Below are 144179 nucleotides of genomic sequence, written 5' to 3'. Positions count from 1 at the left end.
TAGATCATTTAAAGTAAAGTAAAGTAAAGTAAAGTTTGTACTCGTTGACGGCATTCTTGTAACGAATTTTGGAGGAGACGGAAGCATAAGGAATAACAACAGCAGCATTGAACAGCTGCACCATTAGTTCGTGTAGCTGTGGCCGAGGCTGGAAACCCGGTATCAAAATCTGACCCTCTGGTAACAATTTGATGTTTAGCAAATGTTGTTTCAACGATTTCAATTCAGCCTTAGTTTGAATAATTGTTGTACATAGACCACATTAACCTTTGTTCAGCTTTCAAACATCTAAATCTGGTGATTTTAATCAATTAATAATGGAAGCCCGCTTCTTAACTTATATTTTTTATGGGACTGCTTTACTTTGTTGTTGCTGACTAATTGGATTCACATATTAATATTGTTATTATAAGGCTAAAAATTACCTTTGCATTTCGTGATTCGAACCGGCAGTCACTGATTCACAAGCGTCAACCATACCTACTGGACACTTAAGCATACGTGTGGTAAAAGGTATGATCATTAACTTGATGCACGTCACATTTAAGTTGAATTATAGCAACCTGAATAGTGTTATACAGCAATGCAGAATTGTTAACAACAAATGATGATAGCAAAACATTCCTCTCATTTTCAAGTGCAGTTAACACAATGTGGACACAAGTGTGCGATTTATTTCAATGATCATAAGAATGCTATTTTAGTGCCATATTTGAGTTATATTTTTGGAATGCGGTCTGAAAATTCATTGCAATATAAAGTGATCAAAATCATCTCACTGCGTCCTAGCAAGAAGTACGGTCGACTTGTTTCGCGCTCCGTTGTTTTGGAAGTTTTCTCGGTATTCGCTTGATATAAATTATCAGTTTTTTCTCACTAAGTGACTCCTGGCATAGTTCCCGGTAAATTGATCGAAAAGTGAGTTTTTTTTTGTAGTAGAAAGTGTCATTTTCGGAACGATTAATCCGTGCTATTGGTAATTCGCAAAACAATTTGGGCATCATCGTTGCGTGGTCACGCATACGCGCTCACGCATACCCGCTTACGTATCATCATCATCGAGTGTGAGCACCCGTTTCTACATCTACATCGTTCATCAATCATCGTGCGCCTGTGTGCGCTGAGAACCGCGCCTCGATCAAGTGCACCACAGCGAAGGTCATCCACGCAGCGCGTCTCTTCCAGCCATCTGTGTAAACGCCTACACATATAACGCTCGGTGGTAGTAGTATAGAATTATCAGATAAGTTTTTGTTTTTTTGTTTCTTTTCCTCCCCCATTAGTTAAATTTTCATTTTGTATTTCTGTGTTTGTAGTGTTTTCTGTGTATTGTGTCTGTGCGTTCAGTGGGAGAGCGTTTTGCGCTCCCACTAGTTGAACAAAATGGATGTTTTGTCAGAAGACGACATGGATGACCAATCATCTCAGAAAAATGATGATGTCATCCATGGTTCGTCGTCTCAGTCTGACAATGGGCAGGCTGAGAAAAGCTCCAGATTGCGGGCCTACCCGAATGACTCGACTGGCCCATGGGTTGTCTATTTTCAGCCCAAAAACAAACCCTTGAATGTTGTTCAGATATCTGATGATCTGACAAAGCGATTCTCTGCCGTGACCGAAATAACGAAGGTTAGGCACAACAAACTTCGTGTGACCGTCGCTAACCTGAAACAGGCCAATGAAATTGCTGTTTCCCAGTTTTTCACACTGGAATATAGGGTGTACATTCCAGCCTCTGATGTGGAGATCGAAGGCGTGGTCACTGAGGCGAGCCTGAACCCCGAGATACTGGAGAAGCAAGCGGTTGGCCGATTCAAGAACCCCTTGCTTCCTCCGGTAAAGATACTGGCCGTTCATAGAATGAAGTCAGTATCGCTCAGCGAGGGTAAAAAGAGTTTTACCCCCACAGACTCGTTTCGGGTGACCTTTTCTGGATCTGCCCTTCCTCAATACATCGAGCTGGGAAAACTTCGTCTTCCTGTGCGGTTGTTTGTACCTCGGGTCATGAACTGCCAGAATTGTAAGCGGTTGGGACATACGGCCTCCCACTGCGGCAACAAGGCACGCTGCTCCACATGCGGGGAGAAGCATGAGGATGGCGCCTGCGCAGCTACTGCACCAAAATGCGTGTACTGCAATGGAACTCCTCCTCATGCTCTCTCGTCGTGCCCGGCGTACAAACAGCTCGGGGACAAAATGAAACGCTCCCTTAAGGAACGTTCCAGGCGGTCTTTTGCAGAAATGCTTAAGACAGCCAAGCCATCGACCAACGAAACAAATCCCTTCGCTCTTTTGTCAGATGACGAGTCTGGCTCTGACTTGGCTGAGGAGGGAGTTTCTTTCAGTTTTCCGGAAGGTTCTGCCCGGAAACGAAAACGCATCCGTTCGCGGAAAGTTGCGGATCAAGAACCCCAAATCAGCTTGCCCAAATCAAGGAGTGGTGGAAAAAAGGAGACTTCTACTCCTCCTGGATTCCGCAGAACTGATTATACCCAGGATTTTCCACCTCTTCCGGGGACATCAAAAACCCCTGATGCCCCAATTTTAAGAACAGAAACCCCTTCTTCATCTGGGCTGTTCTCATTTGATGACATTGTGGACGGTATTCTCAAATACCTCAACATTTCTGATCCTCTGAAAAGCATTGTCCTCACATTGCTTCCGACTGTGAAATCCTTCTTGAAGCAATTGACTTCAAAATGGCCCCTTCTTGCAGCTATCATCTCCTTCGATGGATAATTTTCCAAACGAGGTCGGGGATTTGATCACTGTTCTACAGTGGAATTGTCGAAGTCTTATTCCGAAATTAGATTCGTTCAAGTATTTAGTCCATAACAATAATTGCGATGCATTTGCCCTCTGTGAAACATGGCTCTCTTCAGAAATTGATCTCCCTTTTTATGATTTTAACATTATTCGATTGGATCGTGAGGATTCACGTGGAGGAGGGGTACTTTTGGGGATCAAAAAGTGCCATTCCTTCTATAGAGTGAATCTTCCCGAATTCCCCGGTATTGAAGTTGTCGCATGTCAGGCTACCATTAAAGGTAAGAGCCTTTGTATTGCTTCTGTATATATTGCTCCTAGAGTCTCTGTTAATCGCAAACAACTTTTCGACATATGTGCGGTACTTCCTGCTCCATGGTTGATCATGGGAGATTTTAACTCCCACGGTACAGGCTGGGGGGAGCTGTACGATGATAACCGTTCTACTTTGATTTATGATCTCTGCGACAACTTCAACATGACAATACTTAACAATGGAGAAGTAACACGTTTGGCTGGTCCATCCTCGAATGGTAGCAGATTAGACCTCACCTTTTGCTCCAATTCACTATCGTTGGATTGCACTTGGCATGTAATCCAGGATCCGCACGGTAGTGATCATCTGCCGATCAAAATTTCGATTGCCAGTGGGTTCAACTCGTCAGAATCCGTTAACGTCGCGTATGATCTAACTCGTAACATTGATTGGACTAAGTTCCAATCCGCGATAGACGATACTGTATCGTCAGTGGAAGAGCTTCCGCCGTTGGAGGAATATAATTTCCTCTCTAATCTCATCGTCGACAGCGCCCTTCAAGCTCAAACACGACCGGTGCCGCGATCGTCAATCCGTAAGAAAACACCATCGCTCTGGTGGGATCAACAATGCACGGAGGTTTACCGTAAAAAGTCCGACGCGTTTAAACTTTTTCGGAAACGCGGAACACGCGAGCATTTTGACGCATACACATCTCTTGAACGCGAACTCAAGAGCCTCATCAAGGCCAAAAAACGGGGTTACTGGCGGCAGTTTGTAGACGGATTGTCGCGCGAAACGTCTATGAATACGCTTTGGAGTACGGCGCGAAGAATGCGTAACCGGTCTACTAACAACGAAAGCGAGGAATGCTCGGATCAATGGATTCTTAAATTCGCGCGAAAAGTGTGTCCGGATTCCGTGCCGTCGCAGTTGATTCCTCGCGAAACCGCGAATTCGGTAGACGAAATCAGTCAGCCTTTTTCAATGGTGGAACTTTCACTCGCTCTCCTTTCGTGTGGCAATTCTGCCCCGGGATCTGATAGAATCAAGTTCAACTTGCTGAAAAACCTCCCAGACGTCGCTAAGAGGCGCATGTTGAACTTGTACAATCAGTTCTTGGAGCTCAATATTGTTCCCGACGATTGGAGACGAGTGAGGGTGATAGCCATTAAAAAGCCTGATAAACCCGCGTCGGATCACAATTCGTATCGGCCCATCGCGATGCTGTCGTGTATTCGGAAATTGATGGAGAAAATGATCCTTTTTCGCCTCGACAAATGGGTTGAGATGAACCACCTTCTTTCAGATACTCAATTTGGTTTCCGTAGGGGTAAGGGAACGAACGACTGTCTCGCGTTGCTTTCCTCGGAAATTCAGTTAGCTTTTGCTAAGAAAGAGCAAATGGCTTCCGTGTTCTTGGATATCAAGGGGGCTTTTGATTCAGTATCCGTTGAAGTTCTTTCAGAGAAACTCCACATTTGTGGATTGTCTCCATTAATTAATAATTTTTTGTACAATTTGCTGTCAGAAAAACATATGAGCTTTTCTCATGGAAACTCTACAGCTTTTCGATTTAGCTACATGGGTCTCCCCCAAGGCTCATGTTTAAGCCCCCTTTTGTACAATTTCTACGTTAGAGAAATTGACAATTGTCTTAGTGACAATTGCACGTTGAGACAACTTGCAGATGATGGCGTAGTGTCTATCACAGGGCCAAAAGAGGTTGACCTGCAAGGACCCTTACAGGATACCTTGGACAATTTGTCTACTTGGGCTATTCAGCTAGGTATCGAATTCTCCACGGAGAAAACTGAGTTGGTCGTTTTTTCTAGGAAGCATAGCCCAGCACAACCAAAGCTTCAACTTTTGGGTAAACCGATCACTCATTCCATGTCCTTTAAATATCTCGGGGTCTGGTTCGATTCCAAATGCACCTGGAGATCCCACATTGAGTATCTGAGACGAAAATGCCAACTAAGGATCAATTTCCTTCGATCAATTACTGGAACGTGGTGGGGAGCCCATCCACAAGATCTTCTGACGTTGTACCGGACAACGATTTTATCGGTTTTAGAGTACGGTAGTTTTTGCTTCCAGTCGGCAGCTAAAACGCACATCATCAAGCTGGAACGGATCCAGTATCGTTGTCTTCGTATCGCGTTAGGATGCATGCACTCGACTCATACTATGAGTCTCGAAGTGCTGGCGGGCATGTTGCCACTATCCGTCCGTTTTTCAGAGTTATCTCTGAGGCTCCTCACCCGTTGCGAAGTAATGAACCCACTGGTGATCGAAAATTTTGAGAAGCTTCTGGAGCTAAATCCTCAAACATGTTTTATGACTTTGTACTACCTATATTTAACACAGGATGTCAGCCCTTCAAGAAATATTCCCAATCGTGTAGTCTTCTCCGATTTCGGCAATTCAGTGAATTTTGATTTATCTATGACGCAGGAAATCCGCGGAATTCCAGAGCATCATCGTCCTATGATTGCTCCGTCATTATACGCTGCAAAGTTTGGCCATGTTGATTCTGCAAGAACGTTTTTCACAGATGGATCTCTAATAGAGGACTCCGCTGGTTTTGGTGTATTTAATGAATTTCATAGCGCCTCTCGAAAACTTGAAGCTCCTTGTTCTGTGTATGTGGCTGAACTGGCAGCAATTCACTACACTTTGGAAACTATTGCTTCACTTCTTCCACACCACTACTTTATTTTTACGGATAGTCTCAGTTCTGTCGAGGCTATCCGTTCCATTAGGCCGGTAAAGCACTTCTCGTATTTTCTCTTGAAAATACGAGAACTGCTTAGTACTTTATCCGTGCGCTCTTTCATCATCACCTTCGCGTGGGTCCCTTCGCATTGCTCAATTTTGGGCAATGAGAAGGCGGATTCACTTGCGAAGGTGGGCGCTATGGAAGGCGACATTTATGATCGACAGATCGCCTATAGTGAATTTTTCTCTATTTATCGTCAGCAGTCGCTCGTTAGCTGGCAACATCAATGGAGTGAAGGGAGCTTGGGACGATGGCTACATTCAATTATCCCTAAGGTGTCGAAGTTTGCATGGTTCAAAGGGTTGGACTTGAGTCGAGACTTCATACGCGTGATGTCTCGTCTCATGTCCAATCACTATTGTCTAAACGCTCACTTGTTCCGTGTGGGGTTGGGAGACAGCAATCTCTGTGAATGTGGACAAGGTTACCAGGACGCTGATCACATCCTTTGGTCTTGTGCAGAGTATCGTGGAGTCAGATCACATTTTTATGATTCCCTTCGGGCTCGAGGTAGACAACCTAATGTTCCAGTTCGGGATATTTTGGCTAGACGCGATCTGGAGTTTATGAAACTCATATATGTTTACTTTAAGGATATCAACCTTAGATTGTAAGTTTGATTAACCTGTGTTTAGTTTGTATTTTGTACGTGTGGGTTTTTTTTTTCAATGTTTGTTTTCAAGATGAATAGAAATAATTTCATGCTTTAGGATTAATTAAATAGTTGTATCGTAAACCACATTTCAAACCTCCTTCTTCCCTTTTCCCATCCAAAAAATTGTAAATCTCCACTAACCTCGAGACAACCGCGAGTACTCGGTCCAGTTCCTTTAACTTTAAATTTAAGACAGTAATAATGTATAACGCAAAGGATAACTCGGCTCTGTAAAGTTTATTCGATTGAGCCTGTACAAATAAAGTAATTATAAAAAAAAATAAAGTGATCAAAACACAGGAATACAAATGTTAATACTTCCGACGTCGTCGCAGTCCACTTCTACCTGGAGCTATTCCTAAAAAGCTCCTCTTATTTGTCTCTACCGCTGGCGCTGCTAGATTAGAAAGGTAGGCATATAGAAGAACTAAAATGCCGGAAATGCAACGAGATAGACGACATTTAACAAAATTATGCAATATATTCCTATTCTTCTATCAGGCTATCAAAACTATTTGTAACGCATTACTGATTTGTGGAGTAGTATTAAGCATAAATAAGTCTTGTTCAGTCTTTAGCTCAGCTAACTTATTGAGGTTGAATTATGCGGATATAATTCGCTGTATGCACTACTAATCAACTATATATTCAGTCTGGTGTTAATCAGCTTTGTACACCTTAAATTAACAAATAATCAGCTTCTGTTCTCACTGTTCAGCTCTAATTGTTACTTGGGCCCCTTTTCTACACGTTGTAATTTCATTTTTATACCTGTGATCTTGAAATTTTTACCTACACACAAAGAACAAAAATTGTATCTATAAAAATAGTCCATTTTCAATTTAAAAGTTCCCTTCAATTCTATGAACTAACTACTTAAACATTCAACATAAAAGTTAAATTATTGGCATAAAAGTATTTTTTTCACGATCAACTTGTAATTTTAAAAGTTCATATTTTCACAATTAAACGTGTTTAACTGTCAAAAATACCTCTTCGACTATGTGTTTACTGCGTTTTACTGGCAACCCGGGTAACCTACAATTACAATTACCGCCTTTTCCGCTTGTGGAATTTTGACGTCAGCTGCGAAAACGAAATAAATTTTACCCTATATTGCTAATGTGATCAGGAGAAATGAAAAACAGCGGCCGTAGTGTAATTCTGTAATTTGCTTTGATTGTCTATCAAATATGTGCGTGTTTAATATCATCATTGAACTATCTTCAAAGTGGTAAGTGGCTGATGAGGATAGTATCGTGGTTGGTGTGAGTAGTAAACTGAATATTATTTTAGATTTCAGAATATGGTTGCATGTTGGAATCATCGAGATTTCATTCAATCTGATCTTTGCCTTCGACAAAACCGTTGCCTTCGGATTCGTAGAGATGGATATCACGACTTCACGGGGACAGGCTCGACCAGGTTGTGCGACAAACGAAGGAAGGGATCGACCATACGGTGGGGTAGATCCGATGGAAGTAGCTTGATCGGAGGCATGGTTTATAATGAAGTCGTAGTTTGCCAACAACGACGGCTGTACCCGCTGCGTGAGTTAAAATTAGTTGATAACGAAACTGAACACACTTAACGTTAAACTTAAAAAAACGATTTTGTATTTGCAGAGAACCGGTTACTTGTAGTGATCCCTGGTGTTCCTTTGTTGTGTAAAGAATGGCACAAGCAAGGTACAATTGCAAAATGCAGACCAACGAGGCATACACACATTCCAATGTATGGCAATGTCCGGAACCTGATAATGTGTTCCAGGTATTCTTCGTGATGACCATCACCTGTCGCGATTCCTACCAAGTGTTCTATCACGAATACTTTCTAGACGACGTTTTATAACATAATTGTAAATAAATATTTTTTCCTGTATAATAATGCTTTTTTTTAACGTTTTTTAAAATTCAAATTAAGAAACGCTTGCTCTAAAAATGAAAATATTTTATTTCAGATTAAAAATAGCCCATGTTATTTTAACTACACCCCACTTTCCTTGTGAAAGTTTGTTTTGAAATTAGAATAATCCGCTTTTAATTTTAACACTGCAACGTTTTTCATTTGACAGTACTACAATTCGTTTTGAAAGTTTAAACTTTTAAAACTAGAGATCGAGCAACTTTTGAATTGAGAGTTGACAGACTTTTGTTTTGAATGCTAATGACTTTCTACCAAAAAGAACCAATGCAAACTTTCAATTCTACTAATGGTTTTTTTAATTTCATAAACGAATATTTTTTGTGTGTACGGGATGAGTTTTATTCGTTTGAGATCAGAATTAGCCTCATGCCCCATATTTCCGGAACCGGTTGACCGATTCAAAAAAAATAGTCAAAAGTGCTCTATGGGACCATAATTCCTTTCATTTGGCGGCTATTGCGTCCAATTCGGTTTAGTGGTTGTCGAGCAACATGTCTCAATAAATATTTCGTTACACACACATACACACACAACTGGATGAAAGGAGCAAAGCTGCAGATAGCCCACCACAAAGCGGAAGTGTTATTGGTCAGTAATTGTAAAGTAGTACGGCGGGCAGAAATCACTGTCGGGGAGCACGCCATAACCTCGAAGCGTGCGTTGAAATACCTGGGAGTGATATGCCTGTGAGAAGGCTTTGAAGGCTATCAACGCGATAGCTAGAATCATACCGAACAGCTGGTCCCAGCAGTAGAAAAGGGCGTCTTCTGACCAGTGTGTCGCCGTCGATACTGAGGTATGGATGTCCAACCTGGGTTACTGCGCTGGAAACGAATCAGAACCAAAGGAAACTGAGCAGTACGTTCCGGCTCATGGCCATGCGAGTCGTGAGTGCGTACAGACATGCTTGGCATACACAGTTTTGATCACGAACTGCTCATTTGCTAATAACTTTTCACACAGTTGACAAAACATAGTTCTGTTTGAAGCAGTAGATAGAACAAAGTTTAAACTTGTAATAGGTACGTAAGAAAAAGTAGATTTTAATTCTAGTAATAAACTGTATTTGTTTTTGCGTTGTAAAAATCAAGTGAGAAATGCTCGCTGCACATTTCGGACTTTAAGTGTAAAAATTCATTGGTGTTGATTTACCTACTCTTTGGATATCTATATCTATAGTAAGCTATGATCCTAATCTATCTATTACTTTAAAGAAAATCAATTTTCAATAACTGAGAGAAAAGCTATTAAAAAATGAGCAGTTGGTGTGTACAACTGTGCATGCCAAGCATGCGTACAGAACCATCTCGACGGAAGCTGTATGCGTTATCACCAGTATGATCCCTTTCGGCGTCACCCTGGACGACTGTCACCACAAAACTGTAAAAGCTGTTCCAATCGAGCAAAGCGGTGCATTTTGACGGTTCGATTGGAACAACTTTTGACAGACGTCCATACTTTTACTGTAGGGCTTTAATTAGTGCGTTTACGGAAGAGGAAGCCATCAAACCTGTACGGTGTTCAACCCGTTCAGCAGATTCCGGCTCGATGTCCCTGCTGCTGATTCCTTGCAGATGTACAGAAAAGAAGGCGTAAGGCCGTTCGCAATGCTGAGTTTTAAAATTGTTTTAAACTACTCGTCAATTCTATAATTTGAAACTGTCAAAAATAAAACTGCAACACGATCAGCGCAACGCACAGTTCTAAAACATGTTTGTAATCATCAAGTTCCATAAACTTTACTGTTCTCTATGAAGTTCTCCCTTTTTTTTTTGTGGAGCTCTTCGAAACATCTTCAACACATCCAAAGAAATTTGAAACAGAGTTCCATTCGTGTTTCAAACTCGCTCAGAAATAAAACAGAATAGTCGAGCAGTTGCAAATCTGGTGCAAAATAGTGCTCGAATAATGAAACTGCAACTCAGCATTGCGAGAGGTACGTTTCTGTTCTAGTTTCAAATTGAAACAGTCCTTATAAAATACAACAGCATTGCGAACGGCCTAACCCAATCGATGATGAATGAACTTGCCACCTGCTCCCTGTAAAATTATTTCCGACTAAAATAACGCAGAATTTGAACGGGTCAGTTTTTAATAAAGCCTCAAATCTAATTTTCAGTACCTGGCTTAAGGCCTTAATGCCCCAGCGCAATGAAAGCGGAAGGGGAACGGCAGCGGCAACGAAAATGCCCGATCTGAGTAAGCCTACTTGTCGGATTGAAAACTAGTTAGAATCAAATCGACTTCGGTTAGGCATCTTGATGGCATTTGTGACAACTGTCAAACTTTCCGTTTCTGTTCCGCTTCCGCCCACATTGCGTTTGGGCCTTTACAGTTGACCGATCGGTAGACCACCCATCGTTCTGGGGTCCCTTGATACGAGCTAGTTCTACAGAAAAATGATGACAGAGATGCATCAGCAAAATTACCGGATCTGGTGAAGGGGATATGCTTGATGTTGGACTCGTGGAATAGAATGTAATTGCATTTTTAACTGCAATAATCCGTTCCTAAAAATCCTATACTATTGCATTAAGGCGAGGGGGAAGACAGCTTTCATTTGAGTACATCTTTTACTCAGAGTTTCAGAGTTACTCTGGTTTGCTCTGGGATCTGATCTAATTTGTGACGAAAACAAAATTAGTAGGGCATCCACCCTATTTTTCACGTAATAGTCAGGTAAATAAGACCTGATTTTCACGTACTGCTTACGTGAAATCGGAGTGAAAACTACTGGACATATGGTAACTTTTACATGACATTCCGTTTTGTTTAAAATGCTTTTAATGTAATTTGTACGTGATTTTTTTAATGAGAATAATGGGAAGTATATTTAGAAGCAGTCAATATTATGCAATTTTATCGGGAAGATATAAATTTCACGTGTTTAAATTAATACTTATATCACAGACAAACAGACATAACACTCGCAAGTTGTTCATCGAATAAGCATTTAACGGTCAATTTAAAAGTATCGTAGTTGGTAGTACCGCCACCTGTGGCGCGCATAGTCATTTCCCTTGCGTTTGACGTTTACACACTACCGCCATCTGTGCAGTGTACTACCCACCACAGTGACTCAACAGATGGCAGTAATGTTTTAGCGACGATGTTTTACAGTGAGAAATATTCAATGTGTTATGTCTGTTTGTCTGTGCTTATATCTACTCTTAAAATTGTAAAATATTAACTAGTTGATTATTATAAGGTAGAAACGTGTATCGAGTTTTTTTTTTATTTCTGGCAAAATATTAACACCAGTTTGCAGACTCAAAATGCATTTGCATTTGCAGCAAGCGCTGAGGAATTTTGAATCTTTAAGAAGTTCTTCCAACACGCTTGGTGACGCCATATTGATTTTTTGCGTACCTGAAAATCACGTAAATCTCGTTTCCCGGAAATATCGAAATCCCAAACATACAAACACAAATACACTAAATCTGTTTACGTGAATATACGGTCAATTTCACCAACATTTTTAGTAGACATCCCTAATAAAAATAACCATAAAAGCGAGCTTAACCGAGGGGTGCGACACATCTAAATCCCGATTTTAAATAGTCGAAAAATCTCACACTCGCGAATCAATCTACGAAAAATCTTTTTTCATCTCTTGCATTCAAACCCATCTACTCGCATCGCTCTCTACATTTTTGCAGGAAACCCTGGAGGATAGCGAGTGCTACAGGTAGAGAGAAGTCGGAAGAGTACGGAAAGTTGTGAGAGCGGAATCGTTGGCTAACTGGCAACAGGAGTGGAACACGTCGGAAAACGGTAGATGAACACATCGACTAATACCGATTCTTTCGATCTGGGTGAACAGAAAGCACATACACCATGCACACGGACACCTAGACATTTTCCAATGTCGTCAAACTGAGTTTATGGCGCACGGCCCTGCGGGCTTCCCAAACGTACAAATGGTACTTTATATCGAATGTAATAAGTCCATGATTCAAATTCAATGCTGAATAAAAACGTTAAATTACATCCTATTTTGAAAAAAAAAATCAGTATTATTGCAAAAGAGATAAACTAGCCTTAGGCTAAAAATCTCTAAAATAAAGATTTAATAATAATTATAATAGTAGTTTTTACAAACTAGAAAGGTAGACTTTTTCATCAAATACACATTTTTCATGTCCATATGTTATATTCATAGAAAAAACACGACATACATTTAGACGCAGTGTGAAAATGACAAAAATAGGTCCAACCAAAATCCATTATCCTACTGACAGTCTAATATGTTGCTGTCGTCGACAAACGTGTTGATGTGAAGGCCCAAACGCAATGTGGGCGGAAGCGGAACGGAAACGGAAAGTTTGGCAGTTGTCACTAATGACATCAAGATGCCTAACCGAAGTCGATTTGGATCTAACTAGTTTTCAATCCGACAAGTAGGCTTACTCAGATCGGACTTTTCCGCTGCCGTTGCCGTTCCGCTTCCGTCGTCATTGCGTTTGGGCCTTGAAGCCTCATGTTCAGTCTATGATCAATTTTCAAAATCCCGATCATTTGGGAAGTAGAAGGCCATCCAGCTGGGTGACAGATTAATACAAAGTTCATGTACTGTACTTTGTTCAAGATGATGCTTATGAAATTACATTAAAATTGGACAGTTTAAACACCTAACTCCAGCCTACCCATCCGATATAACCTATGGTACCAATGTAGCCACTCATGAGAGACTAAACAACGTTTCTGTCTCTTTCGACAATCGCTTCAAACAAGCAGCAAAACAAACCGCACTCACGCTCATCATCAGATGTCAGAAATCGGTTTGCAGAGCATTCGTCGTCATCACGTCATTACATTTTGTCAATATTTTGCTCCCATTGACACCAACAGCAAGATTGCAGTCGCACAATCTGCTCCAAAAAAAACCTTTCTTCGGTTCCAGTGAAAAAGACAAAAATCAAGTGCTTTAGAGATTGAAATACTGAACAACCCGTGCTAGTGGACAGTGAACAGAGTATCCACATCCCAATCAACTTTCGTTCCCCATGTTCTGCTATGTTCCACGGTGCCGCAGCGAAACTAAACCATCATCTGGCAGGCTATTTGCGTACTAGTTGTAGCTCTTCGGTGGCCAGTGGCAGTGGCAGTGGCATCCTTCCGAAATCCTGGCAACGGAGAAGGTGGTCCACTGCAACAGCAGCATCCAACGATCCAGAGCGTAATAGTTGGATCCATCATCATCATTACTTCTGCCGTCAGCGACGTCGAACCATAGCAGCAACGACAGCATCAGCCTTCGTCATCTCGAACTCCGATCAATATCTTCCACCGCAAGTGGGACAAATTTGGTGAGTTTTTTTTTTTGTTTTTGCTCTCCTGTTGCTAAATTATGTAGTAGGGGGAGAATAATCTATGGAATGCGCATTTCAACAATGCAGTGCAGTAAACAGGAGTCACGGATTATATAAGATTAATGAAATGTTCATCGAAGACATGGGCCTAAATTTTGGTTGCCATCTGTAGTATGAAGATAGTGTACGCCTTAAGAGTGTATGGCGTATCTTTGTAACCTTCGAACAGGTATTCAACAAGGACGCGATACGTGCCGTTTGGCTCGTAAAATGTGTGCTGTAGTCAAATATTGAACGATTTTGCAGAGGTAGATTGATGAATGAATGAATGAAAAATTATAAGGAAAAACATATTGTATTCAGTTGGATCCTGATGTCATTTGAAACAAACAAGAAGATAATAATAAACAAATTGAAATAAATTAATTATTCAAGCCGAACAATGGATTACACTCATAGAATAAATCAGTGGAAACTATCCCTGTGAATTTCACATAATTTTCATGTGATATCAATTTTGCACCACACAACCATCCTTATGTGTCCAGTGAGATCTTAATCATATAGAATTTATTATGTTATGTGATATTCAGATAAGAATCATTAATTTCGCTATGGGAAAAATATGTGCGTTCCCAATAGAAACTATGTGAAAACTTTTTTCAGTGAGCTGCTAAGTAACATTGACGTTGATTTTCTATTTACATACCCATGGCTATGTAAATATATTTCCAGCTTTTTTCAACACACAACTAGTAGATACTATCTACCAATTAATACGACCAATACGATAAAAAACGATTGTGTAGCCAAGCTATTAACAAAAGAGAAAGTTGATGAAGAGAATCGATAAATGTTACTTACACACTTAGATTTTTTCGCCGAGATGGGCACCACCGAGCAGCTCGGCATTTTATTTTGCTGGTTCTCAGTGAAAAACTTGCCGAGATTCAGCTAACAAACGGGAATTTTGCCGAGATCTCAGCTAACAAACATATTTTTTGCTGAATTTCCAGCAAAATAAAATGCCGAGCTGCTCGGTGGTGCCCATCTCGGCAAAAAAATCTAAGTGTGTAGGATCTTATGCATTGTACGAGTTGGATTTTGTCCTAGACACGACCGCAGTACAGTACCCGTTCGATTTTGGCACGGATTTTGAAAATAATGTATGTTTGCTCCTTGTGATTATAATTTTCAATAAAAGATTAATTATTAATAACGTCTATGCGATAAAGATGACTTACGGTGGTCCAAAATCAAAGAATTCATAAATTAAATTTCAAAATAAAACCGTTCGATTTTGGCACTAAATTTTCGGGCTTGTTGCCAAAATCGAACGGGTGTTTTTGTTTTAACATTATCATTTGAATTGAAAATATTTCAGGTAATTTTAATACTTCGGTTATTTAATTTAAGTAGTGGTTCATATTGTTTCCATGGAACGTAACAAAATATGGAAATTCACTATGAAAGTACGGTCCGATTTCGCAGTCACTGTAATAAATTAATAAAATCAGCTCTTGAGACGTAATTTGTGGCCACACACAGAGAGTCACACGTCTCGCAGAATAGGCGAAGAGCTCAAACAAACATCTCGGAGCGGAAATACACGTTTGACTATGGTTTTCCAATAGACTTATGCACGTGACAAAATGTCCAGAAGTAGGCACATAATTTTTCATTTCAATCCCCCTCCGGCCCTCTTCCAGCTCAATTCACACCGACGCACCGGTCAACATGGCTTCCGGCGAAGCGGGACCATCGGGCAAACCGAAGCACACCAATCGGTTGATCAACGAGAAATCTCCCTACCTGTTGCAGCATGCCCACAACCCGGTGGACTGGTATCCCTGGGGCGAAGAGGCCATTGCCCGCGCCAAAGCGGAGAACAAGCTCATCTTCCTCTCGGTCGGATACAGCACCTGCCACTGGTGCCACGTAATGGAGAAGGAATCATTCGAAAACGAAGACGTGGCTGAGATTATGAACGAGAACTACATCAACATCAAGGTCGATCGCGAAGAACGGCCCGATATCGATAAGCTCTACATGACGTTCATCCTGCTGATCAACGGATCCGGTGGGTGGCCAATGTCTGTTTGGTTGACGCCCGATTTGGCACCCGTGACCGGTGGAACGTACTTTCCCCCGAAAGATCGCTGGGGAATGCCCGGCTTCACGACGATCTTGCTCAAGCTGAAGATCAAGTGGGCCACTGATGGGGAAGATTTGGCTTCGACGGGTAGAAGCATAATCGAAGCCATTCAGAAGAATGTCGAGGAGAAGCATCACGAAGATCCAGAGCGAGTGTTTACTCCGGAGGAAAAATACCGCCAAGCGGTTACGATTTACAAGCGAAATTTCGATCCCATCTGGGGAGGATCCCTTGGGGCCCCCAAATTCCCGGAGGTGTCCAAGTTGAATCTTATTTTCCATGCCCATCTACAGGATCCTTCGACTAAAATTTTGGGCGTGGTACTGAACACATTGGACAAGATGGCAGCGGGGGGTATCTACGACCATGTGTTCGGGGGCTTTGCAAGGTATTCAGTGGACAAGAAGTGGCATGTGCCGCACTTCGAAAAGATGCTCTACGATCAGGGTCAACTGTTGATGACTTATTCCAATGGGTATAAGACGACGAAGAAGCCGCTGTACCTTGAGGTGGCGGATTCCATTTACAAATACATTTGCAAAGACTTGCAACATCCAGCGGGTGGATTCTACAGCGGAGAGGACGCGGATTCCCTTCCCACGTGGGAAAGTAAGGATAAGATCGAAGGTGCTTTCTACGCTTGGACGTACGCCGAAGTGCGGGATCTTCTGAAGGCGAATCTCGAAAAATTCGGTGATATCGGTAAGGTAGATCCGGTAGAATTGTACACCGAACATTATGATATCCAACAAACGGGAAATGTGGAACCCAGCAGCGATCCCCACGGGCATCTGCTGGGTAAGAACATTCTAATCGTTTACGGATCGGTACGTGAAACGGCGGAAAAGTTCGAAACTACTCCAGAAGTAGTCGGTTCAATTTTGAAGATCGGCAACGAGTTGCTGCACGAAGTGCGTGACAAACGACCCCGACCTCATCTGGACACTAAAATTATTTGCGCCTGGAATGGTCTGGTACTGTCCGGGCTGTCGCAACTATCGTGCATCAAAGATGCACCGAACCGAGCCGAGTATCTCAAGACATGCTCAAATCTAGTCTCGTTCATCCGGGAGAATCTCTACGATGCACAAGCTCGAAAGTTACTTCGCTCCTGCTACGGAGATGAGAGCGATAAAGCCAAGGCATTGTAAGTTCTAATTTTTTTTTTTCTGACCTAAATCAACACTGAGACTACTTTTTCTCCGCAGAGAAACTCCAATTCACGGGTTTATTGATGACTACGCCTTCCTGATCAAGGGTCTGATCGATTACTATCGAGCCTCACTAGACGAAAGTGCACTTAGATGGGCGAAGGAACTGCAGGAGATCCAGGACCAGCTCTTCTGGGACCACAAGAACAGTGGCTACTACTACTCAGAGGCAAACTCGGCCAACGTTGTCGTACGGTTGAAGGAAGGTTAGTTTATGGTAAACTTGGAATCTTAAGATTATTCTAAAAGTATGCCCACTCTTGTAGATCACGACGGTGCGGAACCTTGCGGTAACAGCGTCTCCGCTTACAATTTGATTATACTAGGAGACTACTTTGAGTGTGCTGCATTCCGAGAGAAGGTCACCAAGTTGTTTAGTTACTTCTCGAACGTTACTCCATTCGGTTACGTCCTACCGGAAATGATGTCGGCCATGTTGTTGCAGGAGCACGGACGGGATATGCTCGTGGTTGTTGGTAAGTTCACGCATTTTTTTAATTGCTCATAAATGATTCATTATTGTTGGTCCTACCCACCAACAGGCCCCGATGGACCGGAGGACACGGCTCTGGTGGATGCCGTACGGGATTTCTATATGCCCGGTTTACTCATCGTTCGGCTGGATCCGAGCTTGCCGGAACACAGCCTCGGAGGCAAGACGCTCAAAAGCTTCAAGATGATCCAGGATGCACCGACGGCTTACATGTGTCACAACAAGGTTTGCCAACTGCCGGTCACCGAGCCGGAGAAGTTAACCGAAGATCTGGTCACCATGTACGTGTTTGATTACGCCGAGTACGAAAACTGATTTTTCGAGGCTTAAGGTTCTCTGCGCGCATTGGGTGTCATAGGTGTTTAACTCTAGAACTCGGGAACTGCAGGAACTGGCGGCCGTCAGAAACGAAATCGCAACAATAGAAATGACAGTTTGATTAAGTCGATTGAAGGATATTTCACATAATACATTAGCATAAATTGAGTACGTTTCTACGTTTATCTTTGCATGTCATTAGAGTCATCAGTGTTTATCGTAATTGTTTCCTATCACGGCAAGTTACAGAAAATAAGATACATATTCTAAAAAGTAAATCGAAAACTAGCACACCGAAGCGAATGAATATCATAGAAATTAATGTTGGTAGTAGAATCATATTGAACAAGTAATGAAGTAATTTTAATCAAAACATTTCTATCAGACCTCAAGTTTTTGAAACATTTTAATCATCAAAATAAATCTCTTATTGCATCACAAAGCTATTAGTACGTACTAACTAAATAGAAGAACAATTGTCGATAGGCGCACGGAACATTACCCGGTTTTTTTTTATTCTTCATAGAATAAATAGCAGTCCACTTACACGGATCTAATCAAACGCAAGGAAAATCTAACGAGAATTGAGCTACGAGCAAAATACAACACTATGTGATCTAGCGATTAAACTACAAGCAAATATCTAAAACAAGGTGCCAATATTTGGTTGCGAACACAAGGGGAACTCCATATGATACCAGAAGTAAGGCAATTTGTTTGTTAAGCGTTTTGAAAACGTTGCAATGGAACTAACAGTAGCAGTGTTTTTTTAGAAAGGGAATATGCGCTGATATGCAATAGTAAACCTATTATTATGGACGTAAAGCGTCATCGTTACCAATTTTATTGTGTCGTTTTTAAAACAAGCAAACACTCTAAGGTTAATCTAATAAAGCAAAAATTGAGAATAAAGACCGAACGGTTTGATGTGTTTTCATTTATTCGAAACGATATGTACTACCAGTAAAGCAGAATTCTTGAACACAAAATTATCGACCTGCATAAGATTTAAAACTTAACTTCTCGACATAACATACCTAAATGAACGGTAGTGGAGATCATAAAAATCAACAACAAAATGAACATTTTTAAACAAGGTTGTCAGAAAACGAATATGCGTTGAACAAGTCAAATAATGGTATCAATACCAAACAAAAATTGCGATCCTAATGACCTCATTCATTTCAGATATTAGGTATTGAAACTCTTTCAAAAGTGTTTTCATGTGTCAGAAACACCGGCTTCAGGAACTAGGAGAATTGTGGGGAAATTGCTTGCCGGGTTGCAACGATCGCATGCTCCACCCCTTTAGCCATGATGTTCGGGAGCCAATGAAGGACATGAAACCCGCCAAATTTGTCTGTGTGTTTTCACTACCTTGAAAATTGTTCGTAAGAATTTCCTGAACAATCAATTCCTTTCACAGAGATCTTTATCAAAATTCCTCTGACATAAATTTGAGATTCCCTCGGGAATTTCCTACAGTCCGCAAATTCTACGCAGAACGTTTAAAAAAAACTCATTCAATTCATCCTAAGATTATCTTCGAACTTTTTATGACTCTCCCACTTAAGCTTCCTTTCATAGTTCTATTTAAAATTAATCATTTTGTCAAGCTTCTGCATTCATGTTCCATCAGATGTCACTGCTGTTGTTTGCGGTGACATCTATCAAAAATTACTCATAACAAGGGGTATTCAAGTCTGCACACCTTAATTCGTACCGAGTGATTGAGTTGTGCCGAACGCTGTGCCAAGCGTTATGACGAACGTGCCTATCAAGGACAATCAAAGTATGCCTATCAAGGTGTCAATATTCTATGAGTTTGGCAACCCCAATAGTTTTGACTTTTTGATTGTGTTTACAATCTCAATTTCTCTGATGGATCATGGCAAGCATTCACCTTCATTCTCATTAGAGCGTTAACGGGTCGGGAGGCGGAAGAGGAACTGGAACTTCATGCAAATTCAACCCGACACAATATTTTACGAGGTACCTATTCTGGCTCAATATTTTTTTTTAATTCTTGATGCCTTGCAGGTATACAGAAACAAAGGAAAAATCCGATCGATGATGAATGACATCCCTCCCCGACTAAAGTAAACCCATAACTCGAACGGGCGATAGTTCAATCCCACGCTAGGAGCAATACCATCGAACCAGTTTTATTGTTGTTGTTGTTGTTGTTGTTTATTGTTTATTGAAAAATTCAACTGACAAATACTGTCTAAATGAATAAAACTTAAACTAAATAGTTACGGTCAACGGTACGGAAAAGGCCAAGTAGCCGATGACGAAACACGTCAGCTGATACATTGAAGTCGAACATATAAAAAAAGTTGTTGAATTGCCGGCTGATTGCTCGAATTGGCTCGTGTTGTGTATAATTCCGGCTCCGTGGTTCAAAAACAGAAAGTCGCGTTGACGAAGAGACCTCTCAGGGGCATACATATTTAGTTGTGACAGCAGTGTTGGGCAGTCAATGTCACCTGTAAGCAGCTTTCCAGCGAACATAGCTTGAGCGACCGTCCGTCTCACCTCTAATGGCTCGATTCCCAGGAGACGGCAACGCTCCTCGTACGGTGGCAAGTTCGTTGGGTCACGCCAGTTGAGGAAATGAAGAGCATATCTCACAAACTTGCGTTGAACGGATTCAATTCTAGTGATCCAGCTAGCATGGAAAGGGCACCAAACAACTGAACTTGACTCCAATAAGGATCGCACAAGCGAGCAGTAAAGTGACCTGAGACATAGCGGGTCACGAAACTCGTCGGCAATTTTGAAAATAAAGCCCAATTGTCGATTAGCTCTGGAGATGATGTCATTGTAGTGGATTCTGAAAGTGAGTCTGCAGTCCAAGGTAACGCCGAGATCCTTTATGTGCTCTACACGAGCAAGAAATCGTCCGTAGAGAACATAGTCAAACATGATTGGTTCAATTTTTCGGTGATATGAAATAATGTTACATTTTTCTATGCTTAGACTCATCAAATTTCTTGAGCACCAGTCAGCAAAAATACCTAACATATTCTGGAGATCCCAGCAGTCCGAGAGGCTTTTAATAATTTTGTAGATTTTCGTATCGTCTGCATAGAAAACGCGGCATCCAAATGGTATCAGCAAGGCGACATCGTTTAAAAAGATCGAAAATAGTAGCGGTCCTAGGTTACTGCCTTGCGGGACTCCCGAGTTGTTTGAGAAAACATCCGATTCCGACGCGCCAATCTTGACATGTACACTGATAGGCAAAATAAAGTGCCCACCCCATCATTTTTGAAATTTCTCTCATTTATTTGGTTCAAATTCAAATAAACACACCGTAGTCTGTTTCGATGTCTTACCTTTATTATTCTTTTAAAGTTACACCTATGGAATACTGAAAATATAAAGTTTTACTTGAAGTAAAAGAAAATCAATTTGGATTGAAAAAGAAAACAGTGACAAAAAAAAGTGCCCACTTCAAAAATCGGTATGTTTTCGATAAGTTTCCATCGGAAAACCCCTCGATTGTTTTTGTTTTGAAAGTTTGACATGTATTGAAGCAAACGGGTGGAACTGGTGCATTTGTACACGTGATCGCATTTGAATCAGTTGAAAAAAATGGAGGACGTAGTGATTTCGAAAGCAATTCCCGTGTGTATCCGAAAATTGGTTGTTCGTGATGTGCAAAACGGTGAATCGCACCGGTCTGTCGCTAGGAAGTACAATATCAGCAAAACAGCGGTCGGGAAAATTCTGCAGAAAATGAAATCGTTCGGATCAGTGGTGGATCGCCCTGGCAGAGGCAGGATGCGCAAAACGGATGCGAGAACGGACACCAAGATCATGCGTGAAGTGAAGAAGAACCCGAAGGTAACTGTCCGCGAGATCCAGGAGGCTCTTCAGCTAACAGTTTCCAGTCGAACTGTTCGTCGCCGTCTCGTAGCACAGGGGTTGAACAGCAAAGTTGCTCGGAAGCGCCCATTTATCAGCAAGGCAAACAAAGTCAAACGGCTTAAGTTTGCTAAGGAGCATGCTGATAAGCCCCTAGAGTTCTGGAAAACGGTTCTCTGGACGGACGAATCAAAATTCGAACTGTTCAACCGGAAGCGACGGGTTCGTGTGTGGTGTAGATCGGGTGAGGAGCTTCAGGAGCGCCACATACAAGGCACGGTGAAGCATGGAGGAGGAAATGTGATGGTCTGGGGGTGCTTTTCGTGGGGTGGAGTGGGAAGCCTGGTGAAAATCGACGGGATAATGACGGCAGATTCCTACATCGACATCCTGCGGGAAAATCTGGAAGTTTCGCTGATCCAGACGGGCCTTGAGGAGAAATTCGTATTCCAGCAGGACAACGATCCGAAGCATACTGCCAAGAAGACTAAGTCTTTCTTCCGGTCATGTCGAATTAAACCACTGGAATGGCCTCCACAAAGCCCGGACCTCAACCCCATCGAGAATTTGTGGGCGATTCTCGATGCCAGGGTTGACAAAACTGGTGTTACCAATAAAAATAACTATTTTGAAGCCCTGGAGCGCGCCTGGGAAGAACTAGATCCACAGCACCTGAAGAATCTAGTGGAGAGCATGCCGAAGCGCCTGCAGCTGGTCCTGAAGGCCAAAGGAGGACACATTAACTATTAGGCTGGTATTCTTTTACTTTATTTTATGTTTTCTGGAGTTAAAATGCAGTGGGCACTTTTTTTTGTCACTGTTCTTTTTTACACCCATTTTGATTTTTTTTTCTTCGAGTCAGTCTCTTCTTTTTATCTGGTATTCTATAAGTGAAACTTAAAAAGAATATAAAGAATAAGATATAAAAAATACTACAGTGTATTTACTTTAATTTGAACCAAATAAATGAGAGAAATTCAAAAAATGATGGGGTGGGCACTTTATTTTGCCTATCAGTGCAAAGTCGGTTAACAAAATGAAAGCAAATCGATATTAAAATTTGCAGTTCCTATCATAATGAAAACTCATTTTGATTTCAATTGTCGCGACATAAGTCTGATATCATATTGTGCTTTCATTATGCAGTCAAGACTTTTTAAATCAAAGCAACTTAACTTGAAGTTCTGCTTTTAATTTCTTGTTTAAAATTTGATTGAAGCTCATCTGTCGTTGAACTAACGATTATTGTTTATTAGTTTTGTTTAACACATTTTAGGTCATTCGTGACTAGCCCGAGGTGACATTTGAGCTCAAATCTTTCAGCATAAGAAGCATGGATGCTAACCATTTACGACAGGCCCGTATTCAGTAAAACATTATGAATGCAAAATCAGTAATCAAATTGATTTCATTGAAAGCAGAATTAGTTTTCCGTTTGATTCAACAGTGTAAAATTTTGCTCGCATTTTTGCTGTGTTAACCGTTAAGTCAACCAAAATGAGATCAAATGGAGTATTCAAAATAAGTTACATCATAACAGCAAATTCTGATTTCAATTTGATCTCTAACTTTGCTCGGGTAGCGATTCACCAAGTAAGATCTGAACCAATCCACAGCAGTTGACGAGATGCCAAGTATCTCCAGCTTGGCCAGCAGGATATTATGGTCCACCGTGTCAAATGCAGCTTTTAGATCCATATACGCAGTATCGACTTGCCATCCTGAATCCATGCATCGCAGACAGTTAGAAGTGAACTGCACCAGGTTCGTGGACACGGAGTGCTTCGGGTAGAAACCGTGTTGTTCTGTATCGATATAATTTTTGCAGCGTGCGAACAGAGCACCATTTATGATAATCTCGAACAGTTTTGAGCAGGCACACAGGGAGGTGATTCCACGATAATTTATGACATTCCGTTTATCTCCTTTTTTGTGCACTGGGAACAGATAAGAAAGTTTCCAGCGGCAGGGGAACTCACATTGCTGTGCCGAGAGATTGAATAGCCTCGCAAGTGGAAGGCAGAGATTGGCTACACAACGTTTTAGAACTGATGACGGAATACCGTCAGGTCCGGAGGCGAACGATAGCTTCAGTCTGCGTATTGCGGCTATCACCATGTCTTCTGAAATGCGCGGAATAACGAAACTAAACACATCACGTGGCATCCCAACAGCAGCATCCAGCATTTATGTTGGCGAAGCGGAGAAATCGTTGAACACTTGCTTGAAATGACGAGCAAACAAGTCGCATTTTTCTCTTTCACTATTAGCCGAGTCATTCCCGAGAAACATGGAACAAGGCAACCCGGATTCCTTCCGTTTTGAGTTGACAAACGACCAAAAACTTTTCGGATTCGTGCGAAGGTTCGCTTCCGTGCGTCTCACGTGTCGATTATAGAGAAAACGATTGTAATTTCGATAACTACGACTCGCAAAATTGAACAGTCGTTTGTAGTACGGCGAGCGAGAGTTACAATACTTTCGGAGGGCGGCAGAGCGTTGACGTTTTAGCACGCGTAGGCGTGGGTTAGACCATGCAGGCTTTAACGGAGGTCGTCGAGCTGGGACAATGCGGAAAATAGCATCTTCCAGTGCAGCACTGAAAAAATCCACTGCATCATTCACGCTAGCGGCAGTTTCGATAAATTGCCAATCAATTTCCGCAAGCGCATTGTTCAATGCAACATAATCGGCCCGGCGAAAGTCCAAAGAGTAGCACTCAGATGACGGCGTAAAAAGAATCGGCGCAGGTAAACTAAATGACACGACGAGAGCGGGATGATCGGCATCTAGATCAATCAGTGGCTCGACGGGCAAGGAAACAGAAGTGCCCGATAGTGCGGAATCATTTGCCAGGACAAGATCTAGCAAACGTCCATTTTGGTTCGGAAAAGTATTCACTTGTGTGAACCCGTAAAAGTTAAAACCGTCCAAAAGAGCACAGCAAGCAACCGGCATATGCGAAAGCAGTGGATCAATTAATGGTGTGCCACTGTCTGTAAAGCGCCACTGTAGACCAGTTTGATTGTAGTCACCAAATACGAAAGCGGGAGAGCAGGGACCTAATTGTGACGAAATTGACCCTAACGATTCCACATGCTCACGGATGATCGTGCAGTCGTTTTTGCGGTCGGGAGGCAGGTAGATTGCGCCTACACTAAGCTTGCTTTGTGGAAGTTCTACGACAATCCACAGCTGTTCCAGTTGACTGGAAATGGGTGACGTACTTACGTAGCTGGCTAGTCTAGTAGATACTGCAATCAGGACTCCGCCACCGCGCGATTTTTGACTGTTTAGGGCAGACCGGTCAGTTTTAAAGACGGAATAGAGTGACCCGAAAAGTTGCGATGAGTAAATTCGGTCGTCCAGCCACGTTTCCGTCAGCACAATCAAATCATATTCGGCCTCCGCAACAGCCAGGAAAAACGAGTCGATTTTATAATGAGAGAGAGAAGGATTAGTATTTTCCATTTAATTCCACTACTTTATTTGCTTATCCTTGACAGATACGCGTATTTCGTCTACAATGTGCAGACTTCTTCAGTGTCTTGTACTAATACTCGACTCGACGATTTTAGTCCTCAGCCCACGCACGTTTTGGTAGTAAATCCGGAGACCATTCGAGGAGCAATCACGGGCACTAGAAATCGAAAGGACATCAGGTACCGAAAGTTCGGAATCACTAACATACTCGCCTGAGGTTGCAGGCCGGAAGCCCCCGATACCATCACCGACCACAGGACCGGGACGATGACGATTAAATTATCTGATCGACTCAGAAGTGCATGTCCTCAAAGATATAATCCAAGCCGATCGTATCTACCTTTCAAGCCTACCAAACTACGATCTGATTAAGTTGTGGTACCTTCCCACCACCTATGAAAACTATCAAACATCTCCCCCTGAAGATCTGCCATGCTTCGGAAATAGGATTCTCGTCCACCACAGACTTCAGCGGAAGCGCTTTATCCGGCGCCTGTATCCCAAGTAACCACCAAGCCCGCTAACTACCCGATAATCGCCCTTTTTGCGATATAAGGTAAATATAGGGTTTCCGAATTTTATATCAGTCATACATCAGCCTTATATTGCAAAAAGGGCGATTAGCGAGCTTGTTGAGTAGGTCTGTATAGAACTAGAGAAGTTTCCACCCGACGAGGGTGATTCACGATTCAAGAGCTTATAGCAGTACTTCAAAATTTTGTGGACATCCCCATAAAGTCCTGTGGTTATCCCATTAAAGTCCATACCAAATTGCTAGGAAGAACTTCCGAGGAAAAGGGCAGGAAAAAATGTGTAAATTTCCGTCCCGAAGATACTCGGCAAGACCGGGATTCAAATCTCATACGGGGCTGATAAGCTTTTTTACTTCTTTATTGATCATTCTGCATAACAAAATTGTTAAAGTTCCTCAACTCTCGCAGAAGATCCTGCCACGATCCTCGTTGTACGCTTCGAGATAGAATACCCACGACAGTATAAAATATTAAGTTCAAAAATAAGTAGTGAATTCTGAAATAAGGCATCCAGTGGGTGACCTTTGGGTAAAGTATGTGAGCGAGCATTTTAGCAGCGTTGGAAAAGTTCGCAGTTATCATTGAAAAAAAATCGTGATTCGTAGTGAATTTTTGTGATCTTTCTAATACTGAATGTGTGTATTCATCAAGCTATAGATGCTCGATGCTCATCGTTCCAAAATTAAATCCGATCTTCGCAGGATGCATGGTACTCTTCTTTTCGTGCGAATAACATAACGAGTCATATTTTAGGTGTTCCGCCATAACTGTCGTATAGTTGGGATCCATTTGCTTGATGTTGTTGAAAGTGTGACCTTCCGAATTTATCATCAAAAGCAATCATCTCTAGATGTAAACCGTTTTAGCCGTCTTGACTGCCGAATCGACAAGACGCTCTGGGCCGGTCATGGTGTTGATGTAATCGACTGAAGTGAGGTCCAAATAGAAGTTGTTCTAGATGAAAACACGATCCGGCAAGGCGGACTTAGTTTTGCTAGGTTTGAAGAGATTCATGATTCAGACAATACTTACATAATTTTTCGAACGATCTTCAACACCCGGTGGGCATCCGTTTGTTGTTATTAAATTCTTGATTGAATCCTTGTATCATAAGTTATGTGTATGACACTCTCTCACTAGCTTCATTTGGGAGTAAACAAAGTATTGAACCTTAGCAACGATTAGCAAAACATCAACACTCAACAGTGATGCCGTTTTATATTATATTGTCTGTGTCCTACTTGTCAAAGTGTCCCTTAATGTGCCGAACAGTGTAACATGGTGTGTTCCATCACAGTGTGCAGAGTTGATTGCTCCTTGACTCATATTCTATTTTACGGTAATTGTTCACAGAGGACAGTGCAGTGCAAAACATGTCTTGTACCTCTATATATAAGCATTTAGATTAACATTCGAAGTCCCTCCTTTTTTACACATTCTGCACACAAAATAGCTCACCCCTCACAGAATTTTCCGTCAATTTTTATGTATGGGCGAGGCAGCAAGTATCTTTTGTGCAGAATATGTAAAAAAGGAGGGACTTCGAATGTTAATCTTAATGCATATATAGAGGTACCAGACATGTTTCGTAGTGTTACGTACTCTATTGTGTAATCTGTGAAAGGGAAATCACAAATCGAGTGTCATCAAAATACATGGCATGTTGAGAGATTGAGCTCGTGAGAGCAAATTTTCTCTCTCAAATTTGAATTGTTTGGCTCTCTGGGGACTGATAGTAAACCAGGTAGAACTGTATGGGGAAAAATCATTTTTATTTAATTGTAGCTTGTTTAACAATAATTTCCGGGAAAAAAAACTGTACGACCCTGACTAATTTATTTAGGTTGTCGTTCACTTTTTTTTACCAGAATATGCACCGAAAGAGAATTATTTCCACTTCTCTCAATTTCTATATGGGGATTTTTATCACTTCCTACCAGCGGAACAGCGCCATCTCTGTGGAAAATGGCCGGACGATATGAATAATTAGTTTGAATTCTCCTTGAACCGTCTATTCTTTGTAGAATCTTCTTGAAAGAGCACTCTCACTTCAGAGTTAACTTTAAATTATCTTTCGGATTTGCTTGCCCAACAAAATATTCAGGAACTATCCTCAGAGTTCAATCAATACCCAAGAGTGTCTTGGAATTTTCATCAGAACTGTCTTGAAATTCATCCAGAACTTATTTGGAATATTCGTTTTCGTTTTCAAGCACAGAAGGGGGTCGTAGGCCCAGGTCTCCAATGAAAAATCACTGTCCATACTGCACCAGGGTAGAGACATAGGTTTTACATTATAGAATAACAACCACAGGGGTCAAATTAATCCTGGTTTAAAATGCTGATAGTAAGGACAGTTGTTGAATATAGGGGATAGTCAAAGTAACAGTGATAATAATTTATAGGTTAGCGGCACCGGTGGTGTAGTGAGAAGCGTGATTGCCTCTCACCCCAAAAGGCCTGGGTTCAATCACAGCCGGCGCCGCCGGGATTTTCTGAGGCATAAAATAAATGATCACGCCTTCCTTCGCAAGAGAAGTAAAGCCATTTGTCCCCGGTTCATGAGTTGATGGGTCGATAGGTAGGGTACAGGTGTTGGGAGCTGCCTTTCTGGCATTGATGGTCAACATTGCATGATAGTTGTCTGCATTCAATATAGAAGACAACTGCTTTGCGTTTTTTTTTTTTCCTTTATTAACGAGACTTTCAGCCTTAGGCTGTTTTATCTCTAAGGAACTGCTTAGTGTCGTGACCACCAGCAGAAGGGATAGCGGCACTAGCGGACCAACAGAGGAAGCAGAAGATTCGTGGAACCGTGATTGAGGCTGGAAACCTCGGTCCGGTTACTACATCGGACCACCAGCTGAACGGCAGATTCGTGGAACCGTGTCCGAGGCTGGAAACCTCGGTCCAGTCACGACAATGGCGCAACTCGGTAAGTGAGAACCATCCTCTTTCTTGTGAGAATGCTACTGGCGCTCCCTGAGAGGACAGTTGAAATTCCCCCGAGAGGGTAGAAGAAATTCCTCCGAGAAGGTAGAAGAAATTCCTCCAAGAAGGTAGAAGAAATTCCTCCGAGAGGGAAGAGGAAATTCCTCCATGGAGGTAAAAGAAATTCCTCCAAGAAGGTAGAGGAAATTCCTCCGATAGGGTAGAAGAAATTCCTCCGAAAAGGTAGAAGAAATTCCTCCGAGAAGGTAGAAGAAATTCCTCCGAAAAGGTAGAGTAAATTCCTCCAAGAAGGTAAAATAAATTACTCCAAGAACGTATGAGAAATTCCTCCAATAAGGTAAAATAAATTCCTCCAAGAAGGTACAAGAAATTCCTCCGAGAAGGTAGAAGAAATTCCTCCAAAAAGGTAGAAGAAATTCCTCCGAAAAGGTAGAGGAAATTCCTCCGAAAAGGTAGAGAAAATTCCTCCAAGAAGGTAGAAGAAATTCCTCCGAGAAGGTAGAGAAAATTCCTCCGAGAAGGTAGAGGAAATTCCTCCAAGAAAGTAGAAGAAATTCCTCCGAGAAGGTGTAAGAAATTCCTCCGAGAGGGTAAAAGAAATTCCTCCGACAAGGTAGAAGAAATTCCTCCGAAAAGGTAGAGGAAATTCCTCCAAGAAGGTAGAAGAAATTCCTCCGAGAAGGTAGAGGAAATTCCTTCGAGAGGGTGAAAGAAATTCCTCCGAGAAGGTAGAAGAAATTCCTCCGAAAAGGTAGAGGAAATTCTTCCAAGAAGGTAGAAGAAATTCCTCCGAGAAGGTAGAGGAAATTCCTCCGAGAAGGTAGAGAAAATTCCACCAAGAAAGTAGAAGAAATTCCTCCGAGAAGGTGTAAGAAATTCCTCCGAGAGGGTAGAAGAAATTCCTCCGAGAGGGTAGAAGAAATTCCTCCGAGAGGGTAAAAGAAATTCCTCCGAGAAGGTAGAAGAAATTACTCCGAAAAGGTAGAGGAAATTCCTCCAAGAAGGTAGAAGAAATTCCTCCAAGAAGGTAGAAGAAATTCCTCCGAGAAGGTAGAAGAAATTCCTCTGAGAAGGAAGAAGAAATTCCTCCGGAAGGTAGAAGAAATTCCTCCGAGAAGGTAGAGGAAATTCCTCCAAGAAGGTAGAAGAAATTCCTCCGAGAAGGTAGAGAAAACTCCTCCGAGAAGGTAGAGGACATTCCTCCAAGAAAGTAGAAGAAATTCCTCCGAGAAGGTGTAAGAAATTCCTCCGAGAGGGTAAAAGAAATTCCTCCGACAAGGTAGAAGAAATTCCTCCGAAAAGGTAGAGGAAATTCCTCCAAGAAGGTAGAAGAAATTCCTCCGAGAAGGTAGAGGAAATTCCTTCGAGAGGGTGAAAGAAATTCCTCCGAGAAGGTAGAAGAAATTCCTCCGAAAAGGTAGAGGAAATTTCTCCAAGAAGGTAGAAGAAATTCCTCCAAGAAGGTAGAAGAAATTCCTCCAAGAGGGTAAAAGAAATTCCTCCGAGAAGGTAGAAGAAAATCCTCCGAAAAGGTAGAAGAAATTTCTCCGTGAGGGTAAAAGAAATTCCTCCGAGAGGGTAGAAGAAATTGCTCTGAGAAGGTAGAAGATATTCCTCCGAGATGGTAAAAGAAATTCCTCCGAGAAGGTAGAAGAAATCCCTCCGAAAAGGTAGAGGAAATTCCTCCAAGAAGGTAGAAGAAATTCCTCCGAGAGGGTAAAAGAAATTCCTCCGAGAAGGTAGAAGAAATCCCTCCGAAAAGGTAGAGGAAATTCCTCCAAGAAGGTAGAAGAAATTCCTCCGAGAAGGTGTAAGAAATTCCTCCAAGAAGGTAGAAGAAATTCCTCCGAGAGGGTAGAAGAAATTCCTCCGAGAGGATAGAAGAAATTCCTCCGAGAAGGTAGAAGAAATTTCTCCGAGAGGGTAAAAGAAATTCCTCCGAGAAGGTGTAAGAAATTCCTCCAAGAAGGTAGAAGAAATTCCTCCGAGAGGGTAGAAGAAATTCCTCCGAGAGGGTAAAAGAAATTCCTCCGAGAAGGTAGAAGAAATTCCTCCGAAAAGGTAGAAGAAATTCCTCCGAAAAGGTAGAAGAAATTCTTCCGAGAAGGTGTAAGAAATTCCTCCGAAAAGGTAGAAGAAATTCCTCCGAGAAGGTGTAAGAAATTCCTCCAAGAAGGTAGAAGAAATTCCTCCGACAGAGTAAAAGAAATTCCTCCGAGAAGGTGTAAGAAATTCCTCCAAGAAGGTAGAAGAAATTCCTCCGAGAGGGAAATTCTTCCGAAAAGGTAGAAGAAATTCCTCCAAGAAGGTAGAAGAAATTCCTCCAAAAAGGTAGAAGAAATTCTTCCGAGAAGGTAGAAGAAATTCCTCTGAGAAGGAAGAAGAAATTCCTCCGGAAGATAGAAGAAATTCCTCCGAAAAAGTAGAAGAAATTCCTCCGAGAAGGTAGAGGAAATTCCTCCAAGAAGGTAGAAGAAATACCTCCGAGAAGGTAGAGAAAATTCCTCCAAAAAGGTAGAAGAAATTCTTCCGAGAAGGTAGAAGAAATTCCTCCAAAAAGTTATAAGAAATTCCTCCGAGAAGCTAGAAGAAATTCCTCCAAGAAGGGTTGATAAAGTGCCCCGAGAGGGTTGATAAATTGCCCCCGATCCTCAATTAAGGAGAGTAGGAGAGGGGAAGAATGTAGTAGATAGAGTTAGTGTGGTAAAAATGAGTAGAATCTAATGACCGTGAAGCTTGATAGACCATTTGTAAACAGAATCTGATTGGTTCGGGAATTTTGATACAGCTAGTATAAATATGAAGTACCTAAGCTCGTTGACAGTAGCCTTATGACGGACTTTGGAGAGAGCGGACGACCAGCAAACGACCACCAGCAGAAGGGATAGCGGCACTAGCGAACCAACAGGAGCAGCAGATTCGTGGAACCGTGTCCGAGGCTGGAAACCTCGGTCCAGTCACGAAACTTAGTAGGGTGCAGAAAAGGTACAAATATTATGTGATTTAAGGATAGTGATTCAGTATGAAAAAACACACCAAAACAGGGGGCTGTTCTACCGTGCATTCAATAATGAGCAACTCGAGTTACTCAGAGCTACTCAAAACTCCAATATTATTCATGATCAAAAGCTGTCTTACCCATAGTAATTTCCTCTATATTCTGCTCAGAATTTTCTTGGGGTGATTCCGTGAATTCTTTGAAATGGAACTCAGAATTTCCTAGGAACTCATCTTTGAGATCTCCAAAGATGATTGCATTGAATTATTTTCAGAACTATATTTGCGTTCCCCTTCTTTACTTGGCACTATACTTACAAGCACCTTGGAGTTCTCCTTACAATTCACTTTCAGTTCTTCTTAAAAATCCTTTAGAAAAGTCTCCACAAAATAACTTTGCAGTGAATGCCTGAGTTCAATTCCAGTCGGCGCGGCCGGGATGTTCTGAGGCATAAAATCTCTGATCACGCCTTTCTTCGGAAGAGAAGTAATACCGTTGGTACCCGGTCCATGCGTTGATGATGAGTCGATAGGTAGGGTCCAGGTGTAAGAGCTGCCTCCCTGGTGTCGGTAGCATTAGTACTCAGTACAGAAAACAAGATCGATGAAAAACAAATCTAGAAAAAATGGAATGGAATGGTCCACAGAATTATTTTGTAAATTTACTTTGAATCCTACTCAGAATTCCAGAAGTAATCTGTAGTAGAAGCAATCTATTTTGTCTAAAAATCCTCTCGAAAAAAAAGTTCGGATTTTGCTTTGTAGGCTGAACATTGATTGATTGTGAGTGCGTGAAAATGCATGAGACTCTCAAGCATGAGTTTTAGTTTGTGGATTCGCATGCGAGTTTATTCTCTTAGGAGAGCTCAAAGGATGAGATTTGTGAATGATTTTCTGAACGCTGCTAAATAGTTTGAGTACAATTAAAAAAACAAAACTCTTTCATTAGTAATGATACTCCACATAAAAGAATGGAACATTCATTTACTATAATTTTGATAATCATATTTCAAATGATTTTCCCGGATCATCGATCAAATTCCCGAGGTTTTCTCGGGTTTCCCGGGTACTTTTTCAATTTTCGGTTATCTGCCGGTTTTCCCGGTTCGGTGACCACCCTCCCCCTTATTCTGCGAGTCACGTGACTCTCTGTCACCGGTGAGGTGACAATTGTCGCCTCGTGTGAGGTGACTCTCCATGTAAATCAAATGGAGAGTCACCTCACACGAGGTGACTATTGTCACCTCGCCGGTGAGAGAGAGTCACGTGACTCGCAGAATAGGGGGGCCGGTTTTTAACGTAGGACTACGTCTGTGATTTCTATTTGAGGTCACACTTTGTGAAAACCGAAAATGGAACTATAACACAATTATGAAAGATTTTGAACATTAATAACTCAGCTGCCCCTGGACCAATTTCAATAATTTTATCACCAATCGATCAGAAATATTTCTACGCATCTGTTAAATTTAATACTTTTTTTCATTTTCATTTTCATTTTTCAAAATTTCACTATTGAAAATTGCACAAATGTAATTAAAATTATCACCGATTGTCTGCGAAAAGCGATTTTCCTATCACAGATTTAAAAGTGAATTCCATCCGATCTCAGCAAACGGTGTTTATTCAATCACCGTGTGGTGAGTGGTGGTGTTCTCCAGTACACAATGAAAGGCTCCCAACAAGCAGCTGACCTCAACCGCTGATCGGATTCAGTTCCAATCACCGTGTGTAGTGGTTTCCGGCAAGGTTGCAAAGACTCATTTCAGCTAAAATAATGTTTTTCGGAATAATAAAACCAAAAGATGGTATGATGGCATGTTTTACTTGTATCTTACAAGAAGAGGGTACAAAGTATGCGTTGGAAACATAAAACCTGTAAATTTTGCTTTCTATGAGTCACAATCAGCGATTTGCTGATCGCTGAGTGAGTGAGTGAGTGAGTGAGTGAGTTTGTGAAAAATCGCTGATTGTGACTCTCATGAAGTGAAATAAACAGGTTTAATATGTCAAACACATTCTTTGCAACCTCTTCTTGTATCCTACCAATTCAAAATTTGATCATGGCATCTAATTATTTCATAATTTAGAAAAACATTGTTTTAGCTGAAATGAGTCTTTGCAACCTTGGTTTCCGGTCGTGGGCACCAGCAGCAGCAGCATCAACAGTGCTTTCGACGCGTGGCGTTGAACATTGTTCTCCAGTACACAACGAAAGGCTGCCTGCAAGCAGCGAGCTGCGTCTCACATGAGCACCCATAGAAGGAGGAAGAAGCCGCACCGCTGCTGATCGGAATCAGTAGCTCTTCGTGAGTCGCTGTGGGCCATCTATGTCAAGCGCGCCATACTAAAGAGTATAAACAGAGAGAACCCCACTCAAATTCCTATTCCTACACAAAATACGAGCTTCTGCTGCAGTTAACAAATAAGATTTATTATATAAGACCACGTAGTCCTACGTCATCATTGCGTACAACCCCCATAGGGCTGTCCCTTGTTGTTTTTTTTTTAGTTAGTAGACACCCTGATAACATGAAATCAGATAATTTGTTCAGTAGGATCCAAAAATAACTACTTGTATGACTCGCTTACCCAGAAAAATTTGTGAAAATAGGAAAAAAAAAAGTCTCGATCGCTTCAATCTTTAGATCCTCAGCAAAATTAGATCCTGGCCGCTGCAGAACACATATGATTAACCAATCCACGCCATAAGAAGTTGGATAACAAACAACCCTGATCCTTTTTCCCCTATTCGTCTTATTTTTATGATATAAAAAAAAACATAAAACAAGAATACTTACGTCACTTGCCTCGGACCGAAAGAATCTGCAACCCAAAAAATGGACGTTTCGGCTGTTTTAGTTTTCTCTTCTTCAGACATCCCTGAAAGAGAAGAAAATGACGCGTTCAAAAAGATGATCCTTCATATTACAATCGAGTTTCTGTGTGTATTATACATATATTTATAGCTGTTTCCACTGCTCTATTATTATTTTTTTGCTTCCTTCCCGAGTTTGTTCAACGGTTCATCACCTCTTACAACTGTTCAGGGGGAGTTTAACCGAACACAATTTTCACTTAGCGTTCTTCACCCGGTATCTCGTCGTACACTATTTTCAAATGTTCGGCCCTCGATAGGTTACTTACACTCTAAGCCCTATTACTTCATATCAATTAGTTTAGTTTTCAGTTTCTATTACTTTGCTTATATCATTCTTCCGCTTATCAACGTGTTGTCTCGCAGCAGAATCCGAGCCTAATTTTCATTTCTGCTCTTTAATTTCTCTCATGGTACAAAAATACTGTTTTGTTGTTCTTCTTGAAGAGTAACGGGTAGAGCCGAAACGAGCTAGAAATTCCCTTTCGCAATCCCAAAAGAAAAAAAGAGGTTTGACAGAACCTAACCTGATTTATAAATAAGTAGATATTGTCCTTTGCTGTTTGTGAGAGAGAGGTGGGGTATATAGAAACTTAAGTCATAAAAAGTTTGATTTTAGAAAGCGAAACTTTTGCACTTTAGAGCATTGCTATATATTTTTTTTCAAGCAAGTTGGAGATAACATGGGAAAGCTGAAAATGTTGCTAATCTCATGCCTTCTCATTCATCATTTTAATTTTCATTATTCACACACTTCATGCATCGAATTGGGTTCATTTGGACGGAAAACAGTACACTTGCTTCTAGTATGTTGTCACATGTTTGTCACGAAAAGTCACACACTATAAAAGCAAAACGTAAAACCAAGATAAAACAAGAGTCGCGTTCGAAATACTTTCAACATGCTTTTAAGAGGCTCCAGGAGATAAAGAGAGAGTCTTTCTGTCTAACAACACCATTTCATAAGGTCTTTTGAGCCAACTTTTCCTCGAATCACCTGTTTACCTAAAACTTGGGGTTTCTTACGTGCACGAACCGATTCTAGGGTAATAATAATATCGCTTCTCTTTCAGTTTAGTAGTAATATTTACAGCTTCTCTCAACTCGACCCGATCACACACTAGACGCACACACTCACGCGATCGTGCTACCAATTGCTCCTTAATTATATATTATCTATCTCACTAGTAGTGTTTTTTTCTGTTACTTGCATTTTTTTTTTTCATATAGATTTATAATTTTTGAATATAATTCATAGCAGTTTAAGGGGTTAGTTAACTAGTTTTCTTTTCTGAGAGTTGCTTCTTCCCGCAAATAAACAATCTTTTTTTCTTATTTTTTTTTCATCCAGTTAGAGTAGATCGGAAGGACTGACGATTTTTGTTTGTTTGTCACAATTGTTTAGAAATTATTTAAAAATTGTCCCTAAATTACTTAAAAATATATAAACTCACATGACAGAGAAAAATAACCGAAACTTAAATTCTCAGTGTCCGCACTTGCCCGACGGTGGTTCCGAACGCGCGGAACGGGCCGCAGAAGCAAACTAAAATTTGACCGTAATGTTTACGTTCCAATTCGGACCTCATTCGAGCGGTGTTTGCTCCTCGGGGAAACCGGACACCTCGGTCTGTTCCAGAATCGGGTTACCATCGCACTGGTAGGATATCCGCAGTCGCATCCGGAGGGTGGCCTGTTTGGGATGTTTCGGGGAAGGGAAAATGTAACAAATCATTCGAGCAAAAAGGACATCGTTTGGTATAACATTATGATAATTAGGATTTTTCTATGATTGGTAGGACTTGGTTGTAGGACAAAAGGTCGAATGAAATTCGAAAGGGCAAAATGTCGAATGGACAAAAGGTCGAAATGGACAAAAGATCGAAATGCACTAAATCGAAGGGACAAAGGTCGAATGAAATTGAATGATATAAAGGTCGAATGCTTAAAATGATGATAAGGTCAAAAGGTCAAATCACTTTTATTAAATCAAAAAATTAAAAGAATAACAGGTCAAAAAGGCATATGCTGAGTAAAGCAAGTACCCAAATCAAGCTTAGGATTTGAGTTACTCAACTGAAATACTCGAAAGTTATTTCTCTCACTTGGATTTAACTCCTTCTTTAAAACAAGGGCAGTTCTTTGGCAGATAAAAGCTATTGAGCAAATAGGCTGAAATTGCTCGAAAATTATCTCAATCTTGAAGTTGACTCCTTCTTTATAACATGAGAAGTATTTAGACTTATAAAAACTAGTGAACACTACAACTGAAAATGTTCGAATGTTGTTTCTCTCACTTGGAGTTAACTTCTTCTTTGTAACATGAATAGTTATTTGCTCGAAAAATATTTCGACCTTTTGTCTCTTCAACATTTTTCCATTTCTATCTGTTATCCATTTCGACCTTTTGTTCATTCGACCTTCAATCCATTTTGACCTTTTTCCATTCGACGTTTTGTCCATTTTGCCCATTAATTTTCATTCGACCTTTTGTTCCTTCAACATTTGGTTCATTCCACCTTTTGTCTTTCGACCTATTGTCTTCCGACCTTCTATCATAGATTCGTTAGGCTCCTTCTTGCAAATGGTTTTAAAGAATGATACCTGCCCGACCTCCCTTAGTTCAGTCGGTAAAGGCCCAGCTACAAAGCAAAACCATGCTGGAGGTGGCTGGGTTTGATTCCTGGCCTGGTTTAGGAATTTTTCGGGCAGGAAAATGACACGACTTCGCTGGGCATATAAGATTGTACTTGCCAAACAATTCTCGCGTTACTTTTCAAATAGACCAATGTAACATATCCGTCATTTTGAGAAAATCGAAGCTGAAGTTCGACAGATTATTATTTTAACTGTTTAGAAACAATACATTTAACAATACTATTTTGAATGTAGTCAGTGGATAATAACGTTGAAAATTCAGTAGAAACGGTAAAATCACAATTTTAATATTAATTTCATGCTACAATATAGAAAAAAAAAACATAGAACGTTTTGACTACAAGTTGTACACCGGACTTTTACAACGGACGTTTTGTTCTACATGATACTAGATTCCCTTTCACAGATTTCAGGGTAGAATACCTAACTTTAGATTGGCCCCGCCTTCAGAAAACAATAAGCAGTCCAAATGACCGAGGTAACAATTATGTATCCATCATTTCAAACTGTACATTGGAAATTTTTTTACCTATGATTATCTTAAATAAATGAAAGTAAATTTGGATGGGTGTTTTTGTATCACATACCTACATTGATAGAAGAGCAATAGTTTGTATCGCTTAACTCGATTTGTTTACATTTGTTACTTAGGACCTTTCGAAAAGTGACGCGAGAATTATACTAATGCAAAAATGGCAGACATCGAAAGCCAATTAATCATCAAAATCAATTAATAACTGTGGAAGTGCATCTAGAACACTAAGTTGAGAGCACGCAATAAGCTTTATGCGATAAGCAATTAACTTGAAATGCGAAGAAGAAGAAGAATAAGAAGAAGATTATAAACCTGAACATCCACAGCACATTAATCAAATCTTAGATTAACTAAAGATCTTTTGAATGCATTCTGAACAACCTGCCGTCTTGGGAGAAAATGTGAGAAACAGCATTTGAACAGTTGAAGATATTCAGATCATCATCTTGATCAACCTGAACTCGTGAAAAATTAACCAGAAAGCTTTATTGAAATTTTTGATCAGCTGGAGATCTTTCAAATAATTCACATGATAATATTTGTTCAACCAACAGTCTTGGGAGGATATGTGGGGACGGCATTTAAATCTTATATCAACGATGTTCTCTAAAATGGTTCGAAATTCCCCATTCTTTTACGAAGGTTCTTGTACTTCCCCAAAATATCCTAATCTTTAAATCAGTTCATTGAACACAAACAAAGCTCCCTGATCTTATTTACAATCCATTGAACTCATCCGAAGTTCTGATCTTCTTAACAATCCATTGAACTCTATGAAGTTTCCTGAATTTGTGAGCATTTCCGGGAACTCCTGGGAAGTTTCATCAACACCTACAACGTTTATTTTTGCATAATCATTTTTGAGATTTTACCAACGTTGCAGAATTTGTACGAATTTCCTTTAACAATGTTCCCTGAACATCTACAAAGTTCCCTTACCTTTAGAAAAAATTCAACTGAACTTCATCTAAGTTCCATTTTTTTCTGCAGCTCTCTTAACCCAACCAAGATCTCAGAGCATCCGTGAACTTCTCCAAACTTCCTGAAACACCCTGAACCTATTCTACAAATTTCTATGAACATCTAAATGAAACGAAGTTCCCAAAACATCCAACTGCTACGATGGTCCCTAAACTAATACAAAGATCCCTAAGGTTCTAAGATATTCCCTGAGCTTCTATGAAGATCGCTGAGCTTCTACAAAGTTTGAACTTCTATGCTTTTACAAAATTGCTTGTATTTCTATGAAGTTTTACGAAGTTTGCACTTCTACAAAGTTCGATGAACTACTATGAAATTCGCTGCACTTCTTCGAAGTTCCATGAACATTTAAGAATTTCATTGATTTTCTGCTAAATATCCTGAATTCCTACAAAGTTTCCTTTTTTTCTCCTTGATTTGTTTTCCGTCGATCTTGTTTTCCGTACTGAGTACGACACCTGGACCCTACATATCGACCCATAAACTCATGGACCCGGGGCAACAGCTTTACTTCCCTTCGTGAAAGCGTGATCAGCAATTTTATGCCTCAGAAAATCCCAGGCCTTTTAGGGTGAGAGGCAATCACGCTTACCACTACACCACCGGCGCCGCTTACAAAGTTTCCTGAACTTCTATAGAATTCCCTGTACAATTCCAAATCCATTGAACTTTAACGAAGTGCCCTGAAATTATACAAAGATCCCGGAACATTGTTTGGTGCTTCCTTAATTTCAACAAAGTTGCCCAAATGTGTTCTCACTTCTACGAAGTTTTCAAGAATTTTTATAAAACGCCCTGAATTTCTACGCAGTTTTCTGAAGCAACGAATTTCTATTGAATTCCCAGAATTTTTACGAGGTCCCCTGAACATTTACTGTATCCCTGAAGTTTTACGTAGTTCAATGAAGTTAATAAAACTATCCTGAACTTCAACGAAGTTACCCCAATTTCTCACAATGTGCTGAATTTCTTAAAATCTTGCTAAATTTCTATGAAATTTGATGAAATTCTACAACTGAGGTTCTACTAGGTGGGCTGAAAAATAACCTCCTTGACCGCCAGAATGCGCTGCTACTGCAAAAAAGGTTAAGGTGCCTTGTAGCAACAATCAATACGAAACTAACGATTTTAAATTGGCTCACTGTTTGACTAGCCTATTGATCCCAAGCAAATTGATCAACGTATCCCATCGAAATTCTAGTACAACACTATGTTTGTTTTGATTCGCTATGAAAGTTTGACAGATAAAATGAGGGGCTCGTGGATTTTCCTATGTTTCGAGGGGTGCATTGATTAGCTTGGGACCGAAGAGAGTACCAGAGCTGAACCAAAAAGTTGAGCACGTTTCTTCGGGACCTTCTAATCTTAGATTTACCTCTATGCTATTATTCTCTTCCCAAACCTCAAAAGATGGCTCATCAATAAAAAATTCAGCTCACGTGATGAAATCATCGAAGTATAAAATTCTCTGCACTTCTCCCAAGTTTACTGAAGTTCAACGATGTTCGTTGAGCTTTTACAAACATCTAAAAGTTTTGCAAAGCTCTTATAAAATTTGCTACACTTTAATAAAGCTTCCACGAACAGAACTTGCACGATGTTTTCTGAGGATCAGAAGTTCTACAATAATCCTTGAACTTTTACGAAATGCTCTGAAAACAAATGATGTTCTCTGATCGTTTACGAATTGCTCTTGACTTCTACAAAATACTTTTGATTTCTCTGAACTTCTTTAAATACTCAGTTTTATAAATTATCGGCGATGACATGAGAAAACATTTTGCCGATCTCGTTTCTTCTAAATATCAAAACGTAAACTTCTTTATATAATTCTTTACTGAAAACATGTTGAACCCATTGGTAATTTATCCCGTATTGTATATGTAATCGTTTGGTATTAAATTGTTTGACATAATGGTTATTTGTCATCAGTGCTGATAAAAATCATTTCTTCTACGCTCAACTTAGCTGAAACTGAAGACAACCTTACCAGATAGACCAACTACCTACATGAATTTGAATTTTGACATAAATATATTCTCTTGATCAAGGCAACCTCTGAGTATCGAAGTCAACATTTGTTTTTGTTCATTCGTGGCTGGATGTTCATTATCGCCTGTGTTGTTGTAAAGATTAATTTTCGTCTTCACTTGGTGGGGTGATTTTGAGGATCAAATGCAAAATGATTATTTTCAATTTTACACATAGCGCTGTAGAACGTGTTGCGTTGGTTTTTACACACAGATCGATGGAAAGTTATTGTCTCATGCTAAATTGATGATAATATCGAGGTTTTAGGCTCGTGGATCGGCAATGTTAAAATTAATCCTAAAACCTAAAATTAATTTGATTTTTTTTTTGCTTTTAAGGATCGCTGCCGATTTTGACAATTTTGGGTTGGATAATCAAGCACTGGTGAATATCATCAAACGCGCATTCGTTGATATATAATGAACACATTTGTTCGTTTCGCTCGTACGTCACAGTGAAGATATTCAAAACGAACGCAATTCATCTACACTGGGTTGTAGCGCTACTATTGACCAATGCACGGAATGAACTCACGTCCAAATTTGACGTTTGAGCGGTGCCGTGTTTACTAAAAATGAACATATGATGTAATGTACGCGTAACTTTAGAAAAGGGCCTATAAACTTTTTAAACATTTTGTTATGCCCTTTTCACGCGAACCAAAAAAACGCCAACACAAACCAAGGGCACTAACGTGAAGGGAACAATTAACCCTACCCAATGATGTTGTTTGTTTGCGTGGGCGTACTTCGGTTCGCGAAAAAAAGGCTGAACAAGTTTTGTGTAAACAAGTTGATAGACCCTTTTTAAATGTTCCGCGAGCATTATTCATGTGTTCATTTTTAGTAAACACGGCACCGCTTAAACGTCAAATTTGTTCGTGCAGTTCATTCCGTGCATTGGTCAATTTGCGTGTGATGGTAAATGATAAAAACAGACACTGTTTGTAATAGATCAATGCCAGTTGTCGCTTTATAGATCAGGCGACCTTAACCGATTTCCATGATACCTTGCCTAAATGTTAGTTATGGGCAATATTCCATATTTGTATTCGACCATTTTTAACTCCATGTATGTATGCTAGCACTGTCCGTTTGACAATCGAGCAAGGCTTACCTTAGCAGTGCTGGATACTCGCATCTCCTGCGTAATGGTTCCACCGGGCGGCAGTGTAGACCCAGATGGCGAAAGCATCTGTAACGTAAAGCTTCGAGGAACAGCAGCCTGCGAAAGATGGCCATTTAGAATCAAAATAATATTATAGTTCGTCCCAAACGTTACCTGGAATAAGTATTGTTCTAGCGTGGTTAACGAATTATTTACAGCTGTCATCATGATCTGCAGACATCCACCGCTATTCTTTGCCAGCAACTGTACCAGTAGACCGTTCTTATCTAAGGCTGTCAGAGTTTTCGAGTGCTCCTGCAATTGTTTATAGATCAAAATTGAGTTCCCGAAAGCAACAAAGCTCTATCTCCCCTCAGTCATACCTCATTATTATTAATCGACGAAAAATCGCTAAAAAGGCTATTGACGGTACTACTGCTATTGATGATGGCTGTCGGTGAAGCCAGCTCCGTTGGAATTGTTACCGCCGTGTTTGGCGACGTCAAGTTCGAATTCAGTAGATTCTCCAATCCACCAAATGAGGAAGAACCCGTGACTCCCGTCGTCGTGGTTCCAGGAGTAGTAGCCACAGCATTGATGATGGTGCTCGTTGTGACTGCCTTGATGCTGTTATCATTCAGACTATTAAGATCCAAGCCAATACCTCCACCGCCACCGCCAAGAGGAGCAATCGCAGCCGGTGGAGTGCTGATCGGCATGTCCAGTCCTCCGAGCAGATCCAACAGGTCCTGATTGTTGGAACTGCCGGGCGTCGGAGCCTTTCCGTTGGTTGCTGTTGTCGTTGGAATGATGGAGTTAGTCGATGGAACTAGGCCGATTCCTTCCGCCGGTTCATCCCCTTCTCCACCCAATAGATCCAGAAGGGCGTTCTGTTTAAAATATTGACAATTTCTTAATTTCCAAACATTAATTAAAGCAAAACAATCCTACCGTATCCGAACCCACTTTTAGGCTTCCCCCTCCGCCTCCTCCTCCTATGGAAAGAGACATCAACCCGCTGCTCTCCATGTCGTCACCTTCGATCAGATCAATACTATTTGAGTGCTCGTCAAAGACGCTACCACCACCGTCGGTGCCATTTGACAGTGATTTCTGAATTTTTGGCATCTTTTCCAATAGCGCCGGTCGCAGATGACTGTAGTCACGGAAGAGCTGCGAAAACTCCACACCTCGCTGCTGCAGGTCGATGTGCAGATGAGTACCGAATGCCTCGATGATCTGTTTCGCCCGAGTTTCCCTGAATAAAACATAAGCTATAGATTTCGATAAATCAATACCCACGGGAAAAACCTACTCTTCCTTCGAGTGGATCCTCGTGCTAAGCTTGGCCAGCGACACCAGCGCATACTGCTTGCTGGCCGTCGATACCGATGTAGTCCACAGCAACTTCTGATACAGTTCCACTAGTTCACTCTCTGCAGGAATTTCAACATCTTTGGTTTAGAGTTGGTTACACGGAAATGAGAGAAACAGAAAACGAAACTACGTTCTACTACAGTTGCACTACTATTTCACCCGATGGCTTGTGAGTTATAAATTGCAGGGTGTGAGTGTGGGACCTAACGCTAGTCTAGGTGCGACTTCTAACAACATCCAATCAATCGTAACCCAACATTACCTTCAATACGCTCGCTACTCAGCAATAGATCTCCGTACTCTCCAATGGTCCAGACGGCTACCTGTAACAGGGGTTGTTTATCTTCGAACGAATTGGTGATATTGTGGAGCGAATCCCACAGTCTGAGTCCGATGTAAGCCTGCTCTTCCGGTGGACTATTCAGAATAAGCTGAATTGTGGACGATACGACATCATCCCGCACGTAATTACCAGCCTAGAATAAAGAACGATCTGTTCGCATTACCTGGCACCTCAGAACCAATGGAAAGCACCTACCGCTATCAGCACACTCAGCAGCGTATCCAGCCGCCAGCGGATCGAGGTGGCGTACCGTTCGGCAACGTGCACCATCCGACTGCTGCACTGTGCCTTGAAGTCGGCGTCCGCCTTCTCCAGAAAAATCAACAACTCCTTGGACATGGCCCGGATGTTCTGGGAATTGATCAACGCAAACGATAGTTCCATCGCACGGCGCCGTATCGAAACGTCCGGATCTTTCAGGCATTCCAGAATGGTGCTACGATGCCGCTGGACGGCACTGATGTCGGCGTGGACCGTTCGCAGCAGGGTGTTGAGCGCGACGTAGCGAATGTTTTTATCGCTGTTCAGCAGGAAACGGCCCAGGATGTTGACTGCCAAGACCCGGAGACCACCTTCCGATCTGAGGAGCAGGAGGAACAAGAAATTGTGGGTTGGGAAAAATGCAATAATTGTAGCCTTAGCCAGAGATAGAAGATCGATACCTATCAATATGTTTGATAATAATGAATCATTAAATTGAGTACAATTCGTTGCTCCTAAAAGTTTAAAGAAAATTTGACACATGGCTTGAACATTTGTCAGCCACATATTTTGTTAATATTGATTGTTTTTTTTTTCATTTCCATACATTTTCCTAAAGTTTCGAACCTGATATTTTGACAATTCACGACTATACACAATGCTTCTGCGCTCGCCGCTGGTCTTCCATAGTTGATTCGGCATTTTTCTTCGACCGCATAAAGTTTCGCGTTGCAATGGGGCTACGTCTCGCTTGTTTTAATCCTCTGCTTTCAGAATCGGTATTTATTGGTACATCCGGAAATCCGGGAAACTCGTACTACTTGGCCGGGTGCCGACAATCCTTAGCTCATTCCGATGAGCGTTACAATTGTGTCTGAATTGGTGAAATCACACTTTGCTTCTCTAAAGAATCCAGATGTTAAATAACTTTGTCCCGTAATTTGAATGGCACATCATATGCTTTACGAAATATTGGCATTTCTTCTCTAAGCCTCTAAGGTCAGCTTCAAATCCCAATGCATGCTTTGGCTCCAAATTCCATTCAGTTTTTTTTTTTTTGGTCAATGTGTTGATACCAACCACATTTCCAACTAGGATAAAAAGCATCCAGCCAATTCCTGCCGAACAACGGAATAAAACTCCTCGAGCAGCTGAACATTGTTCGCTAAAACATTGACGACAATCTCGCTAAAGATTTTCAGCTGTTGCCAACTAAGCGGCTGCTGCAAATTGTAGCTTCGATGTGATGAAAATACTTTCTGTAGGTCTCCAAACTGATAACCGTAACTGCTGCACCACAGTCTATTTCCATATTCAGGTTAATTCCTTCTACTTGTACCTCTACAAAACACGGTTTGCTGAAACGGCTGATCGCTATCATCATACATGAATTATAATTTTCTTCCTCCGAGTCTCTTATCTGTAACCTTTTAAAATCATAGCTATCTATTGCTATCCAATTCGTTCGGAGCATTTACCTTTGAGCGTCAGATGACGCGATTGTGCCTATCTTATGCCGGTCGTATGAGAAAATGGAAGAGTTGCCAGTCTTCTTGATATGTTGTCTTCGCAATTACGCTTTACGTGGCCTTTCTTTTTGCAAAAAATTCAAATTACGTTTATGTGAGGGTTCTCATTTCTTTAACTACGATGATTCGAATAACTGGTTCCCGGTTGGTTCTCATAATAATGTCGGCGATCATATCGATGGCTCTCTTTATGTCTTCATCTTTATGTACTCTGAACCCACAATGACTTGCTAATAATTTTAGGACTAAAACATAAATTTCAGTCGGTTCGTCAACTTCCTTCAAACGCCCATCAAACTTATATCAGTGCATCATATTTCCTTCAGTTTACTGATCATATCGTTGTATTGGCCGGTCCGGTGTGGTCCACTCAAAACAACAAAAAGATGTTTTTGTTGTTGTCCGCAATATTGTTCAATTGGTACAAGATATCCACCTTCGAGTCTTGACTGTCATCAATTGCGTATGGTGATGAATTCTCGTCAAATTTGATGTCACGGGCTACGAGGATTGTTCTTGGTAATCCATCCCAAAAGCAGTGTCCATTGGGAGCATAGCCTACCATCACCGCCTCGCGACTCTTACAGTCCAGTTTCTTCCGGAGTTGACCTGGCACCCATGCAAATGCTTTGCATTCGAAAATTTTCAGCTTCGAAAGATCAGGTTACACACCGGTCCAATACTAGTCGGGCAACGATTCAATATATACGCACCAGTAAGCACTGCTTCTGACCACATGTGCTTGGGCATATTCGAGTCAATCAGCATTGTTCTTACCTTCTCGATTAGCGTTAGATTGAACCTTTCGGGCACCCCGTTCCGTTGAGGAGAATAGGCTACGGTTGGCTGGATTTGAATCCCCTTTGGCTTGTATTTAGCACGCTTCTTGTTCCTTAGAGCTGTCCTTGATCAACGGTAAGCTTGCTGATTCATTTTTCAAACTGGACAGTCACCATCGCTTCAGACTTCTTCTTGACCACGTAGACATACGCAAAGCGACTATAATCGTCGTTAAATGACACAAAATACTTTGATTCGTCCCTGGCCGGAGATCGATTGGTCCACCCACATCCGAGTGGATGCGCTCAAGTAGACGACTAGCTCTTTCACGAGTTCCTTCGAAGGCTTCTCTACACTGCTTTCCAAGTACGCAAGTGTCACAGAATCCGACAGCGTTGACTTTCGAAAGGAATCCCTGTGCCATATTGCACCGGACCAACGTGTTCATCATGTTCTGACTGGCGTGACCCAATCGACGATGCCACAGGTATTCAGCGTCCGATGCGCATAGATTTGCGGTAGCTCCTTTTATGTCCAAATATAAATCCAGTTCATATAAATTGCCTCGTAGATGCGCTACTCCAATAACCGCGCCATCCTTCTTTACTTCATGATTTGTGAACAGTACGGCGATTCCCACTTGGGACATCTTCTTCACAGACAGCAGGATTCCTCTCAGCTCTGAAACGAATATTACATCCTTCATTTCAAACCTTCGTAGTTTCCAATAATCGAAACACCATCTTTGGCCACATCGATCACGAACGGTTGCTTAAGCTTCCTCACCGACTGCATGGCATTCCAAGCTGACATATTGTTCACCATGAACGAAACAGGCTTGCTGTTAACGGCTGCATTCACCTTACCTTCTGGCGAGGGAGAAGGATTAGTATTTTCCATTTAATTTCACTTGCTTATCCTTAACAGATACGCGTATTTTGTCTACAATATGCAGACTTCTTCAGTGTCTTGTACTAATAGTCGAGTATTAGTACAAGACACTGAAGAAGTCTGCACATTATAGACGAAATACGCGTATCTGCCAAGGATAAGCAAATAATGTAGTGGAATTAAATGGAAATTACTAATCCTTCTCCATCTCTCTCTCTCTCCCTTTATACAGGTATTCCACTAAGACGCCCATATTCATCAGGATTCGGGTAAAAAATGAGTTAGTCTTCATCTATGTGATTCCTTAGCTTCTATTCTAGTAGTTTGACGTAGTGGTTAAGACTAGGGTTCTGATGCATGGTCAATATCGATGTCATTCCTTAATTTTGTTGCTAAGGAATTCAATTTTGACACTCCGAAGGGTATAAATAGCGGGACCTTTCAATTAGAATCGGATCCTAGAAAATGCAAGAATGAGAACTGTGAAAAAATCGAATACTTCATCATTTTTCAATAGTGTCAGGTCCTTTTCGTTGATGTTCTCTAAAGCTGTTACCATGGAGTCGTAGCTGTCAGGAAAGGTTTGGGATACCGTATCGTTCTGCTTCAATTTAGCACCAGCGGTCTTGAGTTGCCGTAAGATGTCGTCGAACTGTTGGAAGTGATACCACATTGAAGTACCTTCCTTCATTCGAAGTCTTGCCAACTGCTTCCGTAACAGGGTCTGACTTGCCACCGACTTCTTCGAGTAATTCTTTCCAGAAATTTAAACTAGTTTGACGATAGTTTCAGGAAAATTCTTAAGAGGATCCATAAGCAGTTTGAGGGAAACTTAAGAAGCAGGAAATTTTGAGCATATTTCGAAAGAATCCCTGAGTAGTATTCCAGTGGATTCAGAAAGGGGAATTGTGAGAAGAGTTTCGAAAGATTTCCAGGGAAATTAAATAAGATAATCTTCAAGGCATTTTGAGAAAAAATTCAAGAAATTCCATCCCACGAGTGGTTCTGATCAACCTTGAACCGGGAACTATGGATTCAGTCCGACCATTTGGACAGCTGTTCCGACCGAACAACTTCCTTTTCGGACAATCCGGTTCTGGTAACAACTAGGTCAAACGACACTACACCAAGGGTACCGAACTGGTGGATTCTGTGCTGGATATTGTCCGTAAGCAATCCGAGGGTTGCGATTGCCTGCAGGGCTTTTAGCTTACGTACTCGCTCGGCGGTGAAACTGGCTCAGATAAATTAGGAATCTTTTGAATCGTTGATGGAATTCAGTAGCAAAAGTACCTTTCTCGATACTGATCTCGAAGATTCGAGAAGAATATCCAGATCGCATCATGAACCCGTTCTCTGTCGATCCATCGCACAAAGTCTCTTCTACCGTCGTAGAGCCATACATACGTTTGAAAATGTCGTCCACCTTCATCGCCGATTCAGGAAATTTTCAAACGCATCGTCGAACAAAGGTCTTCTTACACTGATACACCGGCGAGGGAACGGACGACATAGAGTTCACCGAAGCAGAGAACAACATGAACGACCTGGTTTCGGAGTACCAGCAGTACCAGGAGACGATGATTGACGAGGAAGTAGAGTTCGACGAAGAAGAGGAAGGTGCCGGTGAGTGATAATAGATGGTTAAAATGGTCGTTTTCATTATGCTACCATATACTACTGTTAATAATTGCTGAAAAATCTGGTTATATTAAAAAATAACACTGTTGATAATGTTACAAATAAAGTGAAACAGCGTGCAAGATGTTCCCAAACGACTGGATCCGTTGCTGAACGAATTTGAAGCTTTCCTTGGATAGAACATGCGACCCGTCGGGAAATGCCAGAGGAAAATCAACCCCTTCATAATCCACATCCTTCAGAGATCGTTCATTGTGCGCATCTTTTATCGTCCTCAAAATCTTCCGGAAATCGCCCAACCAATGCTCAATATAATTTAACACCTTGAATTTCACCTTCACCTCGCTTAGCATCTCTTCTACCTGCAGCCGGAACTGATTTGAGTGGTAGAAATATTCCGTTTCGTTCAACCGATTGATTTCCTCTACCGTCGGCGGTTTGTACAGCTGCTTCATGACTTTGATCTTCCGTTGGTGTTCGTCTGTTCGTCGCTTGGAATGGCTTTGCGCTTAGCGCCTTCGAATTCCGAAGATCTGACAGTTGTGAATAGCACAAAGCGTCCATCACTTTCTTGAGCGCTGTCGCTTTCCGGCTCCGGCCGCCCAAAATCGTCGTCGTCAAATGAGTTCTCAGGTTTCGATAAACAAAACAAAATCAAGAGTTGTCAAACTACCGGGTTGCCAAACAATTCATTATTCACAAGCAAACAAAAGTCAGTTCAATTACTTCTCGGCACTGCTGTGCCAGCTGCGGCACACTAAGGTACACTGAGAAAAAAGTTGGCGCAAAACAAGTGTGATTTTTCATAAAAATTTCTGGCTTTTGTTCACCAACAACTCTAGTTCAGAGTTGATGCTTGAAAATTAAATACTTATTTTAATTAAATATTAAATATTAATAGCATTTAATACTGCATGATAAATCCTCAAATTGGAAACACAAATGCCTAGAATAACTCAGAATAAAGTGAATGTAACTAATTTGACAGTAGCATCCTTTGAAATAGTTCCGATTGACGAAGGTGAAACATACGTCGCACGAAATTGATTGAATGGCTAGCTTGGTTCACAATATTCATATTCTATTGAATGCTATGAATAATAATAGTTACAGGCAGGGATGGATCGCTCTTTTGGGACTTTCCATTCCTTTTTAATATAGAATGCCTACGTTGAACCCAATTGAATTTTCAGTTAACAAATCGTAAAATAGATAGTAAAATACTATTAATCTCCCTATCAAAACTCAAAATTTCCACACGCCAGAGCCACTTGAGAGTGCTATCGCATAGAGTGTGACTCTACGGTGTGGAAATTATGCATTTTGATATGGAGATTTATAGTATTAAACTATCTATTTTACGATGGGTTAACTGAACATTCAACTGGATTTTACGATAGCACTCTATAATAAAAAGTAATGAAAAAGCCCCAAAAGAGCGATCCATCACTGGTTACAGGTCTCAAAAGCCTGTAAACAAACAATTTTTGCAGAGCAAAATCCGGAGTGATTTGAGATTTGGGCGTATTTGTATTTGTAAACAAACAAGGCAATCACCGATTTCTCGCCAATAAAAGCTCAATCTCGAAAAGTTATAATACTATGAGGTAGAGGAATGATTCCTCTATCATTTGGTATAATTTGTTTGTGAGATTAAGCTTTTATTCAAGAGAAATCAGTAATTGACGTGATTGTTTACAAAAGCAATCTTCCGTTGGTGTTCGTCTGTTCGTCGCTTGGAATGGCGACGTTTACCTGGACGTGATTGTTTACAAAATCAATTACGCTCAAATCTCAAATTACTCCAGAAATGACCTGTACAGACTTTAATTCGTATAGAGTTGCCCCAAAAAAAAAACACGTAAATTAAGCTTTAAAAATCGACAACAGTGGAAGTCTTCAAAGCACTATAACTTGATTCAAATTATGTATACAGTTCAAGTTGGAAACAACTTATACAGCAAAATAGCATTCCAAACCTATTGAAATGCAAACCAATTGCGTCAGTCGACTACAGTGGCACTAGAGACAATTAGTGTCCCTCCGTCATGCGACGTCCAATTACCTATGTACCTACATCTACTGGAAACAGAAGGAAAACAAATCCAGAATGAACACGCTGCAATTTGCCACTTACTTGATATCCATAATCGACAGCACCGTCTCGTACAGAATCGTGTTGCCGACGTTTTTGCTCGTCTCGGTGTTGGTGGCAACCTGGGCGAGGATATCGTTCATCGCCTCGGAAGCATCCGGATCGTTGTGGCCAAGTATTCTCAGTAACCGGAGGATTTTCACCTTCAAACAAAAGAGAATGTCAAATTTTAGCAAGGTTTCTATAATTTGGAATATTATCAAACTCACCTGCAGGAATGGATCGCTCACTCCGCTGACGTCATGTTCCGGCGAGTATCCAGCTAGGATTAGATTTTTCAAGATTCGCACCAGATTGGGGACAATCTACTCGGTTCGTATAGAGTAGAATGAAGGGAAAAAAGAAAATTAAAGGAAAATTAGATTACCGCTTGAAAGCAACAACGCTTCGTCGTAGACGGGAGTTTAAGTAGTTCCAGTTAGAGAGGTATGCTATTCCGGATCACACAGAATGCTGCACCGTTTTTTTTTTGTTTCCTCTTGAAAAAACACTATGAACTATGCCTGTTTTGCTGTTTTTCATAGAGAATTCAGTCGGTGAGTGATGAACGTATGGATGGAAGGAATTTTAGCGAAATGCACATTTATCAAGACAAGATGAAAGCATAAAGCAACGACAATGGAAAAAGTGCCCTCATTTTGAGGATTGCAAGTGCATTCTGACAGCCAGAAGAGTTTTCCGTTGAAGATCAAAATATTAATTTTAAAGAGCATTCCCTACCATCCATGCAGTATTCCCATTACTCCCAGTTTGCAATTGCAGATTCTCGCCTTGACTCTGAGGACGGCACTTTTTCCCTTTTCCACTGCGCTGACAGCGACTGTTTTCAAGTAGGTTATTTGCTGACGGGAAAAAATGTGTCAATGGAACAGTGAGAGCGCGAAAAAACTAGAGGAAATTTGAATAATTAATGAACGCTCGGCAGGCAAAACAAAACAACGAATAATGCAATGATGGGGACAAGGGGGGGGGGGGGGGTAGAGAAGCGATAAGGGATGCATGCTGCCGGTCCGATGAAATGCGATTTTTTTGCTGTCATTACATTTCACCACAAGGGATTCATCAAGCGGATGGATGGACGGACACGTGGACCAAAATGCTGAAATCGGTTGCACATTCCAAACATTCCACGAACGAAATAACGAACTAACGAAAGCAATTCATGCATAATATAAGCTACACTGCGAAAATGCGTTAACGATCGGGATGATGGCAAGCGGTAATGAATGAATAATTTCCATTGGCACCGCAAGGATTAAATATATTATTCTGGACGTACACATCTGGAATGGATTGCAGAAGTGCAGCGCGATTCGGAACAGTGGCGATGACGCCGACTCTCGTGATGCGGACGGACGGACGGCAATGAGTAAGTACAATGAATAAATGCATGTTTCTTCTTGCATACATTTACATATCGCAGTACGGGGCTTTCACGGTTTTGCTAATCTCTTTTTTGAAAACAGGTACTCTTCTTCAAAATCCTTGTAATTTTTCATTTACTCCAGAAGGTTCATCTTTAAAGACGAAAACTAGCAGTCTGCTGCGAAAATAGGATAGGGATAGAATCAGGTAAGCACTGTACTGTTTGTTGTCTACCGGCATTGCCAACATTTATCATGCTGAAAAGGATTTACGGGGGAACAAAACTGAATGCATTAAATGAATTTAATTATGATGTTTTTGATGGGTCACGTAGTGAATTGATTCAATTACGTTCATTGTGGTATCGGACAGGATAAGGGTTTCTGGACTTATTTTCATCTATCTTTCTGTTGTTGTCGTTATCCGGCAAATCGAGAAGAGGTTTCTTTTGGTTTGAAAATTGTCTTGAATTGTCTGAAATGACTGAGCGTTATAGAACCACTACGTCCAACACCTTTAGACCAAATGGATCATTAGGTAAAATTTTGAATAGTGAAAAATTAAACATAGGGTATTCGTTGGAACAATTTTCAACACTTTGAAAATAAGAACTTTTTAAGATCACTGTCTGAAAAGGGACACTGACATAAAAAAAATCACAATCCAGAACTTAGTCCCAATTATATGATTCTCGACTAGGACAAATTTCTACACTACCTGCCGCGAGTGAGGTGAGGTGACTCGTTGTGACAACTGAGGTGACAAAAGTCACCGCGAGTGAGGTGACTCTCCATTTGATTTGCACAGGGAGTCACCTGACTCGCGGTGACTTTTGTCAACTCACTAGTGACAGCGAATCATCTCACCTCACTCGCGGTGCAGAATAAGGGGGGAATGTCTGTCCGAAGTAGCACACTGAAAAAAAATTTCATATAGTTTCCATTGGGAACGCATATGCTATTTTTCCAATAACAAAATGAATGATTTTTATCTGAAATTCACATAATATTCATATGATAACATGAACTTAAGCATAAACTTTATTGGACACATGCAGGGTTGCCAGTTTATTTTTTCATTAGCGGTAGCTTCTCAAAACTTTTATCGGTAGTTATCGGTAGGCCGTCTTAAGAATGCTTCCCGAAACTTAAAACCTTTGTGAGCGAGGGAAGGATGAAAACAAATCACGCGCAATTTTGGACTTTCGAACCGATCAGTTTTTCAACCTCATACATTGGATAGTCTTATCTAGAGTCGGTGTATAATGAGTCACGTCAAGAGTGAAGCCAAGTCTACCTATTGAACTGTCAAACCGGCAACCTATAGTGCAAAGTAAACAAACAATACGATGCTATGAAAGGTCCACGAAAGGTATACGCCTTTTTAATAGAAACTAAGCGATCGATTCAACCTCTGGTGGTGAATAGGAGAACGTCAAAAAAAGTGTTGTGAGCAGAAATTTCTGCCGTGAGGCATAGTTAGTGGAACACTTTTTCACTTTCCCTGATACATTTATTCATCTGAGATGCTCCAAAACTTGGTCTCCAGTTGAAAAATTTAATTCTGTATCGTTTTTGCAAGGATCCTGCTGGTCTTCTGGAATATTTTTGTTGAGAAAAATGGAAAAATAGAATAGTGCCTTAGTGGTTATGATCTTCCAGATTTCTTGTTTGTGAATAGTTTAGGTGCAAATCAGTTCAGATCTGTGGAAAATCGTACAATAAAACAATTACCAATGGAAATTGGCAACATGCTCAATGAAAAATGCTTTAATTTGCGTTGTGAAAAATCTATATTTTAAAGTAAACAAACGGTTTGGTTGATGTTTCCTTTGGAACACGCGTGGCACGCTCTAATTTAGTGTTGCATTAAAAAGGCCTATTACAATGAGATATAAAATATAATCGAAGAAATGATCATAAACACGCATTAAATTGTTATGGGATACGTTTGATAACGATCAGTAATGAGAATTCCTACTATTTTTTGTAAGATAATTTGACAAAATCACTTATATAATGATTAACCACAGCCGCTATTTATTTTTTTCTCGCTGGAAATCATTTGAAGTTGCTGTAGAAGTCCTCTGTTGTCAAGTGAAAAGAAAGGGAATCTTTCGAAAACCGTGATGCGAGTTCAACTGTTTTTCTCTTGGTGTGACGCATCATACACGAACTCTAGTCTGATCATAACAAGTAAGTGTGAGTAGGACCTCAGAGTAAGAGGAGACAACTGGCTTCTTACTCTTTTATATCTATCTCTATCTCTATTTTTCGCACTTCAAATCGGCCAATCACGAGCTAGTTCGCGTTTGACAGAAAAGTGGTTCGTTTTCTCCCCGTATTGACTCCGCTTGCTCTTAGAGTAGGACGAACGGAATACGGAACCAAAAAAGGTAAAAACAAAAACTAGCATCTCTGCTACGATACAGACAGAGAAAGTCGATTAAACATAATAAAAAAAACTTATCCGTTTGGATTGAAGTTGGTAGGTATGGCCAAGGTTCATGTGATTTGTTGGTGCGAATCCCAATTATAAGATCACATAAAAGTTAAGTTAAATTCTAATGTCTAAAGGTCTATCGGAGCGGCTCGCCGTGAACCCAAGTTGTCACGTTTAGCCTGATTACACCGGCCATTCCTTCGTCCATCAGCGTAGAAAGCTACAACAACGATCTTGTCAAATTAATCCCAGTGTACTCCCGGTATCGGTATTATGCTCTCGGGTTTCGACAAGCAAACCACGAGGGGTGCTTGTTGTTCATACATTTAAAAAATCAATTGTTGCTGATGCTTTCTTCTAAAATTATGAAGGAAGAGAAACGGTTGGAACCGTATCCTCCACTAATATTGCTACTAGAACAGATTGAAACCGTCTAGTTTTAGCAAAGAAGGATGGTTTTAGTTGGCTTTTATGCATTCTTATATGACCTATGCGGTTCGTCTTATGGAATGTATAAGGCTGATGTTTTGGCAAAAATGTATAATAAACAAAATAATTGATTTTCGTTGCCTCCTCCACCAGAACGGGAGCCGCATAAAGTAGTTTAATTGTATGGCAGATTCGCCAACGGGGGTCAGAGCGCTTCCATTGCAGCAATGGACGCAAAACGTGGTTAGCACTCACACATGCATCACGAAACGGTTGCTTCTGTGGGTAGCACTTTTTGAACGCATTCAACTGCTCCTCAGTGACACAGCCTTTGCAATAGGAACACTTTCGTTGCATTCTCCGTCTTCAAATCCACTGATGTAAGCAACTTAAACGCTTCGTCCCGTTTCTTCTCATCCAGTGGCGTCATATCCGTGGTCATCTCAAACCGTGCGTCCGCGTTGTCCCGAATCGCTGACAGGTTGCTATCGTTGATCTCGGCAGCAAATTTTGATCCCCGGAAGAGCTTTTCCCGTATCCGATCGATGACTAGCTTCACGCTTTTCTCTATTTAACTGCCAAGAATCTTGCTTTCCAAAAATTGTAAAAACCGAACCGCACAAACGGCATCGATAACGTGAGTCCGTTCCAGCGATTGCAATATCAGCAGCAGCTTTCCCCAGCGGCTGTTGATTTCCAATGCCATCTGATGCGTTCCGATCGCCTTATCAAGGGCCAGTGTGTCCGGTATCAGCTTGTCCAGCTGTTGTTCTTCTGGGTCATCGTCTTGGTTCGGTTCGGGTTGAATTGCCTGTTTTGTTGTTCCTCATGGCTAATGAGAATAACTCAGAGAGAGAGAGAGTCACTCAGAGAATAACAGCAGATTTTCAGAAATTTATCATAGGTACACAAAACATTTGAATTGTCAAATAATCCGGGTTGTCAAACATCAAGTTTTTCACAAAAAAAAACAATGGCAGTCCAATGACTCTTGGAATCTCTGTGGATGACTCTGTGCACTGAGAAAAATTAAGGCACAAGATAAGTGTGTAGAATAACCACCCCTTGGGTATGATACAAACAGCTAAATTTGTTTAAAAAAAATTAAACTGGATTTTCGAAATCATGCTCTTAACAAGCATAAAAAATGATTCAGTGTTTTCATAATTAGAAAAAAATTATACATCTCAAGCTATTATTTTTTAACAATATAATATCAAGATGTCAAAACAACAAACATGCTCTTCTAGAAAACATTTTTATGATTCTGGAATTTGGAATAATGTTCAAAAAATTTGTACTAAGGATTTCTTTTCCAAGATTTCTGTTAACATGGATTGAGGAAAAACAGAAAAGTTAAAAAAAAAAATCCCACACTTTGAAAAAGCTGCGGATTTTAGACATAGAACAAGTTAATTGACATCCCTATAATAAACAAATACCATAAATAAAATGTATCCCGAATGGGTAAACTATCCCTCAAATGGTTTGGATGATATAACACGTCGTTAAGCTCTCTTTTATGGTTATTTTTATTAGAGATTGTTCAAGATTATTGGACCTTAAAAACAGGGTGGTCACTGCACAATAGGGGTATTCACTACGATGTATACGAACCGGAGATTAACGGCTTTACTTCCCTTCCGAAGAAAGGCGTGATCAGATATTTGGCCTGGAGAATTTTGAGTTTATTTACGCGGTGATGATGTTGGTTCACTCGCAACTATTTTTGTAAAAAAAATAAGTATTTTCGATCGAAAGTGTACCAAAAGTGCTTCTGAACGTGTTTCGCAGTTGGGTGTGGTGAAATTCGTGCATTCCCGGTTGATTGTGGAAATCCATATCACAAAATTACCCATCGGTTCCTTTTTTTTAGTCGTTCGACGAAGACGGGTGTGCTTTCGCGAGAGTGACGTTTATTGGATCCGTTTCTTTGCACGGGTGTGTTTTTTTTGTAACTAGCGTAAGTGTGCCATTGTGCCATTGAGTGTCGAAGATTGTGAGTAAGCTGAAGGATGCCTCGCGGTAGCTGGTGACCGTGAACGGTTCCTGGGGAAAGCACTAGCTGCGAACCTCCTCCCAGATGACCATGGCAATGCAGGAAGTATTAAAACAAAGGTAATTGCTATTAGATATTTTTGCAAACAGTGACAGATAGCAGACATGAAGAACCAGTGGAGGTGCCGGGCATAGGTGTTATATCCTAGACAAATGGTAAGTTACAAATTCGCTGTTGTCGTTGTCGTAGGCAGTAATCGCCGTCGTAGTTGCCGTAGGCAGTACCGTTAGTATATTAACCATCAACCGCTGAAAATATGAAGTGAAATTCGAGAACGTAATTTCATTTGAATAGCTTGTTTAACCAGGTCTTAAACAATCGTCACGTCGGTCATAGCTTGTTATGATTGCCTGAACCATGCGTAAAAAGAATCATCGACATTGAACGTCGCGTGAAAGTGGATCTTAATGAAGGCCTAAGTACTCTTTCGTGGCTTTTAATTTTAGGATTTCAAAGATCGCTTGTTTATCGTGTATTTTGTAAAACTTTTCGTTGTTGTCGGTGCCGGGTTTGAATAGTTATAAAAACTTGAGTAACGGTATAATGTGATATGAGGGGCTCGGTGGCCTTAGAGCAACCAGTTTACCTTACTGAGCAGAACATCATGAGTCTAATCTCAAGCCCATCCACATTCAATATTCGTTTTATTTGTTAACATGACAACATGGTAATAACAGCAACTCGATGATTAAAAAGGAGCTCGTCTGCATAGTGACAAACGTTTTTGCTTACTGAGCAGACGATCGTGGGTTCAATCCCAAGCTCCTTCGCGTTATATGATTGTTAGGACATCAAACCCTGCTGCAAACCCAACCCTATTACCCAATATCCCAGTGATTCCTCGTGGAAGTGCAGAGGTGTTCTCAGCTTCCATCAAAGCGAGTGTCACGTCAACACACTCCTACCCTTTGCATTCTTGACGGGCGCGGCCGGCGCTGGTAATGCCTAGATGGAGATCACCAGTTTTTACACATTGAGGATGATTGCTAGTCCCAAGCATCCCAAGTCTATTGGTTCTCTGTGTAATGACAGCTGGTCTGGCAATAACAGAGTAGCAACCGTGGGCGGTCAATCGTGCTCATGCTCATGCTGCAAGATCGTAATTTGGTCTGGAACTACTCAGTTTTAAAACTAATAAATCGAAGTGTCTGAATCTAGCGATGGGTACGTTAAAAATAATCACAGTTGATAATTGTGCTCTTTTATCATAAATGTTGATGACGCTTTTTCAATTCGACCGCCATATTGGTTATTATTTCCCTTGACTTTGTCAACTTCCACTAATTGGCAAGTTTGTGGAAAAAATCAACCAGCGCTGCAATATATTGAACATCACTGTACGATTGGGATACAGTATGTCCAACATTCTTACTCGATCTTGTAACTGATGGTTACAGTGATTATTTTGAGGTGACTCTGTCACCATGTATATAAAAAAATTAGTAGGTTTATACAGCGCTCTACACAACCCTATTAGCACAATCTCACCATTATCTCGTGAAAGCCACTTTGTTTACAGCGGTTTGAACCATCGGAAAATACTGCGCCGCTTTGCTTCGCTGCAGAAAAAAAAAGGCGAAACCAAAGATGATGCCACGGAAGGAAATGTTTTACTGGAAACAAAGGGTCAACTGTTTGGGTTCGGGTTACTATGCTCGGCAATCTTGATGTTCGGCCCATTCTGTCCAAGACCTCCGTAGGGAGTTGTAGTGCGCGCGGTTATTCCATGTAAAAATAGTATGTGATTTTGCATGTGGTGTAAAGTAGTTTAAAGTTTGCTCTTCTTTCAGTGAACATATATTTAAGTGGAACTGTAGGCTGAGGATAGTGTTAACTATTGTATAACGTTGTGTTGCCGATAGTACGTCAAGGTAGAGCCAGTGGCAGAATAAAAGAAATGTACATTTAGGTTAAAACAAAATCGTTTCTCGTTCCACTAGGAAAAGGTCTGAATGATCAGAAGTTCAGTACCTGAAAAAAATTATAAGTTATTACAGTGTTCAGTAAGAAAAAGGTAATTGTTGATTTTCATAACGTTTGTAAAAGGTTAAGTTATGTGACGTCCATGTAATAACTGGGTGGGTAGGTCCATTCTTCGGGACCTTTTTCTCTTTGTTCGGACAAAGTCCGTTATTCTCTTCCTCAGCCGGAGGTCATTCAAGGACAGCGGGACTAGCGACAAGTGGACCGAGGACCACCATTTTCTGGTTGGCAAAACGGCTCGAGACAAACACGTGTTCGTGTAACCACTACCGCATTGACGCCATTATACGAGAGTGGTCGCCTGTCCATCGTCATCAACATCGTCGTCGTTGTTTCCCAGCCATTCCACAGTCGGTCCCACAGTCATCGCCAATCGACGGGTGATATCAGCTTCGTCGAAGTAACACGGGTGATCCCACCGCCATCATTATTTCACGAGCGGCCCCTGCATCGTCACCGTTTCATGGACGCTCTACTCACCACCGTTGTTGCCTAACGGTCAGGCACACCTGGTGCATCGTGGCCCCTCGGGTGATCCCAACAGCATCGCTGTATTTGTGAGAACACCAACATCATCGCCATACGAGCAAGCATCACCACATGATCGTACCACATCACCTCTACCATCGCCGCCGACCTACCCACCTCTATGAAGAGACAGACAAAACCGCAAGTACCCAGCAAAATGCATGTGACGTCACTAGGTTACAATAAACAAAAAATGTAAAAATGTTCAAAATTAGGCGGCTTATATTTTCCTAAAGAGTGCAGCCCTTAAACTATTTTCCACCATCTTCTTCGCTCATTTTCGTTTCTACCGGACCCAGAAAGGGGTTTTCATGCCTCGCCCGGGAAGTTCTGTCTAGAAGGTTGAACATCGTGAGCCTTTGAGCTTCTTCTTTAGTTGACTGTCCAGAGTTTAACGTTTCCTTTCAGGTGCATGATTTCTGGTTGAGCTTCGCGTTTAAAAATAGGTTCCTGGTATTAACAGGTGGCCACGGAATAATTGTGAGATTTGTGCTATTAGCGACCCTGTGATTACCGAGAGATAGTTTTAGGGATAACAATCTTATGCTCATCACAACAGTTGGGGCATTGCAGATGGTGAAGTGATGGGTATTATCTTTAACTTAGAAATAAACAACGATGACAAAGCAAACAGAAGGGGTACCGTAAAACGGGTTATCTTTGCTAATGCGGTTAACTTTGATAGTACAATACAATGATTAAATTTTCTCGCTGCGCTCTTTCAGAATTGGAAACATTGGTTCCAGATTGTAGCTTAGAGTATTTCCGTTGATATCGTATATAGTTTTTATATAATATGTTTTACATATTTAACAAACATATTAAAAAACAATTTTCTTGTTTTTGGCTTGTTTGAAAAGGCACTCAAACTATACCTTATGAAATTTATTTCCGATATAGCCATCACAAATTCAATGTTGTTATTGCTTATGATGATTTCTGATTATATACTTATTCAAAGTTTCATATTTCAAGAACTAAATTGTTTGAGTTTCACGCATTTTTTCTACATTCCTCAAGCTTGATCAAAATAGTGATGTTCGGTCACAAAACTAACAAAATAGTGCGAATACTTTAATTCCAGTTAAACATATTAATAACGAATTGACGAATTGGATCATCTGAACTTGTTTAAAAAAAAAAAATTTGAAAAACATTCATTGCTGTAAACCACATTTAGAATATACTTTAAAAAACTATCAATTTTACCCAATTTTACGGTATTCACTTACCCGTTTACGATGAACTGTGTGAATACCCCTTCTATGCTATCCATGTAAGTATGTTAGTGTAAAATATTTTTGTTCTGAAAAGTGTTCGTAGTGGTGCAATTTGAAAATTCACAACGATTATAACTTGAAATCTGATATAAATAAAACTATACCATGGTGCCACTTAAGAAGAAAAGAAACCAAATGTGCAATTTAAGAAACAATGCAATACTTGAAACTAACAGAATGAACAGACTAAAAAAAAATCGCAATTATCATGCTAATTATTAGAAACACATAGAATCTGAACATCATAATCAACAGTAAATAATACTAATTTCAGAATTCAACATTCAAGCAACGTCGAATAAAAACTAAAACATTACCCAATAAGCTGAACAAGATGAGGTATACATGGATTAGGTACCGAACAACAGGAGCACAAGAGGAACTCGAATTACAAAACTCATCAAGCGTAACAAAATTGCCCAACAAGTTGACGGTAGGAAAATTTGTGGACACGATGCAAACGTAAAGGATCAACGAAAACCAAGACTTCCGGTTGGGTTCATTTCGTTATCGTCATCAACAGAAGCAAAGAGAATTTGAAGACAGGAAAAATCGACTGGGACAATGAAATGGGAAAAATATGTATGCGGAAAAAGCGACCGAGAGGGTGTCCTCGTTGGGGACATCGCGGGTCTGTCGCGCTTTCTCTCGGAGCACCAGTGGAAGCGAGAATTTTTATATTTGATGAGAGCAAAAGGTGTGAAACGGGGTGGAAATTCATAATTTTCTTTATTAATTAGAGACTGTTGCAGACCCGGGACGGGGGCCGGCAAGTAGAGAGAAACGGAAATAACTTCATCAAGAATGTTACGGTTCGTGTCTTCAGAGACAGACGGGGGGAGCTGGAAGAGCAGGGAGCTGCATTACCTCTTGATTTCCACTATCCTGGCAAGCAATAAAATATAGGTAAGGTGTACACCAAGAAAATGTTAAAATCTTAGACTTTACTCGGCAAAGTTTCTTGTGTTGATTTGGGAATGATCGAGCAATGGATGTAAAGGATTATGTTGTAATTTGATTTCTCTAGCGATTGCTAGGGTAAACATTATCGAAAAAAAAATGTCAAAAACCAAATTCAAAAAACTCAGAATGTGTTTGAATTGAAAAAAAAAACTTGCTATTGGTGTTAAGAGTTTTGAGGTACTATTTACTAAAGACAAAAAACTACAGGATTATAAATCATCCCTTAGCCAGTTGGATACTGAGCTGAACTAATAGCTAATATTGTTTTTGATTTTCCTTTTACACATTCGGAAGCAGTTCATTCACTAAATAATGTTCGAATTAGCTTTGCTAGAAACGCTCTAAACATATGTTGTATTATTATTGCCGACAAAAATGAAAACCATAAGATCAATGTACAAAAATCTAAATCATCTAATTGCCTACACATATTCGATAGCTAGCCTATAGAATGAGCTCTGGGAGTCTAAAAAGTGGAACACTATTTCCGTACTAGAAAAAAATATAACTCAAAAAATATCTAGTCTAGGAAAATCGACAACAAAAATGATGGGGGAAAATCTTTGATGAGAGCGTTTCAAAGCTTCCGTTTTATTTTTTGTAGGTTAAACAACCAACACAAAGTATAACGATGCTGGAAGGGGAATAAACTCGGAAAATCATAATTGTCAAGTCTCATGTGGCAATCAGTCTACTTCTAGTAGATGCACACACGCCTTGTAGAAAAAGTTGGTTGATGATGGTTACGAAACGAAAACTCGGTGAGGAAAAATGGGGCTGACTAGAGATGGATTAAAGCAATTTACCTTTTTGAAGTGATTCAACGTGTCCTGGCTTTTCTCGCACATTTCCGTGATGAGGGTTACGCCGGCAATCAGGATACCTGTTGGGGAGGATGGGAAGATTTGGAATGTATTAGATTGATATGCATATGATGGTGATGGTGAAATGGTCATATCTTGTCGGAGGTTGCTTGTTAGACTATAATGCGATTATAATTTTGTTCGCTGAGAAAAGAGAAAACGCCCCAAACTTTTGGACTGTTTCAAAGCAATTATGAAAAAAGTTTTGGAGTGCTTTAAGGATTTAATTTTAAATAACCCAGAAAATCAGGATGTAGGGGAAAAATCTACTTCGCCCATTCCCGGCCTATCGAGCACAAAACATCAAACTAGGTATATCTATGGCGTGAACATGTTAAACAAACGGTTGGTACGATGCTTCTATTCAATAGCTGCAAGACGAAGTGTTGAAGAACGCAAAATAAGATATCGAAAATGCCGTTTGCAGAACACCGAGACTCTCAATCACAACGACCAATTCTCCGTTTCAAGCCGAACATCAGCCGCCTTTTCATCAAGCCTGGGACGCACGTCACAAAGCAGTATGGAAGCCCTGGACCCACCTAGCTCAGCTGCGCCCACTACTGGCTCCAGTCCTGGTCAGTTCACACGCCCCCACCATCTAAGTCGTCCCGGCCCTGAGTCTAGTACTGGGGACAGGGCTTTCCAAGCTGCCATCCACGGCAAGTACCCTTATTCTTTCGACGTTGCTCTGCCTGATGCTGCCTCCACTTCCAGATTGCAGCCCGCTGTTCCATGCGTCCCAGCATCTCAAATTCTGCTATACTACCAGAACGTCGGTGGCATGAACAGCTCACTCGCCGAATACCAGCTAGCATGCAGCGACGCATGCTACGACATATACGCCTTCTCGGAAACCTGGCTGAATAACAACACTTTGTCAAAGTAGTTGTTTAACGATACATATTCCGTCTACCGTCAAGATCGATCAACCCTCAACAGCAACAAGACCTCCGGTGGTGGAGTCCTTCTGGCCATTCGCTCCCGCTTCGTATCTCGCTTACTGAAACCTCCTGAAGATTCGACGGTTGAGCATCTGTGGGTTGCAATTTCAACTCTAAGTGGTACAATCTATATCTGCGTGATATACGTTCCTCCCGACCGCGTTAACGACCAAAGCCTGATTGAGAAGCATGCACTTTCGCTGGATTGGATTGTCTCTCATATGGATGCCAGGGACAGCATCGTCATCTTGGGCGATTTCAACCTTGGCACTGTATCGTGGCTTAGCGATGCTCACGGCTTCTTCTTTCCTGACAATTCCCGTTCATCGTTCAGACCGGCTTCTCTCTCCTTGCTTGACGCGTATTCAACCACAAGGCTTCAGCAAGTGAATGGCGTTCTGAATGCAAACAACCGTTTGCTCGATCTGTGCTTTGTCGGGGAGGATTTGGGACAAAGCTGCTCTGTTACCCATGCTCCGGCACCGCTCGTCAAAAACTGAAGACATCATTCACCTCTACTGTTGACGCTTGCAATCGATCCTGAGAAACGCTTCCAAGACCACGCCGAAACCGTCTTCTACAACTTTCACAAAGGAGACTTCGAGCGAATGAATAACTTTCTCGCTAATGTGGATTGGAATGCGACACTAGACTCCAGGGATGCGAATCTGGCTGCCTCGACCATGTGTGGTATCATATTCTACGCTATCGATCAGTTTGTGCCTAAAAAACTACGGTGTAAACCTGCCAAACCCGCCTGGTCGAACTCTGATTTTAAGCATCTGAAAAAGGTGAAAAGGGCTGCACTGAGGAAACACAGTAAATATCACACAGATTCTACGAAGGCTAATTACGTCCGCGCCAACAACGAGTACAGAGATCTCAATGCAAGCTTGTACAACGCACATCAGTCTCACTTGCAGAGTCGTCTCAAAGCTAATCCTAAGGAATTCTGGCGATATGTGAACGAGCAACGGAAAGAAACGGGATTGCCGTCCAATATGACTGATGGCGTTACTGATGCCAACTCCGTCGCAGATATCGCCAATATGTTTCGCACACAATTCAGCAGCGTTTTTTCAGACGAAGTTCTTGATGCTCAGGAAATTGCTGCTGCCACGAGTAATGTCCCTCGTACGTCGGTGTTTGGTTCTCCATTCACCATCCACAGCGACATGGTGATTTCAGCCGGGAAACAGATGAAAACATCAACAGGATCTGGTCCAGATGGCATTCCCTCATTAGTACTGAAACGTTGCTTAGACACTCTTTCTGAGCCCTTAGCTAAGGTCTTCAACTTGTCAATGACCTCCGGAGTTTTTCCAGAATGTTGGAAGGATTCGTTTGTTTTCCCTGTTCACAAAAAAGGATGCAAGCAGACTGTCGCCAATTACCGCGGAATAGCTGCATTGAGTGCTATCTCCAAACTATTCGAGCTAATTGTCCTGGAAAAGTTGGTTCAAGACTGCTCGTACAGTATTTCTCAGGATCAACACGGCTTCATGCCTAAGCGCTCGACGACGACTAATCTAACTGTTCTTACATCGTTCATTATTCGTGAGATTGAACGTGGCCATCAAGTTGACGCCATATACACCGACCTCTCTGCAGCTTTCGATAGAGTGAACCATGAAATTACCATCTCTAAATATGACAAAATGGGTGTTCATGGGAGTCTACTTACCTGGCTTCGCTCCTATCTGACTGGCAGATCTATATCTGTTAAGATCGGTGACTACGCTTCTCCACCCTTCATTGTTACATCTGGTGTTCCTCAAGGCAGCCACCTGGGGCCATTGCTTTTTCTGTTGTATATGAACGACGTGAACTTGATCCTCAAATACCTTAAACTCTCGTACGCCGACGACATGAAGCTCTACTACGTAATAAAAGGGCCTCAAGACGCTCATTTCCTCCACCAAGAACTTGAAGTCTTTGATGATTGGTGCCGGATAAACCTTTGGCCGTAAACGGGCGATGCATTTCCACGATTACACCTTAAGAGGAATAAGCTTGAAACGCGAATCGACTGTCAAGGACTTGGGAGTCATGCTCGATTGCAAATTAACGTTCAAGGATCACATTGCTTATGTTGTATCTAAAGCTTTTTTTTTTTTTTTTAATTCTTTATTTAAGGGGGTATTCCCAATCTTTTGCCTTTTTTCGGCCTGTTTTTCAATTAATTTTTTTCAAGGAAAATGAATAGTAATGCGCCTAACTCTTTGAGATTCTTGTTTATTGAACATTAAAGTTTAAAAAAAAATTTTCGACATAAAAAAAGACATTATTGACGTCACAAAATGGCGGTAAACAGACCCCTGTTCGCCGCAAACGCCTGGACGGGCGAAGACTTTTCTCTGGAACGGCTTCATCTGAAACAGATTTCGTGATGAAATTATAATCTGCATAAGATTCTCTGGAGCTTCTCCCGTTGGCAGCAAAAAATCTTGCAAATTAACAAAATGGCGGCCATATGAAAAAACAGGCGATTTTTAGCCCGCTTTTTTGCAGCTTTAAGGTGCTTCAAACAATGTTAAATGTTAATATTTTTGGCTGAAAGTGGGAGAAGCTCCAAAGAATTTAATAAGGAACAAAATGCGCAAAGATTCAAGTCAATATCTCTTATAGTTTCTGAGAAAAATCTTCGCCCGATAAAAAAAATGTGGTTTCGAGAAAAACGCGTTTAAAGTTTTGACTTTAGTTAAAACCATTTGGGGGTTCTTACCATTAGTCAGCTATGCCTGGACACCGAATTCGCTGATCGGAAAACGGCTTGGGGGGATGAAAGTATATAGTCTAAAGTACAAAAAAACGTGAAAAAAAAAATTTGATTTTTTGAAAAAAAAGATCGGGAACACCCCCTTAAGAGATTTTTAGCCTTAGGCTAGTTCATCTCTAAGTATCTAAAGCTTCATCGCAGCTAGGATTTTTATTCCGTTTCGCCAAAAGCTTCAAGGACGTGTATTGCCTAAGGCTTTATACTGTTCCCTGGTTCGACCTATACTAGAATACTCTGCCGTTTTTTGGTCGCCATTCTATCAGAATGCCATCCATAGAATTGAAGCTGTTCAGCGAAAATTTATTCGCTTTGCGTTGCGACACCTTCGTTGGCGCGACCCGCGTAACTTGCCGAGCTATGAAAGTCGCTGTAACCTCATCGACCTGGAGCTCTTGGAAGGAAGGCGTAATGTGGCGAAGGCTTGTTTCGTTGCGGATCTTCTGCAAGGGAACGTCGACTGCTCCACACTTCTCAGTCTTCTTGACATCAACACTCAACGACGGGACCTCCGGCTGCATGCGTTCTTCAACAACCGGCGTTCGAGGACCAACTATGGCGTACACGAACCTATGTTGAGTATGTGCCGCGTTTTCAATAGTTGTTATTATGTGTTCGATTTTAATGTGTCCCGCGAGAAAAATAAGCGTAGCTTTAAGAGATGTTTGCGTTTATTTTGTGTTTGAAGCAGTTTTGATGTTTAGATATAGAAAATTGTCATTAGGGTAACTATTTTATCTGTTGACAAGTAGAAATAAATACCCTATAAGTAGAAAAAAATCTGTCATTGAGAGCGTGGCGACTAATTCCATGCGCATCTCAATATAATAAACCTCTTGGACAGCAACATATGTCAGTGTGGAAACGGTTACGATGACATCGATAATGCAGTTTGGCAATGTACGGATAATGACGACGCCAGAGAGCGACTTTTGAATACCCTCGAGGTCCAAGGAAGACAACCCTATGTTCCTATCAGAGAAGTGTTGGGAACTCGCGATATGCAGTCGGTTTATGTGTTTCTTCAAATGTCTAGTATAAGAATTTGATTACTTTGTCTTTTGTCTCTCTTTATTAGTTTTTTTTTGTCTTGTCCCACCGTCTCGATGAGTCTCATCGTCGCCCACCATAGCCGGTCGAACTCCAGACGAATCTGGAACCGAACTACAATTCATACTAGTGACAACGCTCTGATGAGACAACGAAAACCCACCCGTAAGCTCCTCCCCTGATCCTATCCTTCGACAATGTACCCTTCTAACATCGAGTAAGCCGCGAGTATTCGGCCCAACTTCTACTAGACAGAATTAAGTGAATTTTGTTACAAACAGTGAACAATGAATTATCGGCTCCGTAAAGCTAACGCGATTGAGCCTTTCAACTAAACGAACTGGATAAAAAAAAAAAGATATCGAAAATAAAAGCCACACGCGAATTCATTTTTCTTTCCGTTCGATAGGCCAAAGAGAATCCCAATGGCGTTTCAATGGCTAATAGGCCCAAGAAAACCCGTAGGCCAAGTTGAGCTGCCAGAAGCAGTTTTGCATTTTCAGTAATAAACGAATATTTCGCGACGCCTTATCAGAACCAAGGAATCAAAAATATCTCCAAATGACAAAATGACAAGCGATCAACGAACCGAATGATAACGCTATGTCAGAAGTGGAAAGCAATAATGATATAATCTTCTTCCTTTTTTTCATGACAAGCAGCCCGTGCGACACAGCTCACTCGGGGCGGTAGAAGGAAACGAGCAAATTGTTGGGAAGCTGCTTCACGAAGTAAAGCCGAAGATGATACACGTGTTTTAATGAGAATTTTTTTGTTATGTCTTTTCTCGATTCAGATCAAGCTATGTCCTCATCCGTGTATATTGCAACAAAGCAGGCAAGCAATATACCATTATCCTTCTACCACTCCGATCGAGCTATGTTACAGAGCGAGTTTGTCATAGTAGTCGTAGCAACCGTTTTGTCTGTATCGTTGGTTGCTTTATGTGTTTGGATTTGCTGAGCAGAACTAACGGTACATATGGAAAGCTAAAACAATGGAAGCCATCTGTAATAATAACATTCCGTTTGGTGCTAAATTACGCTAGATTAAGAAAGACTAAGTACGGGTTGTGCTAAATACGCCGGAGGGAATGGGGTTAACTACCCTACCTATGTATTATTGTTTCTTTGATTTGTATTATTGCCACATTAACACATTTTTTTATAGGTAATTGGTGAGTTGTCCGGAGATGACATTTAACCTTTAGCGTGAAAGGCATCAATGTAACCACTGCACAGTTCTTTTGGATTCGTATTGAGGCCCCCAAAAACTGTGCCAAATTTGAACGATTTGCGGGAGGGCTTTATAATTTGTATGGGATACGGGTCTGAAACTGTTCAATTGCTTGTTAAAAATTCAAAAATCGATCATTTTTAACCAAGAAAACTATACAGAAAAACATCGTTGAAGACCGCAAATCGATTCGACTTCTGCGCAAAAAAATATTTTTATTTTTATTTATGGTTATGTGCTCCGCGCATACCTACTGGGGTACATATAAGTTTGTAGGCATGCGTGGAGCATCAGGCCGATAGTAAAAAAAATATAAACTTTTTTTCAAAGGGGTCGAATCGATTTGCGGTATGGAACCTGACGTTTGTTTTTTTTTCGTGGAGTTTTTTCGTATGTATAATCGGTTGCTGATCAAGTCATAACCAGGCCCAGGTGTCAATTTCTAGTTCCTCATTCTAGGTCCCTACTATTAGCCGCTGAGAAGCTGTTCCGAAACCAAGTAGAACCTCCACGAGGCGTCCCATCATTAGTTCCATCGTTGAGTCGCAGCGTTGAACCTGACTATTGGCCACGAAAAGGCTTGCCAATGCACATCAAAAATCGACTACATACATCCAGTATTCCTTAACCTCAATCTACCTGTGAACCAACTCTCAAAACATAAACAATTATCAACATATTGCTTGCAATGGATAAATATCGAGTAAACTAGAAGATTAAGTGTATTTTTCAACTGATTCGAGTATGAATATTGCATTAAATCTGGTTTTGAAAGTTGGCGCACAGGTTAAAAGTGAGGTTACGGGACGCCACTGCATACATCCGAGCATTTGTTTATCTCAAATCGAAAGAAGACATTCCGCGCATCTACCATAAACCGGACTAGTTCATGTTGATCTTCGTCAGGCTTCGTCTACAATTTGGACTTCTACATCAACACATGTCAGGCAGCCTTCAGGTTCAATTAGCTAAACTTGGTGAGTTCGTTCCATTTTGTAAATTTTTATTTTTTCAAACCAGTAACGTTGGGAGATCACCTTTTTGTGGTGCGTTACTGGTATGAGATCTACCATCGAACACTAGTCGTGACAACTTCAAACTAGGGAATCAGGATTTTCCAGTAATCAAAGGAGCACATTTTAGTCCTTGTTACTTTTATGACTTGATAATAGTGACAAGACTTCCCAAGTAACAATTCTGCAATCATTTGGCATCCACTCTGATTTATGATGGTTTTATAATGGCAATGAATAATCCATTTAGTTTAAATACAGTTTTTCGCAGTGTAACACGTTCCTGCTTAGTAGTTCACCTTTTCGCTGTTTTAAAAACCTTTTACAGTCTGTCGAGAAGTCAAAAACTGTCTTGTTTTAAAATTAAATTTAAAGTTGTTCTCAATCCCACCATAAAACTGTTCTATAAATCAATCATAAACTTCATTAGCAATTTTTTATTAATGTCTTGATAAAATACTCTATAAACCTGTTCTATCATTATAAAAGCAACCATAAAATCATTAAGTTTTAAATGAGAGCAAAAGGCATATGTTGTTGCCTTTTTGGCTTTTAAAAGTGTATCATAAAATATCCTCTGTTTACAAATTGAATTTTAAGGATGGATCCTCACAGTGAATAGAAACCAAATTTATGACAAGGATATATCGAAGGATAAACGAAGTTGGAAGAAAAATTCGAGCGATTTCAGTAAAATTTAGTTCTTTAGAAGAACCAGCACGTCCGGCGGAACGGGTACAATCAACGACTGAGCATCTGGTGGAGAAGAGAGAAGTGAGCGTAGTCCTCAAATTCATAAAACATTGTCAAAACAGCCTGAAAACAGACCAGCCTTCTCCAGACCTTGCGAATAGATGAAGATCGGAATAACTTGTGTCAGTACCGACAGTAAACCACTGAAACTGTCAGTAAGCGGACACTAGTTGGTTTCCGATCCATAGCTGCGATTTTATTCGGTGAAAGGGTCATCACTTGGAAAAAATTAATTCAACTGTACATTCCTGCATCGTTTGATGGTGCACTTCCAGAACCATCCGGAAGAAGGGGATCTTTTCGGGAATTATCGAGGTTACAGCTGTGCGAAATGCGAAATGTTGTGAACACTTTCTTAGTAACTGCTTCCAAGCCATCGGGAAAGCCTGGAAGAACGCTGAATCTCACAGCGCAACTATCGAAAGATAAACAAACTTTGACGTTTAACTTTTGCAGGCAACTTTACCTCCATAAATCTGAACGGGTTAAGATCAAGCAAAATGGCTTTAGATAAATACAATTCAGTCTGCAAGTTTTCTTCATAAAAGCCATTTACAGGATTTTGTTAAGGATTTCTTAAAAGCAAAACAACTTTTTCACAAATGACCCATGAAAATCAACTTTTATGCCACCGCCATGTTACAATTAGTTTGCTTGTTTTTTACAATCTTCGATTTTCTATCTATATTTCCTTGGATATAACTATATTTTGGTAAATTTAGCTATGAGCAAACATTTAAATGCGAAAATCATAAAAAAATAATCTCAGCCTAGCTCGATCTGAAAAATAAATTATTTTATTCAATGTAAAATAATTAGTCAAATCGACGTTTTACGAGAGCGGACCTATTTTTTTCGATGTTTTCACGTACATTTCACCTAACATTTAATAAGACACTTAAAACTAGGCCACATAATAAGAACTATTGTAATAAATTTGGATATTCAACACGATTTTTATACCATCAGTTTCTATTTTAATTATTTTGATAAGATCGGATTCATAAATCCTTTTCTATCTTGATTGATGCTTTCCTAGTGGATTTAGTAAGCGGCTAGGGGAAATGGCTCGGAAAGGGTTTTTATTGTTGCTAAATAGCTTTTGTTGTAATTTTCAAATGGTTCTCAATGCGTTCGTCATACAACCTTTTGCAGTAAATCAATCTTGAAGAGCTTCGAGAATACACCCTTCAGAACCTTCTTCAGGGTGGGCCAACTAGACATATTCTAGTCTTAATGAGGTTTTGGTGGATGCATTAATGACAAAATAGCCTTGACCAGGGTTTTATGAATGTTGTTTTATAGTTGCTTTGAAGTATTTCATAAAACTTAAAATGTTACTTGGGTTGGGTAGTGACCACCGCGCCGTTCTGCATTTCTATATTGTATATTTCAAATCAAAAAATTGCTTAAATATGTTCATAGATTTTAAATAATCCTTTTCCATTTGTCCTTCTCCTTTTCCTTTCGCTCTTCTCTTTTCAGAAAGCGAGTAATGGCGCTATAGTCATAAGTCATAAAAGGCTAGGAAAAGAGTTAGTGCTCATGCCCCAACCGTCAGAAGAAAATGGAACGTACCAAAATCGGAACGTACGGTACGAGATGTCCACGTTTCATCATTTTATTGGATTCTGAAGCATCGTGCTTAAATCTTCGATTTAAACAGGCCCGATGTTTTCTGAATCATCTTGCCCCTTAAATTCTGCACAGTAGGCCTGGCCGTTGTGATATGTGTGACGCATCTTCGATGTGAAACATATATCAAATAGACAAGAAAAATTATGTAGATATATATAGGGGAAATGACGGCTTCGGCATGACAGACTATTTTCGGCAACACAAATTGAAACACTATTTTCACTGGATTTTCTTACGAAAACACTTCGCTGAATGCATGCAAACGATTCTTTATGCTTTCAGCTTCAATTTGACTATATTTTTACCACTGAGAAAAAGCAATCTAGCAACCCAAGTAACCAACAAGCCCGTTAATCGCCCTTTTTGGCATATAAGGCTGCTATACGACTGATAAAAAGTTTGGAAACCCTATATTTACCTTATATCGCAAAAAGGGCGATTATCGGGTAGTTAGCGGGCTTGGTGGTTACTTGGGAAGGTTTTCTTGAAATGCAACATACGCACTACAAATTGTAGCTGATTTCGAGTTGCCGATAATAGAACAGCAGATTTACATGCAGTTCAAATGGAACGGTTGCCGAAGAAAACCTGGTTGCCGACAATACTTACTCTCACTAGAGAAGATTGGAGCTTTGTAAAAGCGTTTCAAATCAGTTTTTGACAATTCTTTCGACTGAACTTGTTAGAGCAGCTGGCAGCAAAAGATTGTAAACAAACCAATACTGCATGTGTGCGTTCCTTAGAGAAAAAGGCTATAGAAAGAAGGTCGCTTAGGTTGCCGAGAATACGTAAATTCCCCTATATATCATTTTTCAGGATGCTTTCAAGAACTGGCTGTGTTGATGTTAGATTATATTAGATTAGAAGTCAAATCGATTTGCGGTCTTTGACGTAGTTGTTCTGTATAGTTTTCTCAACCTAAGCCCCAAATTTGGTTCAAATTTAGCAGTTTTTGAAATGTTGTCAAACAAATTAATAGTTTTGTTCATCTTAATTGATTGATGAGCGTTTTAGTAGAATAATTGTATACCTGTAACGTTGTTTTTCCCTTTAATTCTACTACTATTGTATCACTTTAACTTTCACTATTTACTTCCACTATCACTTTAAACTATAACAGATACGTATTTCACTTTAAACTATAACATAGACTTATGACTAGACACTGAAGAAGTTTGCAAGTAGTAAGCGAAATACGTATCTGTTAAAGTTCAAAGTGATAGTGAAAGTAAATAGTGAAAATGAATTAGTGAAAGTGAAAGTTATACAATAGTATTTTTCCCTGACTTGTTTTCCGTCGATCTTGTTTTCCGTGCTGAGCACCAATGCTACCGACGGCAGGGAGGCAGAGCTCGACCCATCAACTCATGAACCGGGGACCAACGGCTTTACTTCCCTTCCGAGAAAGGCGTGATCAGAGATGTTATGCCTCAGAACATCCCGGCGGCGCCAACTGGGATTGAACCCAGGCATGCTGGGGTGAGAGGTAATCACATTTACCACTACATCACCGGTACCGTTTGATACAATAGTAGTATAATTAAAAGGCAAAAGGTATACCGAAGTAACAATTCTGGTTTTATGAGGGTTCTGTAAACAATGACTTGTTGAATGCTATAAAACCTCTATAAAACTTCCAATGTTACTTGGGTAGTTTTCCTGATGAATGTGGGCGTCTTCTCTTCTGTTATTATCTAAACTTCAAATTGGCCAAAGAGTATCCAATTAAATTCCAGGAGTTTCTGTCTAGGGCCAAGGTAGCAGAGGAGTGCGAATCGGATAGGAAACGAAAGCTGCCCGATAGGAAGCTAAACAAACTACGACACGAGTCTCAACGGAGACGGACGACACACCGAACGGGTGAGCAGATCCCATCCACCATCACCACGACACCGAGGGTTCACTCCATTGATAGGTTGGTTGTAAACCGATCGACGATCGCATTCACGGAAGAACAATTGACACACCACAGCAGCAAGGGGCTAGGATACGCGGTTACAACCAAGCCAGACGTGGAGCAGATCATCATTGACATAGAGACAGCGATTACCAAGAGCGATCATCACAGAATACGGTCAGGACCAGGCATACCAAAAGTACCGCCTCATGACAGTATTCCAACGGATGTCGCTTTCTTTTCCCTACGACAGCCTTGAGATTGAGCTATAAGCGACAGCCCACAGTGAGGCTGTTACACGATATGCAACGTTGCCGTCTTGTGCACTACACGACAGCTCGTTCTTAAGTGGACCCCACACGATTACTTTTATTGACAATAATCGTATTGTCAATACATTCTATATTGACGTCAATATATCGAGATTGACAATATTTCTGAATTCACATCATCAATATTATTGTCAATAATTCCCCTTCGCGTCAATATATTGATGCGTGTGGGGTTTGCTTTAGTCATGTATTTTGTTCGTTCGGCTATGACAGTCTCGGATGGTCATTCGTAACGTTCCTCGTACATACATACAACAAGCAGTCCGTCGAACTGCCGATTCGTTGCTGCTGTCTTTGAAATTTTGTTTGTATGTCGTAAGAGGTAAGACAGCTACTACACTACCAGTGTGGCGCCGGAGCTCGTTCGGTTGCTATCACGTTCGTGCTGCCCATTGCAAAATTTTCATCCGATATTTTTTTTTAAAAATGCGCGGTCTCCGGCGAAAAATATAAGCCTACCCGACACCAACCTGACTTCTACCAAACCCCAAAAACCCCAATCCGATGTTGGCCCGACATTGACCCGACATAAACGCAAAATTGACCCGACATCGACCCGACAGTTGACCGACGTCGACCATAAATTGACCTTGCATTGATCCGACATCGGCCCGACATATCTGTTCGGGATCATTCTTCTGGGTTTCTTCCATACTCCACTGCCGTATATCAATTGTATATAATGTCTCGTGACAGCCTTTTCGTGACAGCCACTTGGGTAAGCTGAGGGATGTCGTCGGTTTGTGAAGGCTGTTATGACGACAGAAACATTGAGAACCTGGTCATAAAGAAATGTATAAATACTGCCCATTCGGTTCACTACGTTCCAAGCACGATGATTTTAGCAAAGCGGGTATAGATGCGACTGTTCTAATACAGCTTTTATTCGTTCGTGCGTGCGCTGTTGCCAATACACTTCGAATTAAGATCTGAACGTACGGTAGCAAGCGGCAGTAAAGCACACAAAGCAACAGTCAATTCAGGTATAAACCAACTGTCGCGAGGAGGCTATACTATTTGGAAGCCTGGTCAGGACTATTGCATCGAACATAATCAAGGACGGACAAGAACAAAGTCGCGCCAACGAGAAGGAAATTCAAATTGTAAAGGAGCTAAAAAGTAAAACAGTATACTATGTGAAAGCAGACAAGGGCAACGTGATCGTTATCATGGACAAAGACGATTACGACAATCAAATGACAACGAAGATTAACAACGGACCGTATATACTGCTTCGAGTAGACCCCTTACAGAACATAGTGAAACGCGTGGAGAAAGCACTGAAAGAGGGCAAATCAATATTAGGAGATGGAGCAGGTCGTTTACGGGAATCCAATCCCATTCTACCCAGGATCAAAGGTCTGCGAATGAAATGCGAGAGATCGTGTCTGCAGTTGGTTCCCCCACCCACAAACTAGCGAAGTGGCTAGTCACAGAGTTCTAGAGTATGCCGAATCAGTTCCAGAGTAAAGCAGTTAGTAACATCCAGGAGTTTGCCCAGCAACTACAATCTTCAGGAGACATCAACGAGGACGAGATTATGGTATCTTTCGACGTCACAGCTCTTTTTTTCCCAGCGTACCGGTCAAGGAAGCGATCAACCATTTGGAGGACTGGCTATTAACACAACGACAGGATGCAGCATGCCTTCGTATGGAAGAGAACTACTTCTCTTTCCGAGGTAATTTCTACAAGCAGACGAAAAGAACCCCAATGGGAAACCCTCTATCCCCCTTCCTGTGTGAACTTTTCATGGCCAACTTGAAGACAATTCTGAAGGAGAAAGGACTATTACCAAACCGTTTGTGGAGGTTTGTTGACGATATCTTCAGCGTAGTTAAAAGGGAAGCCCTTCCATAAATTTTAGATCGGAAACTAGAATTACGATTTTCATAATATGTTACGTATGAACGAGCTCTGGAAATAGTTTCATACCACACGTATGGTATTCATAGCATACTTATGAAAATTATATGACTCAATACGGAATGCGTCTAAAATTCATACGAGGCTGCAATGAACTTTATGATTTGATCTTGTATCAAAAAAAAATCATACGTCATTCGTATGAAACGCTCGTATTCAAAACAAAAGAATATGGCCTACCAGCCGAAATTACTAACGTATGTCAAGAGTGATTTAATTTGGACGTAAATTGCTAGAACAAAACGTCGATGTCACTTATTTGAGCCTTGGTGAAAATAGGCTATTTTTTGATAATTTGGATACCTGCCGGTAATCAGCCTGTTTACTGTAATTACTATAACAAAAACAAATTATGGGTACGCCTACAAAAATCTACATTAAAAAACCTTCAAATTGACGTTCTAAGATCACGAAAAGCTTATTTGGTTGTGGTTTGTCTTCTGAAAGATGATCAAAAACGGCGTTTGTTCAGAATGCCAAAATAAGCGTTTTGGCCAAGTTTGGTTCAAATCAGTGACATCGACCAAAGGTGGTGTACCCACTTGAGCTGGTGGAATGACCCATATATTATAATTACTTTTTGAGTGATGTTGATTATAACACAAAAAATCAAAAACACCGCTCCAACGTTTAATTTTTCGTTGTTTATAAAATAAATGTGAATTTAAGATTCCAATGTGTTATGAGAAGTTATTAGATTGTTTGTTTCCATGTATATAATTAATTTGCAAGAAAAAACAAACACCAGAATGCACAGGAATAGCTCCAATGAATTGCATAGATGATTCGATTGCATTTTGTATTGCTCTAGTTTCTAATTCACGAACGAAACGCAAATTTTATAATCATAACGTATCATTTTCATACGACACACTTATGAAATTTATATTTGTCTATTGAAAAAACATAAATGATAACGGAGGTGTTCGTTCATATTTCTATCGTATGAAATTCAAAATATATTCTTTTGGTTAAATTCCATAAACATTTCGTATGAAATTCAAACGAATTATTTCCTCAGTGTATGAATTTGCTTAGAACTGTCCTCAGAATTTAAGTCCCATGAAATTCTTCTCAAGCTTGCAAAATGCTCATTACAGCTAAAATGCTATTTTTCGGATTTATGAAGCTATGAGATATTTTAATGATAATTCTTATTAACAAGATGCAAGAAGAGATGGTAAAGTGTGTGTATGACACATAAAACATGTCAATTTAGCTTTCAGAGGGTCACAATAGCGATTAGCTGTAACGATGAGCAACGCGATGAGGGAGCAATCAGCGATCATAAAATCGCTAGTTGTGACCTTTTGAAAGCAAAATTGACAAATTGTATATGTCATACACAAACTTTACCACCTCTCTTCTTGCATCTTACAAATTAAAATTATCATTAGAGTATCTCATTGTTTCATAATTACGAAACATAGCATTGTAGCTGCAATGAGCAATTGCAAGACTGATTCTTCTCAGTATTCCCTTGAAAATCTTAAACAAATTTTCATGGAATTAACCTTCAATTTCCCATAAAATATTCCTCTGAATCACATTCAAGATTTCAAAACTTCGTTTTAATTTTACCTGCAGGGTGCCCAGAGATTTTTCATTTTGAATTTTTTTGGTTTTATCGGTTTATAATATTCCGAAAAAAACGACAGGAATCAAATGACCAAGTACAAATTGTTGTAGTTATTTGTGGGAAAAGAGCAGTTCCACTGAGTTTCGGAAATTCCTGGAATTCCAAGAGTAGGAATCAAGGAACTCGGCAAACTCGGAATACCGGAAACAAAATCAGCAATGCAGTAACAGTAACAATTTCGCAAAACCTCTGCATATGCTTTTAACACGCAAAGTTTACGAAAATCATCAGCCATTATCTAATATCTCAGCCGCTTGGTAAACCTCCAAGGATGAAATCTCTAATGGCTATAACATTCTCATTAATAGACTAATTCCAGGCTAGTTCCCCTAATGCAGTGCCATTAGACAGTTTCATGGTTTCCAGTCGCCCCATCGCTGCCAACTAGGAGTCAGAAGCCATTAAGCATTAAACCGTTTTCCCTTATCGCACCATTCTTTTTGCTTGGAAAATGATCCACCATTCAACGTAACGATATAGTCCTATCTACTGCTCTGATACTCAAACACGTACCTCCCTCAATCTCCGTGCTGTAGTGGACCACGGGATTGCATGCATGGTAATAACCGTTACGACCACCGCACATCTCTTGATAAAAGTAAAAAGAAAATAGCGATGCTTTTCGTTCCGAAAGATATTCACGTCCACGAAAGACGCCAAGATCCAGCCCAGCATGACGATGAAGCCGTCTGCATCAAAGTGCTGGACTACAGCGTACACTTACTGCTATAGTTGGTTGGCGTCGTCGTCAACGTTTCTACATTCATTGCAAGCAAATTGGATCTAATTTATTCATAAGAGCGAATGAAGCAGATCCCAAAAACTAGTGTGTTCGGTGAATTAATTTGCAGTCATTGCAAGTAATCATCATCGTCCTGAAATACGTACATAAAGAGCCGCCAACGTAGACCAGCTGGCTACGGATGCGCCGGTTGATACTGGCTTACTTGCGGGTTCCGGATCGTAACGGTTGACAGCGGTCGGCGGTAACTCCACCATATCATCACCATGTTCATGGGGTCTCGTACATGTTATCATCTTGCAGTGCGGCGCGCATTTTTAACCATTCATGAGAAACGGCCAGCACTCTTTACTTACACGCACCGAGTTGTGTGTTATCTCACACAAAGTATAGCACTTTATTATGGCCCCGCAATTGCTGCTGCTGGCAAATAAATCGGGCAAGACGTGCGAGAATGTGTGTCTACTCATATAAGTCGTCCGGCACGCGTATCAGTCAGGGCAGGAAGACAACTCAGGCGAGGGCGCGGGCGCGGTGCTTGCACCAGCAGAAGTATATCAACACTGGCTACCTATCATCCTACCCGACACGGGTGATCACGCTTTAAGGTGGCTTTTCACGTAATAAAATAACAATCGGATTGCCGCCATGCGCTGTGATTTATCAAGAGGGAATGAGCTGGATGGATTTACTTGGAAAAATTGATTGTAGCTTGGCCAGCTCAAAAGCTGTTATGATTTACATGCAAATCAAAACTAATCGTAGCTACAATTAACAAGTTTGACCAACCAACTGACCAACTGAGGCTTTTTTTAGATTTTGCAAGGAGCACAGTATAGTAATTAATTCATTCTCCATGTCGAGGCATTTTTCTAATAAATTGGACAATTTGTTTTTAAGTCGCCGAATTTCCATAACTATCTTGTGTGTTTTGGTCAAGAAATTTAATAGCCGTTGCTCCCTCTATGGTGGTACTGAATCGACGCCATTGAACAACACCCATGTACTGAATGCAATTTACTAACATATGATTAATATTCAACCACTGGAACCGAGCTCCTCTATTATTAAGCACATCCCTTATTCATCAATCACCTTCCAATACACTCGTTCACTAGCAAATCCAAAGCCACACTCACCATGATTCTTCTCGTTCAGCAGGGACCGGGTGGCGGGCAGGAAGATTTCCATCAGCTCCGGTACCCGCTTGATGATTCGAAATGCACAAAGCGCCGCTTTTTTCCTAATGTATGCATTGGGCGAGCGCATCAGTTTCTCCACCTCGCCGGCCAGATCGCGAGCCATCTCCGGAGACGCGATAGCTCCCAGGGTACAAAGCGCCAGACCTACCACGAACTGTGTCGTACTGTTCAGGTCACTGTAATGGATGAAAACAAGTTGGAAATCGATTGCCAAAGATTACCATACCCTGCATACTCACTTCTTCAAACAGTTGGTAATCAGCAGATGCACGTCTTGTCGTTCGTCTAGCAGTAGCATCGCTCCGAGGTAGCCGATCCGTTTGTCTGTGAAGCGGGGACTGGCGGTGAGCTTGAGACACTCGAGCTGGCCAAAATGCGCCGGATAGCCGAGCATGTGAATGTACAGGAGTTTGGCAATGTTCCGACATCGCCACACGGAGTCCTCCTCTCGGAATGTACTACGGATATAGGCGCATTCGCGGTTCACGACCGCCCGTTCCTCAGCGGCCGTTCGGGCGGCACGGATCTGTCGGATGAGGTCCCGCAGGCGGGTTGGCGTCGGGATGCGAACTGTTTTGAGAAGAGCACCAAAGTCTAACGTTAAAAGATATCAGTCGGTGGTCGTCACATAAGCACACATACACAGACAGAGAGCGGAAATTAATGGCACAGATATCCTATGTAACTTATAGCCTGATTTGAGACTCACCTCGTTCTATCGTTTCATTGATCGCCTGCCTTATGGTGGCCATGTTAAATGCTGGATTGAACCTGCGGGAGAAAGTAGACAAACAGGAATAAATTAATCTCCAGGTGTCAATTTTTGCCAGCCAACTGGCTTACTACTGTAATTACAATCAATCTTGATTTTTCCCTCCATCGATAATCTGTAGGACAGTGCGAAAGCAAAGTCAGTTGACACATCAACAACCTTTGGTGCCCTGTGGCAGCTATCGAACTGATGGCTCGAACACGTAGATTGTCTTTTCCCAGGCCGTATCCATGTGCTTATCGTCATAGCGGAGAAAGCAGCGGGCAGGAAGTCTTTACTGTTTCGTACCACCAACGTGCAACACAAATGACGACATGATGAGTACTATTGCAAGCAAAATGTGGTGGCAAATAACAAGCATTCATGGTGGTTAGGAAAATGAGCGACAATAATTAACGTTGTCGTGTTGCTGCAAAACGATGGATATGCCTTGTGGCTTCTTCTAGCACAATAAGGGGTGACAGCATGGATTAATGGGTCAATTATAGTGCCTAATCTTTCAGTCAAAGGTTTGGAATAAATCGCGAGGGTCTGTTGCAACAGTTTTTAGGGGCATTTTTTACAGGAACAGAGAAAAATGATCACCAAAAATTCATTTTAGGGGAAATGGCTCTTATGTTGGCCTATGGATCTAAGATTGGGCCCATCGCTAAAAACCTGCTATTTATCATTTTTATCTAGATGAACGCGTCATTGGGACGGTACTAATGGATATTTTTGGTCGCTATTGAAAATTTAGTCGATTGCTGAATTTATGTATGGGCCCAAATTAGGGCCATTTAGGCCGACATTACATCCATTTCCCCTATGTCGGTTATTTATTAATCTCAGACTTGCGCCATCTTTCTTACACACTTTCATCCACTCTTTTTCTAATCCTTGACGTTTTTGAAGACCTTCCCTGTTTTCCGGAGCTTGCCCTTCATAATCGCTCAGCATTTTTCTATTGGGCGAAGTTCTGGCGAGTCTGGCGGATTTGCCTCCTTCGGTACAAAAACAACATCGTTGACTTCGTACCACTCCATCACCGGTTTCGCGTAATGGCACGATGCCAGATCCGGCCAAAACAGAGTGTCACCTTCGTGGGACCAGAGGAAGGACAGCAGGCGCTTCTGGAGGCATTCTTCTTTATATATTTGGCCGTTGATGGGACTGTCGTTATGTACGGCTTGCTGAATTTGCCGCACCCACAGATCGCCTGCCACACTAAGTACTTCTTGGCAAATTTGTCGACCTTCTTCTTCCGGAACATCCAGGCAGGACTTGTCGACGAAAAACTCCAGGCCGGGGATCTGCTTGGCGTCCGCTTTAATGAACGTCTCGTCGTCCATTACGATGCATTTCGGTTGCACCAACCACTCGCGGTACAGCTTCCTGGCGCGGGATTTGGCCGCCGTTTTCTGTTATCAGGCACCTTCCATACCTTGAAGACATGAATTCCGACCCACTTCATTGGTCACGTCCCGAATCGAAATGTTCGGATTGCGTAATCCCTCGTCTTCCTTGCGTTCGCGGGTCGGTCGTTTTCGCTTTTCTTCCGCTGCCAGCTCTCCGCTGGGTCGTCTGGGTCTCCTTGAACGATTTTACTACACGGAACACGGTCGAATTGCCGATTCCATACTGTTTCGCGATCCACCTGTAGGACTGGCATGGATTTTGCACGACCGCTCCCATAATTTGTTGTCGAAGCACTTCTTGCTTGGAAACCATCTCGGTAACCACTTGACAGATTGTGACGAGATTTTGCATATGTAAACATTACACTCTAAACTAGTTAAAAAAAACATTTTACTCATTCTATGAGTGACCTACTTTTTTTGCGAATTTGAGTGAACGATACTCAAATATGAGTCAGATTCATTTGCCGTGTAAAGCGTTCTTCTACTAGATATGTTTATAAGCTTTCAGGGAAAAATATGTAAGAAGAAATCAATCAGATAATACTTACTTAAATCACCCATTTTGGAAGGCGTTAAATTTTCAAAATGACGCTTTTAAAATTTTCAAAAAATTGTAGCATGGAAACGGCATTTCCGACAGAAATGAAGTCTGAGACAAAGTTGTAGAGAAAAATAATGTCTTTCTAGGAAAAATAAACAAAAAATGTTTTTTTTTGACTTAAGTTAAAATTAAAAAAAAAACGGATATCTCAAAATGTCATTGCCGGATTCTGGAATTTTATTTTTTAAATAGCTTATAAAAATGCGAAATTTTGGAGTGTTTAAAACCATGGACACTTAAAAATGCATATGATTGACACTTAAAAACTTTCAAAAATCGTAAAACAAGAACTTTTGGTAAAATTTTAATACTTTTTGTTAGTACGCTAAGTATTGTGTACCATTACACAGTGGTCCAGAATGCAGATTTAGGTGGAAGGATATGTTTTGAGCCTGAAAATGAAACTTTAGACTAAAAGTCTATTCTACAAAGTTTTTTCTTCGGGGTGTCGACTCAAAGTCGAAAATAAAATTCCCTGACTTTCCCTGACTTTCCAGTCGTTATTTTAACCTAAGAAGCTACAACGTGATGTGCTTTATTATACCGTAGTGTAAATTAAGGTTAGTTTAAAATTAGCAGCAGGGTAAGCTTTCGAAGATATCAAGAATAGCATACTCATGGCACGTACAACAGAACTTGATACTAATACAATTTTTACAAAACATATGACCCACTATCTACGAAGGATGTGAATATGCCTAGGGCTATAAATACATATTACAATATAATAATGAATAACTACTGCTCACAACTAGGCTCACTATTCATTACTAAGTAATAATATGAATATTTAATCAATGTCACCAAACTCTCAATTTGTGTTCATAATTTCACAGCCAAATACAAATCATCCCGTAGACGATCCATTGTAAAATAACAGAGCAGTGATTATTCTTGCTTTGGCAACCGAACCTGAGGATGCACTGCTCATGCATTAGTCAGTTTCGTACTCTCTGGAACTCCATATGACAACCACAGACATGGCAAAATAATTTAAGTTTAATTATCATTAACATTTTATTCTCTCGGTGAGTTCACATTACAACGAGAAATTGCAAGATGAATTTGTGTTTATTTTCATTTTCAGATTACTTTTAAAAATGTTTATCATTTGAGCAGAACAATTTTCTCCTGCAAACTCTCGGCTTCTTTTTGAGCATCTTGAGTTTTCGGAATCGAGAGCTTCTTTCATACGACGATCCTTGTCTACATGGAAAGCGAATGAGATTTTTCGAACTCGCTGAATAAGTTTATTCAAAATTTTTACCAACCCGCCTGCATGTGTAACACCATCATAGATCTGACGTTGCGCTACGACTGAAGGCCCAAACGCAATGTGGGCGGAAGCGGAACGGAACGGAAAGTTTGACAATTGTCACAAATGACATCAAGATGCCTAACCGCAGTCGATTTGATTCTAACTAGTTTTCAATCCGACAAATAGGCTTTTTTTTTCCTCTGTTCGGGACCAAACACTACTGCGACCAGTAAATTGATCTATTGTAGTATATCCCGTGTCCTTAATTTAGTGCATGTCGTATTACTCCATCACTATTGAGAAATGATGAAGTATTCGATTTTTTTACAGTTGCCACTCTTGCATTTATCGCAAGGATCCGACTCTAATTGAAAGGTCCCGCTATTTATACCCTTCGGAGTGTTGAAACACCCTCCAAAAGCGCGCCCCTTTGTCAGTCAAAATTGGATTCCTTAGCAACAAAATTAAGGTATGACACCGATAATGACCATGCATCAGAACCCTAGTCTTAACCACTTCAAACTAGGGAACAACGAATAGAAGATTAGGAATCACATAGATGAAGACAACTAACTCATTTTTTTTCCTTGTTTCAAGATCATCCTCGGTAGACAAAGCCGAGTCTTGTCACTATCAACAAGGCATAAAAAAGTAACAAGGACTAAGATGTGTTCCTTGGATTACTGAAAAATCCTGTTCCCCTAGTTTGAAGTAGTCAGGACTAGGAATCGGTGGTAGATCTTACATCCTGTAACGTACCACGAAAAGGTGATCTACCCACGTTACGGGGCCGACAAATAGGCTTACTCAGATCGGGCTTTTCCGCTACCACTGCCGTTCCACTGTCATTGCGCTTGGGCCTTGATAGGAAAGTCCTCATGTTTTCACAAAGATATTCTGCATTTACCGAAAAACCTCTCTCTGCATTGGCGTTGCCATGCGATAAGCAGCAAATCATTTTCACAACCAACAATAGTTCTAAATACGCCGACCAATAACCTGTGCCAAAAAACGTCCAGTTGTTCCTTTTTGCGATCTTATTGATCAAATGTGCATTTACCTGTGCAATATTGTTCAGATAATCAATATTAATGAACCTTTCCATAATGCCTCTAACCATTTGAGACATCGCGTTGCACAAAAAAGACACCATAGGGTTGTCCGTCTGAAATTCGCATTGAAATGGCTTAACTTCGACACCAACTGATTTGAAGAAAGCTAGCTTAATACCACGTTCAGACTACTACAGAGTTATAACATGTTATAACGGTTGTCAAATAATTGCAACACAGAAATCACCATCAAGATAGTGCTATAACATGTTATACATCTGTAATCTGAACTTACTATTAGCCATCAGCAGCGAGTCATTCAAACCGTTTTTAACATCTTGGGAGGAAGCTGACGTTGATTGGATTTTGTCTTTCTGGACGCCTTGAATAAATTTTCGTATTTGCGGAGTAATTTTGCCCTCTGTAGGGCTGGTAGCGATCACTGCTGTCAGAAATAGTGATTTTAGTGACCATGTTGAATAAATAAGTGACCAAATAGTAACTTAAAGTTGTAAAAATAGTGACTAAAAAGTGACCTAAGACCTAACACTTATGTACGATATGAACCTTCAAAGCGACATATTCAATAGAAACTTTATAACCAAACCCACGGTATTAGTCACGGTATCTATTAATTTCAAAAATCTGGAAAACCGGGAATCTTCAGGAAATTTTTTGTTTCCCTAAAATACCTGAAAGTCTCAAAGAATTTAAAAACAAAAAAAAAATCTTACTAAGGAAATTTAAAGAAAATGATGAATTTTAAAATACAACCATTTATTTTTTCTTGATATTTTTATTCACACTTTGAACTTTTAAGATTCTCAGTGGATTAATCTTCAGTAAGAAATAAATTTAAAAAAATATTTTTTTTTTTTGGTTTCTGAAGACCATAGTGTTTCCGAAATTTTTCTAAATTTATGGAACTTTTGTGCTCCCGAAATTTTCATGGAATTAGAACGAAATAATTAATATATTTCTATGATTTTCACTGAAGTTCTCAAGATTTTTCTGAAGTTCATAATACTTCCCTTAAATTATCGACATTAATTTAAAACTTCTTCAATAGTCTAGACTTTCTTGGTGCCTAAACGATTACTGAATTTCTTTAAAGTTCTCTAGACTACCCTGAATTTATCAGTATTTTTTAAGAACTCGCAACTTTACTAATATTAATTAATTTGTCTTGAAGTTTCGACAATGTTCCTTAAGTATTATAACCATTATTAACACTCGCTTTTCCCTGAACTTATCTATGCTTACCTGAAGTTCTCTAAATTTGTTTAATAATCCAGCAAATTTTCTGATACATATTCATAATTCCCTGACGCTTCTGACGTTTTAGGATCAATCATAGAATTCTTGGAATACCCTATAATTCCACGGAACTCCTTGTAAGTTGCTGCAAATTTGCTTAAGTTAATGGGATTATTCTGAAGCTATCTGGTCATCCTCGAAGTACTCGAAACTTCGCTGAATATCATTAAACTATCTAGAAATATCTAAATTTAGTTTTCTGGAATTTTTGGAATATATCACTGCTTGCTAAAAGTTCTCGCTTTTTTATTAATGGAACTTCGTTTATGTCTTCTAACCAACTAAGCTAAATTTTCACATTTTTTAAGTTCTTGAAATCTCCATGATATAACACCCTTAAAATATTATCACGTTTTCCGGATGTTCATAAAATTTCCAGGAATTCTCTCGGAGCTTTGCTGAAGTTTTCGGAAATTCACTGAGCTTCTCGAAACTTTTTTAAGGTTTCTAATATTTCCTTGAAATTATTTGAACGACCCTTTGATTCTCTGATCTGTCTTGATGTTCTCGAAGCTTAAATTTGTACATGGAATACGAAACTTCAAGACATTGAATATTTTTAGACTTTGGACATACTTACTTGGAAAACTGAGGTAATTTTATCCAGAAAAATGAATAGACATCCATACATAGAGAAAGACGATTAAACGTCACAACGTAAAGAATAATCAATCTTGAAATAAATTTACGCTAAAAAAGTTGAAAATAGTTACTTATTACAAGAAAAAGTGACTTTAGTGACTTGGCCTTAAAAAAAGAGACTTTTTAGCAACTGACTTGAAAAAAGTAACCAAGTCACTAAAAAGTGACTCGCTACCAGCCCTGCCTCTGAACAGCAGCACTATTTTCCAACCATCGGTGACCGCAAAACTTTAACGGGAATATGGTAGATCCATAATACATCGTGATAAACGCTCGTCTTGCTGGTACATCTTTGAAGATAGTGTAGATACCACGCAAATATTGGACAACATCCCAACTGATACTGCGAACACTATCCTTGAAGCGATCGTCAATGAAAAACTATTCAATCAGATCAAAAACAGAATCACTAACATGCAACATGGTTTCTTCAAAGGACGATCAACTAATACAAATTTAATTGAATTCGTCAACTATTCTTTGGTTGCAATGGATAATGGAAACCATGTAAAAGCACTCTATACCGATTATAGCAAAGCATTTGATCGTATTGATATACCCATGCTTCTTTTCAAATTACAAAAAATAGGAATTGAACCTGGACTTCTCAAATGGCTTGAGTCATATTTAACTAATCGCCAACAAATAGTTAGATTCAAAGGTGAAAAATCAAACCCTATTACTGTTACTTCTGGAGTCCCCCAAGGCTCGCATCTAGGCCTTCTTTTGTTTATTTTATTTGTAAACGACATCTCCTTTATTCTTAAAAACATAAAAGTTTTAATCTATGCGGATGACATGAAGCTCTTTCTAGAAATAAGAAATAAAGAAGATATACAGACATACCAGATTGAAATAAACTTATTCTATGTTTGGTGTAACAAAAGCCTCCTGCAACTAAACGTTCAAAAATGTAAATCAATAGGGTTTTCGATCTAATTTCCGTCCTACTAAGCACAACCCGCGCTTTACCTCTCTTTTCTGAACGAGTTTAAACAAAAAATGTAATATTTCTGTCAAAGATGACTTGCAAATTTAATCACCTTTCCATACGTACCGTTGGGTTTGATAAAGAGTCAAAAATTGTTGAGATATTGTTCAAAATCTAATACTGCTTCTTGATTCTAAATTCGTTCTATGAGTTTCAATTCCGTCCTAACGCATTGAAACGCCATTAGATTTTCTTCGTCCTACGGATAAACGTAGAAAAAGGGGATTCGCTAGGAACGCTTCTTTTGTTTTGAGAACAATGAGCGTAAATATTCATACAATGCGCTCTAACAGGATTTATGTTGTAGCTAATGAACTAACGCATCGGAACAAATCTATTATTGATTTGTGCACGGTGAAATCATTGCTATTATTGATCTTTTCTGATCGATAGAACGAAAATGGGCGATTACGACGAAGTAGCGCTCTACCAGCTATTAGTAGAAAAAGAAACAAACCAGAAAATACAATTGTATTAGGAAATCAGGCAGTAGAAAAGTGTGAACGAGTTAGGGATTTAGGAGTTATAATTGATTCAAAACTAGCATTCAATGATCATTATAATACAGTTATCAACAAAGCAAATACCTAATATGATTGGCTTTATCAAACGATTCAGTTACAATTTTCATGACCCGTATACAATAAAATCACTGTACATTTCATATGTAAGATCAATACTTGAATATTGCAGCATAGTTTGGTCACCTTTTTCATTCACGCATGAGGAACTATTAGAATCAGTGCAAAAGCAATTCTTACTATTTGCTCTTCGTAAATTAGGTTGGACAAGATTTCCTCTTCCATCTTATGAAGCACGCTGCATGCTCATCAACATTCAAACAGTCGCGTCGTGAATTTGCATTGGTTTCGTTTGTGAACGATATAGTATCGCATCGAATTGACTCAGTAGAACTGTTATCAAAGCTTAATTTTTACAAACCTTCTCGGCAACTGCGAACTCGAAATATATTTACTACAAATAACTATCGCACAAATTATGCCAAATTTGGTCCACTAAATCAAAGTATGACTGCTTACAATAAACATAGTGAAGCTATTGATTTTATAATGACAAAAACCAGATTAAAGCAGTACTTTAATTCTATTCGTAAATTTAACACATGACTTGTAACTTGTAAAAAATGGTCTACATCTGATTGACGACAAAATAAATGAATAAATAAATAAATAAATGAATGCATTATGCAAAATAAACAGCTCACAGCTTCCCAGATCTATCAGCTTCTCGCCACCTTTTTGTATCTCTAGCTTCAATTCACATTGGGCCCATCCATGGACACTTGCAGCAACTTGTTCGAAGAGATACCGGCAAGGGCGTCCATAAACTCAGCGAGTAGATCTGATGCCCGGGATCTTCCCAAAAACATTGACGTCATGCACTGATAAAATGTCAAAGATTGTTTTTATGAGTTCCACACATGATTTTTTGCAATGTGATCACATAATTTTTTTCCCTGACCTACACTAAAATTCCCTGACTTTCCAGATCATAATTAGAATTCCCTGACATTCCCTGACTTTCCAGGTTTTTCCAGGTAGTCGACACCCTGTTCTTACAGTTAGGCCCTCATTTTTATGACAATGAATTCTAGGGTGGTTCTTATTATCATTAAAATCCAAAATCTAACTTTTTTGTTTGACGAAAATAAAGTGTACATCCTTCGGCAAAATTAAAGCTGAGCTAATTTCAAGCACTTTTGTATAAGAGAACTTTTTTGTATCTCCTAAATTGACCGATTGAGAGCTGTTTTTTTTTTATTTGAGTTAGGGTGTCTCTAAAAAAAAAACAGTTGTTTTGCTCTAGTTTTCTTATTTCAAATTTCTCAGCAAAGGTGTCTTGAAATAACTTTTAGATCATTAGAAGGCGTACATTTTTGCTTTTCAGAGCTTGTCGATATCTTTCGACGATCAAGAGGTACTGACGTATTTCTACTAAAAATATGTCCTTTTCAAATGTTAATATATCTGATTGGGAAAAACAAAAAAATAGTTTTTTTTTACGGGCATTTAATAGGGCGTATGTTGTTCTCAATAATGTTAAAAAATAGAGGTATGTTATTTTTAAAACTCATATAAATCAATTCGAATTTATTCATATCTTTTCAATAATTGGTTCACCTTTGTTATTATTTAGAAGAGAAACAGATAACAACTTTTGCAATAAAACATTCGGTTTAAAGAGCTGCATTTTCATGATTCTGGAAATTAAAAAAAAAAATTGAGATCTCGGACAGAGAAAAGTATAAGTTTGTGGACTTTCAAAACTTTACACCATAAACATAAATTCAGTCAACAAACAAACAAAATATGAACAGATTCAACTACTTCTATGAACCTACTTTACAAAAATTCCTTGAATGATGGCTCACTTTCCTGATAATTTTAGGATTGAAGATCTTTTGAAATTTCCTGATAATTCCCGATTTTTCCAGATAGTTGCCATCCTGCATTTAAAGGAACAAAGCTAGTGGGATTCCTTGAATTTCCTGTAAACAAGATACAAACTTTCAAACAGCGGAAATGCTTTCGGCAACGTGGGGCTTTAGGTAGTGATTAACGTCACTAGAACTATTCCACAGCCACAGACGGTATAGAGCTTTTTGACGTTTAATCGGCGCTCACTACTGCACCATTTAAATCGAACGAGTGCGAGCAAGAGGGAAACATATTAGTGGGAAAACAAACCGTGCATTTATCCATGTGTGCTAGATAGAGAAAGACGATTAAACGTCAAAAAGGTCTATATGAGCAAGTCAAACGCGCACTCTTTTGCCTGTGGATTTGAAGAAAAACTTCAAGTCCCCTCATCCATTAATGTATGAGTTAGGTAAAGGAGTGTGCGTTCAACTAGTACTGTCGCATTAATGGCCCTTGGCTCAATTTCAACTTCTATTAAATTTTCACACTGCCGTACTCTAGCGGAACTATCAACCTACCCTCTTCAGAACTTTCTCTAGCTAATAAATTATCACATTAAAGCTTCATGTTGATGATATTAGTATAACATTTCCAACAAACTACAAAGATAAAAACTGTCGCTTGATAGGATTCTGCAATACGATCAACTTTTTAACTGAAAAAAATCTTGTACTACTCTATAGAATTAGTATGGACGGAGGTTAAAACATTAAGACAATATTACATTTTCAGGTTTTGTTGGGGACCATTCGGTTAACTTTTTGACAGTTCGAACTCGTATTGAATAGTGCCGGAAAACTTTGAGATTAGGGCGTGATTAATTTTGTAAACAAACACTTCATTCGCCGATTTTTCGTGAATGAAAGCTCAATCTAACAAACTAACAACACAAACAGGTAGATGAATGATTCCTTTATCATTTGGTATAGTTTGTTCGCTAGATTGTGCTTTGATTCGTGAGAAATCGTTGAATGACGTATTTGTTTACAAAAGCAATTACGCCCAAATCTCAAAGTTCTCCGGAGTTTTTCATTTGAATCCCGACTTAAATTTGGTCACAAATAAAGTTCTGTTGAGAACTTTGAACAATCTACCTTAATACGTGTAACAGTTACAAACTTATGTTCAGTGGCTCCGATGGTGTAGTGGTAAGCGTGATTGCCCCTCCTCCCAAGTGCCCCGGTGATCAATTTGCTCCCGGTTTACGGTAAGTATAACCACACGGCGAATGAGAACGACCCAAATTTGGTATGCAGCGATGAGTTACTTTGCCTCATGTTTTTCCAAGTTTGTCCAGGAAATTTTTTCCAAGTATGAGAAAAGTAAAGATCGAATTCACTCAGTCTATTGGTACTACTCCTAGAATGAGTAAATTTTTCGTCAATTTTCCTTATTTTTTCGGCAGATTTTTGAAGTTTTCCACAGGAAACCATGAGGCAAATTTACTCATTCCTGCATACCTTCACTTTTGGCGATTATGAGTGAACTAAACTCAAATTTGGGACGTTCTCATTCGCCGAGCACACTTTCAACTCGCCGCCATTTCTACCCCAATGAACCTGTTGTTTGTGTGCGGAACCTTCGTGGACACATCGAAATCTGGCCGTAAACCGGGACCGGTGGACCAGAGATTTGGCCAAAAAACTGAGAACATCGAAGAGTAACGTTCAACGTGCCAAGACAAGAAACGGGCTGAAAACGTTTAAGAAGCAGAAGAAGCCGAAAAGGAGCCAGTCCGTGATCGTCAGGAAGTTGACGATGCCGAAAAGTCAATATTTACCGAAAAATTTGGTAAGAAGGCCATGATTTGGCAAGCGTTATGTGAGTGTGGCAACTTATCTAAGCCATTTCTTTGTGACGATGAACACTGACATTTACGTTCGGAGTGTTTGAATCGGCGTCTGCGACCCATGATCCAGTACTATTTTGATCCGATTTGGTGTCAATGCACTACTCGAAAGACACGGTAGCTTGGTACAAAGCAAACAATGTGCAATACGTGCCAAAAGAGATGAATCCTTCGAATTGTCCGGAGGCCCGGTCAATCGAATTTGAAAAAGACTGAACAAAACTGGCCAAAATTATCACCAAGGAATCTGTACTGAAGCTTATGGGCAGCGTCAGATTAAAAGTTCAATCCTAAGCGTACGACTAAAGGAACTTCGGATTATTTTCCTCCAATTGAAAGAGAATACTATAGATAACATATATAGGGGAAATGGATGTAATGCCGATTTAAATGCCCCTAATTTGGGCCCATACATAAATTCAGCAATCGACTAAATTTTCAATAGCGTCCAAAAATATCCATAAGTACCGTCTCAATGACGCGTTCATCTAGATAAAATTGATAAATAGCAGATTTTTAGCGATGGGCCCAATGTTAGATCTATAGAACAACATTAGAGCCATTTCCCCTATATGAAATAAAAATTTGAGTTCATTAACATAACGTTGTTTTATTTCAATGATAAACTGTGCTTATACTTTTTGGGACACCCTATATCAAGAGCCACATGTGAAAAGAGCATAATCAGGGTGGCCAGTGACTTTTCATTTTGAAATTCCCGGTTTTTTCCCGGTTTTCCCGGTTCAAATCTTAAAAATTTCCAGGTTGTTGATATTCAACAAAAAACGAGACTGTACGCATTTTTGAAAACATGGCCAACTGTAAATTTTCAGTGGTTATTTGTGGGAAAAATGCCAAATTACAGCAAGTGTTTTCTAAAGCTACAGGAAAAATTCAACTCTATGAGTCACTTAATGCATTCAAAACAATTTATTGATCTTTCAAGATACTTTGATAAATCGAATTCTACCACTTGTTATGATCGATACATCTTATGATTCAAGCCCTAGAATTTATTGAGTGACAGAGATTAAGGTTACTGGGCCAAATGTCATCTGGATGAATAGGTGAATTGTGCAGAATAAGAGATTTATTTTAAAAAAAAAATTCAGAAAAAATGAACTTGGTACAAATGAGAATAAGAGCAAATTAATAGTGATATCGGATAAAGAAGATGTGTATTCACTGAAAGATTATTTACTAAAAAGATAGATTCTCAAGATTCTGAGGCATTGAAATTTGTGTAGGGTCTAAAAATAGAACTTTTCTTCAAAATTTGGGATTAATAACAACCTTTGTGATGCAAGATTTGGAGAAAAAATAGTTAAAATGTGAGAATTTAAAATTTTTCCAAGATTTGAAAAAAAATCATACTTATTAAAAAGTCGTGCAGTCATAATTGTCAAGGCTCTGAGACTAGGAAGTATTTTAAGAGTTAAAACAAATTACAGAACAATCGATAGAATCTTGCGGACAAACCCTGGAATTTTCAGTAAAATATAAAAGTATTCTAAGTGTTGATTTCAAAAAAACTATTGAGGAGGATCCCACATAGTTTTCGAAGGAGAAGTTCAGAGCAGAATGCCAGAATTATTCTGACATGAAGTCCTTAGAAATTGTTAGAAGAATTAGGAGGGATTCCTGTGGAGAAGATTGCAAAATCTAAATTAAATTATTAGGTAATTTTTGAAGAATTCCAAGCGAATTATGATGAGAATTCAACAAGAAACAGAGTTCTAAGAGTGTTCTGGCGATAATTTCAACCCTAGTGTGAATGATTCATCAAAGAGCTCCAACAAAATTTATTTCAAAAACATTGCTAATAATTAGGAAGAAATTCTTTAAAATACTCCAAGGGGTTTCTAACTAATTCCAAATTTCGAAAGATTTATGCTAGAGTTAAAAGAAAATTTTGAAAAGGATTTCAATGAAATCGAAGTCTACGAATAGGTTTAAGGGAATTCTAGGACGGATTCTAAACAATTTCTTAGAAGGGGTTTCAAGGAAATTCCAAACAGAATTCAATGGTAATGAATGGTTTTCTGGTTAATTTTAAAAGAATTCTATAATAATTCAGAGCAGAATTCCAAGTTCATTCAGAAATTCATATCATGAGAACTTTTAATAAAATTAAAACCCGGGAAAAGAGTTTTCATTTTCAGTTTTTACAAATATTTGTTTCTTAAGTCCAGCATCTTCAATATTTTGTTTTAAGGCCCATGAACTTTACATCTGAAATTGAATCGCAAAAATCAATTTGAAATATTGCTGAGTGATAAATTCTAAAAACAATAAGGCGGAAATCTGAAGAAAATTATGCAGCAAATAAAGAAAGACATTCATTTGGTAAAAAATCACTCTGTTTTAATGGTTTATTCTGAAATTTTGGTGTGAAAATTTATTCCTATGGTGTGATTAATTTATTTTTCCCGGTTCTCTCATCGAATTCCCGGATTTTTCCCGGTTTTCCCGGTTCGCTGGCCACCCTGAGCATACAAGTTTTTTTATAAACAAACCTTTGTAGGCCCTTTTCTCGCCAACCGAGGGTCGCCCACGCAAACCAGCAATATCATCGGGAAGGATAAAGTTTCCCCTACTCGGTGATGTTAAAGGTGGTTTGCGTTGGTGTCATATGGGTGGCGAGAAAAGGACATAATAAGGTTTGTTTACAAAAAGCTTGTATGCCCTTTTCACATGTTGTTCTTGATATGTTCAAATTATCTGCGAGAAAAATTTGTTTGCGCCTAGTGAAAAGTGCATTTCACAGGTACAATCTAAAACAGCTCCTCGTTTAATTGTTATTCATTTAAAACCATCACGCATCCATTGAAGCACGAATGCTAAAAGCATGTGCGGGTGCATTAAAAGGGATTCACAAGAAGTGATTATCACTGTTGCGGGAAGCATTTAGCATTATGGAATTTAAATCCCCTTCGTTGGTCTGACGGTGTGAATGCAATGAGCACCTACACACACACAATCTTCCTGGGTCGCCTCGTGTGATGTGATGTGTGATGGTATGCAAATTAGCATAGAGGTGAATCCATCCAATTCACAACCTCAAACAGCGGAACCCAACCAAGAAAGCTTTACCGAGTATTAGCACAACGGTGTGCACGACCGATTAAACCAACTCAAAGTTGAGTTTCCATCAATCAAATTCGTAAAAATCGTAGATAGATTGAGAAAAATTGTCCTTGATTTTCCAGGAAAAAACTTTTCGAATGTGAGGAAAATCGAAAGATTTTATATTATTATACTCTTTCTTCTTCTTCTTCTTGTTCGCATTTCAAGCTTATTGCTTAGCGCATATTAGCTTATTGCGTACTCTCAACTTAGTGTTCTAAATGCACTTCCACAGTTATTAATTGAGAGCTTTCGATGCCAATACCAATGCATGAATTTGTATATTGTGTGGCAAGCACAATGATACTCTATGCCCAGGGAAGTCGAGAAAATTTCCAACCCGATAGATTCCCTCGACCGGACCGGGACCCGCCGGTCCGCCGGCGGCCGGACCCGCCGGCTCAGCCTCCTAGACTGAGTAAAATTTTCCTCATATTCGGGTAATTTGTTGAGAAAAAGCGAGAAAATGTTTACTCAGTCTATGAGTAATCTACGTTTTTGTGATTTTGGGTGAAAACCACTCAAGTTTGAGTTGATCTCAACAGCCGTGTGGATATTATTCATATCAGACACGTATAGACTGTCAGTGGGTACAGCTGATAAGCCTCAGTGATACAACTCTGAGCCAGCCTGTCTGTGTGTCTTGCAAGGGGGTATTCAGAAGGGATTAGCTACGCACTACCTGTGTTTGGGAAGAATATCGAAAGCAAATATGCTGGAAGTAATCAAATGAGAGTGATCAGAATCCTTCTGGGTCGGTTTCGGGTTGTTCGAAGGAAGGAAAATAATTTTCCAACCGAATTCACCACGGCACATCGTAGATTGATTAATTGCTACTACCCTTGAGCAAGAACTGAAAAAGTTCTTCAAATAGAAATTTTAGGTCAAACCCAAAATCGATTAAAACCCTAGCTTGAAATGGTACCACCGAGCGGAACCTCCGGGGGACAATAAATTGCACAAGTTTATAAACATACCAGTAGCAGCTGACTGGAGTAGGCGTTCCAAACAAATGTGGGAAGGCTTCACCACTTTATTACATTTTTCGTCATCGAAAACAAATGCTTCTGCCGCCGTCGTCGTCGTCGTTTTTGTGCGGCTATTAAATTATAGTTTCTTCGCTCTTCTTTCTAGCCTTGGCTCTTTTGGTCGTAATTGCAAAATACTGCTGGTCGCTGTTTGACTGTTTCTGCGGAAATTCGCGAGCACTGTATGTGAAGCGCAGATGCTAAATTAAATGAAAGTGGATTGATGATGCGAAGTGCACACACACAGATGGAACAAAAAAGCGTCTGTCTTTCACAATCGATCCATCATTTGGCAGCATTTAGCCGATCAGTATATGACTGTGCTCCGTTGCTAATGATGGAGAAAAGAGTGAAAGGTGTCATTGTTTGATTAGCGTGATGGACTTCTTCTTTTTCGAAATGACACTGTCAGACTTGGACAAAAGGGCTCTATTCTATAACTACGCTATGAAGTGTTTATCAACTTTCAGGAAAGGCTATAAATAACATCAACATTCTGAAAATGTCTGTAGTTTCCAGAACATCTATGATAACTTAACACCTCAGAAATTCCGTTCCTAAGTCTCCTGATCAGTTCTGAAATTCGCATTACCGTGGACCCCCTGGTAATCTGAACGTTCTTAATCAGAACAGTTTTAGTGGAAATGAAAGTAAAGTGAAATGGAACGCAGAATCAAAAGAAAACAGCAAATAGGGCTACCAGATACTCGCATTTCTGATGGTCGTAGCGTTACTAGAAGTTCAAATTAAAAATGAACCCCGTTAACTTCTTTGAAGCTTGCTTATGATTTCTATATCAACAAATCTCTAAGAAGTTGTTCGACCTTTTCTTTTCAGAAGGTTCCTGATGAACTCAGAAGTTCTTCGAGAAGATCAGGAGCATTTTATAGAAAAAATATCAAACGAGCTTTCCTGAACGTCATAGAATATCAGGCAACATTCAAAATCAGGATGACAACTCAAATTATCAAACAAAATTCCCTGAGTTTTCAAGGATTTCCAAGTAATTACCACCCTGAAAATAGCTAAGGTAACATTATTGTAGTTTGAGGAATCTCGGATAGAGATCCAAGGGAAGTTTATGAGAACTTTAGAGAAGTTTAGCAGAAGAATCTCAGAGAAGTTCATGGTACTTAATAAAACCCGAAAGAGGATTTCAGGGAACCTTAGAGAAGTGCAAGAAACTTCTAAGAAATTCGGGAAACTTTCAAAAAGTCAGAGGTGTTCAGGGATTTTCAATCTCAGAAATCCAGAGAAACTCATAGAAATTCTGTAAATCTCTTAGGAATTAAGAGCACTTCGTGAAAGTTTAAGGGACTCTGAGAAGTTTAAGAATGGGATTTGTTGTTGCCACTTTTTATATTCAAATGTGGTAGAACCGATCATGTAATCCAACACTTTAACGACCTTAATCTTTAAATTTATTGAAATAGCTACTAAGACTATCCATAGGCTACCGTTTTTAAACCTTACGATACTCTTCAGCTAACTAACTTTTGCGCAGGTAAACTCTTCGGTGAATTAAAAAAAAAATGCTGACTTGGTGGCAGACTTCCACTACCACTTTAAATTGTCTAGAGCACAATCTTGGATTCAGATTTTCAAAATGAACCGGCTTCTCCACGTTTGCATAATTCACAAAAATGCCCGAGATTTGCGCTCTAGAAAATTACAAAAAAAAAAGTTTAGAATAAGGAAAGAACTGGTTATACTGATGTTCTGATTCTCCAAACACATCTTGCTCGAACATCGGCGTACTTCGAGTCCTCCAAACCACAGACGAATATCATTTACTTGAAGTTGTTCAAAGTACCCAAGTAGCACACTTCCATCAAGATAAGTTACTGCAACTTGTTTGTGACTGGAATAAGTTGCATACAAGTAACAACAATTGTTCAGTGACATATATGCTGCTAGGGTAATGTTTTAGTTTTGAAAAAGTAAATCTTCGCGTGCACCAGGAAGGAAGGAAGAATTATAGAAACAACTTGCATAAGCGGTGAAAGTGAAGACATCGATTATTTGGGCAAAATTTTCCCGGTAATGCCATTCAATTCGCGGGGCTTTCCCGGTGGATGGCCACCCTATCAATAGGCCTTTAGTGGGAATGACACCGATGAAGACCGATAAAAGAACCTTTCATTCTCCGATAGGGTGATACTGATCATGACCCAAGCATGATTTAGAAGTCGTTTTAAAGAGATTTCAAATGGTGATGATAATCAATAAATAAGCACATCATTAAGCAAATCAACACTATCCCACATCGAAATGAACGTACCGTAAAATAAAACAGTAGCCAATTGATTTGTTCTCCATCGCAGTTCCATCGACCATCCCACCGGGCAAATTAGCATCGGTTGTCTAATTGCGAGTCTACAACGTCACTTGTGCGTCCTTCTGTCGTAGGCACTGGTGGCTCCAGGAGAGGGGCACGTGCCTCCTATTGTGGACAGAATAGACAATTTTCACTTCATCGATGTCAAACACCTTTTGTCTTTTATATTAATTGACCACAGTTGTTTTCTAGACTTTTATCGAAGACAACAAATCAAGAAGACTGGCAACTCTTCCATTTTCTCATACAAACGCTATGAGACAGGTACAATCGCGTCATCTTCCGCTCAAAGGTAAATGCTTTGAACAAATTTAATAGCAAAGATTACATCCTCAGAAGAAAGGTTAGTGTATTTGCTAATTTTTCTATGCGCTGCTTCCACCTTCACTCAAGCGCAGCGCTATTGTATCTGTCGCTTGGATTCTGGCAAAGTTGCCAGTCTTCTTGATATGATGTTTTTTTTTTGTATATTAATTTATTTGATAAGGCTCAACCGAATTAACTTAACAGAGCCGAGGATTCATGGTCACTATACAATACATCTTAAAGCTATAGTCAAAAGGTACAACACAATAAACACTTTATCTTCCGCTATCCAAAAAGCCTCCTCCATCAGAACTGGAGCCGCTTCCAGTAGTTTCATTGTATGGCAAATTGTTGTACGCCAACGAGAGTCAGAGCGCGTCCATTGCAGCAATGGACGCAAAACGTGGTCAGCACTCACACACTCATCACGAAACGGTTGCTTTTCAAAGTCGACGACGCATCGACCGAAAGAACTGCTGATGAAGAACAATGAGGAGGACCACACAATGGTTGCTGCCGAGTAAACAGACGATCGCGTAGCACACATCGAGAGTGGCCTGCTTTTGTCGACAGCCGAGTGAACACTGATTTATCAATTTTATCCATCTAGAAATTTTAAGCTTGAATTACTGGAGATCTGGGACTATTTTTTGAGACTTTGAATTCAGGGCAATCAGTCAGACAGTGCAGAATTTTTTGGGCGATAATAAAGAGAATTCTATGAATTTCCCGAACTTATCGCAGAATTTATTAAGAGTTCTCAGTTGAATGCCATATTAGTTCTGAAGACTTCAAATAGTAATTCTGAGAATTCCTGGTGGATATTTAAAAACAATGCCAAGACGAATTTCCATAATGATTTCCAAGATTCAAAGAAAGCTCTATAGAATTTGGGATTGAATCTTGAAATGGATTCTAATGAAACATCCAAGGTGGCTTTAATAGCATCCTGAACAGAAATCTAATAATATTCCGACGATAATTCAAAGTATGATTTGCGATCACCTAGCTCGGTGTGTTCCTCTTTGTTTTTTACCCTTTAGATTTGAGGCAAACAGCATTTGTTCGGGATTGTTATCTCACAAAATGTCCCACCCATTACGCTCTTGCAGCCTTGGCGATTTTCTAAATATAAGAAATTTCAAGGGAATGCTGGGAGCATTCCTAGGAAATTTTGAGGAGAAATGCAAGCATGATTCCATAGACATTCAAGAAGAAAACTTAGGGAAATGATATCGTGAGCAGAATACCACGTGAATTATAAAGAGAAGTAAAGGGTGTCCACGATGAAATTGCCACACACAAAATTGATTCGCAAAATTCGAGTTTTCATCCGATTGCCATCAAATTTTCAGGGATTGAGAAATAACTATTAAACTTCATTTTACCATTTTACTCGTATTTTATTTACAGTCCATACGCAAATGCCCGCACCTTGGCCTTAACCCCGGCCATAAGATTCTGCACAACCTGTGAATCAACCGTTTTTTGCATGTAAACCCATACTTTCTTCAGTTCCTCGACTGTCTTCACTACCTTAGGTCGTTTAAGAAGGTGCTGCTTCATAATCGCCCAGTACTTCTCGATGGGGCGGAGCTCCGGAGTGTTGGGAGGGTTGAACATTTTCGGCACGAAATTGACGTTATTGTCCGCATACCACTTCAGCACGTCCTTGGAGTAGTGGCATGAGGCCAAATCCAGCCAGAAGATTGTTGGGACGTTGTGGGCCTTCAGGAGAGGAAGCAGCCGCTTCTGGAGGCACTCTTTTATGTACACCTGTCCGTTCATCGTGTCCTGGGTCACGAAAGGTGCACTCCGCTTCCCGCACGTGCAGATGGCTTGCCAAACCAGGAATTTCTTCGCAAATTTGGACATCTTCTGAGTGCGGACATGCTCCGGAACGCTGAACTTATCCTTGGCCGTGAAAAACAGGTTGCCGGGGATCTGTTTGAAGTCGGCCTTCACATATGTTTCGTCGTCCATGATGCAGCATTCAACTTTCGTCAGCATGTTGAGGTACAACTTCCTGGCACGGGTTTTGGCGGACTTGTTCTGCTTCTCGTCGCGATTAGGGGCCTTTTGTACCTTGAACGTTCGAAGCCCAGCCTTAGTTTTGGCCTTCTGGACAAAACTTCGGCTTAGGTGCAGCTTCTTAGCCACATCCCCAACGGAGGCGTTCGGATTTCGGTTGAAGGCCCCAACTACGCGGTTGTGATTTTTGGTGTTGTACGGAATACTTTTTCCTTCACTTCTGGGCTTCCGATCGGTGGTCAACCGTTCCTCGAACCGCTTAATCACTCGCGACACCGTGGAATTCGCGATTCCCAACGTTTTAGCGATGGAACGATGCGAGAGATCCTTGTTCTCGTGATGAATGCGCAAGATTTTATCACGCACGAGCTGTTCTTTCGACTCCATTTCCGCGAGTTTTGATCACAGGACTTTAAAACTTGCAGGATGTAAATAATGCACTATGAACTAAATCCACCCAAATTTTCATTAAATTCTACCCAACGGTTAAAAAGTTAGAGCAATTTCATAGTGTGGCAATTTCATCGTGGACACCCTTTAGTGAACAGAATTCCATAAAAAAGGTGCGAATTCCAAAACAATTATGGGCTTTATGAATCTAAAGAAATTTAAAGGCGAACTTCAGTGGAGTCTAATGCGAATATCAAGATAGTTCTGATTAAATTACCTAGAATATTTAGGAGTAATCGATGGTAATAATTCTGAGCAGAGTTCGTAGGAGAGTTTCAAAACAAATATCGTGGATTATTCCTATGAAATTCCTAGCTGAATGTCATGGCAACGGGAATTTCATGAGATTGCAGTAGAGAATTTTGACGAGAATTCGGAACGTACCCCCGATGTGCAGAAACGGTTCTATCGATTGTTACATACTCAAGTCGCCATCTGACGTGAGCATATAATCGATGGTTTCTGCAATTGCAGCTAGTGGTAGACAGTGGTAGAGGAAAACAATAGTTGTAATTTAAAAAATCATCGACTGCATCGCAGGTACATGAGCAAATTTTCCTTTGGCCTGTGGTGGCGGGGGGAAACAACCCTCCCTACCCCTCATCAACGGATGAGTTTGGTAAAGGGTATGCTCGATCCAATTCGTACCTTCTTCAAAATTGTCCTTTGCTCGCTTTCTACTTTCTAAAGTCTGGTCCCCTTAGAATCCGGACCCATAAAACCAGGTGTTTCTCGGACTTTCTTTGAAATTCCCGTCACAATGGACTGGTCAACCTCAGCGGTCATTTTTTCCACCATCGAGCCATCTGTGCAGCGTCCTGAGTTGTCTTTCGTCAGATTTCTTTAACTTCCGCTTGATTATTGCCCCCTACTTTTCGATTGGGCGGAAATGCGGTACCACTGTAGCACCTCTCGGCTGTAGTGGCAGCTTGCCAAATATTGGCAGAACTTCACTGGACCTTTGTGAGTCTTAATGAAAAGTAGTATGCAGTTATCCAGGTACTCTTGCTTATACAGCTGTTGGTGATGAAAAGCTTGGTTTTGAGTCCGCAGCTGCAAATTCCTTGCCAGATCATCAATTTCCGGGCGAATTTATCGGCGAAAACAAACTCAATTATCGGCGAAAACAAACTCAATTTTAAACTTTTGCGCGATATTCCAAATTGATCACGTCGTGTTTTCGACGTGGGTGTGTAGGATCAATTTTCCTTTCTCGTCTTCCATCTAGTGCCACTTTTGCAATACTGCACGTATCGAGGCGAAATTTTCACCACTGAAACACGTGTACTTTCAAAACAAATCGCTGTCAAAACATTCCAAATCCAACCACTAGAGGTGCTGCTATAGAACAAATAAAGTATTAAGATTCTAAGTGGACCAGGATGTATATACAATTTTCACCCTGCCGTACTATAACGGAACTATCAACTCTATACTTCATCTCCTTTTTCACTTTAAGTCTAATATTCACGTTATTAGTTGAAGATGCTAACTATGTAAATCAGTAACTTCACGCATGAAGTAATAAAAACATGATTAGTTAAAATAAAAAAAAAACTAACTGCTAATTTAATACAATCCCTAATAGACGGGTACCATACACTAACGATATATATTACCTGAGACATAGAAATATTTTATGATTGTTTTTCAATATATTGAATTCCAGCAATAATTCGATAACAGATTTTTTTGGATATCCGAGATTTAAAACAAGTAGTGATATTCCGAACTAAGTAACAATTGAATCGCAAACGGATCGCTTCCATTAGGATTGTGCCCCCCTCTGTGTGACGCCTGGAGCCGCCTATAGCCGTAGGTTTTACGCATTGATTTGTTATCGTGAGGGCAATTGTTATACACAGAGATGGTGCTGCTTCTATACGATCCATTCGAAACACAGTATCCGGAAAGAGAGCCCCGGCCAATACGTAAAAGTTTATCGTTTTAATCCATAACGTGTGCCATAATTCCGTGGAACTACGACGACAAAGGTGGTCACGGATGACGATGAATACAACGCCCAGTGATGCATTCGTGATTCATTGCTTCGCAATTGCACACAATTTGTTCTCCACCATCACTCGTTCGTCGTCGTCGTCGTCGTCGTCGTTGTCGAATGGCTTATTGACTCTGAGTGAGTGACACCAGATGGGCACGTTCCAGCCATCAGACTGTTCTGTGCCCAACCTATAATGCCACGAGCAAGTAGGGGGGCTCATTCATCATGCAAAAGCAACGGATTGAGTGAAAATAAATCCCCGATTGCGTTCAACGACAACGACGTGCGGTTGAACGACACCTTTTTAGCCTTTCTGACGTGTGCCTGTAGCGAGACTAAATATTTTTATGTGAGTCTTCTATAAAACAAGAAAAATACCTCTCCTGAGGGGATAAGGGCCAAAATCAGAGCAAAGTGACATCGACACCCCGAAGGTGTGCACGATTCACATTTATGGCAAAAGCATCGCTGCTGACGAGAACAAAAAATCATACGAATGTAGAGCTACGATACGACCTACAACACGTGAAATCTAGGTGTGTACAGTGCGATAGTGGTTTTATCATTGAGCTCGGCTGAAGTAAGGCTCAAAGTTCGTTCTTGATGGAAGGTAAATCCAACCCGGCAACCTTTTGTAGTGCAAAGAACACCTAGAATTCTACGAAAACGAATGCTGCCGGTGGATGGTGTTCCTTTGTCTGTATGGTGTGTGGGTGAATCTCTGTTAGTCATGCCGAGCTTTCCGTTGGGGTTTCCGAGCGTCGGACCAACGACGACGATGACGTGTGGGTTGCTTGGCTACCGGTCGGTTCTGGTCTGGTTGGTATATACAGCACACAGCAGAGAAGATTAAGTGGTTTCATTCCGAACCCGTACATAATCGAAATGCAGCGTAATTCTGTGAACCATTTCTGATAGAGACCCAGACGGTGAAAACCAATTTGCGAATCGTTTCGGGACACTTATCAAATCTCTTTTTGTAATATACCTACATAAGATGGCAAAGTGACTTGTTGTTTGTAGCAAGATTGCGAAATTTGGAGGGTTTTTAGGTGTCAGAAATTTTTTCCTCAAAAAAAAAATGTCCCAACCCATTATTTTCAGGCTGGAGGGTATGAAAATCTTTAAATCGATTTATCTCCGTAAATACGGCTCTAATCGAAATTTTGAGGGTTTTTAGGTGTTTTGCTCAAAAAAATGTCCCAACCTATTATTTTCAGGCAGGAGGGTATGAAAATCTTTAAATCGATTTATCTCTGTAAATACGGCTCTAATCGAGATTTGGAGGGTTTTTAGATGTCAGAAATTTTTTCCTCAAAAAAATGTCCCAACCCATTATTTTCAGGCTGGAGGGTATGAAAATCTTTAAATCGATTTATCTCCGTAAATATGGCTCTAATCGAGATTTGGAGGGTTTTTAGGTGTCAGAAATTTTTTCCTCAAAAAAATGTCCCAACCAATTATTTTCAGGGTATGAAAATCTTTAAATCGATTTATCTCCGTAAATACGGCTCTAATCGAGATTTGGAAGGTTTTTAGGTGTCAGAATTTTTTTCCTCAAAAAAAATGTCCCAACCCATTATTTTCAGGCTGGAGGGTATGAAAATCTTTAAATCGATTTATCTCCGTAAATACGGCTCTAATCGAGATTTGGAGGTGTCAGAAATTTTTTCCTGTAAAAAATGTCCCAAACCATTATTTTCAGGCTGGAGGGTATGAAAATCTTTAAATCGATTTATCTCCGTAAATACGGCTCTAATCGAGATTTGGAGGGTTTTTAGGTGTCAGAAATTTTTTCCTCAAAAAAAAAATTTCACGACCCATTATTTTCAGGCTGGAGGGTATGAAAATCTTTAAATCGATTTATCTCCGTAAATACGGCTCTAATCGAGATTTGGAGGGTTTTTAAGTGTCAGAATTTATTTCCTAAAAAAAAATGTCCCAAACCATTATTTTCAGGGTATGAAAATCTTTAAATCGATTTATCTCCGTAAATACGGCTCTAATCGAGATTTGGAGGGTTTTTAGGTGTCAGAAATTTTATCCATAAATCAATTTATCTCCGTAAATACGGCTCTAATCGAGATTTGGAGGGTTCTTAGGTGTCAGAAATTGTTTGATAAAAAAAAATGTCCCAACCCATTATTTTCAGGCTGGAGGGTATGAAAATCTTTAAATCGATTTATCTCCGTAAATACGGCTCTAATCGAGATTTGAAGGGTTTTTAGGTGTCAGAAATTTTTCCCTCAAAAAAATGTCTTAACTCATTATTTTCATGTTGGAGGATATGAAAATCTTTAAATCGATTTATCTCCGTAAATACGGCTCTAATCGAGATTTGGAGGGTTTTTAGGTATGAAAATCTTTAATCGATTTATCTCTGTAAATACGGCTCTAATCGAGATTTGGAGGGTTTTTAGGTGTCAGAAATTTTTTCCTCAAAAAAAAATGTCCCAACCCATTATTTTCAGGCTGGAGGGTATGAAAATCTTTAAATCGATTTATCTCCGTAAATACGGCTCTAATCGAGATTTGGAGGGTTTTTAGGTGTCAGAAATTTTTACCTGAAAAAAATGTCCCAACCCATTATTTTCAGGCTGGAGGGTATGAAAATCTTTAAATCGATTTATCTCCGTAATACGGCTCTAATCGAGATTTGGAGGGTTTTTAGGTGTCAGAAATTTTTTCCTCAAAAAAAATGTCCCAACCCATTATTTTCAGGCTGGAGGGTATGAAAATCTTTAAATCGATTTATCTCTGTAAATACGGCTCTAATCGAGATTTGGAGGGTTTTTAGGTGTCAGAAATTTTTCCCTCAAAAAAAATTTCTTAATTCATTAATTTCATGTTGGAGGATATGAAAATCTTTAAATAGATTTATCTCCGTAAATACAGCTCTAATCGAGATTTGGAGGGTTTTTAGGTATGAAAATCTTTAAATCGATTTATCTCCGTAAATACGGCTCTAATCGAGATTTGGAGGGTTTTTAGGTGTCAGAGATTTTTCCTCAAAAGAAATTTCCCAACCCATTATTTTCAGGTTGGAGAGTATGAAAATCTATAAATCGATTTATCTCCGTAAATACGGCTCTAATCGAGATTTGAAGGGTTTTTAGGTGTCAGAATTTTTTCTTCAAAAAAAATGTCCCAACCCATTATTTTCAGGCTGGAGAGTATGAAAACCTATAAATCGATTTATCTCCGTAAATACGGCTCTAATCGAGATTTGGAGGGTTTTTAGGTGTCAGAAATTTTTACCTGAAAAAAAATGTCCCAACCCATTATTTTCAGGCTGGAGGGTATGAAAATCTTTAAATCGATTTATCTCCGTAATACGGCTCTAATCGAGATTTGGAGGGTTTTTAGGTGTCAGAAATTTTTTCCTCAAAAAAAATGTCCCAACCCATTATTTTCAGGCTGGAGGGTATGAAAATCTTTAAATCGATTTATCTCTGTAAATACGGCTCTAATCGAGATTTGGAGGGTTTTTAGGTGTCAGAAATTTTTCCCTCAAAAAAAATGTCTTAACTCATTATTTTCATGTTGGAGGATATGAAAATCTTTAAATCGATTTATCTCCGTAAATACAGCTCTAATCGAGATTTGGAGGGTTTTTAGGTATGAAAATCTTTAAATCGATTTATCTCCGTAAATACGGCTCTAATCGAGATTTGGAGGGTTTTTAGGTGTCAGAATTTTTTCTTCAAAAAAAATGTCCCAACCCATTATTTTCAGGCTGGAGAGTATGAAAACCTATAAATCGATTTATCTCCGTAAATACGGCTCTAATCGAGATTTGAAAGGTTTTTAGGTGTCAGAATTTTTTCTTCAAAAAAAAATGTCCCAACCCATTATTTTCAGGCTGGAGGGTATGAAAATCTTTAATCGATTTATCTCTGTAAATACGGCTCTAATCGAGATTTGGAGGGTTTTTAGGTGTCAGAATTTTTTTCCTCAAAAAAAAATGTCCCAACCCATTATTTTCAGGCTGGAGGGTATGAAAATCTTTAAATCGATTTATCTCCGTAAATACGGCTCTAATCGAAATTTTGAGGGTTTTTAGGTGTCAGAAATTTTTTCCTCAAAAAAAATGTCCCAACCCATTATTTTCAGGCTGGAGGGTATGAAAATCTTTAAATCGATTTATCTCTGTAAATACGGCTCTAATCGAGATTTGGAGGGTTTTTAGGTGTCAGAAATTTTTCCCTCAAAAAAAATTTCTTAATTCATTAATTTCATGTTGGAGGATATGAAAATCTTTAAATCGATTTATCTCCGTAAATACAGCTCTAATCGAGATTTGGAGGGTTTTTAGGTATGAAAATCTTTAAATCGATTTATCTCCGTAAATACGGCTCTAATCGAGATTTGGAGGGTTTTTAGGTGTCAGAGATTTTTCCTCAAAAGAAATTTCCCAACCCATTATTTTCAGGTTGGAGAGTATGAAAATCTATAAATCGATTTATCTCCGTAAATACGGCTCTAATCGAGATTTGAAGGGTTTTTAGGTGTCAGAATTTTTTCTTCAAAAAAAATGTCCCAACCCATTATTTTCAGGCTGGAGGGTATGAAAATCTTTAATCGATTTATCTCTGTATACGGCTCTAATCGAGATTTGGAGGGTTTTTAGGTGTCAGAAATTTTTTCCTCAAAAAAAAATGTCCCAACCCATTATTTTCAGGCTGGAGGGTATGAAAATCTTTAAATCGATTTATCTCCGTAATACGGCTCTAATCGAGATTTGGAGGGTTTTTAGGTGTCAGAATTTTTTTCCTAAAAAAAAAATGTCCCAACCCATTATTTTCAGGCTGGAGGGTATGAAAATCTTTAAATCGATTTATCTCCGTAAATACGGCTCTAATCGAGATTTGGAGGGTTTTGAAGTGTCAGAAATTGTTTCCTCAAAAAAAAATTTCCCAACCCATTATTTTTAGGCTGGAGGGTATGAAAATCTTTAAATCGATTTATCTCCGTAAATACGGCTCTAATCGAGATTTGGAGGGTTTTTAGGTGTCAGAAATTCTTTCCTATAAAAAAATGTTCCAACCCATTATTTTCAGGCTGGAGGGTATGAAAATCTTTAAATCGATTTATCTCCGTAAATACGGCTCTAATCGAGATTTGGAGGGTTTTTAGGTGTCAGAAATTTTTTCCTCGAAAACAATGTCCCAACCCATTATTTTCAGGTTGGAGGGAATGAAAATCTTTAAATCGATTTATCTCCATAAATACGGCTCTAATCGAGATTTGGAGGGTTTTTAGGTATGAAAATCTTTAAATCGATTTATCTCTGTAAATACGGCTCTAATCGAGATTTGGAGGGTTTTCAGGTGTCAGAAATTTTTTCCTCAAAAAAAATGTCTCAACCCATTATTTTCAGACTGGAGGGTATGCAAATATTTAAATCGATTTATCTCCGTAAATACGGCTCTAATCGAGATTTGGAGGGTTTTTAAGTGTCAGAATTTATTTCCTAAAAAAAAATGTCCCAAACCATTATTTTCAGGGTATGAAAATCTTTAAATCGATTTATCTCCGTAAATACGGCTCTAATCGAGATTTGGAGGGTTTTGAAGTGTCAGAAATTGTTTCCTCAAAAAAAAATTTCCCAACCCATTATTTTTAGGCTGGAGGGTATGAAAATCTTTAAATCGATTTATCTCCGTAAATACGGCTCTAATCGAGATTTGGAGGGTTTTTAGGTGTCAGAAATTCTTTCCTATAAAAAAATGTTCCAACCCATTATTTTCAGGCTGGAGAGTATGAAAACCTATAAATCGATTTATCTCCGTAATACGGCTCTAATCGAGATTTGGAGGGTTTTTAGGTGTCAGAAATTTTTACCTGAAAAAAAATGTCCCAACCCATTATTTTCAGGCTGGAGGGTATGAAAATCTTTAAATCGATTTATCTCCGTAAATACAGCTCTAATCGAGATTTGGAGGGTTTTTAGGTATGAAAATCTTTAAATCGATTTATCTCCGTAAATACGGCTCTAATCGAGATTTGGAGGGTTTTTAGGTGTCAGAGATTTTTCCTCAAAAGAAATTTCCCAACCCATTATTTTCAGGTTGGAGAGTATGAAAATCTATAAATCGATTTATCTCCGTAAATACGGCTCTAATCGAGATTTGAAGGGTTTTTAGGTGTCAGAATTTTTTCTTCAAAAAAAATGTCCCAACCCATTATTTTCAGGCTGGAGAGTATGAAAACCTATAAATCGATTTATCTCCGTAAATACGGCTCTAATCGAGATTTGGAGGGTTTTTAGGTGTCAGAAATTTTTACCTGAAAAAAAATGTCCCAACCCATTATTTTCAGGCTGGAGGGTATGAAAATCTTTAAATCGATTTATCTCCGTAATACGGCTCTAATCGAGATTTGGAGGGTTTTTAGGTGTCAGAAATTTTTTCCTCAAAAAAAATGTCCCAACCCATTATTTTCAGGCTGGAGGGTATGAAAATCTTTAAATCGATTTATCTCTGTAAATACGGCTCTAATCGAGATTTGGAGGGTTTTTAGGTGTCAGAAATTTTTCCCTCAAAAAAAATGTCTTAACTCATTATTTTCATGTTGGAGGATATGAAAATCTTTAAATCGATTTATCTCCGTAAATACAGCTCTAATCGAGATTTGGAGGGTTTTTAGGTATGAAAATCTTTAAATCGATTTATCTCCGTAAATACGGCTCTAATCGAGATTTGGAGGGTTTTTAGGTGTCAGAATTTTTTCTTCAAAAAAAATGTCCCAACCCATTATTTTCAGGCTGGAGAGTATGAAAACCTATAAATCGATTTATCTCCGTAAATACGGCTCTAATCGAGATTTGAAAGGTTTTTAGGTGTCAGAATTTTTTCTTCAAAAAAAAATGTCCCAACCCATTATTTTCAGGCTGGAGGGTATGAAAATCTTTAATCGATTTATCTCTGTAAATACGGCTCTAATCGAGATTTGGAGGGTTTTTAGGTGTCAGAATTTTTTTCCTCAAAAAAAAATGTCCCAACCCATTATTTTCAGGCTGGAGGGTATGAAAATCTTTAAATCGATTTATCTCCGTAAATACGGCTCTAATCGAAATTTTGAGGGTTTTTAGGTGTCAGAAATTTTTTCCTCAAAAAAAATGTCCCAACCCATTATTTTCAGGCTGGAGGGTATGAAAATCTTTAAATCGATTTATCTCTGTAAATACGGCTCTAATCGAGATTTGGAGGGTTTTTAGGTGTCAGAAATTTTTCCCTCAAAAAAAATTTCTTAATTCATTAATTTCATGTTGGAGGATATGAAAATCTTTAAATCGATTTATCTCCGTAAATACAGCTCTAATCGAGATTTGGAGGGTTTTTAGGTATGAAAATCTTTAAATCGATTTATCTCCGTAAATACGGCTCTAATCGAGATTTGGAGGGTTTTTAGGTGTCAGAGATTTTTCCTCAAAAGAAATTTCCCAACCCATTATTTTCAGGTTGGAGAGTATGAAAATCTATAAATCGATTTATCTCCGTAAATACGGCTCTAATCGAGATTTGAAGGGTTTTTAGGTGTCAGAATTTTTTCTTCAAAAAAAATGTCCCAACCCATTATTTTCAGGCTGGAGGGTATGAAAATCTTTAATCGATTTATCTCTGTATACGGCTCTAATCGAGATTTGGAGGGTTTTTAGGTGTCAGAAATTTTTTCCTCAAAAAAAAATGTCCCAACCCATTATTTTCAGGCTGGAGGGTATGAAAATCTTTAAATCGATTTATCTCCGTAATACGGCTCTAATCGAGATTTGGAGGGTTTTTAGGTGTCAGAATTTTTTTCCTAAAAAAAAAATGTCCCAACCCATTATTTTCAGGCTGGAGGGTATGAAAATCTTTAAATCGATTTATCTCCGTAAATACGGCTCTAATCGAGATTTGGAGGGTTTTGAAGTGTCAGAAATTGTTTCCTCAAAAAAAAATTTCCCAACCCATTATTTTTAGGCTGGAGGGTATGAAAATCTTTAAATCGATTTATCTCCGTAAATACGGCTCTAATCGAGATTTGGAGGGTTTTTAGGTGTCAGAAATTCTTTCCTATAAAAAAATGTTCCAACCCATTATTTTCAGGCTGGAGGGTATGAAAATCTTTAAATCGATTTATCTCCGTAAATACGGCTCTAATCGAGATTTGGAGGGTTTTTAGGTGTCAGAAATTTTTTCCTCGAAAACAATGTCCCAACCCATTATTTTCAGGTTGGAGGGAATGAAAATCTTTAAATCGATTTATCTCCATAAATACGGCTCTAATCGAGATTTGGAGGGTTTTTAGGTATGAAAATCTTTAAATCGATTTATCTCTGTAAATACGGCTCTAATCGAGATTTGGAGGGTTTTCAGGTGTCAGAAATTTTTTCCTCAAAAAAAATGTCTCAACCCATTATTTTCAGACTGGAGGGTATGCAAATATTTAAATCGATTTATCTCCGTAAATACGGCTCTAATCGAGATTTGGAGGGTTTTTAAGTGTCAGAATTTATTTCCTAAAAAAAAATGTCCCAAACCATTATTTTCAGGGTATGAAAATCTTTAAATCGATTTATCTCCGTAAATACGGCTCTAATCGAGATTTGGAGGGTTTTGAAGTGTCAGAAATTGTTTCCTCAAAAAAAAATTTCCCAACCCATTATTTTTAGGCTGGAGGGTATGAAAATCTTTAAATCGATTTATCTCCGTAAATACGGCTCTAATCGAGATTTGGAGGGTTTTTAGGTGTCAGAAATTCTTTCCTATAAAAAAATGTTCCAACCCATTATTTTCAGGCTGGAGGGTATGAAAATCTTTAAATCGATTTATCTCCGTAAATACGGCTCTAATCGAGATTTGGAGGGTTTTTAGGTGTCAGAAATTTTTTCCTCGAAAACAATGTCCCAACCCATTATTTTCAGGTTGGAGGGAATGAAAATCTTTAAATCGATTTATCTCCATAAATACGGCTCTAATCGAGATTTGGAGGGTTTTTAGGTATGAAAATCTTTAAATCGATTTATCTCTGTAAATACGGCTCTAATCGAGATTTGGAGGGTTTTCAGGTGTCAGAAATTTTTTCCTCAAAAAAAATGTCTCAACCCATTATTTTCAGACTGGAGGGTATGCAAATATTTAAATCGATTTATCTCCGTAAATACGGCTCTAATCGAGATTTGGAGGGTTTTTAAGTGTCAGAATTTATTTCCTAAAAAAAAATGTCCCAAACCATTATTTTCAGGGTATGAAAATCTTTAAATCGATTTATCTCCGTAAATACGGCTCTAATCGAGATTTGGAGGGTTTTTAGGTGTCAGAAATTTTATCCATAAATCAATTTATCTCCGTAAATACGGCTCTAATCGAGATTTGGAGGGTTCTTAGGTGTCAGAAATTGTTTGATAAAAAAAAATGTCCCAACCCATTATTTTCAGGCTGGAGGGTATGAAAATCTTTAAATCGATTTATCTCCGTAAATACGGCTCTAATCGAGATTTGAAGGGTTTTTAGGTGTCAGAAATTTTTCCCTCAAAAAAATGTCTTAACTCATTATTTTCATGTTGGAGGATATGAAAATCTTTAAATCGATTTATCTCCGTAAATACGGCTCTAATCGAGATTTGGAGGGTTTTTAGGTATGAAAATCTTTAATCGATTTATCTCTGTAAATACGGCTCTAATCGAGATTTGGAGGGTTTTTAGGTGTCAGAAATTTTTTCCTCAAAAAAAAATGTCCCAACCCATTATTTTCAGGCTGGAGGGTATGAAAATCTTTAAATCGATTTATCTCCGTAAATACGGCTCTAATCGAGATTTGGAGGGTTTTTAGGTGTCAGAAATTTTTACCTGAAAAAAATGTCCCAACCCATTATTTTCAGGCTGGAGGGTATGAAAATCTTTAAATCGATTTATCTCCGTAATACGGCTCTAATCGAGATTTGGAGGGTTTTTAGGTGTCAGAAATTTTTTCCTCAAAAAAAATGTCCCAACCCATTATTTTCAGGCTGGAGGGTATGAAAATCTTTAAATCGATTTATCTCTGTAAATACGGCTCTAATCGAGATTTGGAGGGTTTTTAGGTGTCAGAAATTTTTCCCTCAAAAAAAATTTCTTAATTCATTAATTTCATGTTGGAGGATATGAAAATCTTTAAATAGATTTATCTCCGTAAATACAGCTCTAATCGAGATTTGGAGGGTTTTTAGGTATGAAAATCTTTAAATCGATTTATCTCCGTAAATACGGCTCTAATCGAGATTTGGAGGGTTTTTAGGTGTCAGAGATTTTTCCTCAAAAGAAATTTCCCAACCCATTATTTTCAGGTTGGAGAGTATGAAAATCTATAAATCGATTTATCTCCGTAAATACGGCTCTAATCGAGATTTGAAGGGTTTTAAGGTGTCAGAATTTTTTCTTCAAAAAAAATGTCCCAACCCATTATTTTCAGGCTGGAGAGTATGAAAACCTATAAATCGATTTATCTCCGTAAATACGGCTCTAATCGAGATTTGGAGGGTTTTTAGGTGTCAGAAATTTTTACCTGAAAAAAAATGTCCCAACCCATTATTTTCAGGCTGGAGGGTATGAAAATCTTTAAATCGATTTATCTCCGTAATACGGCTCTAATCGAGATTTGGAGGGTTTTTAGGTGTCAGAAATTTTTTCCTCAAAAAAAATGTCCCAACCCATTATTTTCAGGCTGGAGGGTATGAAAATCTTTAAATCGATTTATCTCTGTAAATACGGCTCTAATCGAGATTTGGAGGGTTTTTAGGTGTCAGAAATTTTTCCCTCAAAAAAAATGTCTTAACTCATTATTTTCATGTTGGAGGATATGAAAATCTTTAAATCGATTTATCTCCGTAAATACAGCTCTAATCGAGATTTGGAGGGTTTTTAGGTATGAAAATCTTTAAATCGATTTATCTCCGTAAATACGGCTCTAATCGAGATTTGGAGGGTTTTTAGGTGTCAGAATTTTTTCTTCAAAAAAAATGTCCCAACCCATTATTTTCAGGCTGGAGAGTATGAAAACCTATAAATCGATTTATCTCCGTAAATACGGCTCTAATCGAGATTTGAAAGGTTTTTAGGTGTCAGAATTTTTTCTTCAAAAAAAAATGTCCCAACCCATTATTTTCAGGCTGGAGGGTATGAAAATCTTTAATCGATTTATCTCTGTAAATACGGCTCTAATCGAGATTTGGAGGGTTTTTAGGTGTCAGAATTTTTTTCCTCAAAAAAAAATGTCCCAACCCATTATTTTCAGGCTGGAGGGTATGAAAATCTTTAAATCGATTTATCTCCGTAAATACGGCTCTAATCGAAATTTTGAGGGTTTTTAGGTGTCAGAAATTTTTTCCTCAAAAAAAATGTCCCAACCCATTATTTTCAGGCTGGAGGGTATGAAAATCTTTAAATCGATTTATCTCTGTAAATACGGCTCTAATCGAGATTTGGAGGGTTTTTAGGTGTCAGAAATTTTTCCCTCAAAAAAAATTTCTTAATTCATTAATTTCATGTTGGAGGATATGAAAATCTTTAAATCGATTTATCTCCGTAAATACAGCTCTAATCGAGATTTGGAGGGTTTTTAGGTATGAAAATCTTTAAATCGATTTATCTCCGTAAATACGGCTCTAATCGAGATTTGGAGGGTTTTTAGGTGTCAGAGATTTTTCCTCAAAAGAAATTTCCCAACCCATTATTTTCAGGTTGGAGAGTATGAAAATCTATAAATCGATTTATCTCCGTAAATACGGCTCTAATCGAGATTTGAAGGGTTTTTAGGTGTCAGAATTTTTTCTTCAAAAAAAATGTCCCAACCCATTATTTTCAGGCTGGAGGGTATGAAAATCTTTAATCGATTTATCTCTGTATACGGCTCTAATCGAGATTTGGAGGGTTTTTAGGTGTCAGAAATTTTTTCCTCAAAAAAAAATGTCCCAACCCATTATTTTCAGGCTGGAGGGTATGAAAATCTTTAAATCGATTTATCTCCGTAATACGGCTCTAATCGAGATTTGGAGGGTTTTTAGGTGTCAGAATTTTTTTCCTAAAAAAAAAATGTCCCAACCCATTATTTTCAGGCTGGAGGGTATGAAAATCTTTAAATCGATTTATCTCCGTAAATACGGCTCTAATCGAGATTTGGAGGGTTTTTAGGTGTCAGAAATTTTATCCTCAAACAAAAATGTCCCAACCCATTATTTTCAGGCTGGAGGGTATGAAAATCTTTAAATCGATTTATCTCCGTAAATACTGCGCTAATCGAGATTTGGAGGGTTTTTAGGTGTCAGAAATTTTTTTCTCAAAAAAATGTCCCAACCCATTATTTTCAGGCAGGAGGGTATGAAAATCTTTAAATCGATTTATCTCCGTAAATACGGCTCTAATCGAGATTTGGAGGGTTTTGAAGTGTCAGAAATTGTTTCCTCAAAAAAAAATTTCCCAACCCATTATTTTTAGGCTGGAGGGTATGAAAATCTTTAAATCGATTTATCTCCGTAAATACGGCTCTAATCGAGATTTGGAGGGTTTTTAGGTGTCAGAAATTCTTTCCTATAAAAAAATGTTCCAACCCATTATTTTCAGGCTGGAGGGTATGAAAATCTTTAAATCGATTTATCTCCGTAAATACGGCTCTAATCGAGATTTGGAGGGTTTTTAGGTGTCAGAAATTTTTTCCTCGAAAACAATGTCCCAACCCATTATTTTCAGGTTGGAGGGAATGAAAATCTTTAAATCGATTTATCTCCATAAATACGGCTCTAATCGAGATTTGGAGGGTTTTTAGGTATGAAAATCTTTAAATCGATTTATCTTCGTAAAAACGGCTCTAATCGAGATTTGGAGGGTTTTTAGGCGTCAGAATTTTTTTCCTCAAATAAATGTCCCAGCCCATTATTTTCAGGCTGGAGGGTATGCAAATATTTAAATCGATTTATCTCCGTAAATACGGCTCTAATCGAGATTTGGAGGGTTTTTAGGTGTCAGAAATTTTTTCCTCAAAAAAAATGTCCCAACCCATTATTTTCAGGCTGGAGGGTATGAAAATCTTTAAATCGATTTATCTCAGTAAATACGGCTCTAATCGAGATTTGAAGGGTTTTTAGGTGTCAGAAATTTTTTCTTCAAAAAAAATGTCCCAACCCATTATTTTCAGGCTGGAGGGTATGAATACGGTATCGTAAAGGGTGATACGGTCAAAATTTGGTCAATATCAACTTGACGTATTTCTTTCAATTTTGCATTTAAAAAACCTGAACACCCCTCATTTTGAAGGTGTGTGTGTGTAGAATGTTGCTCCTATTTTGATTTGGAATTTTGGAATTCACTCTTCAGTTGTCAAAATGCCGTCCAAGCAAGAAGAGCAGCGTATCAAAATTTTGCTCGCGCATCGCGAAAATCCGAGCTACTCGCACGCAAAGTTGGCAAAATCGCTAAAAGTTGCCAAATCAACCGTTACAAATGTAATTAAAGTGTTTGGGAAACGTTTGTCGACAGCCAGGAAGTCTGGATCGGGGGGAAATCGAAAACCGGAAGCCGCTGAGACGACAAAGAGAGTTGCCGGTAGTTTCAAGCGAAACCCTAACCTCTCTCTCCGAGATGCCGCAAATAAGCTGGGTGTATCGTCTACAACCGTGCATCGAGCCAAAAAACGAGCCGGACTATCGACTTACAAGAAGGTAGTGACTCCAAATCGCGATGATAAACAAAATACGACGGCCAAAGCGCGATCCCGGAGGCTGTACACGACGATGCTGACGAAGTTTGACTGCGTGGTAATGGACGACGAAACCTACGTCAAAGCCGACTACAAGCAGCTTCCGGGACAGGAGTTTTATACGGCAAAAGGAAGGGGAAAGGTAGCAGATGTTTTCAAGCACATGAAACTGTCAAAGTTCGCAAAGAAATATCTGGTTTGGCAAGCCATCTGTACCTGTGGCTTGAAAAGCAGCATTTTCATAGCTTCCGGGACTGTCAACCAAGAAATTTACGTGAAAGAGTGTTTGAATAAACGTCTGCTGCCTTTCCTGAAGAAACACGGTTGTTCCGTACTGTTTTGGCCGGATTTGGCATCTTGCCACGCCAGAGCTCCGCTCAATTGAGAAATACTGGGCTATTGTCAAGCGGAACCTAAAGAAGACCAAAAAAACTGCTAAGGGCGAGCAGCAGTTCAAGGCAAACTGGCTTTCTGCGGCGAAGAAGGTGGACAAGGTGGCTGTACAAAATCTGATGGCAGGGGTCAAGCGTAAGGCCCGGCAATTCGGATTTGGAAAAGCGGAAGCCTAACTGAATATTTTTCCTGAATTTTATACTAATTGAACTTGAAAAAGAAATTTAATTTGATTTTTTAAATAAACGATTTCACCGATTTACACGCGTTTTCCCTTGACCAAATTTTGACCGTATCACCCTTTAAATACGGTTTTGGGAGATTTGAGTTTTTTATCCTTTCCCGTCCTGTGACTGAAGTGTTTTGACTTTAGTCAAACAAGTTTCAACAAACAGAGAATTAATTGTTCCTGTAACAAATAACAATAGTTACGTCCACGGTAGCAACTTATTATCACTTATCTATTTTTAGTAGAACAAATATAAAACCACAAGTAAATATAGCTTCTACCACCTCCCAAGAATGAAATTTATCGCCAAGACCAGGAAGGCTGCCGGTCTGTTTATTCACTTGGTCATACTGATAAAATCTTCTGCAAGCACAGGCCGTTGTCAACTGTCACGCAAAGTTTCGACTTTCTACCTACCTACCTCATACCCAAGATTGGGCGGAAAGTTTGCTCCCGAAAACTGTGCTGTATACAGATACAATTTACATACTCCCCTTCCTTGGTGGAAGAAGAAGAAACAGCAGAAGCGGTGGAATCGGCTTATCAAAAAGTTCAACTCGGCATTAAATATTTACCTTCACAGCAGGCGCGGGTAAATGGCAGCGCACCCTTCCTGGCTCTAGAAATCCGGTTATCCAAGAATGAGCGGAATTCCCACTACGCTACAACTGTGAGTGCCAAAATCCAGAAGGATTTCCGCGGTTTGTTTGTGTTTTGGTCGAGGTCGTTTTCAAAACAAAGGCACGATTGTTATAGGATTCCCGCTTGGGTAAATTTATAGCCTCACGTGCACTCGTTTATTTACAGCTAAGATCCGTCCATTGCTATCTTATCTTTTCAATTTGGGGGAAAATACTTCGTTGAGGACGGTCACGGTAGCAAGTTTCGTTCTCAGTTCTGTCGCAGATAAGGAGGAGTGGTGATTGTTAGCAGCAGCAGCAGAGTGCCTTCTCCCCATTCTTGTGTGATGGATTCTTCCGGATGGGACGGACAAATTGAATATTGAGTTATGCTCAAGTTATGCGCGTTCTTGTCTGGGAAGTTCGGCATGAATAATACATTTCAGCATTCCAAGCCAGTCTCGTTCCTAGAGACAAAGGGCACACATTAATCCTGCCTCTCCATCTGACACATGGACGGATACTTGCAGAACGCAATTCATACTATCGATTAATTATTCAACATGTCCGGTTGTCTGGTTCAATGCAAATACTTCCCGCAGCATTTAAAGCCTTTCCAAAACACATTAAGAGGCGCATTTGCGGTTCACCTCCTGTCCCCCCTTAAATGGGTTCATAAAATGCCACAGAACCACATTTGGAGACCGCAAAAAGGATTAGATTGGCCCACGTTGAAAATTGGAATTCCAATTCCCGTAGCCAGATCCTTTATACGACCTATGTGACATCAATTTCGATTAGGCAATATGCAAGAGCACTAAAATCCTCGGTTCACACAAATGTGGTATACGACTGTGCCACAACGAACGGGTGTCGCAGGATATGTGGATAAAGATGCTAATCTAACAACACCTTTTGCGGTTTTTTATTTTTTATTCTCGTTTGTTGTCCAGTGGTTTCGATTTCGGTTCAGGTCGTATATCCCTTTTGTATCCCGCAATGTGACCAGGACAATGGCTTCAAAATGGTGTATGCGGTACAAATCTCTAGTGATCACCCGTAAATATGCGGTTTACAGCTAGGGTAGATGTACTAGTCATGAATATTATGGTGTGGTGTGCTCCTATTATGGTATATTGAATTCTATTATTTCATAACAGGAACACATCACAATAGGAACGTATACACAGTGAAGAATTAACGAGAATAATGTGCACATGGAGAAGCTTAAATAAGTACTGAGTATTTAATGGCAGATTGACAACCTGAGTCGGACCAAAAAGTTGTGGATCACCTGTGCTACCATGGGAAGTTAATATTCTCATTAATCACAACTGGGATTCTTTATCGGTAGCCGGACGATTGGATGGAATAATATCAGCATTCTATGACAAGCTTTACGCAGTGCTTAACGACTATGTTCCTGTGAAAATACGGTCATTCAATTCAGTTTCCAGTAAACCTTGGTGGATCTCCGATTCTTCCTTTCGAAGTTTGAGAACGACCGTGATTACCTTCACGAAGTAGAGCTGCAGTACAAAACAGTTCTAAGATTCATCTATGATAACTACTTATTCAGGATCCAGGGCAGCGTAAAACAATACCCATCGTGCTTCTGGGATTTCGTGAAGAAACGGCAAGCATCCATCGCGCTATTTGTTCCAAATTCAAAATAAATTTCATTTAATTTTAACCTAGGTACTCCAGCTACTACAGAAACTTATCAGCCTTAATTGTTATGATATAGGGGTAATGGATGTAATTTCGGCCTAAATGCCCCTAATTTGGGCCCATACATATATTCAGAAATCGACTAAATTTTCAATAGCGTCAAAAAATATCCATTAGTACCGTCCCAATGACGCGTTCATCTAGATAAAATTTATAAATAGCAGATTTTTAGCGATGGGCCCAATCTTAGATCCATAGGCCAACATTAGAGCCATTTCCCCATATCTAAATGTTTTTACATTGTTCCTGCCTTGGCTATTCAGTATTTTAAACAGATTTTTTAAACCTCCCATGCAACGTTAGCTCATCATTAAAGACTAATACAGATGGATTCTGGCCCAATTTTGTCAGCGTTGCCCCATTCGAGCCTCGCCTTCGGAAGTAGCAATCAGCTACTGAGCTTGTTTTCTCAGGTAATTGTGCAAATTGTATATGTCCTGCCGAAGCAGGAAATCATCGCTACACTGCCGTAAAAAGTCCCTTCGCAGTTTCAGCCGCTTCTCACCAGGATGACGAATCTGATTGCAATGCTCAAGTCACTGAGCTTGGTTTCTCAGTCATTCCCCACCATGATGACTCTAATGAGAACCGTAACGCATCCAGGATTCAGGGATCTGAAATATTGCTGTATTACCAAAACGTTGGAGGCATGAATACAACTCTAGCTGCTCGGATGCTTGTTACGATATGTACGCCTTAACCGAAACTTTGTTGAACAGCATCACACTTTCTAAGCAAATAATTAGTTCGGATTTTACGGTCTATAGCACTGATCGTTCTCGAGCTACTAGCCCCAAAGCTTCCGGCGGTTGTGTCTTGCTAGCAGTTCGTTCTACTTTTAACTCTCGGTTACTTCATCCACCTAATAGCTCAGGTGTCGAACAGGTGTGGGTGGTTGTTACCCTACCGTTGAAAGTGGTCTTCATTTGCGTGTTGTATTTACCCCAGGATCGACTTGGCGATTCTGAGTTGATCGATCAACACATTGATTCACTTTTTTGGGTTGAATGCGACTGACGAAATCCTTGTTTTTGGTTATTTCAATCTTGCCTCTGTTAACTGGTCATCGAATGAAACAGGGTTCTTTCATCCTCGCTCTAATGGCTACAATACTGCTGATCTTCTGCAACGGAACGGGATCTCCAATGAAAATCATAGGCTGCTTGATCTATGTTTCCTTAGTCGTGAACTCGCCTCTAATTGCTCGGTTCAAGAGGAACCCGAACCACTAGTTAAACGTTGTAGACACCATTCACCTCTCCAGTTATCATTACACTTACATCAGGCTTGCACTTTTCGGGTTACCGTGGACAGCGTATCGTATGACTACGGTAGGACTCACTTCGAGGGAATGGCAACCTTTTTCGAAAACATCAGGTGGGACGATGAACTCCGAGATCGTGACTATTTTCTCGAATATTGTCGTGTATGCGATCGACCAGTTTGTACCCATGACAACTCCACCCATATCTAGTAACCCTCCTTGGACCAACCACCGACAGCCCATCAGCGCCATCTACAAACTAAACTCAAAGCAAATTCCAAGAGCTTCTGGAACCATGTGAACGATCAACGGAAGGAATCAGGCTTACCTTCTACCAGAGTTGCAACCTATCACAATCACGATCGTCAAACAACTGATGGTAGTAACGCTTTGTACATTCCTATCAATGTGCTCGTTGAAGCTCTCTCCATGATCATCCATCAAGTTGACGAAAGAAGTAAAAAGCAACTGGCGAATGTCGTCTTCGGTTGTGACCCATCACCGATCTGGTCATTCCCGACTATCACGACACTCATATGTGCTCGTTTTGAAGCAGTTGCTATCTTGCTTGATTATATGAGTGTGTTGGTGAGTGAGCCCAACAGCTCCCGTTTAATGTTGCCTGCTTTGTTTGTAACTCACACAGTCGCGCCTGCCGAGACGAACTTGGAATGCGCAGGCAATGTTTTCATTTTCTTCTGTCGTTTCGCATTTTCTCATGATCATAATGCAGAAGTCTTCACTGTTTTCGTTGTGCTTTTCATCATTAGCAGCGAGTGTATCGTTTTGCTTGTGAGCAGCGACCATTAAAGCAGGCGCACAATGCATACGTTTTCTGGTTTTTTGACAGATAATGCATGGACTAACTGTCAAAAAACCTGAAAACGTATCAATTGTGCGCCGACCTTTACTGGTGATTGTTGTTTGCCATGGCTCTACCTCTCACTGCGTGACAAAACGTTCTGTCAGCGATAGTCGGTTGATGCGTAGACGAGTGTCACGTAAGTGTTATGATATTTTGCAGGGAATCGCTGACCTGTTCATGTCACAATTCTGCAGTGTCTTCGTGAAAGAAAATTTACCTAACGAGCACATCGTAGCCGCCGTAAGTGATGTTCCCGTACTTTCTGCTGTTGGGCCGCATCCATCTATCTCGCGGTTATTAAGACCTGTATTGGAGTGCTGGCCGCACCTTTAGCATCCATCTTCAACCTCTCTTTGGATTCTGGGATCTTTCCCGACTGCTGGAAGGATTCTTTTGTTTTCCCTTTCTTCAAAAAAGGCAATAAGCAGTCGGTGTCCAACTACCGTGGTATCGTCGCTGCTTTATGTGCAGTCTCAAAACTTTTTGAACTATTGGTGCTAGATTATTTAAAACACACATGCGACTGAACAACACGGATTTATGCCGAAGAGGTCGACCGCTACAAATCTCGTTCAATACACATCATCAATCATACGCGAGATGGAAAGAGGTCATCAAGTGGATGCTAAATATCTACACCGATCTTTCTGCTGCTTTTGATAAAATCAATCACGAGATTGCAGTGGCCAAACTAGAGCGGCTTGGCTTTCACGGTTCCCTTCTCGATTGGCTCCGCTCATACCTCACCGGTCGACATATGTCAGTGAAGATTGGAGATCATTTTTCTCAACCGTTCGCTGTTTCTTCTGGTGTACCTCAAGGCAGTCATCTGGGACCGTTCATATTTTTATTGTATCTGAATGACGTTCACTTTTCGATCCGTTGCCTGAAGCTGTCTTATGCTGACGATTTCAAACTATACTTTGTCATCAAAGATCCAAGTAATGCATTGTCCTGCTGCTGGACGTTTTTACTGTTTGGTGTGACAAGAACAGGATGGTATTAAATGCTTCTAAATGTGCCATTATAACGTTTTCCAGGAAAAAATCACCTATCTGTTATGCTCACAGCCTGCAGGAGCAAATATTAAGCCGTAAATCTACCATTAAGGGGAAGCTCACCGGCCCAACAATAAAAAAAATATTTTCGGTACGTTTTTATTTTTCTAAAAATATTGGGAAAAATTATCAAAAATCCAAGAAAATCAGTTTCTTCCTTAGATTTTTGTCAAAAATTACATGCAAAAAAAAATTTCTATCCCATCATGAAAAAAAATTAGACTCTCAGAAAAACCGAAAAGTTGATGTTTTGTGGTTTCTTGAGTCCAACTTTATGCCATAATGACTTATAAAACATGTTTTTGCACGTGAATTTTCTTTAAAAAATTAGAAAAAATGTGATTTTTTAGATTTTTGATACTTTTTTTCAATATTTTTAGAAAAATCAAAACGTAATTATATTTTTCGAAGCGGTGAACTTCCCCTTAAAGACTTAGGTGTCCTACTTGACTCACAACTCACCTTCAAGGACCATGTGGCTTATGTTTCCGCTAAGGCATCTTGGTTTCATTTTTCGTTTCGCCAAATACTTTAGGGACATTTTCTGTTTAAAAACACTCTTTTGTTCGCTAGTCCGCTCCACATTAGAGTACTGTTCCGTAGTATGGGCTCCTTTTTACAGCAACGGGGTGAATCGTATTGAGGCCATTCAGCGAAGATTTGTACGTATCTCTCTTCGTTGGCTACCCTGGAGTGATTCTTTCAATCTCCCTAGTTATGAAAGTCGCGCCCTACAGTTACTTAGTGTTCGCCGAGGCGTCTCTAAGGCTACCTTCATCGCTGATCTCCTACGATCGGACATTAATTAATCATATTGTCGAGCAGTTTTGAGACGACCTTCTACCAGCGATTTTACGGAAATGAAACAATAAATTCAAGCATATTACAAATAAGACCCTATTTTCTCGAGGTTGTAGAAGAAAAAATATCAAAATATTGTTCCACGTTAAAGTTCGAGTGGTAGGAAACGTCATATTAAACTGCTCGAATGATATGATCTATTGCGGTTCACTTGTGCAGCAGTTGAATGTCAATATCAGACGCGTAAATTTACGTTCTTATTATTTTTTCAACATCCCGGCGTCTCGCAAAAACTACGGCGCTAATGAGCCGTTTACTAGCATGTGCAAGATGTGCAATTAAGATAATTAAAGACTGGAACGCGCAAAAATTGGTCGACAAAAAATCGTTTCTTTCAGTAAAAATTCATATCACAAAAATCTCCTTATTTTTCTTTTGGTGGTTCAATTCATATATTTAAAGGAAAAAATGTTCGTTTATTCTTTTGGTTTGCTAAATCCGAACATTAAATTTTGCACAGTGGTCTGATCGACCTTATTCGCCGCCGAACGCCAGTTAGATTTAAACTGCTGCTCGTTTTCCATGGATTTAATAGTTTTTTTTAGATTCCGTTTAACCAAGGCCCAATACCGTTCGATAAGGCTGTTGGGAGGGTTGTGGTTTGGGTACCACAACCACGTTGTTCGCATCGTACCACTCGATTGCATTTTGCCCATAGTGGCAGCTCACCAAGTCCGGCCAGAACAGCACAGGTCTATTATGTTGCTTTAGGAATGGTAACAGCCGCTTTTCCAGGGACGTAGAACTCTTGATTGATGGTTCCCGTAGTAATGAAAATGCCCCTTTTTAGACCACACGTGCATGGCCTGCCAGACGAGATATTTTTTCGGGAACTTCGATAGTTTGATTGTTTTGAAAATTTAAGGCACCTCCTGTCCCGGAAGCTGCTTGAAATCCGCCTTCACATAAGTTTCGTCGTCCATGACGACACAGTCGAACTTTGTGGGCAACTTTGTATACAGCTTTCGGGACCGCTGCTTTGCCGACGTGTTTTGTTTGAAATCTCGGTTCGCCACCTTCACCTTCTTAAACGTCGACAACCCGGCTCGTTTCTTGGCACGCTGCACAGTAGTATGGGAGACATTGAGCTTGCCAGCGACGTCTCGGATGGAGAGGTTAGGATTCCGCTTATATTTCTCCGCCACCTTCTTCGTCGTCGCTGCCACGTCCGGATTACGATTGCCACCGCTTCCAGGCTTTCTGGCGGTCGACAGACGCTCCCCGAACGCTTTTAAAACGTTTGTCACGGTCGATTTGGCCACTTCCAGGAATTTTGACAACTTGGTACACAGCAAAAAATTAATTTTAATATCACATCAAAAAGGATGCACTTCAATCGTGTCGAAAATATGGTGTAATATTACTTGCCAAAAAGGACAAAATTATCATTAATACAGTGCATGAACTGACATTACGCTGCTTTTACTGCATTTGTTTATTGTTATGGCCATAAAAATTACATGAGATTTTCGACATGATTGAAGTGCATCCTCTTGGATGTAATATTAAAATTTATTTTTTGCTGTGTATGTGAAAACGTCGGATTCTCTTGCTGCGGGAGCAAAATTTTGACAAGCTGCTCCTCTTACTTGGACGTCATTTTGAAAACTGGAGAGCAAACGTCATAGCAAACATTGTATATACACTCAACTTCCAAATGCAGCATTTCAGGTTTTTATGCATTTTTAACAGAAATACACCAATTTGAAGTTGACCAATTTTTGTTCGTTCCAGACTTTATTTGATGGTCAGCATGGCTTGATGAAGCAACGTTCTACAACAACGAACCTCATGCGTTACGTCACCACACTGTCCCGAGAAGTAGAAGAGAGGCGGCAAGTTGACGCGGCGTATGTTGACTTTGCGAAAACCTTCGACATTGTACCGCACATTCCAGTCGCGAAGAAGCTGAAGCACATAGGTTTTCCATATTGGATTACAGAGTGGATATATTCGGACTTGTGCGATCGTCAACTCGGCTCGATCCCGCACTATCAACATCACGTCTGGTGTACCCCAAAGATGCGTTCTGGGACAACTTATATTCAACATTTTTATCAATGACCAGTGTTTGCCACTTTCCCCGTTTAAGCTTTCATACGCTGATGACCTAAAAATCTATCGTGTCATGGCTTCTCTTCTGGAACTTACTGCCCTGGCTATGCTGGTATGGTGTGGCAATAACGGCATGCGGGCTAATAACCTCATTCTTCATCAATACAGGATGGAAACGACATCATTGGAACGTGTGCCGTCATTCTGCGACCTCGGAGTTACCATCGACTCGAAGCTCAGATTCAACGAACACGTGAACATTACGACTGTCAAAGCTTTTTCTGTGCTGGGATTCATACGTGGCCACGCTTCTGCGTTCACCGACATTCACGCTTTAAAAACGATCTACTGCTTGTTGGTTCGTAGTATTCTAGAGTACGCAGCTCCGATTGGGCCCCTTATTATGTAGCTCATGTTCTACAAAATGGTGAGTTGACAGCCTGGAAGGAGCGGAATACCTAGCTCTGGTCCTCACAAGTTCCAACTTCACGCCTCCCCGAGTCGTATGATAACAAAAGACTACCAGCTGAAACATGGACACAGCTAGGTGTCGTAGCCTGGGCAATGTTGCTAGTCCGGCAATAGCAAAGTGAAGAGGTGCGACGCGAACACTGGCGCGGTAACCATAGTACGGTGATAGAGGAAATGCTTCACCAAACGCGAGCGTCTGTCCATCATGGAGGTGCTACTCAAAACGGCGTCTGTTCTCCATGTTAGGAACGGCTGATCAGCGTCCTAGTGCCAGCGTGGGACTCTAAACAGAGCTGTGCACGATGGTCCCACGGCGAGACAGGGGGTTGGGGCAGGCCCAACAAGCCGCCCTGGAAAAAAAACATAAAGTTGCAAATACTGAAGAAAGAAATACGGATCGGAACAATCGGCACAGACCTACGCGACGAAATAAGGAATAAGATTAGAAACTCGGAACATTGAATTACAAATCGCTCGGCTTCCCGGGCTGCGATAGGTTAATCTATGACGAACTTCAGAAGGCGACCTGCGGACCCTTCGCAAACTACGAGGCTGGCGAAGTGTGGCCATGGATAGAGTAGAGTGGAGACGACTTCTTCGGACAGCAGAGGACAACAAGGCCTTAGCCTGATTGGTAAGGTAAGTATGTTCTCATGATAGAACGGATACAGAAACGGTTCTTACGTTTTACACTGAGACAACTTCCCTGGAACGAACCAACCAATCTTCCTCCTTATTCCGACCGATGTATAGGATTGGAGCCACTGTCTGTCAGACGAGTAACGATGCAGCGGCTTTTTTTCTTCGATTTCATTGGAGAATCTATCGACTGTCCTGAACATCTCCCACAGATTCCGCTAAACATTCCTCGGTTTCGGAACTCAGCTTTAATAGCAGTCCCATACCATAGAACAAACTACGGCTACAACAACCCTTTCGATTCGTGTCTTGGCTTGTTCAATGTTGTCTGTGACGAATTTGATTTTAACTAGACTAAAAATGTTTTAAGATATAGGATTAGTAGTAATATCTAGTTAATAAGTAGAAAAGTTTATTCTGTACGACTAGTCAAAGTCGGTGATAAATAAAATAAAATAAAGTTTGCCTCCATAATTTTGAATTCTAGGATAATCCTTAGAATTCTCATGGTAAACTCTTGGAACACTCGTTAGAATGTCTCTTGTTATTCACTTCAGAACTGCGTTTGAAGTTTGCTCTGAATTTCTGCCGATTTCCAATGTAAACCGTAGTAAAATATATTTCTCTAATTTCAATCTAATGGAATAGCAAGCTCACATCTGTGCTCGATTAAATAAATGAAAAACAAATCAATTGACACCATCAAATACAATAAATAAAGCGCGTCGCCTCCGTCCTTCACCCGCCCATACCATAAATATGAACACACATGTATGTATCAGAAAAATAAGAACCAACTTACCCATGGTCGGAGGCATTCATCTTCCGCGGCTTTTGGTTTTGTGTTCTCTCGTCGCTTCCTCCTTCTTTGTTTTCCTGTTCCTGGCAGGCTTAGGCAGCTATCTACTTAATTGAGTATGTTCCCTCCCTAGAACGATGGCACCACAATCTTCCACGCCACAAACTGTGCTGATGATGACTGATTACGACTTTATATGATTTCGCCGTTCGTTACACACTCGCGCGTTTTCGATACGAACTTTTGGTTTTGGATGGGGTAGACTAATAGCTACCGCTGGTTGTTGTAACACCTCAATTGCTTTATCACCAATAACATTTGCCTCACCGACTAACTAATCACCACTCATGGGAATGCACTCACACTGTTTCACGGCCAAACTGTATAGATCTAGGTTTTTGATACGGAGAGAAAATTACGAACATGGTCAAAATTACTCCGACAAGCAACAGGAACAGGAGCTAATCCATCGGGATGAGGTCGGGAGGGTAAGAAGGAAGGTCCTCGGTGGTTCTTTTAATAGACATTCAATTCAGTAATATTGGACAATCACTGATAACACGTAATTTGATTCATACGAATTCAAATCCCAATTGAATTCAAGTTGGGTCCCGTATGGTCTTGGTTTTTGTTCAGTCACGGCGGTGAGTTTCTACGTCATACTGAGGAATTACCAACTCATGATAGTCGAACGCAAGTGCACGTGATGATGGCTGATTTGTAATATTACAGTTACTTAAAAATGTATTAGTTTAGACGCATGGTGCCAAGACAGGCACGCTTACCCTTGATCTGATTAGAAGCACAGTAGCAATAAAAGGACTTTTTATATCTGTTGATTATGAAGTTACATTTCAAGTGATTTAACATGCAAGGGCTCCTCATCTTTGGATTTTGTCTATGTTGTAGCTACCTTGAACATTTGCTCAGAGCTCTTTACCGGATGTCTTTGGAATGTTCTTAAGAATTTCAGCTTTTCTCTAGGATTCCTTTGAAATTATCTTTAGAACAGTACTACAGTTAATCACATAACATATGTGGAAGTTTATGCAAAAAGCTGACTCAAATCTGACCCCTTTTTTGTTTTGCCTCAGTGGTATAACTGGCATAGGGAATCGTCAGTAGCAGTAGGAAATCGATCTGTCAAAATAAAATAAAATCGTGATATCGACACTGAGCGTTCATAAGGACCAATGTCGAAAACATATGGCTTCTTTCGTAAATGTCTCGTAGGTCAAAGTCAATCCATGTAAGCCACTAATTTTACCTGATAGGAGGACTCTTTCTCTACACAATCATGGTGTTGGTTTTCTTGAGTGAGTTTTCATTTTCGAGAAATTCACACAAAAAGTAATTGTTTACGTTTGCAGTATTTGCCCTTACGAAAATAAGCATTGACATTGACGGCGACTCTGCAACTCTTTATTCCTTAATCTCATAAGCATCTGACAATCTGTGCATGAAATCTAGTGGACTTTGTCTTATCTCTTCATTCCTCTAGCAAACCGCCGTTTCTTCACGCAGAGATTGACAGAATCATATGGGATTTTCATAGGAGTAAAAGGGTAAGGAAATGTTCACCATGTTTCACGCACAGACTGATGTTTCAGGGTGTCTACTCAATCCAAGGAATCAAATTCCCTGAGTTTTCCAGGTTTTTCCAGGTCGGATGAAAAAAATTCCAGGAGCATACAAATTATACACATTATTATTTTATCGAACAGGGGGGTTCTTTCGACATGTGCAAGCAGTGTGAACACCAGCAAACAGGGGGGTTTGCTGGTGTTCACACTGCTTGCACATGTCGAAAGAACTGTCAATTTAGATTTCAAAACAAAACTGTATCAGGAATCAAAAGTAAATACTTCCATCATGAATTACCGGAAAATTGCTCTAGTTTCGGCAGACGTATTTGCTTTTATTATTTTAAATAAAATGAGAAAGAGAAGGTCAACTTTGAGGAGTAGGAAATGGTTGCTCAGGAGGAACACCGGCAGGGATTTGGCTCATCTTGTCCATCAAGAGCTGCGATATGAAGATGAAAATGGATTTCAAAACTTCGCCAGGATGTCGATACCAACTTTAGACAAGCTAGTGGGAAACGTTCTCACTAGATATACATGATTCCGTGAGTTCTGAAAATTTCTGATACACAACTCAATTCTGCAAGGTCTTCAAACCTTCTGACGTCCCTGAAGTTTTGTTTCTGTTCTCCGGTAAAATTTCCTTAAAAATCAACAATCTTTCCTGACAATCTGCAAATGTATCGGTAGTTCTACAGATTTCTTTGAAGTTCTGTGTGTTCTTCAGAAGTTCAGCAAATTTTCCTAAAAACCTACAAAGTTCCTGAATCCCTGAAGATTTAAGATCCTTGAAGATCAACAATTATCTCTGATGTTCACAACATTTCTAATAATCTACAAACTTCTCGAAAGTTCTGTAATTTTCTCTGCAGATTTTCATGATTCAATGAATATCTGCAAATATCTCTGAACATCTATACAATTTTCTAAAGAATTAAAAGATTATCTAGAAATTTTTGAATTTTCCGGAAGTTTTAGAAAGTATTCTGAAGTTTTTCTAATTTTTCTGAAGCTGTGCAAATATCTCTAAAGATCAGCGAACTTACCTGAAGTTCTGTGAATGTCTTTCAAAATCCAAGAACCGCAGTAAAATTCTGAAAATTTATTTAAACATCTGCTAATTTTTGAGTAGATTTACGACCTACCCTTTGAACTTTTCTAAAGTTCCTAAAATTTATTTCAAATTCTGTAAAGTTTTCTGAAGTACTGTATTTCTGCTCTAAAGATCTACGAACTGCCCTGAAGTTCAATAAATTTCACAGTAGATCTCCGAACTTTTCTAAAGTTATTTAAATTTCTTTGTGGATTCTTGATCTAAAGATCGGCGAACTTTCCCGAAGATCTGCGAGTTTTGCTGAAGTTTTGCAATTTTTTCTAAAAATGTACGAATTTTCTGACGTTCTACAGACTTCTCTTAAGGTCTACGGACTTCTGCAAAATATTGTACTTTTGTACTTCGCTGCGATTTGTTTTTGGAATTGAGGTGCTTTTATGACATTTAACGAATTTTTCTGAAGATCTCACATTTGTGTGAAACTGTGAAACTTTCCGTCAAATTCCTGCAAATATCTTTAAAGTTCTGTAAAGTTGTCTTAAGCTCCGTAGCTCTATTCCCAAGATCTACAGAAAAAATTGAGGCACCATAAATTTCTCAGTAGATCTGCAAACTTCTCTGATGTTTTGTAAATTCCTCTAGGGTTACCCTGAAGATTTGAAAATTTCCTTGAAGATTACCTAAAGTTGTCAAAATTTATCAGAAAATATTTGAGCTTCCTTGAAGTTTTAAATGTCTCTCTCAAGATCTACAAATTTTCCTGAAATCGTGTAAATATTTATTTTTTTAAATCCCTGAAGTTCTGTATTTTTACTGAAGATGCATTAACATTTCTGAGATTCTTGTGATTTTTTCAGAAGTCCTGTGATTTTTCTCAAAGTTCTGTAGCTTTGTTCTGAAGATCTACGAACTTTTGTGATGTTGAATAATGTTTCGAGGATCTCCAAACTTATGTGAAATACTTTATATTTCACTGTAGATTCTTGGACTTGTCTGAAGTTATGCGAATTTCCCTGAAGATTTGTAAAATTTCGCTTATAGTTTTACAAATTGATTTGAAATTATTTTTGCTTGCTTGAAGTTTTGAAAATTTCTTTGAACATTTATCTAAAGATCTACGACCTCTCTTGTGATTTTGTTTTTATGAATTTCTGTTTATAACTTTTAATTTGTTTGTAGTTCTGTTCTCAAAAATGTGAAATTTCTCAGTAGATCTCCGACCCTCTAAGCTCAAAAAAAATTCTATGTTGGGTCTCAGACCTGCTGTCTGGTATGCTTATTCTTATACAATACATGCTTCGTATGCTTCCTTTTGACGGTTGCCAGTCTCTCTTTTTCGGCTGTTTCCTTTTTACGACGATTTTGATCCTCCACATACAAATCAGCGAAGAGCGAGCGTGACAAGACTCTCTGAATGAACTTGTCTCGTTCGCACACGTTGTCTTAGCTGTCAGATGCTTGTCAAGTTCAGTGTCCTTAAGAAACGTTTCGAGAAACTGAACGAAAAACTTCTTTTGAATTACGAATGAAGTGATAATTGGAAAATTCCCTGAGTGGAACCAAAATTCCCTGAATATTCCAGGTTTTTCCAGAAAAAATAAAATTCCCTGTAAATTCCCGGTTTTTCCAGGTAGTAGACACCCTGTGTTTGCTTGTGGGATTTTACCATAGGAGTGAAGAGTTACAGACTGACCGAAGAGGCGAATTGTCAATATTCACGGTAATACGTAATGAGATGTAAACAGGTGAGGCCCAGCTAATTTGTCGTCTCTTTTGCTCCTGCGCTGTTTAAATGCTTGACGGAGTTTGATGTGTGGGCATTCTTTTCTCGACTAGCTCGACAGGGGGCTTTTCAAAAGAATTTTTTACTAGTTTTTTCAAGTCGGTCAGAAGCCAATCAAGAGCGTTGTTAATCAGTAATATTGCCTATTTACAGATGCATTATTTTTTCGTCTCTTCGATCTTATTGTTTTGCATTGGATTCGTGACGGAAATTTTTCGAAGATATTATGATTACGTTGAATAGGTTTAAAACTATCACTTTGTCTGTGGTATGTTGAAATATTGTTAACTGTGTTAACATCACGAAATATTCAGTTGATGCATATTAACGATTATTTTCGTTAGTAAATAGTGCTTAACTTTGATACAGCTAGCTGGGAGACCCACCCTGGGACCTTAGTCATAGTGTTCGAAAAAAAGTTTGTTATGATTGTGTTCATTGGTTCCAAAAAATTAGAAAATGTCCAAAGAAGGAATAACACATAGAATTATAAACCACGGTAGAATGATTTAAAAGAATTGACAAGCCCCTTGATTTCCTTTCTCATTTTACAGCTGGTATAATCAATTTGACCGATCGATGTCCTTCTACCGTATGCGTGATAATGTTTGCACCATCGTACAAATAAGGTTCCCGTTTCACCTGTGCATACAATACCTTGGAAAATTAATTACTTATAGTGAATTCGTTTATTATGCGAAACCGAACTTTTTGTCAGTGCGAACCTCAACCTGAGCTGCGTTTTAAGAACAAACGAGCAAACTGACGTTTGTCAGAAAACAAGCAGACCCAATCTTGATACCCGATCCAGATTGGAACTGAATAATAAACGAATTCGCTATTAGTTTGACAGTTGCACCATGACGAAGTGGCAGCGTATTCGTGATTTGTCCCACGCGCAAATGTCGCAAAAAGACATTTCAATCGCCGTGGGAGTGTCCCGGTGGACCGTCAAAAGGGTTTTAGGCCGAGAAAAGAAAGGACAACTATCCGCGAAGGTGGCCACAGGTCGTCCGAGGTCAGCTCGGGTTCCGAGGGTTATCGCTGCTATCAAAAGGAAGATTCGGGTGAATCCAGTGCGTTCAATAAGGAAAATGGCAAAGGAACACGGGATCAGTGACTTTACGGCACGGAAGATCGTAAAGGAAGATTGCGAGGCGAAGTAGAGGGCACGGAAAAAACTCACATGATTACCAACCACATCCGGGAGCTACGAGTCGAACGATGCAAGAAAATCTTTAACTTCCTTAAGCGAAAAAATCCGGTAATCCTGTTCACCGACGAGAGCATGTTTACCGTCGATCCCGTATCAAATTCCAGAACCGATTGGTAAATTAGTTCTCTTCCGGTAAAAGACATGGCCGACGAGCACAAGAACGTGTATCTGACCAAGCATCCTGCTAGAGGTATGGTGTTTGGATTGGTGGCTTCCGATGGCAAAAAAATCGACCCGGTGTTCATTCCAGAAGGCGACAAGGTCAACACGGAGGTCTACATCGGGATTTTAAGTATGTTTTTCCGTGGATCAAAGCCGTGGTCCGAAGCCAAATGTTGTATTTCAATTAGATGGGGCTCCGTGCCACACCTCGAACCGCACTCAGAAGTGGTTGCAGGAGCATCTTCCGTTCTGGGCGAAGGATATGTGGCCGCCATCCAGCCCCGATCTTAATCCGCTGGATTACTTAATATGGCGCCTCATGAAGGCCAAGGCCTGTTCTAAACGCCACCCGAGTACAGCAAGCCTCAGACAAACATTGACTCGTACCTGGAATGAAATGGATCCAGACTACATTATTAGAACCTGCCGTGCATTCCGGAAGCATAATTGCAGCAATTAGAAACTCGATCGATGATTAACATAGTTTAAGACTCTGAGAAACATCTCCCCTTCGAATAACTAAAAAATTCGAAAACGAAGTTTTTGAGAATTTTTTTAATTTTGACATTGCTCAATGATGCAAACATTATCACGCATACAGTATACCACTTGAAATCACTTAAAAGGGATCGATTTTTGATGATCGAGTTCCACATGTGTTATCTGAGTTAACACTCCCTAAAAATCATGGAGTTTAACCTAAGAATTCCGTCGATTTTTCAAAGAATTCACTATGCCATTAGAATTATCATCAGAATCCGCTTAAATCTCTTTCCAGAATTAGTGCGATCGATTTCTCAAAAATCGATTCTCTTGGTATTCTTCTCGGAATTCCCATGGAACTCTCTTTAGAATTCACTTGAACATATTTTTCAATTTTCCATAGAATTGTTTGGAACTATCATCAAAATTAGATGTTTCTTGTTGCTTCAGCGGGCGGTTCTTTGATTGTATGGGCTGGAAAATCGTCTTGAGAATGTAGTGCGGAACTCACTCTTAATTTAAAATATCAATGATGATGCACTTTGTTCGATAGATTATAACACCCATATTGATCCACCGGACAGGTGAATAGAACCTTTGTTACACAGTATAATCTCGTTTTTGATATTATCCATAGATATACGAGGCCTTAATGGATATTTTTATTTTTATTGGTCTCAGTTTCTGAACTGCTAAATTGAACAGCAATTGCTAGTTTGAATTGGAGTCCAAATCATAATTCAATAATCAATAGATTTATGTCTTCACGTTTTTTTCCTAACATGACAATAATTTTAAGATATAAGTGTGGCTTATCTATGTGGAGCTGATATGAGTTTTACGTAGTGCGAAGTGTATATAAATCACTTTCTTTCTCTTGGCTTACAACTGGAGCTTTATGACTTTATACTTAATCTGCTTCATTGTGCTCTACATACTTTAAGCACAATCTTATTATATTGCAATAATATTTGACGAACCAATAAAGTTAAATAATCAATCAGCCCGATTCCCCCCCTCATCGATTTTGTCTTTCGCGAATAACCCGACTGCAATTGAATTTCCCATTCAGTGTGTTGATTCAGGCGCAAGCTAACTATAGTCTAGTCGCTATATTTATAGTCTGGCGGATAAAATTTCAATCAATCAACAAGCGAAACCAATTCAATATATTGTAGACCAACAATTGAAATGGTACTATCAAGTTTTCTAAACAAAACGTTGATTTCCTCGCCAATCGAACGCAAATTACCGGCATCATCGGATTGGGGAAACTTTCCCCAGCCCAAAGATGGTGTTAGTTTGCGTAGTTGGCGTCAGTTTTCACAGTTATCGAAAGTGCCACTCCAGTTGATGAGATATTCATTTTTGGTGACTTCAATCTGCCAGGCGATAGCTCTACATTTCACGCAGGAGCTATTACCCTTCTCGACAACTACAGCGCAGCGACGCTTTCTCAAATTAACCATGTAGTTAACGAAAATGATCGTAGTTTGGACCTCTGCTTCGTGAGCACACAGGACAGGGCTCCAGTAATTTCCTCGGTTCCTTGTGCACTAACTAAGCTAGTTCCAAATCATCCTCCTCTAATTGTCACTGTTGAGGACAAACTCGTGCGTGATTTCGACGATTATCCTGCTACGGTTGCTTATGACTTCCGTAAAGCTGACCACCGTAGCATCATAGATGTATTGTCTAGCATGGCATGGGAGAACATCCTTGATCCAGATGACGTTGAGGCTGCAGCGCAAACCTTGGCATATGTCATTGACAGACACGTCCCGAAAAGAACTCACCACAAAGTGTCTCACCCTCCCTGGCAGACGAGAGAGCCTCTGAAACTACATTACGTGAGGCTGAATCACATGTACCAGCGAGTCTGTCGTGAATGCTTTTCAAGTTTCTAACGAGGCATCCAGCGCAAACTTACAACTATTACATCGCTAAGTGCCGTTTCGAAGCTATTCGAGCTAGTGATTATGGAACCGTTGCTGTCCCATTGCAAGCAGTATTTGAGTGCTGATCGACATGGGTATACTGTCGGCCGCTCTACAACCACCAATCTGCTGTGTCTCACATCGTATATAACCGATAGCATGTCGAATCGGGTTCAAACGGACGTTCTTTATTCAGACCTATCCGCAGCATTCGACAAGTTGAACCATGCTATTGCGATTGCTAAACTCGGCAGGCTCGGTGTATACGGTAATTTTCTGAGTTGGTTTCGATCATATCTTACCGGTCGGCAACTAAAGGTTGCCATAGGAGATTGCAGATCAGCTAGCTTCTTCGCCACATCAGGTATGCCTCAGGGAAGCCACATGGGACCGTTGATTTTTATACTGTACTTCAACGACGTGCATCTGGTCATCGAAGCTCCTCGGTTATCATATGCAGATGACCTCAAAATCTTCCTACGAATCTGCTCCATTGCTGACTGTCACTTTCTGCAACGTCAGCTGAAAATATTCGCTAGTTGGTGCAGGTTAAACAGAATGGTAGTGAACCCAACCTAATGCTCCGCTATTACGGTCTCACGAAAACAACAACCGATAATATTTAGCTATGACATGCTTGGCTCGACAATCAAACGCGTGAATCAGGTGAAAGACTTGTGTGTGATCTTGGATTCGCAGCTTTCATTCAAGCAACGCATTGCATATGTTGTTGATAAGGCGTCAAGAACTTTAGGGTTTATTTTTAGGAAAGCTAAAAAATTCACTGATGTCTAAAATCTCTCTATTGTTCGCTTGTTCGATCGACGCTTGAGTATTGTCCAGCAGTTTGGAACCCAAACTACAACAACGGTGCCGAGAGACTTGAAACTGTTCAACGTCGCTTTCTTCGTTTTGCGTTGCGTAGATTGCCTTGGAATGTTCCGTTTCGATTACCCAGTTACGAAAGCCGTTGTCAACTTACCGACTTAAAACTTCTCCGGACTAGAAGAGACACAAGCAGAGCTCTAACAGTGGCCGATATCCTGCAAGGAAGGACAGATTGCGAGGCTATTCTGAGGCAAATTGACCTGAATGTTCAACGCCGACCGCTTCGTAATAACCTTATGCTAAGACTGCTTCTACGTCGCACAAATTATGGAGCATACGGTGCGATTTGCGGACTGCAGAGAACATTCAACAGAGTTGCATCCGTTTCAGACTTTCATCTCTTCCGTGATGCGCTTCGTCGAAAGTTTTCTTCTGTTTTTCGCCAACAGACTATAAGATATATGTTTTTTAATGTTTTTATGTTATGACCATGCTTGAATGTATATTTTTTTACTGTAGTTGATAAGGATAACATCATTGGGGCTTCATCCAGCCTGTTGATGTAAACCATAGGCGTGCCTTAAGTCAGGAGAAAACGGGTTCTGGAAGTTTTGTTCGCAATTGCTTATGTGTTCTTTTCTGTTGTTGGTCGTGATTTGACAGCTCAATTGGTCAAACAGCTATTTGACAGGTCAATTGGTTCCCGAGATTCTCTCCGCCAGGCTATGAATATAGCGACTAACAGAGCTAACATCATCTACTGTCGAACTGTCCTGTGAGCTTAGCGAGAAATTCGTTTATGTTGCCGTGGTTAATCAAAGAGAATAGAAGTGTTGATATCAATTTTCATCAATGTACATGATCAGTAACCAAGCAAGTATGGTTTATAGAAAGCCTCCCTAATAAAGAAAACCTAACCTTTCCTAGCTAATTAAGGCATAGTCAAGTTCATGATCAAAGCACCAGTAGCTGTTTAATGTGCAATGATGCTATAAAAAATCAATTACTATGGGCGTTATCCTCGAGGACAATAATCCCGAATGATGGATCCATAAATGATCCAATTATTGAACAATTCTGATTTTTCTGTGAAGCTTCCAATGGTATCAACTAAACAACCATTTTTTACATATTACAATAACCTTATTCTTCTAAAGCAGAAAACGGGTTTGCTCTAATCGCAGCCCTAGCAACCATTGTTTGAAAACAGTTGGGTAAATTATATGTTTTAATTTGATCATATGAACGCTTCCATATTCTTCCTGCTATTTGCTTTCGAACGCAAAAATAAGCAAACAAACAAAAACTGGAAAGAGCGACTTCAAGTGACTCAAACAAGGTTTCTCCTCAATGTCCAAAACCAAATAAAGGCATACAAACTCGAAACCAATACAGTTATCGCATTCGAAAGCTCCCAACAAGCTCATGGATACGTACGATGTTCATTGTTTACTTTCACTACCCAACCATGCCAAACAGAGACAAACACGCCCATCTTTCGGGCAGTTTTCAAATCAAAACCTTTAAAACAAGATAGCAAACTTGGATGACAACCTTTGTTGACGAAGAGCCCCACTGATTGACGTCAGCACTTCATGGTGTGACTTTTCAAACCGATCAATTCCAATTAGTGACCACAACCTGTCTGTGCGTCTGTCGGTGTCTGTCAAGCTAATTCTGCGATATCCCGGCTCAAACAGGACCATTATTACTTCTCGCTAATGTACACATCTCTTCCTTCTTTGCTTCCTCCCCCATCGTTCCGGATGCAATTTCTCCGGTGACACACTCCGCTACTGGCTTGTCGCCTACAGATGGAAGTCACTCTGTTTGTTCCTTCTTTTCCGCCGTCCGTCTGGCTTGCTATTCACACAACCACTACCACTACTACCACGGCCACTTCCGAACGGGAACACGTCTACTCATAACTGGTTTTCGATGTCGCTTTTAGCTTTCGATCGGCACCAGAAGGAACCCGTAAACTTTTGCAGGTATCATCAGCTTTGACGTTTCCCGTTCAGAGTAAAAACAATCACCACGACGACACGATTCCCTTTGACGATCCTCAACTTCCAGGAGCAATCCCAGGATAGTGAAATCCGGTTTCGTTGCGTTTTCTTCCTTCGTTCTTCCCGAGACAATCAACCAACAAACCTTCAAACTTTTCCTCCTCTTCACGATATGGCCGGATAGCTACTTGCTAGTGTCACTTGCCACCTCTTCAAAATCGAAAAAAAAATAACCTTTTTCACCGTCCCACTCTGCCCCTCACATATACAATCTCGCGCGCGCCTGGTGCTACGCACGCAAACACACACACTCACACACCAACTTCTTCTCCGAAGAACCAGCAGCAGCAGTAGAGCTCCTCCACCACGATTCCGACGACGGAAAGGAAAAAAAAAAGATTTCAAAATTTCCACACACTCCACAAGGATTTTCCGACACGTCACGCACAAATTCACGCCTGCACCGGAAGCAGATTGCTGCACTTGTCGCACCGGAAACCGACACCAAATTTCCAAATTCTTGCTGCAGGCAGACGGGCGATTGGGAAACGAAGTCTTGCTCGCTCTCCGTGTACGTACGTAAGCTACTCGAATCGGGACTTGATCTCGACGGGACGAAAAATTTCATTCGAATGCGAAAAATCAGCCAGCGAGTAGACGACCAGCGCCGAGACGATGACGCAAATGACAGTGACAGTTCGCGGGGTAAAACTGTCAAACAGGGGTGTTCATGCGGTTGGATCGCTAGCCCGAACACCAGATGGCGCTTCGAATCCATGTGATGCAGAAAAGGTCTGCACACTTAATCATGGCTTCCCAGTTCGGTAATTATTTTTTTAACAGTTTTCGAACCGTACTTCACAAAAAATACCAAACATTCAGCTATTCTCAATAAAACTACTGATGTTTCGTAACTTTTTCGACAAACTACTTAATACGGCAATAGGTAATAGCTAGGGGTAAGACAACTGTACCAACAACTGTACTCAGAGTTAATATATTTGCAGTGAGTAAATTTGAGTTACTCATATTTACTCAAAAACAAACAAAGTAGTCTAATATTTTTCATCAAATAATATTAAAACAATCCCCGTCTGACAGAATGTTTTGATTTCAAGATTTAGTTTTCATTCATTAAAAGATCCAAGTTAGATGGCTCTTGTCCAAGCCAAGGGATGTTAAGGTCTCTTTTGCTTTCTAGGATGGATGGCTAAAGCACAGACAAACAGACATAACACTCGCAAGTTGTTCATCGAACAAGCATTTAACGGACTATTTAAAAGTATCGTAGTTGGTAGTACCGCCACCTGTGGCACGCATAGTCAATTCACTTGCGTTTGACGTTTACACACTACCGCCATCTGTTCAGCGGTGTGCCCACCACAGTGTACTCAACAGATGGCGATAATGTTTTAACGACGATGTTTTACAGTGAGAAATATTCAATGTGTTATGTCTGTTTGTCTGTGGCTAAAGTGTAATGTTTTTGAAGTTTTTGGTGATGTGCACGGAGAACAAATTATAGCAGACGCAATTATTTTTCCGGTCAAAATAACTATATTGTTCAATTGTTTTAGAGATAACCCGAAACTATAGTTGATTTGACTATATATAGAGGGCAACAACTATAGTCCATAGTTGGCTCCTCGGTTGGCTCAACTATATTTTTCAGTAGATGAACAAACGCCAAATTTCAAAATACAACTATGCGTTAGTTGATTCAAGAAAACTATTGTTAGAAAAGCAAAATTTTACAATGTTCATTAAACGAACTGCTCTTTATTATCGACATATTAAATAAAGTTTGTTTTGCTTCTTTATCGATCTCAGAAACACAACTGCAAAATCATAAAAAAAAAGTGAACAAGAACATTCAACTTAGATTTGAACCGTGTTCATCTGCGTGAGAGCCAGCTATCTTATGGCCTGCTCTACGCATCACAAGTTAAAAGTATGTGGATTTATGATGATCACTTGAAACCAAATTATATAAATAAATTACATTTGACGGTTGGTATAATTGATCAAATTATAGTTGAATTGAGTACAAGATGAACAGTTGAATCTATTAGGTTGATATGATTGAGTTGACGGTCAAATTAATGTTGGAATAACTATAGGTTTCTTTCAAACAACAATATTTTTCCATGTGAAAGTAACTATTAGGATTGTTATCTTAACTTAACGAATTTGGTCTCCGTGTAGTGGTGTTAGTGTTTCCATATCCCAGCCATTTATAATGGATCATTGAAGATGCTGAGGTTTTGACAGAACCGTACTGTGGCTACCACAGTATTTTACATTGGTTCGTCCGTATACAGTAGCGCCAAATGAAAGCTGTGGTTGGTTCAAAACTCAGCCATCTAAAATGATCCATTACCCGAGAATCTTAAAAAAGTTGAAGACCCTTCCCGGAAATCGGGAAATATTTTCGGTAGTTATTTATTAAAACTTGAACTTCGTCAGGATTTCTCCCGGAAGATTTTTTCGACAATTTCTGGAAGTTTCTTCCAACTTCCCCTTGAAGATTTCGACCAGCTTCTTCTGAAGGATTCTTATGGTTTCTCTGGGAGGTTTCGTCTGACTTTGCACGAAAGTTTTTTCCAACATCTCCTGGAAGTTTTTTTTTAAAACTTGCCCTGGAAGAATCTTCCACCTTCTCCCGCAAATTTCGTCCATTGTACAACGGAAGTTTCATCATCTTTTCATTCCAACAGTATCAAATTACAATCAGAAGTCCTACCGCTGGAAGTGGAAACTATTTGCTATTTCATCCGGACTTCCCACGGAAAACTTTTCTGAATTATTCTGAAAGTTTCAACCGGCTGCCTAAATTTGCATGGAAGTCTCTTCTAACTTTGCCCGGGAGTTTCCCACAGATTGTGTCAGAAGCATCTACCGGTTTCGTTTGAAAGATTCTTCACCAGGAAGCTTTCCTGACTTCGCACTAAAGATTCGTCAAACTTTCTCCGGAAATTTCTATCAAGTTTCCCCAAAAGTTGTGTGGTCATTTTTAATATAAAATATGTTTAACATGGTTTTCGTATACAAAAAAACTGCTTCTCGGGAAGGCAAACTAGTTTTCTGGAAATCGGGAAATGATAATTCTGGTAAATTGTCCGGGAAGGAAATACTAGCTGGTGTGATTTCAAAACTAAGGAAGTAAGAATTTGGCCAAATGTTTTCAGAAGATTAAGTTAGCTCATGAAAATTAATACTCAACTCACAAAATCGGTCAGAGATTTCATATTTTGTTGCACTACATGCCTAAAATGTGGAAACTCATAATTAATAATTATTACACACAAAGAACAAAAATTGTTCAAATAAAAATATTGTATTTTCAAATTGAAAGTTTCTCAAAACTCGCAGTTTCAACTATGAAAATATATAAATCGAAATTTATGTTTTTGATTTGAAAGTGCTTCTTTCAATTTTGACGTGTAATTTTAAAAGTGCATTTTTTTAAATGAAAAGTTATTCAACTGTCAAAAATACCGACATTTTTCATAGAGCTTCTTGACGTTTAATCGGCGCACACTACTGCACCGTTTAAATCGAACGAGTGCGAGCAAGAGGAAAATAGATTAGTGGGAAAACATACCGTGCATTCATCCATGTGTGCTAGATAGAGAAAGACGATTAAACGTCAAAAAGGTCTATGGCAGCACTGAACCTTCATTTACCGCCTTTTTACATTTTTAATAGTGCGTTTCAAAATGAGAGATCAGTTTGTTCAATTCCGCCGGAAAAGTAGTGGAATCAATCCGGATCAAGTGCGAAAACGTGAGCATCGATTGGTAATGTTATTCTGATTGTGCGACCCTTTTTTATTGAGGACAATGACTAGGATAATGATGAAAAACGGAGAGAAATGGTGACGTTTCATGAAGATTTCGTTCTCTGGCGTGGGTGGAACCTACGTTTCATAAATACTTTTAAATAGCTTCCAGTAAATGATTCTCTTAACCCGGTCGCGGTGTTGACCTATATATATGATTATATTCAGGTGATTGGTTAGAAATTTAAGGGAGTAAATTTTCCCCATATGAATGCAAAGTACATACATATCGTCTTTTTCTCCACTAACAGCTCCTCTTCCACTCAATCAAGAAGCTATCGATTATTGCCATGGGTCTGAGCGAGAAGCAAAGCCGCATTTAACTGATCCTGAGCCTGATCCGAACATACGTGGGGCAAAGACAGTCCAATGAAGTTGTCGGCTATGACAAAAAGGCAAACCCTGAGATGGATTTAAGCAAGATGCAAGTGGGACTGTAAGTTAATGTTAATTTAATTAATGAAAATTAGGTGGCTTGTAATCTTTTCGTTTCCGGTTTTATGTAGGCAAAATCCACAGCGGAGATTGAAGATGATGACTGATTCGCACCGTAATTCGATTGCCTAGGATGTTGCTTTCCCTGTTCGGAGAGGAGAGCTACCGAATAATCTGTTCGCATCAGAACACGGAACCATCATGTTGTAATCGCTTTTGACCATAAAATACTACCTCCGGACATTGATGGAAGACCCCGATTCAGGGGAGCAACGGTGAACGAGAAACTGAATGGTGAACCCTTCCCAAAGCTGGTATGAACGATTTCTGTACCAGCGAATACAACGTGCATTGCCGTTGGAATCCACCAGGCTGCCAGTACCTGGTCCACGTTCGAACCGATGGACCCCCGTCCAAAATTGATCGTTCGATCCCCAAGGTAAAGATCGAGAAGGAAGACAGCCACGATGTCAACATCATCGCTATTAGCCTCGAAAACGACTAATAATTATAATTTATTATATATTTTGGAAACAAAAGAAATATATGTGTGACCTTTCAATCAAATTATAAAAACTTTAAATGTAATATTTATTTTAATTTATATTAAAAAAAATTAGTTATTATGTTGAAAATGCTTGGTTTTAAATTGAAAATATTTTTTTTT

The 144179-nt window shown here is 39.8% G+C and overlaps 2 protein-coding genes across 10 annotated transcripts; one reads left to right on the top strand and one right to left on the bottom strand.

Moving 5' to 3' along the window:
* Nucleotides 1–13173: 13173 nt before the first annotated feature.
* On the top strand, nucleotides 13174–18784 carry LOC135700258 (spermatogenesis-associated protein 20). Its single transcript, XM_065220701.1, has 5 exons — nucleotides 13174–13694; nucleotides 15407–16999; nucleotides 17061–17269; nucleotides 17330–17539; nucleotides 17606–18784. Exons 1-5 carry the CDS (start codon nucleotides 13402–13404, stop codon nucleotides 17869–17871), a joined length of 2571 nt encoding a protein of 856 aa, XP_065076773.1. The 5' UTR covers nucleotides 13174–13401; the 3' UTR covers nucleotides 17872–18784.
* A 16787-nt stretch (nucleotides 18785–35571) lies between these two features.
* On the bottom strand, nucleotides 35572–139849 carry AP-1gamma (adaptor protein complex 1, gamma subunit). Of its 9 annotated transcripts, none has more exons than XM_065220720.1 (17): nucleotides 139264–139849; nucleotides 128185–128571; nucleotides 80589–80650; nucleotides 80119–80473; nucleotides 79817–80055; nucleotides 62675–62751; nucleotides 61773–61790; nucleotides 51029–51124; nucleotides 50802–50962; nucleotides 43818–44202; nucleotides 43542–43755; nucleotides 43218–43338; nucleotides 42854–43160; nucleotides 42286–42792; nucleotides 42077–42217; nucleotides 41912–42019; nucleotides 35572–36283 (listed from the first exon to the last, which is right to left on the bottom strand). In XM_065220720.1, exons 2-17 carry the CDS (start codon nucleotides 128202–128204, stop codon nucleotides 36176–36178), a joined length of 2919 nt encoding a protein of 972 aa, XP_065076792.1. In that variant the 5' UTR covers nucleotides 128205–128571; nucleotides 139264–139849; the 3' UTR covers nucleotides 35572–36175. The 9 variants fall into 9 exon arrangements, with proteins under 9 accessions (XP_065076792.1, XP_065076786.1, XP_065076787.1 ...); XM_065220714.1 differs by having other exon boundaries at nucleotides 43218–43356; nucleotides 139264–139848; XM_065220715.1 differs by having other exon boundaries at nucleotides 43218–43356; nucleotides 139382–139848.
* Nucleotides 139850–144179: the final 4330 nt, after the last annotated feature.

The sequence above is a fragment of the Ochlerotatus camptorhynchus genome, unplaced genomic scaffold, assembly GCF_037179485.1.
Source record: "Ochlerotatus camptorhynchus isolate MF236.1 unplaced genomic scaffold, CSIRO-AGI_Acam_v1.1 ptg000131l, whole genome shotgun sequence".
Classification (NCBI taxonomy): domain Eukaryota; kingdom Metazoa; phylum Arthropoda; class Insecta; order Diptera; family Culicidae; genus Ochlerotatus; species Ochlerotatus camptorhynchus.
The sequence above is the reverse complement of the archived record's forward strand: the minus strand, read 5'-3'. Positions and strand labels throughout refer to the sequence as shown.

Coding starts and splice junctions, on each gene's coding strand:
- LOC135700258 (XM_065220701.1), top strand. CDS start 13,402: ATGTTCCACGGTGCCGCAGCGAAACTAAACCATCATCTGGCAGGCTAT. Junction 13,695..15,406: donor CCGCAAGTGGGACAAATTTG/GTGAGTTTTTTT, acceptor GCCCTCTTCCAG/CTCAATTCACACCGACGCAC. Junction 17,000..17,060: donor AGCGATAAAGCCAAGGCATT/GTAAGTTCTAAT, acceptor TTTTCTCCGCAG/AGAAACTCCAATTCACGGGT.
- AP-1gamma (XM_065220714.1), bottom strand. CDS start 128,204: ATGAATGCCTCCGACCATGG. Junction 44,203..50,801: donor CTGTCGATTATGGATATCAA/GTAAGTGGCAAA, acceptor CCTGCTCCTCAG/ATCGGAAGGTGGTCTCCGGG. Junction 42,218..42,285: donor CGTCGATTAATAATAATGAG/GTATGACTGAGG, acceptor AAACAATTGCAG/GAGCACTCGAAAACTCTGAC.